Genomic DNA, 144,179 nt, shown 5'->3' on the forward strand with positions numbered 1-144,179 from the left:
ACAACAAATTAGTTTGGTCTTTTAAAAATTATTACCAAAATTATGTTTCTTTACTGAGCCAATTCTTGCTCTAAATTCAACTTGTCTTCATATAACATCAAGAATCTAACTTCAAACGGATTCCAGAAATAATCACTTCTAATAAATACCACAATTTTTTGAACTGTAAGAAGAAATCTCAGATGGAGGACTCAACCAGGAAAAAAAAGCCTTTTTTTTTTTTTTTAAGATTTTATTTATTTATGGGGCGCCTGGGTGGCTCAGTGGGTTAAGCCGCTGCCTTCGGCTCAGGTCATGATCTCAGAGTCCTGGGATCGAGCCCCGCATCAGGCTCTCTGCTCAGCGGGGAGCCTGCTTCCTCCTCTCTCTCTGTCTGCCTCTCTGCCTGCTTGTGATCTCTCTCTGTCAAATAAATAAATAAAATCTTTAAAAAAAAAAAGATTTTATTTATTTATTCGAAAGAGAGAGCACACAAGAGCAGAACTGGGGTCAGGGAGGGAAAGGGAGAAGTGGACTCCCTGTTGAGCAGGGAGCCAGACACAGGGCTCAATCCAGGAATCTGAGATCATGACCTGAGCCAAAGACAGATGCTTAACCAACTGAGCCACCCCGGCGCCCTTTTACCTTGACTTTCCAAATCTGTATTTCCATTGTCAAGAAGATAGGTGTATAAAGGCATAACAATGACCATTTTCTGGGGTCTGAGGTCAAATCCATTCTAAGTACCAAAATATTTGTGTCCTTATAGACTTGTCTATTAGTTTAGATTTATCTGTTTCGTCATTCCTAAGGATGAAATTGGCTATAGGAAATAATTATAGGAAGTTAATTTTTCATTAAGAGCTAGTGGAGAATAACTCATTTAAATATGCTGGGATTTAAAGGTGGTCTGTAAGTGATTTTCCTAGAAATCAAATTTTTTATAATGTATATTATATATGTCTTTAACTGTAAGCTGAATGGATGACTTTTAGCACCTGCTTCATCCCTTGCTATGGGCTGCTTACTGAAACTTTCTGCACATTTTCCTCACATACACAAATGGAGATACCATATTAGTTACTTCTTAGGATTGGTAAGAGAATTAAATGAGACAATATGAGTTTGAAAACCACATGCTTAGTTCATAATAAGGGTTCAATGGCTATAATAATTTTTATGGTTAATAAATTCAAATGATTGATGAAGTATGATTGAGGCTTTGGAATATGTCCTTTTGGTCTTGTTCTTCTTTCCAATTGCATTTTACTTAGTGTACAATGTAGCTATTGCATCTACTATATTTCAATCTATGCTGTAAAATACTACATATTTGGTTTGGGGATTAAGGGGATACTTCTGACTGTTAAAATTACTCAACTCCTTTATGATAGAAAAGGAAAGGAAATATATTGATCAAATATATTGCCCCTTTTGTCTCTTTCTCCTTCATTCTTTCTTTTCTTCCTCCCACGGTCCTTCCTTCGTTTTCTCCTCCTCCTCCTTTTCTCCTCGTTTTATCTATGGAATGGACAATACTCACCCTGGAATAGCTGGTGGGAATAATGCCATTTGGAAAGCGTACACACAGGCTGCATAGAACAACAGAAGAAAGTCCTGAATTGTCAGTTCCCAGGGTCCTTGCACAGCCAAACGACTCTTAATTTCCTAAAATTAGTCTAAGAATATTTTGTTAACAGCAATCTGAATAAGCTGACTCACATGCCACCATGATTTAATGTCTGCTTTGCTACTGAATCAGCCATGTTTGGCTAGCCTTGCTGTCTTCATTTTTCTTTGTGTTTATCCTTAAGCTTAGCAACCAACCAAACACTGAATGGAATATCAATATTTAAGAGTAAAACACATTAGTTTACTAACTGTTCCACTGACAGACTCAGTTTGTATGGCTTACATTTGTATTTCTTTTTGTTTTACTTATGATATTCCTAATGCATGAAATTTTAACTCCCCCGCCCTATTTTTCACAAGCTTTCAAATACTGGTAAAAGCATGAACTAGAGATATTTATGTGTCTCTGGTTGTTAAGTGGTGAATATACAAATGTAAGAACAGGAGAACAATTTTATTAAAGAATCAGAAAATAACAAATACGTAAACAGGAAGGATGGTTATCTTAAACCAGTAACAAAAATTAAAGCCCTCTCCCCACCCATGTAAATAGGTTTTTCCTTTTGACCAAACAGCTACTATTCTTACACAATAGTATTTGGTTTACTGAAAGCAAATTTTAAATATTTTTTATTTTTATGCCATTAAAAAATTTTTATCACACATTTGTAATCATAGAATTATGGTCCTTATTGTTTTACCTTGAAAAGGACTCGAAAGTATTTACTCCAAACGCGTTTTACATATACTAAAAATAGAACATTTTTTGAAAAAATGAAAGCGATCATGTGTCATTTCAGGCATCAAATTGGACTAGGCAAGGGAAAAGTAACCAGTGTTTTTCTGCATCAGCTCTGGTCTCTGAACGGCATCTCTTCCACCAATCAGAGAAACCTTCGGAGTTAGGGTCGTTCAAGATGGTTATTTTATACCCTCACGTTACAGATAAAGAAACCGGAGGCCCAGAGTAAGGGACCTGTTTAAGGGCCGGAGCTCTCCAGACACCGCGGCCAGGATCTTCCCCCAACTTCACGGTTAATGTCAGGCCATTTTTCTTTACGACCCACATAAACATAATTTCGAGTCTTTGGGAAAGATGACAGGAAAATCGCAGGGTTTCTGGGTTGTTTTTCTCCCTTTCCTAACCCGTTTAGACTCCCTTTTGTCGCCTCCGCCGCGTCCCCAGCGGCCCCGCGCTGCGGGAAGAGGCGATCCGCCCGGGCAAGCGTCCTTCTCCGCGAAAGGACACTCGTCCCGCGCCCGCTTCCCGTCGCCACAGGCCCCCGCTGGACCAGGCCCGGCTCCTAGGCCGCGTGATGCAGCCCAAAAAAGGTGCAGCCTCGCACGTGTCCCCGCCGGCGCCCCGGCCCCTGGCGACCAGGCCCCCTGCGCCGCCGCCCAATCGCCGCGGCCGCTTCGCGCTCGGGCCACGTCCGCCGGCCGCCGGGCACCGACACCCGGAGCTGCGCCGCCCGCCGCCATGCGGTTCCGGTTCGGGGTGGTGGTGCCGCCCGCGGTGGCCGGGGCCGGGCCGGAGCTGCTGGTCGTGGGGTCGCGGCCCGAGCTGGGGCGTTGGGAGCCGCGCGGGGCCGTGCGCCTGAGGCCTGCGGGCACGGCGGCGGGCGCGGGGGCGCTGGCGCTGCAGGAGCCCGGCCTGTGGCTCGGGGAGGTGGAGCTGGCGCCCGAGGAGGCGGCGCAGGACGGGGCGGAGCCGGGCCGCGTGGACACGTTCTGGTACAAGTTCCTGAAGCGGGAACCCGGAGGAGAGCTCTCGTGGGAAGGTACTGGAGCTGGCGTCCCCACCCGAGCGCGCCCCGGGGACTGCGGCCTCGGCCTCGGCCTGGGGCGCCCGCCGGTGCCCGCTGCGCGCTCCCTGCGCGCTCTGCCCGTCTCCCCGGCTTCGAAGGCTGCCCCCGAACTCCCCGGCGGGCCAAACAGTGGCCGCCTGCCGCGCCTCGGACTCGGGGCGCGTCCCTAGATCCCTGCCGGGCTCCTGCGCGCCGGCCCGCCCCTTAGCTCCCTGACCCTCCGCCCTCTTTCCCACACGCCGGGTTCCCGGGGTGTTTCCTGGCGTGTGGGCTGCGCGTCCCGGTTTCCTAAGTAACCCCCGCCCGGGGGCACCCGTCCTCCCCGCGCGAGTCCCTGGCCGCCTGGCCCGCCCTGGGGCTCACGGGTTCTCTCCAGAGCTCTGCCCTAGTGTTTCGGCGCCCGGGTTTACCCCCTGGTCCCCTAAGAAATGACCCAGCCGGTGAAGCTGTCCTGTTCCCTCATCCACGTGCTTCTGTATGGGGTTTTCTTTCCTTAGATCTTGGAGTGAACCAATGCAAAGACACTGAGTCTTTCTCCTTTTGGATTTTTTAATTTATTGAGATATACTCTGATTTCCTAAGATATAAAAACAATATATGCTAGTTGTAAAAAAAGAAAAAAAAATCAAATTTCAAGGTAAAAACTTCTTCCCTCCACTGCCTTCTGCCCAGTACGTGTCTGTCTCTACCTATCATGTATCTGTCTCACGCACAAACTATATGATTCTGTATCTTGCTTTTTCTTGATTAACGATATGTTGCCAATACTTTTTAGCGTCACTCTATATAGATGCATTTTATTTTTTAAAAGGCAACAAAATATTCTGCGTCTAGTGCTCATTCAGATGGTTTTCGTTTTCCTCTGCTTTAAACAGTAGTAGCTTCACTGAAAGTCCGTGTATGGTATGGAGTTATCTTTGAGTATTTGGGAGTGTTGCTGTATGGTAGATTCTGAGAGGTGAACTTGTTAGGTCTGCGTGTGGCCATATTTCACATTTCAATAAGGACTGCGAAATTACACCCTGAAAAGGCTATACCAGTGTAGACTCCGTCCCCACCCACCCCCACCTCCCCCAGCGAGGTGTGAATTTAGACAGCTCTTTCTTTAAAAGTGGTGTGCAAGGTAGGGGATTGGAGTATGTGTGATCAACAGTTGTCTAAAGCTGATGAAATGAATGTCTCTTTAGAAGTTTATATGACAAAAATGGGCCATTTAGTCCCTAACGGTGTGGAAACAAAGAATCAGTAAAGAACATGAGTATTCTGTAATACGTTTGTGTATTATCCTTGTTCCACTTGGTTTTATGAACGGGTGGCATTTATTCTCATTTTGTATTACCGTGACTGAATGGAGGGCTATGCTCACCAGTTTATGCCCTTCTTTACAGGATACAACTTTTATTAATAGTACTACATAATATTTTTAACAATAAAATATCTGCTAATTTTAATAAAAATTATGGACTTTCCCCTCCCTAGTTCTCCTCCTTTTCTGTTTTTAGCTTTTCTGATAATCCTCCCAAAGTTCTAAATAATTTGCTTCTATTGCTATTTCTTAATGTATTACATGTAGCTTTTGTGTTCTTAGATTTTGAGTTTCTATATAAATTTATATAACATTTTAAAATTAAAATTAGACAATATCTACTGTGTATCCATAAATTTAACCATCATACTTGCTGTGAAATGTGAGGAATTTAAATTCCTTATCTCTCTGCTCCCTGCTGGTTTTTATATTATTATTTTATATAAAAATTATCTATGTATAATTGTTGACTTGCTATTATATAGAAAATTCTGTGCTATAATAATTGTACTGTGCAGAAAGTTACCCCTGTATAAGAAGGTAAGAAAAATAGCTGACACATATTCTTTTCCCTCTCCTTACTTTGGTTATTTTCTCTTTATTGTTAAGTTTTATATAATTTATATTGTGTTTTATAATTGTTACTATTCCTTCTTGTTTTGGATTGATAAGTTGATTCTAAAAATGTTAAGTTAAAGAGCATTATGAGAAGCATCATGGTCAGCGTTTAAGAGTAAGGATTCTGGGGGCACCTGGGTGGCTCCGTGGGTTAAAGCCTCTGCCTTCGGCTCGGGTCATGATCTCAGGGTCCTGGGATCGAGCCCCGCATCGGGCTCTCTGCTCAGCAGTGAGCCTGCATCCTCCTCCCTCTCTGCCTGCCTCTCTGACTACTTGTGATTTCTGTCTGTCAAATAAATAAATAAAATATTAAAAAAAAAAAAAAAGAGTAAGGGTTCTGGAGCCAGAATGCCTGTGTTTACTAAACCATGTGGGACCTTTGGCAAGTTACTTAACTTCACTGCACTGTCTTTGTTTTTTTTTATGTTTTTATTTTGAAAAGATTTTACTTATTTATTTGACAGACAGAGATCACAGTTGGCAGAGAGGCAGGCAGAGAGAGAAAGGGAAGCAGGCTTCCGGCTGAGCAGGGAGCCAGAAGGAGGGGTTCCATCCCAGGACCTCGGATCATGACCAGAGCAGAAGGCAGAGGCTTTAACCCACTGAGCCACCCAGGCAGCCCTACTGTGCTGTCTTTGAAAGAACTAAGCTGGCTAATAAATCTAAAAGAATTAGAAGAGGACTTACATTAAGTGTTAAATAAGTGTTAGTGATCGTTATCTTTACTGTTACAATTAGGAAATAATTATTGCAGAACCAAGTAGTGCAATTAGACTCATAAAAAGTGTAATTCTGTGACATGGAACACAGGGAAGGGATTCTTTTCCCTTAACACGGTAAGTGTTAAGATACCCGGGTTTGTTTTACTTCATATTTGGGTGGTAATGTTCTTCAACATCTTGTGTAAAATTTCTAGGTTTTTTTTTTTTTTTTTTTTTTAAACACCAGAAGCAGCACATTGATCATCAGAATTTTCCTAGCTTGACTGCAGTATTTGATGAATGCAAACTTCTCATTTTTTGGAAAAAATTTTGCCTTGAAAAATTGGGATTCTTGTTCTAATTTTCATTGATGTAGTGCGTTCAGAGCACAACTAGCTGGGATTTTTTGTTTTTAATTGAACTCCAGGGTTAGTTACATTGTTTTGGATGCCATGTCTTCCTCTTTCTTAAATATCTTACTCATTTTGTTGAGCTGTATCCTAAAATAATTTTGAAGAAACAGTAAATGGGAGATAAAATATCTGAATTCTCAGTTTCTTGAAAATGTCTGTATTTTGCCTTCACACTTGACTGATCCTTTGGTATTCTAGTCTCAAATTAATTTTCCCTTTGAAACCTTTGCCTCATACCTTGTAGTACCCATTGTAATGGATAACTATGATGCCAAACTAAGCCCATTCCTCTATAGGCAATCTGTTTTTTCCTCCCTCTTTTGAAGACAACCTTTCCTTAAATTATTTTACCAGGATGCATCTGAGTCTCTTGTTTTTATCACTTGACAATGGGTTGGATCTTTCAATTTCAGTAATTGTTGCTTTTAACTCAGGAGATAATTTATTATTTTATTTCCTCCTCTGTTTTCTCTGTTCTTTCCTCTGAAATGGCTATTAACCATATAATCTACCTTCTGCATACATGTGAGTATCTCTTTTCTCTTATATTTTCCATGGTTTGTGTTTGGATGGATTTTCCTGACAATGTTTCCCAGATCACTGCTTGATTTTTAATACTAACTATTCCATCATTTAGTCCTTACACTGGATTTTTTTACTTTTGGCAATCATATTTTTAATCTTCTGCATTCTTCTGTTATTATCTGATTTCTTTTCTTTTTTCATAGCTGCTTGTTCTTCCTGTATGGATGGAATTAATGCCTGAATCTTTCTGATGACATTAGATAGAATTCATTAAAAGTTGTTTCTGTCTTGTGTTAACATTTTTTCCTCTATGGGCAATTTTTTTTTTTTTTTAAATGCTGTAAGTTTTCCCTAAATATTGGACAATCCTTGGATGACCATTCATTTTTATAAATAAAGTATATGTTGATTAGTATAGGCAGCTGTGCTGATTTCTTGTTTAAGTTGTTTATCTTTACCCCAAATCCCCTCTAAGTGGGGGGACATGCATGGGCATGTAGTTTGGCAGATTTCCTTCTTTAGGGTGTGAGGCTGGGGATCCAGTGAGCTCCAGGTCCTTACCATTAGCAAAGTAAAAACAAATAAGCAAATGAAACTTTACTATGGGGAAATATATTTTAGCATATTTTATTCCTAAATGGGGTTGCCTTTTCTTTCTTTCCTTCTTTTCTTTCTCCTTTTCCTTCTCCTTCTTCATCACCTTCAACTCTACTGGTAGATCCACAGACATCTCAAGATCTGTTCACCTAGATCTCTAGCTCATATGCCCTGGGGCCCTTTCCAGGAAAACCCTTCCCTCCTATGTTTAGAGCACACTGAATTTATGTTGAGGATACGGTGGGCCAGAAGGAGGCATGTGGGAAACTTGTCCTTGCAATCTTTTCCAGGTTGGCATCCGTGTGCTTGTTAGGGGTCTTACCTGTTGCTTTTTTAGAAGTCTTCCCTAACTCACCCCTTAATCTTTCTCATAGTGCTCTTCCTTTCTTCATATCTCATCTCACAGTTTAAAAGCACATTAGTTATATTGGCCTAGACTCTTTGATTGCAAGTAATAGAAATGGAGTGTGAACCAGTCAAAAAAGAGAAATTATTATTAACTCATAGAAACAAACTAAAAGAAACATGGAGTTTAACCTCTCTGCTCTTGCTTGCTCTCCAGCTGTCTCTCTTCCCTGTGGGTTTGCTCTGCTCTGGTACTGACCTCATACCAAGGAATGATTCCCTCATTCCTTGGTAGCTGACTCTACCAAGCTAGACTTCCCAACAGGGAGCTCCAGGCTTACATACTCAAACCAAGAGAAGGAAAAAACAAAATTCTTCCCTGACAGCTCTAGTTAGAAAAATGTGTGGGAGAAATGGGAATTTACCTTCCTGGAACCCAGTCATTCTTGCCAGGGAGGTGGGAGTACCATGAGTATTTCCAACAGCAAACACTTTTTGAAGTAGGGGAGGAACACTTTCCTCCCCAAAGTGACCCTTTCAGGGGCAGTTTAGAATATGGTAGGCTGTAAGTTCACAGAAAACACAACAAACAGTTGTTTAAACTAATAAAGGTTAATCTTTCTGCTATAAAAAGTACATAGAGAGATGGTGATGGTAATGGCCCACAGCCCATGGATGTCTGGAGAAGTGTCATTGCATTTTCTTGGCTTTTTCCTCAAGACAGACAACAGTCTAGTCATCACATCTGCATCCAGTGGAATATGGGAGGAGAAAGAAGATTGGCAGCATCACCCGTGGGTGTCCCGTGTATCTGGAAAGCTGCAACCTCAGCAGATTACTCTTCCCCACAACACACATACTTCCTTTCAGTTGGTGATTCTGAATAAAACTACTACAGTGATGGGCAAGTTTTTATTTAAACTTAGTTTTCAAATCAGTTGGGTAAATACCTAGGAATGGGTTTGCCAGAGCATATGAAACTGCATTGAACTTTTTAAGAAACTTGTCAAACCATCTTCTGAAGTGGCCGTAGCGTTTTTCATTCCCACCAGCAATGAATGAAGGTTCCTGTTGCTAAACATTCTTATCAGCAATTGATTTTGCTCAGATTTTGGGTTTTAAGTATTCTTACAGTTGGGCGGTTGGTATCTGATTTTTTACATTTGTGAAAATACATGATGTTGAGTATCTTTTTATATGCCTATTTGTCACCTGTATATCTTTTTTAATTGGCTGCTCAGATCTTTCTTCCACTTTTTAGTTAGGTTGTTTGTTTTCTTATTGCTGATTTTTAAGAGTTCTTTGAATATTTGGATACAAGTTCTAAAGAGATACGTGATCTGCAAATATTTCCTCACTGTTTGAGACTTGTCTTTTCATTCTCTTAACAGTGTTATTTACAATGTAAAACTTTTAGTTTTAATGCAGTCCATTTTATCATTTTTTTTAAAATGGGTTATGCCTCTTGTTTTGAATCAAAAAACTCATTTCTAAACCCAAGGTCATCTATTTTTTCTCCTGTGTTATCTTCTAGAAGCTTTTTATAATTTTGTGTGTTACATATAGGTCTATAATCCATTTTGTGTTAATTTTTATCTATGATACAAAGTCTGTGTCTAGATTCTTTTTTTTTATTTTTTTTTTAAGAGTATCTAATTGTTCCAGGACCACTTGTTGAAAATTCTTTCCTTCCTTTTTTGATGGGCCTTTATTAAAATTTAGATATTTGCACTGATCTATGTGCTCATTCTTTTACCCATGTCACACAGTGTGTTGATTACTGTAGCTTTATGCTAAACTTGAAATATTAGTAGTATGAGTCCTCCATCTTTGTTTTCTTCAGTATTGTGTTGGGTCTTTTTGGTGTTTACATTTACATTGTAGAATCAGTTTGTTGATATTACAAAATAATGTTGTGATTTGATTGGGATTGCAAAAATCTGTATCTATTGAGAAAATCTATATCTATATCTATATCTATATCTCAAGTTCAGAAAAATTGACATCTTAACCATATCAAGTCTTTCAATCTATGAACCTGGAGTACATCTCCATTTAATTAGATCTTCTTTGGTTTTTTTCATTAGTGTTTTGTAGTTCTCCACATACAGATCCTGTACACGTTCTGTTAAATTTATACATATTTTGGGGGGGGAGGGTGCTAGCTTAAATGGCATATTTAAAACCTTTTTGATTGTAGATTTCAGTTGTTCATCACTGATACATAGGAAAGAAATTGACTTTCATATCTATTCATTTTTGTTTGGATGTTGGATATTGTAGTTTTTCATTTTAGAGTTGGAAACTTTTTTCTGGCAGTTATTTATGGATAATTTTGTTACTTTTGAAGTTTATCTTGAAGGTTTATAAGGACATGTCTATGGTAGCTTTTACTGTAGGACTAATTTAGCTCTACCACTAAGGAATGACCCTTCTGTATTCTCTTTTAAATGCCTCATGTATTAAAGAAGATCTCCTCATTCTGATGGAAATGCAAATGTTTCCCAATTCTGTGTGAACTCTGCCAATTCTTTGGCATACAATATTCAGAAATGTATTGTTTGTTTTTTGTATGGCTTGCTATTTGTTCTTTGTATGGCTCTATCAAATTTCATTTTATGCATCCACAGATTGGTATGAAGCCAAAGAATCTAAGAGACATTTATGCAAGTTCATGGAACTTTCTCTTCAGGGCTTTTTCATTTCTGAAATTTGGTCCTACAAATTCCAGTCACCCTATTCTCCCCAAACTTGGATTTCTGTTTCCTCAGTTACTGAGACCACTGAGTTCTATTCGAATCTTGTTCCTGCATCATGGTTCAGAAACTCTCTACAGGCAGAAATCCATGGCATTCATATTGTTCACCTTGTTTCTTTTTCTTCTCTCAGAGATTATGGTCCTATGCTGCTTTTTGTTCAACATTTAAAAACAATTGTTTCATACATTGTGCCATTTTAAAAGTTATTTTATAGGCAGGAGAAAAAGTCTTGGACTAATTTTTAAAAGTTTGCAGGTAGGTATTTTTCCAGCATATTTTTATAATTTTGCAAAAGAATTCCTGATTTTTTTTTTTTTAAAGATTTTATTTATTTATTTGACAGAGAGAGATCACAAGTAGGCGGAGAGGCAGGCAGAGAGAGAAGGAAGCAGGCTCCCTGCTGAGCAGAGAGCCCGATGCGGGACTTGATCCCAGGACCCCGAGATCATGACCTGAGCTGAAGGCAGCGGCTTAACCCACTGAGCCACCCAGGCGCCCCCAGAATTCCTGATTTTATTATTTATTTATAATATATTTATATATGTGTGTGTATATATATATATGTAGATACATTCATACACAGACATACTCACACACATACACAGTCTAATCTATATCTTTCTTGTTAAAATTGGGTTGTTTTCCTTGGGTGTATCTTCTAAAAGGGATGATTAATAACCATACTGTGGTTGTTATGAGGACTAGTTTATAAAGTGCCTAGAACAAAGTAGTAGCTATGACTTTAAGGAAGCCAACAATTGATGAAATTTATTGATCTTAAGGTAGTTTATGTTCATAGAAGCAGCAACAGTTTTATATAATATTGGACTAATCCATACACTGACCCCAAACTACCAGCATTGCCAGTATATTCTAGATTTTGCTGCAACCTCCCAATAATTATTTGCCTTACCCATTTCTACTTCAGCTGTCCTGTACCTTGGTGAAGAGTGGGTTTGAGTGGAGGATAGAAGGACATGTACCGCATAAGGGATGTTATCCACATTGCAGCTGAATTTTGTGGATAGAGTGCATGTAACTTGTTTCTTCGTCTAATTGCAGAATTCTTTTATATTTTAATCCTTTAAAAATTTAAATTCAATTTAATTAACATATACTGTATTACTAGTTTCAGAAGTAGAATTTATTGATTCATCAGTTGTGTACAACTCCCAGTGCTCATCGCTTCAAGATCCCTCCTTAAGGCCTATCACACAATTACGCATTCCCCCACTCACCTCCCCTCTAACAACCCTCAGTTTGTTTCTTAGAGTTAGGAGATGTGTGCTCAATATTAATGGGATAAACTTGGACTAGAAGAAAGATCTCCTAAATACAAACTTAGTCCTTTGTTTTATCCATTATGAGGTGAGAGTCTTTCAAGAACATAGCTATGCTTACTACACTCAGAGGAATCATTAAAAAGGCAATAAGAGAGGGATCTAATTGAGAGTTACACGAGAATAACTTAATGAGATATGAATGACAAGAATAAAGAAAACTTTAAAGAGTGACATATGACATGGTCAAGAAAGAAAGATTTATTTTGGTAATAGTTTATTACTGTTGAATGAGAAATTCTGACTGAAAATTGTGATAAATGAAATTTAACTGGTTCTTGGTCAGCTGAAATTACTGTATGATGATTTCATTTTGTGATGGGGAAAGTGGGTCCGAGAGAGGTTTAGCAAATATCCTAAGCCCACACACTGTTAACCTGTGGGAAACACTGGCTGTGGGAAGCACCTTTAGGCAGGTGTCATGATTTGGCACTAGGCAGGGCATGGAAATTTGGTGAGTGAATTTTCATATTCCATACACAAACTCTAAATCAAAGACTTCATAGATGAGAAGGAGTTCACTTTGGCTGCGTAAGATCTAGGATATCTCTGTATCATCAGTGAGAAGGGAACTGACAGAGAATGAGAAAAAATGGAGAGGTGAATGGAGACTGTTTACTCCAAAGGATCCTTCTCTTAGTATTCTCTCTTCCTTCCTCTCCACTCCTTTCTCTTCAGAGCATTCATTGAATGTGTTATATCAGCCCAAATGACCTGAAGTTTTAACAACATCAAGAAGGATATTCAGACCAAAATGAAAAGCACGTTTTACCTCTCTTGGATCAAAACCAGTTGTATCAGGCAGAGGAAAATAATCCAGGAGTAGATATTAGTGCAGTTTCTTATTCCATCTCCCCTCATACCTGATCCTCCTCCATTTGCCAGAGATTAATGGGAGCAGAAATGAAATTGCTTGCTGTTTTTAGATGATCTGTTCATGTCCCCTAGAAGCAGAATGAGGTCCTAATTTTAGGAAAATTTAAAGAAAATATTGTTGCATGCTCACATAGTGGGGAAGGAACTTTTTTTTTTTTTTTTTTCAATAGGTGGTAAAGCAACTACGAACTTAGCAATGTTATTTGGTGCTCCTGTGGAGACAAAATAATCAGTTGGATAAGGTATCAAACAAGTATAATGTATTTTATGGTGTTTAATTGAAAGATAAAATGCATACAGTGGAGATTTTATACTTCATTAAATATGTTTCTTTGTGTAAGATAATGCTCATGAGGATTTGGGATGTGAGTGTGAATGAGGGAAAGATTGACAAATTGGATTTGTAGAAAGCCAGAGAAGGGATGGATAGCTTAATGAGATGAGACAAGTCTGAGGAGATTTCAACTTTCTGTGAACGAGATGGGCTCAGCTGGCAGGTCAGGTCTGACTCGCTGAGCTCCCGCTAGGTGTGAGAGATGGCTCTGTGTCTTTGGGCTGGCAGTGGTGCCAGGGCTTCCAAACAGGCAAGCTCATTAAAATGTTTTATTATTCCAAGATCATCCTCAACTTTGAATATTGTTACCTAGAAATGTTATGTTTTCTGCTCCGATGGTGGATCCTGGGCTCTGTCCATCTAGCTCAGGTCTGTATTACAGCCAATATACACTGAAAGAGAAGCTTGACATTTTCAGTTCTATGACCTTCATGTTTTAAATATTAAATCATAATGTCACATTAACATAACATAGAGCTTGATCCTGAATTTTTGCTAATTAAACTATAGAGAATTAGAGGAATGGTTACTATCAAATCATTTTCTTTTCAGTGTGGTTGTAAAAGGCTCTATATTATGTCTGTGAGCAAAGAAAAATTTTATCAACATTTCACCCAGGATGGCCAACATTTCTGGGTGTCATATTTATAGATTTTATGAACTATTAGTACCTTTGGCAAAAAATATGACATTTAAATTCATGTCTTTTGTCATAAATTATCAATTTATTACCTTCTTTACTGATTGAAATCTCTAAAAATTTATGTTTGATGAGTATGACAACAATTACCCAGAACAATTCCAGAGCTGGAGAAATTTTGAACTCCCATACACAGAAAACTATATTTGGGGGTTATACTACTATTTCCATGATCTTAGATTCAGAACTATCCTAAATATCACCTATTGATTTCTGAGGTTGTATAAATTCTGAGTGTGGGATACAAGAAGACATTGGTTTAAAGTGTTGCTTTAACTTTTACTAGTTCAGAATAATTGTGAGGAAACATTGAGCCAATACACGTGAACCTTCTTTGTAAATGGGAGTAATGATTATTTTGTACTAAAAATATTGACAAGATTTTGTCATTGGCTTATTCATGTTTATCATTTTCTGGTGGTACTTCACATTTATTTGCAATGAAGGAGTATCCCATAAAATTTTTTTTTTTTTTTAGAGAATTTTTTTTTTTAAATTTTATTTATTTATTTGACAGAGAGAGATCACAAGTAGGCAGAGAGGCAGGCAAAGAGAGAGAGAGGAGGAAGCAGGCTCCCTGCTGAGCAGAGAGCCCGATGTGGGACTCGATTCCAGGACCCTGAGATCATGACCTGAGCTGAAGGCAGCGGCTTAACCCACTGAGCCACCCAGGTGCCCTCCCATAAAAATTTTTTAAGAAAAGCACTTTACCCCTGAGCTATGTATACATTTTTGCAAAGGCTTCAGTTTTCACTTACTTAATCTGTTTAGAAATTTGAATCTGTAATTTTTACTTGATGATGTCTTTTAATTGAAGTTCAAGAGGTTTTACTATTTTTCAGAGAGATTTGCTTAGAATTCATTAGTGAATCAATCTAATCAGGTGTGAGGAATATGGAGAGATATAACCCAAATTAAACTTTAAAAGGAACTCTTAGGTACTCTGCTATTACAAAGGTGAACAAAATGCTATGAAAATAAAAATGTAGTAAGCTCATTAAACCTCACATTTTACTATTACTTAAAACCTTATTTTGGTGTTAGCCATTGAGAAAGGATGTCTATAACTTTCCGTTCCTCATTTAGGTACCCTAACACATCAGAATACATATTTGATTCATCTGATCAACTCATTTTATACACAATTATGAGATGCAGTTATCCACCTGACATTGTGATAAGTGCTGGGAAACACTGATGAAAAATTCACAGCTCTTGAGTGTAAGAGGTTTGTATTCTAGATGAGGAAAAAAAAGACTTTTTATCAAGGAAGGATTGTTTTTTTTTTTTTTTAAAGATTTTATTTATTTATTTGAGAGAGAGAGAGACAGTGAGAGAGAGGAGAAGGTCAGAGAGCGAAGCAGACTCCCCATGGAGCTGGGAGCCCGATGCGGGACTCGATCCCGGGACTCCAGGATCACGCCCTGAGCCGAAGGCAGTCGTCCAACCAACTGAGCCACCCAGGCGTCCCTCAAGGAAGAACTGTAACAGCAATCTGAAATTCTGTATACAGTGGAGTGGCAGAGGTTTATCCGGTAATCAGGAATGGGAGACGGGTTGAGGAAGTCTTTATGGAGGGGATAGTATTTTAAACTGGTATTTAAAGAAAAACAGGCTCTTCCCTTGTTATTTTTTTCTGTAATTATGAAAATAAAAGCAACACATTTATTCCTTTTTTAAAAAAATTAACATATAATGTATTATTTGTTTCAGGGGTACAGGTCTGTGATTCATCAGACTTACACAGTTCACAGCACTCACCATAGCACATACCCTCCCCAGTGTCCATCACCCAGCCACCCCATCCCTTCCCCTTCTAGCCCCTCCCCTCCAGAAACCTTCAGTTTGTTTCCTGAGATTAAGAGTCTCTTACGGTTTGTCTCCCTTGCTGGTTTCTGAAGCAACACAATTATTCCCAAGGATTTGTCTGATGTGAATCTAGAGGAAATTGGTGCTCTGACTTGATCTTATATGAGTGAGAATCCTTGTGTTATTAAAGTGACCAGGGAAAAGCCAGAGTCTGGGGATTCAAAGGCATTTAAGTGTTTAATCCTTTGGTGGTAGGACTCCTCTGCAGTCCTGTGATGGGTGGCTGAGCTGTAGGATTTTGGGGAAAGGAGTGCTGAGGGAGAGTGTTGTCAGGCAGCTGGTTGAGGAAGGTGTGGATGGGAGGAAGGTGGGGAAGGGGACTACAGGAGATGTGGGGGGTGGGGTTATGCTTATGGGGTGGTGAGTAGGACCTTCTTTCTTGAGGCCTCTCTCACTGCTTTGTTCATTTGGACCACTGCAGTTGGCATCTTCTTTTTCTTCAAATGTAACTCAGGTAACTCTCAGCGAATTTTCTAGATATGCCAGTGATTCCCTAACCTGATTGAACATTAGGATCACCTAATTGGGAATCACTGGCATATCTTTAAAAACATACAGATTCTTGGGTCAGTCACAGACTTACAGAATCTCCAAAAATGGAGCCTGGAAATCTGTACTTTCAAAAAGAATTTTATTGAGATATAATTTTCATATCATAAAATTCACCCCTTTAAAGCATAAAACTGAGCGGTTTTTAGTATATTCACAAAGTCAACATGCATTACCCAACGTTTTCACCACTCCAAAAGAAAATTTTGTACTTGTTACTAATCAGTCCCCATTTCTCCCTTCCCTGTCCTCTGGCTAATGTAATAATGTACTTTCAGTCTCTATGAATTTGTCCGTTCTGAATGTTTCATATAAAGGGAACCATATAACATGTGACTCCTTGTAACGGACTATACGTGCTTCATTCATACTTTTATTGCTGAGCAATAATTCATTGTATGGCTATACCACATTCCATTTATTTGTTCATCAGTTGATGGACATATGGGTTGTTTTTACTTTTTGAATAATGCGGCTATGAACTTTTGCATAGACATGTTTTTACCTCTTTTTATTTCTTTGTTTATTTTCACTTCTTTTGGGTATTTATACAGAAGTGGAATTGCTGAGTCACGATAACTCTTTGGTTTTTATCATTTGACAAATTGTCAAACTGTTTTCCAAAGTGACTATCCTTTTATATTCCCACCAACATTGCATGAGAGTTTCAGTTTCTCCATATCCTTTACAACATATGTTATTGCCTGTATTTTTAATTTTAGCCATTGCAGGGGTGTGAAGTATCTCATTATGGTCTTGATTCATATTTCTCTAATAACTGATAATGTTGAACATCTTTTCCAGTGCTTATTGGTCATATGTCAAGCAGAGGTTACCCATTTGTGAGTGTATCTTCTTGGAGAAATATCTATTTATATCTCTGTCCATCTTTAATTGGGTTATTTGCCTTTCAGTTGCTGCATTTTAAGAGTCCATGTGTTTTAAAACTCTCCTCTGGTGGCTATATAGATAATACTTGGATGGGCCGCAGGAAACTAGGGTAGGCAGCTGACATACCTAACTTGGATTGAACATTGAAGCCTTTACCTTGAAATGCATGAATTGGTTTTTGTATAGTACTTTACTTTGTTGTAAACAAGTAAGGCAATATGATTTAATGGTGATTTAATGGAGTTATCTGTTAAATACATTTATCTTCCTTGGCCAACCCTGCTACCAAGTTCATCTTTTTGTGCACTACCATGAAGTGTAGGTGCTCTTTGAGCCTCTTCCCTAAATCACCTCTTATCTCAAGCTACAGTCTTCCTTTGAAGGATTGTCTCCAATCCTGTGATGATGGAGCCCTAAGTCTAATTTCTCTTCTGGACTGATGTATTCTATTGTCTATACAACTTTTTCATCTGGGTGTCCTCTTAGTACTGTAAGCTGAATATATCAAAACCTCAACTACTGATAAACCTTCACAAAGCTTTTTTTCCCTGTGTTCCTGATGTAAAGACACTAGCTCAGTCACTCAAGTGTGTGGAAGCATAACTTCTTCGGCTGGGCTGATTGCATGATGAATCTCTGAGGTATGCCAAGCATTTCCTAGTCCACATCTTAAGAGATTATGATTTAATAGTTCTGGGATTGGCCATGGAATAAGAATGTTACAGTTCCCCAGGTGCCTTTGATAACCAGCTGGTTTGGGAGGTCTCTGTAAGATTGTGTAAGCTGAAATATTTCAGTTCTCCCCCAACCCTACCCCCAACTACCTCTTTTTATTTTCATCCTGCTGCCTCGGTTATGGTTTGTTTCCTTGGCATTTCAGTGGCCTTTTACATGATCTAACTCCTTTGTGTCCTTTCTCTACTCAATCCTTCTTCCACATTGGTACCAGAATTTTCTTTTTAAAATACAGATTGGATAATGTCACATGTGCAATTAAGAATTCTTTGTCGAGTTCTTATTTCCTATAAAATAAATCTAAACTTCTTACTATGGCCTTTCAGGCTTCTCACAATTATCTACTTTTGTCTGCACTTCTGCTACTTCCTGAAAATAGTCTAAGTTTCAGCCACCCAGATTCCATTTTTTCCCCACTGTTTCATGCAGCTCTTTCATAGTGCTCTGCCTTTTCTTCAATATCTGTCACAACTGTGGCAAACTTACATCTGCAATGAACCATCTACATTATTCCATTGGCTTTGGTGAAACAACATGAAAACTAATCAGAGGTAGCTTCTTCAAATAATTTGTATTTATTATACAATTTTTAAATGCGACAATTGATTCTATACTGTAAAGTTATTGGATCTATGTAAACCAAACCAAACCAAATTAATGCACAACACTCACACATGCACATACCTATTTCTTTGGATTAGGGATATACAGGGGATTAGTATCTTAATCTCCATGGTCCATTAGTGGCATTGTAGGAAAGATCCTTTTCTTTTTCTTGAGCAGCTGCCGAGGCCATCAGTGTTGATTGGGTTCAGTATGAAGGCTTTCATTAGAACCTGTGCTCAGAGATTTAACCTTCCAGCATTAGCAGAGGGAAGGAATAGTATTCACCCTTCCAGATGGAGTATGTCCTACTAAGCTATGAAAACAACACAGAGTTTAATGAACTAATATAGTTTGGTCATATATATGACTAGTGCATATGCTGCCTCTATTGCGTCTCCCCCGCAACTGGTTGTGAGTTTTATGTAGATTTAAGTTAGGCACTAATGTGTTGATCCTAGATATAATTTGTGTACATTTGGCTGTGAGGCCCTACCCCATCGTTTTATTTATATGTACATCATTTATATATGTACATCAAGCAACCCTGACATGTTGCTTCTGATCAGATGTGGTATCCTTCATTGGATACAGGCAACTTTCCCGAGTTTTTATTGATATAAATGTTATGTCAATACTGGGATTTAGAGCCATAAGTCAAAGTTACAAACATTCTGAAATACCTTTCTGTTTGCTTGTTTAATTCATACTCAGTAGTTCTCACATGTCTGATGCCTACACATTTCAAGTCCTCTAGCCCTCTATGATAACCCTTCCTTTTATCATTTAAGTAAAATTGCTTGAGTTTCCATCTGGCATATGGAGAGATCTTACCTCTTTTCTCCACATTACCCAGAATCACCTTTCCTCAGCATATTTGGAAAAGTTGGGGTGTGACATGCTCTTAGTTACCAGTGTCCCCATCCTCTCCCTATGGGTGAATTATTATTCTTTGCTTTGTTGAAGAAGAATATCTTTGTCATACGGCTTATTTTGGTCAATAATATGTAAGAGGAAATGATGTATGTCACTTCCTGTTGATTTGTTGCACTCTTTTCTCTCTGCGAGGAGATTACTATTGATATTCCAAGTAGCGACTGCTCTGACTGATGGTCGCAGCTTGAAGATGATGAAAATGTGAGGAATGTCCCTTACTTAGCCAGTCTGCAGTGAACTCTAGTGTGGGCAAGAAGAAAACTTTTGCTCTTCTGTGCCACTTGATAACTCAGTTGTTTATTATCATAATATGTCCTATGATCTAAAACAATGCCTAACATTTGGCAGGTGTTTATTAAATACTTGATGAATGAATGAACTTGAGAAAGGTCTCAAATTGGTATATTCATACCCTCTGTGTTCCCATCTTCAATGTGGTTCTGGACATGTGAGTTTGTAGACCAGGATAGAAATGCATCATTGTCTTAAAGAAATATTTTTTTCTAAAAGACATTTGAGGAAAAAAAAAAAAACCAACCCATTATTTCAGATTGAAGGAGACATGTGTATGATACAGAATAGAACACAAACCTCATAGGAATTTTTATTTTTTTAGATTTTATTTATTTATTTGACAGAGAGAGAGTGAGCGAGCACAGGCTGGGGAAGTGGCAGACAGAGGAAGAGGGAGAAGCAGGCTCCCCACTGAGCAGGGAGCCCAAAGCAGGGCTTGATCCCAGAACCCTGGAATCATGACCTGAGCTGAAGGCAGATGCTTAGTGACTGAGCCACCCAGGCATCCCCTCACAGGAATTTTTAAAGGAAAAATACAAGTCTTCAAAGAATTTTTGTGACAGTAAGGTACTGCATCAAGCTATGTTCCCGGGAACCCTTGGAAATGTTGGAGAAGCCTTTATAATCTTCGAGTCTCAGTGTCCTCTTCCCTGAAATACAGTGTTTAGATGAGAGTAGTCAAAGGCTCTTTAGGAGGGGCTCCCTGGTGTAAGCAGCAGTGAACTGGGAGCCAGCAGTCTTGGGCTCCAGTGCTTGCTTTGCTGCTAAATACACGAAAGATTCTTTCAAGTCATTTAATTGACTAGAACCTCAGACTCTGGAAAAGGTGTAGCTCACACCTCTACCCCTGCATTTTATTTTTGATGAATAGTATATTTGAAAGTACATTATTAAGCTCTTTCATTCCAATTGAAAATTGATAGGAAATTCTTGTATCTTTCCAAATAATTGAAGATTTTATTTATGTTTTAATTCCACTGGGTGGCAGTATTTCACTTGTATTCTACTCTAATTCTGTAGTTTGTATACAATCTCAAACAAAAGGGTTTAAATCACAATCTCATTCTTTCCCAACCTTATCTCTCCACTTTCTCATCCTGTGCGCTCCCTATCTCCCAAACAATTCTGAAAAAGTTACCATCCATTTAAAAAAGATTTAATGACATAAATGTGAAGATAATCACTCTAAGACAGCAAGCAGTTTATCCAGAACTTCTGCTTCATTTGGAAGAAGTGTTAGATAGCTTAATTTTGTTCAGATGTAAGCAAATTACTTTAAGGTAGGTAATTAAAACCAGTTAAAAATCACCTACAAAAATCTTGCCATTGGTTTTTTTGGTGAATGCTTTCACAATTTTTTTTTTTAAGTTTTTATTTATTTATTTGACAGACAGAGATCACAAATAGGCAGAGAGGCAGGCAGAGAGAGAGAGAGAGAGAGAGAGAGAGGAGGAAGCAGGCTCCCCGCTGAGCAGAGAACCTGATGTGGGGCTCGATCCTAGGACCCTGGGATCATGACCGGAGCCAAAGGCAGAGGCTTTAACCCACTGAGCCACCCAGGTGCCCCCACAATTATTTTTTTCAATAAACTCATGTAGACATTTTTGACCGATAATACCATGGATGCTTATTTTATCCTATGTATCATAAGATCATAAAATAGTTGTGCTGATTCTTTTTTTAAAGTTATTTTAATTTTTTTAATAAACATATAATGTATTTTTAGCCCCAGAGGTACAGGTCTGTGAATCGCCAGGTTTATACATTTCACAGCACTCACCACAGCACCCCCCGCCCCTGCAATGTCCATAACCTCACCACTCTTTCCCTCCCCCCTCCCCCCAGCAACCCTCAGTTTGTTCTGCAAGATTAAGAGTCTCTTATGGTTTGTCTTCCTCTCGATCCCATCTTGTTTCATTTATTCTTTTCCTACCCCCAAAACCCCCAAGTTGCATCTCCATTTCCTCATATCAGGGAGAGCATATGATAGTTGTCTTTCTCTGATTGACTTATTTCGCTAAGCATAATACCCTCTAGTTCCATCCACATCATCGCAAATGGCAAGATTTCATTTCTTTTGATGGCTGCATAGTATTCCATTGTATTTATATACCACATCTTCTTTATCCATTCATCTGTTGATGGACATCTAGGTTCTTTCCATAGTTTGGCTATTGTGGACATTGCTGCTATAAACATTCGGGTGCACGTGCCCCTTCGGATCACTGCGTTTGTATCTTTAGGGTAAATACCCAGTAGTGCAATTGCTGGGTCATAAGGTAGCTCTATTTTTAACTTTTTGAGGAACCTCCATGCTGTTTTCCAGAGTGGTTGCACCCCACCAACAGTGTAGAAGGGTTCCCCTTTCTCCACATCCTGGCCAGCATCTGTCATTTCCCGACTTCTTAATTTTAGCCATTCTGACTGGTGTGAGGTGGTATCTCATTGTGGTTTTGAATTGTATTTCCCTGATGCCAGGTGATGTGGAACAATTTTTCATGTGTCTGTTGGCCATCTGGATGTCTTCTTTGCAGAAATGTCTGTTCATGTCCTCTGCCCATTTCGTGATTGGCTTATTTGTTCTTTGGGTGTTGAGTTTGCTAAGCTCTTTATAGATTTTGGATACTAGCCCTTTATCTGATATGTTGTTTGCAAATATCTTCTCCCATTCAGTCAGTTGTCTTTTGGTTTTGTTGACTGTTTCCTTGGTTGTGCAAAAGCTTTTGATCTTGATGAAGTCCCAAGAGTTCATTTCTGCCCTTGCTTCCCTTGCCTTTGGCGATGTTCCTAGGAAGAAGTTGCTGCTGCTGCGGTCGAAGAGGTTGCTGCCTGTGTTCTCCTTAAGGATTTTGATGGATTCCTTTCTCAAATTGAGCTCCTTCATCCATTTTGAGTCTATTTTTATGTGTGGTGTAAGGAAATGGTCCAATTTCATTTTTTTGCATGTGGCTGTCCAATTTTCCCAACACCAGTTGTTGAAGAGGCTGTCTTTTTCCCATTGGACATTCTTTCTTGCTTTGCTGAAGATTAGTTGACCATGGAGTAGAGGGTCTATTTCTGGGCTCTCTATTCTGTTCCATTGATCTATGTATCTGTTTTTGTGCCAGTACCATACTGTCTTGATGATGACAGCTTTGTAATAGAGCTTGAAGTCCAGAATTGTGATGCCACCAAGTTCGGCTTTCTTTTTCAAAATTCCTTTGGCTATTTGAGGTCTTTTCTGGTTCCATATAAATTTTAGAATTATTTGTTCCATTTCTTTGAAAAAAATGGATGGGATTTTGATAGGGGATGCATTAAATGTGTAGATTGCTTTAGGAAACATAGACATTTTCACAATATTTGTTCTTCTAATCCAGGAGCAGGTAACATTTTTCCATTTCTTTGTGTCTTCCTTAATTTCTTTCATGAGTACTTTATAGTTTTCTGAGTGTAGATTCTTTGCCTCTTTGGTTAGGTTTATTCCCAGGTATCTTATGGTTTGTGGTGCAATTGTAAATGGGATTGACTCCTTAATTTCTCTTTCTTCTGTCTTGCTGTTGGTGTAAAGAAATGCAAATGATTTCTGTGCATTGATTTTATATCCTGACACTTTACTGAATTCCTGCACAAGTTCTAGCAGTTTTGGAGTGGAGTCTTTTGGGTTTTCCACATATAGTATCATATCATCTGCGAAGAGTGATAGTTTGACTTCTTCTTTGCCGATTTGGATGCCTTTAATTTTCTTTTGTTGTCTGATTGCTGAGGCTAGGACTTCTAGTACTATGTTGAATAGCAGTGGTGATAATGGACATCCCTGCTGTGTTCCTGACCTTAGCGGAAAAGCTTTCAGTTTTTCTCCATTGAGAATGATATTTGCGGTGGGTTTTTCATAGATGGCTTTGATGATATTGAGGTATGTGCCCTCTATCCCTACACTTTGAAGAGTTTTGATCAGGAGGGGATGCTCTACTTTAAGTGCTTTTTCAGCATCTATTGAGAGTATCATATGGTTCTTGTTCTTTCTTTTATTGATGTGTTGTATCACATTGATTGATTTGCGGATGTTGAAGCAACATTGCAGCCTGGAATAAATCCCACTTGGTTGTGGTGAATAATCTTTTTAATGTACTATTGGATCCTATTGGCTAGTATTTTGGTGAGAATTTTCGCATCTGTGTTCATCAAGGATATTGGTCTGTAATTCTCTTTTTTGATGGGATCCTTGTCTGGTTTTGGGATCAAGGTGATGCTGGCCTCATAAAATGAGTTTGGAAGTTTTCCTTCCATTTCTATTTTTTGGAACAGTTTCGGGAGAATAGGAATTAATTCTTCTTTAAATGTTTGGTAGAATTCCCCTGGGAAGCTGTCTGGCCCTGGGCTCTTGTTTGTTGGGAGATTTTTGATGACTGTTTCAGTCTCCTTACTGGTTATGGGTCTGGTTTCAGGTTTTCTATTTCTTCCTGGTTCAGTTGTGGTAGTTTATATGTCTCTAGGAATGCATCTATTTCTTCGAGATTGTCAAATTTGTTGGCGTAGAGTAGCTCATAGTATGTTCTTATAATTGTTTGTATTTCTTTGGAGTTGGTTGTGATCTCTCCTCTTTCATTCATGATTTTATTAATGTGGGTTCTTTCTCTTTTCTTTTTGATAAGTTTGGCCAGGGGCTTATCAATCTTATTAATTCTTTCAAAGAACCAGCTCCTAGTGTTGTTGATTTGTTCTGTTGTTTTTTTAGTTTCTATTTCATTGATTTCTGCTCTGATCTTTACGATTTCTCTTCTGCTGGGTTTAGGTTTTCTTTGTTGTTCTTTTTCCAGTTCCTTTAGGTGTAGGGTTAGGTTGTGTATTTGAGACCTTTCTTGTTTCTTGAGAAAGGCTTGTATTGCTATATATTTTCCTCTCAGGACTGCCTTTGCTGTGTCCTACAGATTTTGAACCGTTGTGTTTTCATTATCATTTGTTTCTATGAATTTTTTCAATTCTTCTTTAATTTTTGGTTGACCCATTCATTTTTAGAAGGATCCTGTTTAGTCTCCAGGTATTTGGGTTCTTTCAAATTTCCTCTTGTGATTGAGTTCTAGCTTCAGAGCATTGTGGTCTGAAAATATGCAGGGAATGATCCCTACTTTTGATACCAGTTGAGACCTGATTTGTGACCCAGGATGTGATCTATTCTGGAGAATGTTCCATGTGCACTAGAGAAGAATGTGTATTCTGTTGCTTTGGGATGGAATGTTCTGAATATATCTGTGATGTGCATCTGGTCCAGTGTGTCATTTAAGGCCTTTATTTCCTTGTTGATCTTTTGCTTGGATGATCTGTCCATTTCAGTGAGGGGAGTGTTAAAGTCCCCTAGTATTATTGTATTATTGTTGATGTGGTTCTTTGATTTTGTTATTAATTGGTTTATATAGTTGGCTGCTCCCATGTTAGGGGCGTAGGTATTTAAAATTGTTAGAGCTTCTTGTTGGATAGACCCTTTGAGTATGATATAGTGTTCTTCCTCATCTTTTATTATAGTCTTTGGCTTAAAATCTAATTGATCTGATATAAGGATTGCTACCCCAGCTTTCTTCTGATGTCCATTAGCATGGTATATTGTTTTCTACCCCCTCACTTTAAATCTGGAGGTGTCTTTGGGTCCCAAATGAGTTTCTTGTATTGGTGGGTTTTGTTTTTTATTCATTCTGATACCCTGTGTCTTTTGATTGGGGCATTTAGCCCATTAACATTTAGGGTAACTATTGAGAGATATAAATTTAGTGCCACTGTATTGCCTGTAAGGTGACTGTTACTGTATATTGTCTCTGTTCCTTTCTGATCTACTACTTTTAGGCTCCTCTTTGCCTAGAGGACCCCTTTCAATATTTCCTGTAGGGCTGGTTTGGTGTTTGCAAATTCTTTCAGTTTTTGTTTGTCCTGGAAGCTTTTGATCTCTCCTTCTATTTTCAATGATAGCCTAGCTGGATATAGTATTCTTTGCTGCATGTTTTTCTTGTTTAGTGCTCTGAATATATCATGCCAGTTCTTTCTGGCCTGCAAGGTCTCTGTGGATAAGTCTGCTGCCAATCTAATATTTTTACCATTGTATGTTACAAACTTCTTTTCCCGGGCTGCTTTCAGGGTTTTCTCTTTGTCGCTAAGACTTGTAAATTTTACTATTAGGTGATGGGGTGTGAACCTATTCTTATTGATTTTGAGGGGAGTTCTCTGCACCTCCTGGATATTGGTGCTTGCTCCCTTTGCCATATTAGGGAAATTCTCTATAATAATTCTCTCTAATATACCTTCTGCTCCCCTCTGTCTTTCTTCTTCTTCTGGAATCCCAATTATTCTAATGTTGTTTCGTCTTATGGTGTCACTTATCTCTCAAATTCTCCCCTCATGGTCCAGTATTTGTCTCTCTTTTGCTCAGCTTCTTTATTCTCTGTCATTTGGTTTTCTATATCACTGATTCTTTCTTCTGCCTCATTTATCCTAGCAGTAAGAGCCTTCATTTTTTATTGCATCTCATTAATAGCTTTTTGGATTTCAACTTGGTTAGATTTTAGTTCTTTTATATCTCCAGAAAGGGCCTTTATCTCTCCGGAGAGAGTTTCTCTAATATCTTCCATGCCTTTTTCGAGTCTGGCTAGAACCTTGAGAATCCTCATTCTGAGCTCTAGATCTGACATATTACCAATATCTATATTGATTAGGTCCCTAGTCTTCAGTACTGCCTCTTGTTCTTTTTTATGTGGTGAGTTTTTCTGCCTTGTCATTTTGTCCAGATAAGAATATATGAAGTAGCAAATAAAATACTAAAAGGGTGGCAAAGACCCCAGGAAAATGTGCTTTAACCAAATCAGAAGAGACCCCAAATCGTCGGGGGAAAAGGGGTAAAAAGTTCAGGAAAAAAAAAATTAAAAAAAGAAAACAAATACAGAAAAAATACAAAAAAGAAAAATATATATATATTAGACTGTGACTAGAATAGGGTCACCCACTTAATTTTGGGAGTATTTTGGTCTCTTAGAAGAAACTACCTCCCAAAATTTTAAAAAATGAAAAACATATATAAAGGTAAACACAATGAAGGGATGGAATATGCCTATCAAGATGAAAACAAATTTTTAAAAAAAAATTCCTAACAAAGGTGTTGATAAAGTAAGTTGGTTGGGAGAATAAAGGAAAAGAAAGTGGAGAGAATTTGCCTGGGCTGGAGACTAGAACAAGCCCAGAGCTAGATTTAGGGTACATTTTGATCTATTAGAAGAAGTTGTACCCCCCATTTTTTAGAAGAAAAAACCCTATGTGTATACAAAAAATAAAGTTAGATACAATGAAGGATAAAATATGAGTATAATAATGAAGGTTCAAAAAAGAAAGGTATTGTTAAGATAAACTAGTTAAAAACGTTAAAAGAGGAAAGGGTAAAAGTTAAAAAAAAATTTAGCAGAAGGAAAAAAAAAATAATTAACTGCAAGACTAAAGAATCATGGGGAGAAAGCCATGAATTCCATGCTTTGCTTTCTCCTCCTCTGGAATTCCAGTGTTCTCCTTGGTAAGTGAACTTCGTCTTGGCTGGGTTTCTCGTTGATCTTCTGGGGGAGGGGCCTGGTGTAGTGATTCTCAAGTGTCTTTGCCTGAGGCAGAATTGCACGGCCCTTACCAGGGGCCAGGCTAAGTAATCCGCTCCGGTTCGCTTTCCGGATCTTTTGTTCCCTGAGCGCTTTCCGTAGAGTTCCAGAGGACGAGAATGAAAGTGGTGGCCTCCCAGTCTCCAGCCCAGAGGAGCCAAGAGCTCGGGGCCCCACTCCTCAGTGCGCCCTCAGAGAAAAGAGCTCAATCACTCCTGTCTCCCTGGCCTCCAGCTGCGTTCTGAGCTCACCCAGCCTGTGACCAAGCATCTCTGTCTCTGGCACACAGCTCCTCCTGGAGTCTCCAAACCCCACAGATCCCTGAGCTCTTCCAGGGGGTGTCTCCCCGGATCTTGTGGGGACCCCACTCACAGAGCAGTGGAATGTGCCACAGATTATGGTTCAAGGTAACCCTGAGTTGAGAGCTCACTCCTCTGCTCTGTCTCTGTAGCCGGCCTCCCTGCTATAATACCTGTGAGCTCTGCAACACTCAGACACCTGTGATCCTTCTGTGACCCCGTGGGACCTGGGGCCACGATGACCCCGCAGGGGCTTCACCGCAGTTTAGCCTCTGGAGCGATGTCCCTCAGTGGAGCAGACTTTTAAAAGTTCTGATTTTGTGCTCCGTTGTTCTGTGGCTTGCTGAGAGTCGCCCCCCGCCCCCCGTGGTCTGTGCTGATTCTTTGATGTCTGTGATATATTTGAGGACCACTTTGTCATGGTTTCACTTTGTCATGGTTCCGTATCAGTTAACTGTGCCAGAGTTTTTTAGAGAATTAATTCCACAAGATGAGTTAAATAAGACAAGTTACCCTTATAAAGCTTGGGAAGTGATTTCTTGCTGATTTCTGTTGATATTGAGGCTTCAATGTAAGTGGTAGCTTAGGTCTATCAGAGTCGTCTTGTCCTGTAGCCTTAAAAAAAAAAAAATTTTTTTTAGCAACATAATGGAATCCTAGTTTTCAGTTGTAAGGAGACCATTGATGTGATTTTTAGGTGACCGAAATTACTACATTCTATATAAGGGAAAGTAGCTGCTTTGAAAAAATTAGGCTGTTTATAAGACTTGATGTAGATAGAGAAGTCTTCATTTTTAAATGGTGACATTTGATAGCAAATTCTAATTTTGTGCCAAGTCTTTGCTGTTTTCAAGGAGGAAAAAAGAATAAGTTTAAAAAAAAAAAAGATGGTTTTCTAAACTTGAATTGATATGTTAATGAAAATTTCATCTCTTTCTCTGGTGGCCATAATTATAAAGCACAATTCCCTTTTACCTGGTATACATAATAATGATAAGCTGTATGCACTGTGTGTGTGAGCATTTTTTTTTTTTAAAGATTTTATTTATTTGAGAGAGAGAGCATGAGTGGAATGAGGGACAGAGGGAGAAGCAGACTTCCCACTGAGTACAGAGCCTGATGTTGGGCTCAATCCCAGGACTCTGAGACCATGACCCAAGCTGAAGGCAGACACCCAATCCAGTGAGCCACCCAGGTGCATGAGCATTTAAACTATTTTTTTGAATAAGAGTATCTGTAGCCTTGCACTGATTCTCAAAGGCACTTATGATCCACAAAAAGTAAAAAAGAACCCTAATATTTCACCATCATTACATATTTTTAAGTAGCTGTAAATTTGCTTTAAAATTCTTAACCTCATCAAATAACAATACTGATTTGGGTAAGAGGAAAAATGGAAGAATAGTACATCTTGGTTTCAGTAAAGAATTTTAGAAAAATCACCCAATGTTTTTGTTTACAAATTAGAAAGTGACGTCTGGCTGATAGATTAGTTAGGTGGATGCATGCAAGTTGAATAACTGAGCCTAATGTGCCCAGATTGATGAACCCGTAGAACATGAGGGTGAGGGCCTGTGGCTTTTTACAAGTCACTTTATTCTAGATCCTTTCCTGCTAAGTCTTTTTATCAGTAATTTATGAAGCATGCTTATCAAATTTCCTGATAAGAGATAACTGGGAGAGGGTGCCTGGGTGGCTCAGCAGGTTAAGACCCTGCCTTCAGCCCACATCATGATCTCAGGGTTGTGGGATCGAGCCCCGCATCAGGCTCTCTGCTCAGCGGGGAGCCTGCTTCCTCCTCTCTCTCCGCCTGCCTTTCTGCCTACTTGTAATCTCTGTCTGTCAAATAAATGAATAAAATCTTAAAAAAAAAAGGATAACTGGGAGAGATAGTGGCGGTTGTGTCTGAGAGAAGCAGTATTCGAAATATGAGGGCCCCGAAATAGAAATAAACCAAAAATAAAATAAAAATCAGCTCTTACATTTGTATCGATAAGGCATTATATAAAAATGGAGAACTAGAAAAATTTGCCTTGAGAACAATTCAAAGTGAAAAGATTTGGGAGCTTCAATTAGTTTTGGTTTTAGAGAGAAGCTGGTATGGTTTGAGCGGAAATTGGTCGGAATTTTTTAAGTAGGGAAGTTGCCAGAAAAATCAGGGACCTTGTTTTGGAACATGAGCCCATGTGGAGTTACTGTTATTGCAGTCTTGTCTTGAAGCATACAGGTCTGAACAAAGCTGTTATTGAAACAATTTGAGCTCATTTTGGGATATACCTGTCCTGTAAGTCAGTGTACAGTTTGCAAACAGACAGGAAGGACAGGGAGAGAGATAAGAGAGGAATAATAGTAGTTAAGAGCTCTTATTGAACACCAGGTGTGGTAGGTCCTCGGTTAAATCCTTTAAATGGGATTCTCTAATAGACTTCCCTCTCTACAACCCTGTGAAGTAGATAGTACCAGGATTCCTTTTTCGGAAATGGAGGCACACATTGCTTAAATGAATTAACCATTACTTTTTATAGTAAGTAGTAGAGCTTGGAATGGACTCCCAGTCTAGATCATGAGCCCCTACGTTTAATGGCTCTACTAGACTGCCTTCTGGAAGGGAGGGGGAGTATTATGAAGCCAACAGGGGAAAGATTTAACCGAGAGTGGCCACAATCTTTAAATGCCACAGGCAGGTAAAGAAAGATGAAAAATGAATCTGACAGGAGATAACTTCATTTCAAGTTTTTTTGTGGGAATGTTGAGGGCAGATGTCAAATTGTAGTGCCCTGAAGAATAAATATTGAAGGAGGGTATATTTGGTGAGGACAGGTCTGGTCAGGGGAAAGATAAGATTCTAAGAGATGATGGCAGGGCAGTCCACAGGAGAACTGGAAGTAGAGGCATGGGGGAGGTTTATGGCTAGAAATGGAAGGAGGAGATTTTCTGAACAGTGAAGAGGTTCTACAAACCAAACATACCAGAGACTAGATGAATAATCTGTTCTCTCTCTGCATTTTCAGCAATTTTCAAGAGTGTAAAGTACATTAAAATGCTTTTGGTTTTGGGGCACCTGGGTGGCTCAGTTGATTAAGCATCTGACTCTTCCGTTTTGGCTGTGCTCATGATCTCAGGGTGAAGAGATCAAGCCTGAGCTGGGCTCTGTGCTCAGAGGGGAGTCCCTTGGGTTTCTCAACCTTTCCCACTGCCCCTCCCCACACCTGCACGCATGCTCTCTCTCTCTAAAATAAATAAATATGTGTCTTAAAAAATGCTTTTAGGGGCACCTGGGTGGTTCAGTTGGTTAAGCATCTGCCTTCATCTCAGGTCATGATCCCAGAGTCCTGTGATCAAGTCCTGCATCTGACTCTTTTCTCAGCAGGGAGCCTGCTTCTCCATCTGCTGTCACACCTCCCCCCCCCTTTGTGGTTTTTTTTTTTTTCTCTCTCTATAAATAAAAAAGTAAATAAAAATGTTTAAAAATGCTTTTTGTTTTATTGTTGATTTACTTAAAAGTACTTTACAATTCACATTTAGTGCATTGAGAACTTTTGAATGAAATCAAGTAGAGCCTTGAAACCTAAAGCATATGGTTTTTCCTCTGAAATGGTTTACTGGAGAAAGATGACATGCTCAGACCCATCATAATCACCTTCAGTGGCCTAATTAGCATTTATTTCCCCCTCACTTTCCTTGTCTAACAGAATCCTGATTTGTTGTGGTAGCACTGGAGATGGGTCATTATTGCTTTAATCTGTGTGATGCTCTATTCCCCCAGGCTAGCGCTTGGTCTAAGGATAGCTGTGTCACCTAATTCTGGCTAATGAGCTGTTAGAAGTCCTCTAGGTTAGGTTCCCAGGAAAGTTGTCACTTTTCTCATGAAGAGGAACAGAGATTCGTTGTCCTTTTTTGTGTCTAGGAAGTGGAGTGTCCAAATATGATGCCTAGAGTCACCCTTTGAACAGGAGATGACAAGTGTGACAACAAGGTCAATGTGTGAAGGATGGCAAAGTGGACATTGGGAAAGCACTTGGTATTACATCAGTTCTGGGCTGCCTGGCTTGATACTTCTGGTTATGTGACAGATAGACCTGTATTCGTTGAACTCACTGTTGGTCAGGTTTTGTGTTGCTTGCATCAGAAAAAGTCCTGAGACAAACAAAATCCTGCTTCAGCTTTTTCTTGTACAGATGTAGTTTGTGGCTTTGGTAACCTATAGATAATCTTTCTGATTGAGCCTCTTTTATTTTTTTCAGCCTATAGTGTCTCATTAAAAGGGTTGAAAACAATATGGCTTTTCAGTTTCAGAAACAATTTAGTTTTTAAAAATGATATCTGACCACTCTGTTCTCTATTTCAATTAGCTATGCATTTCTGGTTTTTTCCCCAGTTACTAGAGTAGCGCCTGCATGATGTTTGCATCAACTCTATCATATCATAAAATATTTGTGCTGTGGAAGAAACCAAGTCAAAAAGCCATTAGAGATGGTTTTCACTTCAGAACTAGGTCAGTTCAAGGGAATGTTTTATTAAACCATTTGTTTCACATTCTAGAAAATCTTAATCGAAGAGAGATTTTATGCCAAAATATTTGCTTACTATGAAACTGCCAAAATGTGTGTCTTTCTGGTTAGGAAGGGATTAAAAGGCAAATAATCCTCAACCTTCTTCAGAGTTCCTGGGATGAATAGGATTATTTTGTGTTCTCCGCATCTAAATGTCCACACTCTTGTGATACGGCGGCTAGGGAAAGTTATCACCTTCTGCCTCTGCATTGTTTGGCTTAACGTACACAAAGATGGGTGACATGGGAGCTTTTGTAGTGGGCGTGAAGGTATGAAAAATGAAGTAGTGAAATCTGACTGGAAGCATTTTCTTCATATAGTGAGTCTACTATTAATATAGATGCTTTATCTATTTTTAGAGTGTGACTTGGATTTGTGTTCAGATGATGAAACACAGTGTAATTTCTAGTCAATTTGGAGAGTGCTATGGAGAGAAAAATTGACCTGCCCATATAAAACAGCAAAAGTCTAGACACTACCATAAAAATTGTTTAAATGACAGTGGGAAAATCAACATTAAAAATTATTAGAGCAATTAAACAAAAATTTATTAAGCACATGAATAAATATCTCTGCATGTGACATAGAAAGGAAATGCAGTATCCAGCAAATACATCCAATTATGCAGAGATGAAGCATCTTAATATGCCGATCTTCTTGTTTAATCCCTTGAGTCATGGCATAGTTAGCTACAAAAAAAGATTTGATCCCTTCAAATCAGGTGGTCAGACCTTTTGGCTTTGCTGTTGACTATCATCATATTGAATGAATTATTAATAATTCAGTCTGGTGCTTTGAGTCAAGCCCAGTAAGAACAATCTGAGTTTCAGATTTTCTCTAAAAATTGTATAAGGAGAGCTCTGTTATTGTATTTAATTGTATTTACTTATTTTTGAAGATTTTGTTTATTTTTTTGACAGAGAGAGAGTGAGCGAACACGCACAGGGCTGGGGGTGGGGGGGGAGTGGCAGGCAGACAGAGAGGGAGAAACAGGCTCCTTGCAGAGCCTGCGAAGCCTGATGTGGGACTTGATTACAGGACTCCAGGATCATGACCTGAGCCAAAAGCAGTCCCTTAACCAACTGAGCCACCCTGGTTCCCTCTATTTAATTTTAAATGTAAGTATAATTTTCTGGTTATGCCATTGTTTTGGATCCTTTTCAAGTAAAGCTTCAATCTCTGAGATGTCTACCATTTTGAGATGTGGGTATCATCATGAATCACTAGTTAATATGAATCTTCCACATTAAAAAAAAAAATCTGACTTCTTAAATAATGGCTAAAGAATTAGTAACTTGAGGGGCACCTGGGTGGCTCAGTGGGTTAAAGCCTCTGCCTTCGGCTCAGGTCATGATCCCAGGGTCCTGGGATCGAGCCCCGCATCTGGCTCTCTGCTCCGCAGGGAGCCTGCTTCCTCCCCTCTCTCTCTCTCTGCCTGCCTCTCTGCCTGCTTGTGATTTTCTCTCTCTCTGTCAAATAAATAAAATCTTAAAAAAAAAAAAAGAATTAGTAACTCGATTCTCTGGTTTTGCAAGTCAGTTGTTTTACAGTGCTTGCTTTAGAATTTGGTAAGTAATATGAACCCACAATGACTCTATATTTGGTTGTCACTCTACCTACTGGAACAGACAGATTTGTTGCTGTTACCTATTTCCTGCTTTAAATCCTACTTATTCATACGTTGCTGTGCCCTCTGTTATGTATTAGCATACCCTGTTGTCAGTCGCACCTTGAGAGCTGTCAGCTTCGTCACAGGCTGTCTTGGAAACTGTGGCTCACACTGATCCTGCCATCCTTGGTTTTCAGTCTTCTACATCCATGGACACATTATAAATCTATCCTCGTTTTCTTTCCTAGTGAGCCAGTTGCTCCTCACAGTACATTTCAACACAATATCAGTCACCATATGTTGAAAATGGCATCGGAAAGGAAGCCTATTTCCCATTCTTGAATATTCTGTTTATGTGTTAGTATTTTATCGTATGGTTTTACAGTTATTTTCATCATTTAAAGCAGCTTTCTTTCATTCACTGATTGCTATATGTAACCTTTGTCTAATGAAAACGGGTTCATTCATGGTGGGAATAGTGTTTTAAATTTCATTTGTCAACCTCCCTCTACCACGGCACAGGTACATATGTTCTCAGTAATACTTGAATGTGAGCTGAATTAAACTCTAGAATATTTCATGTATATATGATCACATTAGTCTGCTTGGGCTGCTACAGCAAAATATTATAGACTGGTGACCTATGACAAACATTTATTTTCGCACAGTTCTAGAAGTAGGGCGTCCCAGATCAGAGAGCCATCAGCTTTGTTTTCTGGTGAGAAGTCTTTCAGGCTTGCCGATGGCTGCCTTCTCACTATGTCTTCATGCAGTTTTTCATCCTGGCCTGCTTGGAGAGAGCTCTGGTGTCCCTTCCCCTTTTTGTCGACACCAGTCTTACTGGATTAGGGCCTCACCCTTCTGATTTTACCTCCCTAAAGGCCTTATTTCTAGGTATAATCCACATTGGGATTTAGAGCTTCGATGTATAAATTTGGGGGAAACATAAGTTAGTTCATAACAATGAAGATATTACATATTAGTAAATCTTTTAAGAAAAAAGAACTATTGAATTTTTCTTCTTCTGTTCTTTTTTTCCTTCTCTTATATGTTTTTAGCCTAACTTAATATAAGCTTCCATTTTCCCCATATCTTTTCTGTAATCTTGGGAATTTCCCCTGATTTCCACTTCTAATATTTTCTGTATGGTTGGCAGCCATTGATTTTTTTTTTTTCCTCTTAAAATTCTTAGCTGGAACCGATCAAGATTATTCTAGGAGTTTTACTTAAAAGATCTCCTCTGGAGGCTTGGCCAAGAGTGGGTCCAGGGTTAAGCTTTATTAATCATTCCTGCTGCACACAACAAGCTCACCTTTGAGAAGACCAACACATCATACCTACCTACCAAACAACTCAAGGACTTTTGTTGATCATTTCATAGAATTTGAAGCATTCTCATAGAATTTGAATGGTCTTAAGTTATTAATGAGAACAAAAAAGGCCAGACCTATTATGTACAAAGGTATTAGCCTACTGACTTGGAATTCCATCAAGTAATTGTCTTAGGCTGAGTGGCTCATTTTTGACTAAAAGAGATAAGTTTCTATGTCTAGATGTTCTGAAGAGATGATGTTTATGTATCCCACATTTCAACTTATTTGCCATAAAAATAACAATCACCATTTATCAATAAGTCTACTTGGAAAGACAGTCACACAATGTGCACGCATATATATACAAGTGCATACACATGCACTTGCACATACATACACATACACACACCTGAGCCAGGTGTTTGGTTCATTATTAATCACCTTGTCACATTTGATGTTTTCTCTCTGGTTGCTCCAAACTCTATCCTCCTTCTCAAGTAATATTTTCATATCTACCATAGAAAATCCTTGTTATCTCGAAGTCTAATTCCTGTTTTTGTCATTGCTAAGTGGGCCACCTATTTGTGTTTGTAGTTACTATTATTTTTAACCAAATCCCTCAAAGCTCTTCTCAAATTTGTTGGGTTACTTTGTACTGGATTTTTCTTAGGAGTTATTTCAGCTCCAACTGTGGCCATGACACTCTTAACTATATAAACCTATCTTAGTGCAGTACTGTTACACAGGAATGGGGCTTTGTCCACCTGTCTGAGTTAGTATAGAATTTCCTTCATATCCTCGTGTGGTCAAGGATTTCCTAGTTTTCATTAGCCAAATAACATTGTTTTTACCATTAGCAGAAAGTGTTGTCTACTTACATTTTTCAATTAAGATTTGTGCATTTCTTTAATGAAATAAGATAAAAATCTTTTAAATGAAAATGTTCTATGTAAGTCTTGCATTGGTTATTTTCTTATTAGAGCTCATTGCTTTATTTCTTAACACTTCATTCTGTTGTGTGTGTGTAGAATACACACATATGTATGTATTCATATATATGTGAATACTACTATATATATGTAATTAGTCTCTATTCCTGTAGATTTGGGAGATTGGAACATCTCTAAGATGCCTGTGTAAGCAACCAAGGTTTACATCCTCATGGTCGTCCTTGACTTTGCTTTCTTGCTTCTGCTCTGCTTGTTCTACATCAAGTTAACATAGGCAAGGAATCTGGTTTTTAAATAAATTTTTATTAGTGGAATGTCTTCTCTCTCTCCATACAAGAAATATGTGTGAGTGTAGTGGGTTATATTGGCAGTTGGTGAAGAGGAAAGAGGAAATAACAGAAGGACAGACAACGCAAATTAAATATTGAAATGCTTGCCTTTACCTGCTCTTTGTTGTTCTCCTGACCAGCTTGTTTTGATTATCTGCTTTACCTTTTGTAGTTTATTACTACCTGAATCCTCTCTTCTCTTTCCTCTTTCTCCTTCTTACCTTTCCTTCTTCTGAATCTCAGTATCCTTTTCCCCCATCCTCTCCTTCCTTGATTGCATCTTAGTCCCCTAGTCTACAAAGCAGTTCAGCTGTCTCCCATCCCCAGCCCCAAACCCAGCTTTTTTTCTACCATTACATATTGCAATTTATCGAAGTGCTCAACTCAAACAGGATCCACTCTTTAAGAAAGGCAGTTGGTTCAGCAAAAAGAATTTTTCTATGTTTTATTTTATTTTTTAAGAAGATTTTATTTATTTATTTGACAGACATAGATCACAAGTAGGCAGAGAGGCAGGCAGAGAGAGAGGAAGGGAAGCAGGCTCCCTGCTGAGCAGATAGCCTGATGTAGGGCTCCATCACAGGACCCTGGGATCATGACCCAAGCCAAAGGCAGAGGCTTTAACCCACTGAGCCACCCAGGTACCCCTTAGTTTGCTTTTTCCCACTGGAACAGAATATCAAAATGCCAAAGAGTTGATAATGATTATACCATGTTTGTACAAGTTAATGCACCAGTAGCTTCTGAGGTAGTAATAGATGGGGCATGAGAAATTTGATTTGGGTGAATTACTAGCTAAAATTAGAGATTAATGTGTTAGGTTCAGATTTAATGTTCATGTGCTAGAAAAAAAAGTTCAAACTAATTAAACTCCAAAGAGGATTGATTCAAATAAAATATCATGAATAATAATAAGAATTTTAATTTTAAGTGGACTACACTATCCAATAGATTTTGCTTATGCAATATAACTTGAAAACTTCTGAGAAACAAACTGAGGATTTTGGAGGGGAGAGAGGTTGGAGCGGTAGGGTAAGCCTGGTGGTGGGTATTAAGGAGGGCATAAATTGCATAGAGCACTGGGTGTGGTGCATAAACAATGAATTTTGGAACATTGAAATAAAATAAAATTTTAAAAAATATTCCTGATTTTGTAAAAAATATACTTGTTTTAACCTGAACTTTCAAACTTGTAGAACTATTTGAAATAATGTATTGGTTAAGATTTTAAATTCTGAGGCTTCTTACTTCTTTGTTTTTTTTTTGTTTATGTTTTTTTTTTTTTTTTGAGTGTCAGGAAGCAGGCCTCTTATTCCTTGACATTTATACACTTTATTTTAACTTACCTATATTGCCTTGATGAACAAATAACATGATGGCCAAATTTGGTCTATGGAAAGAGGTGTTTATTGTTAGTTAAATCAATCCATTTCCACTTTTCTGCCAATAACAGATTAGTTTGTTCTACCTTAGTGAGATGTTTATTTATTTTAAATTAATGCTAATGAATAATTGACAATGGCCAGCTCCAATCTGGACAGATAATTCACTTCCACCTCCTCTCCTCCCCCACCTATTCCCCTGCCACAAAGTTACTCCTTTAACCTTCTTTTTTTAATTATTTAATTAAACTTTATTTTTTTTTCGGTGTTCCAAAATTCATTGTTTATGCACCACACCCAGTGCTCCATGCAATGTGTGCCCTCCATAATACCCACCACTAGGCTCACCCAACCCTCCACCCTCTCCCCTCCAAAACCTCAGTTTGTTTCTCAGAGTCCACAGTCTCTCATGGTTCATCTCCCCCTCCAATTTGCCACAATTCACTTTTCCTTTTCTTCTCCTAATGTCCTCCAGGTTATTCCTTATGCTTCACAAGTAAGTGAAACCATAAGATAATTGACTTTCTCTGCTTAACTTATTTCACTCAGCGTAATCTCCTCCAATCCCATCCATGTTGATACAAAAGTTGGGTATTTATCCTTTCGGATGGAGGCATAATACTCCATTGTATATACGGACCATATCTTCTCTATCCATTTGTCATTGAAGGACATCTTGGTTCTTTCCACTGTTTGGCAACTATGGCCATTGCTTCTATGAACATTGGGTATAAATGGCTCTTCTTTTCACTACACCTGTATCTTTGGGGTAAATATCCAGTAGTGCAATTGTAGGGTCATAGGGTAGCTCTATTTTTAATTTCTTAAAGAATCTCTACACTGTTTTCCAAAGTGGCTGCACCAACTTGCATTCCTACCAACAGTGTAAGAGGATTTCCCATTCTCCACATCTTTTCCAACACTTGTTGTTTCCTGTCTTGTTAATTTTGGCCATTCTAACTGGTGTAAGGTAGTATCTCAATGTGGTTTTGATTTGAGTCTCCCTGATGGCTACTGATGATGAACATTTTTTCATGTGTCTGATAGCCATTTGTATGTCTTCATTGGAGAAGTGTCTGTTCATGTCTTCTGCCCATTTTTTGACATGATTATCTATTTTGTGTGTGTTGAGTTTGAGGAGTTCTTTTTTTTTTTTTTTAAGATTTTATTTATTTCTTTGACAGAGATCACAAGTAGGCAGAGAGTCAGTCAGAGCGGGTGGAGAGGGGGGGAAGCAGGCTGCCTGCAGAGCAGAGAGCCTGATGCGGGGCTTGATTACAGGACTCTGAGATCATGACCTGAGCCGAAGGCAGAGGCTTAACCCACTCAGCCACCCAGGTGCCCCAAGTTTGTGGAGTTCTTCATAGATCTTGGATATTAGCCCTTTGTCTCTAGTGTCGTTTGCAAATATCTTCTCTCATTCCGTGTGTTGCCTCTTTGTTCTGTTGACTTTTTCCTTTGCTATGCAGAAACTTTTGATCTTAGTGAAGTCCCAAAAGTTCATTTTCACTTTTGTTTCCTTTGCCTTTGGAGACATATCTTGAAAGAAGTTGCTGTGGCTGCTATCAAAGAGGTTACTGCCTATGTTCTCCTCCATGATTCTGATGGATTCCTGTCTCACGTTGAGGTCTTTTATCCATTTCGAGCTTATCTTTGTGTATGGTGTAAGAGAATGGTTGGGTTTCATTCTTCTACACATAGCTGTCCAATTTTCCCAGCACCATTTATTAAAGAGGCTGTCTTTTTTTTCACTGTATATTTTTTCCTGCTTTTTTGAAGATTATTTGACCATAGAGTTGAAGGTTCATATCTGGGCTTCTCACAGCCTAGCCAGCTGGCCCTTTTATAAAGTAGATGAGACCAGGAAATGTTAACTGAGCTCCTAGGCATAAATGATCACTGTGTTATATATATTGTACTCTTAGGCCAGTCTTATGGAATAGATAGTGAATTAGAAGCTTAAAAAATTTCCAGTCTATTTGGAAAAAGCAAAACATAACAAGCACCCAAGTTTTGTTTATTAAACTTATTATTTTGAGGTAATTGTATATTCACGTGGAGTTGTTAGAAGTAATATAGAAAGCTACACAGGATCTTTCCATATTACTTCTAACAACTGCCTTTTCTCACTTTTCTTTGCCAGTCTTGTTAGAGGTTTGCCAGTTTTAATGATCTTTTAAAAAACCCAGCTCTTTGTTTCTTGATTTTCTCTAATGTTTTTGTTTTTAATTTCATTCATTTTCATTCTTTATTCCTTCTTTTTGCTTTGGATTTATTTTGCTTTCCTTTTTCTAATTTCTTGAAGTGGAGATTAGATTGATATAAAACTTTCCTATTTTTATTGTATGTATTAAATGCTATAAATTTCCCTCACAGCACTGCTTTAGCTGTGTCCCACATATTTTGATACATATTATTTTGATTTTCATTCATTGCAATGTATTTTTAATAACTTTGAGACTTCGTTTTTGACCCATAGATTATTTAGTAATATGTATATTAGTTTCAAGTGTTTGAAAATTTTCCCATTATCTGTTATTGATTTCTAATTTGATTCCTTTGAAGTTAGAGAAAACACTTTCTGTGATTTAATTTTAATGTTTTGATATTGTCTTATGGTCCAGGATATGATTTAGCTTGGTATATGTTCTGTGCACACTTGAAAATGTGCATTCGGCTATTGTTGGGTAATGTGTTCTGTAATTGTCAACTAGATTCCATTGGTTGATGTTGATGTTGAGTTATTTTATTCTTTGCTGATTTTTTGTCTAGTTGTTCTATCAGTTTTTGAGAAAGAGGTGTTTAAATTTCCAACTATGATTCTAGACTTGTCTTTTCTCCATTTAGCTGTCTTAGTTTTTAGTTTCATATATTTGCAGCTCAGTTTTTTGTTATGTACACATTTAGAATTCTTACAGCTTCTTGATAGATTAATATTTTAAGCATCATATAATTTCCCTTTCTATTTCTAGTAATCTTTGCTCTGAAGATTCTACTTTATATGATATTAACATAACCACCTGTTCTTTCTTTTGATTAATATTTGCATGGTGTATCTTTTTCTACACTTTTACTTTGTACCTGCCTATAATTTGAATTAAGTTTCTTCCAGACATCATACACTTGGTTCATTTTTTTAAATTTTTTTTTTTTTTTTTTATTTGAGAGAGAGAGACAATGAGAGAGAGAATGAGCGAGGAGAAGGTCAGAGAGCGAAGCAGACTCCCCATGGAGCTGGGAGCCTGATGTGGGACTCGATCCCGGGACTCCAGGATCACGCCCTGAGCCGAAGGCAGTCGTCCAACCAACTGCGCCACCCAGGCGTCCCATTTTTTAAAATATCTTTTCCAGATGATTATAACATCTCTGTCATCTTGATGTTGGCATCTTGGGAGCATTTTTAATTTTTATTCAGTTTGAGATCTTTGTGATTTTTGATATAAGGATTTGAAACCTGAACATGTTGAGTATTATATAATGTGTCCCTGGATCTTATTCAAATCTTCTGATTTAACTGGATTCCCCTAACACTGCCCCAGTAGGAGGGTGGGGATACCTCATTACCCAGGTTCCCCACCCATTGACAACTGAAGGGATTGACTTTATTACTACTGAGTGGGGTGGGAGTTCCAGTTCTCCATTTGGCCTCCACTGACACTTCCCTTGCTGAAAGAAATGGAAGTGTTTTGTTACTTCTCCTAAAACATGTATGTGTAAAAATGAGTAATTCAAAAAACTAATTCTAGGAATGACGAATTCTTAGGAAGTTGATGTTATGTAAATAGTTTTTCTTGAACATTGTCATTTATGTCTATTTGAACTCCTCAGTAATGTATTTATTTAAGTTGTAACATTTAAATTGTTGTAAGTCTTGGGGCACCTGGGTGGCTCAGTCCGTTAAGTGTCTAATTTTTGGTTTTGTCTCAGGTCATGATCTCAGGTTGTGAGATCAACCCCCCCCCCCCGCCCCACCCCATCAGGCTCGGTGCTCAGCATGGAGTCTGCTTAGGTTTCTCTCTCTCTCCCCCTCATTTTCTGCTCCTCTTCTTGCTTGCACTCCCTATCTCTTGCATGCTATGTGTTCTTTGTAAGCTCATCCTTCTTTGTCCAGGTATCAAATATTGGGATGCTTTCAGACTTGGTTCTAGAAACCTTTTTTTCTATATCACTATTATTTTTCATTGTGACTCATCTATATAGCCTTGCCTCAATTGCCATTTATACTTAGATGACTCATAAATTCGTTTTTCTACTTCAGATCTCTGGTCTGAAGTCAAACTGATAATGCCGACTCTGTACTTAATATCTCTTTTTTTTGTATCTAAATGGCACTTCAAGTCCAAAAACTAGACTAATAATCTTCCCGTCCAATGTATTATAGATTTCACATCTTAGTGACTGATACCACCATATATTGAGTTACATTTGCCAGAAGCCTAGAGTCATTGTTTCTTCCCTTTATCCTTCACCTTCCATATCCAGTTAATTACCATGTCCTGTGGTTTTTCCTTCCTGAATCTGCCCACTCTTTTCCACTTCTACCTCCAGGCTTTCATCATCTCCTGTCTGGGCTAGAGCAGTAGTTTCTTAAATGGACTTTTTGCTTTAATCTCATTGCATTTGAATTATATTTTTACTCTGTAACCAGAGAGATACTTTTAAAATAAAACTTGGTGATGTTACCTGCCTACTTAAAATATTTCATTTTTTTGTTGTTCCTATGGAAAATACCAAAATCCTTAACATGACAGCACAGTGTAGTGTAGATCATGTTTTTGACATTTAATAAGTATTTGTGGAAAAATGAATAGATGAACTTATATAGTTTAGAGTATGTGCTATTAAAAGAGTATTATTCACACATGCATCTCTATGTATCTCTTTTATTCTTGTTATATTTCTATTTGATATGTTTCTAGAAGTGGGGTTGCTAGTACAGTTTGGTTTTCATCATCATTGATATTTAATATATCAAGGGTAAAGGACCACTTGGTGTAGTGCCTTGTAGCCATCAAGAGAAAAAGAGAAGTCTGATCTAGGAGGGTCAGTGATGATTTATTAAGGGAACCATCTTGTACCTCCTGCTTGATGCAAGGGAGTTACATCCTAAAGAATGGCCCAATGACTTAAAGATTTTTTTGTTTTTGAGATTTTATGCCAAATAACTTTAGGTAAAATATTCTATAAGATAGATCAAGGAACAAATGAGTCTGATTTTTATGTTTGTAACAAATGTGACTTATTCCTATTTTTATTTTGCTTATACTTTTTTTGTTTTAAAGACAGTATATGAAAATTAGGTAGTTTAAGGAAAGGAATGATTTGAAATGAGGTGGTCACATAAGAAGGGCAAATAGAAATAATGTATGAATTATAATTTCATAGAAGTAAAGGATCTGTTTACTAGTGTAGTGGATACTCGGCAGAATGTGATGTAGGCAAATAGTGTTTTCAGAGACATGTTCTTCCTTCTCTGTCTCTTTTGGTTCACTCCATGGAGGGAGGATGGTGTGTGCTGGTGGTTGTGAAGCAGGCAGAAAACAACATGAAGGTATCAGGTGCCCGAAAGATGGGGATCTAGGGGTATCAGTTTGCTACTAGCTTGGCATTTACTAGTTTTGTGACCTTGGGCAACATAGCTAATCTTTGTGACAATTTCCCATCTGAAAATAGTACTAACCACTGATTTACATGCAGACCAGTTTGGATGTGATCATTTGTTTTATTATTTATTAATGTATTTATTTTAAAAATTCATTTGTTATTTGAGCTGGTACTAAAACATTTTATTACTGATTCTTTTTTATTACTGATTTTAGTTATGAATTTTCATACCAAAAAGAAAAAAAAGGCTGCAAAATGACTCAAAACAGGTAGTTAGGGCACTGAGAGGTACCATTAAATTCTGAGAGTTAGTATGCTCTTGGTAATAAGCATGTATTCAAAGGGAGCACAGAACTCTATGAAATTCATATGTAATTACAAATTTCTTCTGTTTTTCCCCTCTAGTCTATTTTTGTTCATACTGAAATGTGTGGATTAAGAAGCTTTGTATTTATTTTCTTCTTATTATTAATTTTGCATCAGCTACTCTGTGGGTGTTTAAGCAAAACATTGATTTAATTGCTCTGTTTGTCATTTCTTCTTGTTCCAGGCAATGGACCTCACCATGACCGTTGCTGTACCTATAATGAAAACAACTTGGTGGATGGTGTTTATTGTCTCCCAATAGGACACTGGATTGAGGCCACTGGGCACACCAATGAGATGAAGCACACCACAGACTTCTATTTTAATATTGCAGGCCACCAAGCCATGCATTATTCAAGGTAAAAATAGTGCCATGTTTATAAGCATAGAAATAGGACACGAGGTAGTATTAGGACAATGGAAGTGTTAACTGTGTTGAAAACAGCAGTATCTCCCTTTGGAGGGGCATATAGGCCTGCAGTACTTTAAGGAGATGAATTATAGTGAATCACTGTGTGAGCTTTTCTGGTTCTAAATGTGAAGGATCCTTTGTATAAAATTCTTTTATTAATTATACTCTCTGGCATCTACATATTTTGACCAGATTGTATTTAGCCAGTCTTTGTACTTTCATAGTGGTTCCTAGGTCAACGTTTATCTCTTAGGCTACTGAACAACACTGAAGCAAAAACTGGTGTCTCTTTATAAATTTTTATGGAGGTAAATGTGTGAAAATGTAGACATAAAACTAGCTTAGATGTGATCATTTGCTCTGTTATTTAGTAATATATTTATTTTTATTTGTTTATATAATTGCTATGCCAGCAATATGTGCCATAATAAAAATTCAAACACTGACGAGGATGTTAACTGAAAAGCAAGGTTCAGTACACTCACCTTCATTACCACGCATCGGAAGTAATTATTTCCAATGATTTTATGGTTAGTTTTTCTGGAGTTTAATTTCAAGTCTTAAATAATATCCATACCCTTTATTTGGTAATGTATCAATTTAAAAATCGCTATTGTTTCCCGTCTGTGGCATGAGATATTAATTTCACTTAGACTTGCCTTCTTTCCCAACTCCCACTTCCTGCCAGTTCATTAAAAAAATTTTTTTTATTTAATTTCATAAAAATTCTATTTCTTGACCTATTCATTTTTGACAGTGTTTCTTGATTTCCTACTAAGTCAGATATTTATTGTCTTCATATTTTCCTCCACATCTACTTCAACCTGTTACCTCCTGTTTTGCATTACTTTCACATTTTCAAGGTTTATAGAATTTATAATTAATTTAGTAAATTAAGTTTTTTATAGTTTGATAATTTGAGAATGGAAACCAATACTCTCAACATTTGAAATAGCATGTGAGTATCATTTACTGTAGAATGTGCAGTGTTTATGCCATGGACAAAGAGAGGCATTCTCATGTAATTAAAAACTGCATTGCTTTGAATGAGAGATGTTATTAGTACAAACAGGGCAGTGAATGGTAGGAGAGAGGATGCAACTCCTTTGTAGTGTTAGGGAATTCATGTTCTTCTTGGACATACCATTCTTGTAAATCCATGCTAGACGTTGACCTTGCTGATGGATTCAAGGTAGAATATGAGGAAGAGGAGTTCAGCATGAGCCGTGATTTTGTAGCCTGAGCAATTGGATTAATGGTGTTCTCTTTTTTGAGACAGGAAGACAAGGAGATGAGCAGTTTGGAGTATGGATTGAGATGATATTCTATTGTAGATGTAATATATTTGAAATGTAGGTTAGATTGCAGAAAGGAAATCAATTTGATGTCTGGAGTTTTGTGGAGAGATTGTGAATGGACAGATAAAATTGGAGCTATCAATATACGGATGACATTCAAAGTAATGAGTCTATTATTTATTTATTTTTAAAGTGTATGTGTGGTTTTGTTTTGTTTTGTTTTGTTTTTTAAGAGAGAGTGCCCAATTGGAGTGAGGGGCAGAGGGAAAGAGAAAGAATCCTCCAATAGACTCTCTGCTGAGTGTGGAACCTGACAGCAGGCTCGATATCATGATCCTGAGCAGAAATTGAGTCAGATGCTTTCTGACTGAGCCAACCAAGCACTCTCCAAAATGATGAATTTAGATGACATCATTTAGCGAATTAGTGAAATATAGAAGAGACAAAGGAAAGAAGTGAAAATAATAAGGCCTCATGTCCATACAATTTAGAGATCAAAGAGAAGAGGATCCAGAGAAAAGAATTGAAAAGGAGCACCCATTGAGATGTCCTGACCTTTAGTGAGGTCGTATTTCTGAGTTATTTTTCATTTTTGGTGCACCACATTTGTTGAAGGGTCCTGTTTTAGGCTCTAAGGATTTTCTTCTACTATTTGATTATTTCTGCTCCTTTGTTCTTTTTTTAAAAGATAGATTTTTTTCATTTATTTATTTGACAGTGATCACAAGTAGGCAGAGAGGCAGGCAGAGAGGGGAGCAGAGAGGAGGGTGTAGGGAGAAGCAGGCTCCCCGCTGAGCAGAGAGCCTGATGTGGGGCTTGATCCCAGGACCCTGAGATCATAAAGGCAGACGCTTTAATCCACTGAGCCACCCAGGTATTCTTTGTTCTGTTGTTAAAGATCCTCCTTAGATGGATGCTGGACCTTCTGGATTTATATCTTATTCTTGACTTAAAAAAAATATATTTTCATCTTTAGGTTTTATTGCTTTACATTTTGGGAGACTTCTTTTTTTTTTCTTCCAACTCAACTAATTTTTTCCCTTAATTTTCCCTTTAATTTTTCCCTTCATTTTGATAATTGTATCCTTATTTTTTCTGGATTCTTATTTTGTTATTCCCTTTTTGCATATTAGCTTATTCTGCTTTGTAAATGGATATATTCTTAGGTCTTTCTTACAATATTAATGAGAATGGTTTTGAAGTCCTCTTCTCTTACTGAAATTATTTGTTCCCTCCAGAATCAGTTGTCCTCTACTCATTTTGGCCTTTTTCTTTTTTGTTGTTGGTTTTAAATGTAACTGGAAATTCTCAGTTGTTCACATTTATTATTGGAAGGAGGAGGTTGATTATTAAATTCGGTGAGCATGAGTTTCCTCTGCCATTACTAGCTTCTGTACCTCTAATAGCATTGGCATGATGGTGTGCATGTGGGCAGATCATGTCTCCCTGGGGAGAAAAGAAACAGTCAGCCTGGGTACTACTGCTACCCCACCCCGAACTGGAAGATGAGGAGGACCTGTGTAGGGCACATTTCTCACTCTGAGAGCCTTTGTTCCCTATGTAGTTTCCAATATTTATTCATTTATTTGTTTTTAAAGAGATTTTATTTATTTAGTTGACAGAGGGAGAGTGAGCACAAGCAGGGTGAGCAGCAGGCAGAGGGAGAGGGAGAAGCAGAGAGCTCCTGAGCAGGGAGCTCAGAAGTGGGGCTCAATCCCAGGACCCTGAGATCCTGACGTGAGCCAAAGGCAAATGCTTAGCAACTGAGCCATCCAGGCACCCCTAGGTTTCAATTTTTAAAGAAGGAATTTCTTCAGCTTCATATATAGTATCATAGCTGTATGTGGGGTGAATATGAAACATGTACTCATAGTTCTTTCACAGTCATGCAAAGATAGCTAAATTTAAAAATTTTCCTTAAAGCAACTCAGTTTTACATCTAAGTCTTTATTCTACTGGATTTGCAGATAATTCAACCCGTTACTATCCTTCTAAGGTGTATATGTATATATTGTGTGTGTGTGTATCTGTATATGTGTACATGTATATATTATTTATATGTCTTTGTGTTTGTATATATATGTGTGTATATATATATCATACCCGTTTGTTGAGAGTTATTATTATAAATGGATGTTGAATTTAGTCATGTCTTTTCATTTTTCTTATATACATATAATATGAATATATACATATATACACACACAAATATACATATTTATACCTGAGAAGGATATTAATAGGTTGAAATGATATGTATATAAAAGATATAATATCTAAGTAATACTTATAATATATAATAAACATATGGTTATACCTGAGGTACAATATATATATATAACATAAAAATGCATACCTGTATACTTGGGATATATTTATAATGGGATAAAATCTCAGGTTTATCAGTTTTGGACTTAATAGTAGTATCCTTTGTTCCTCTGTTTATCTCTATAACATAAATTACTGGGAGCTTGGTAATAAGTAATAATTGTTTATAGTGAACCTGGAGCCTATGTTTACTTTTAAGGTGTCCTATTAACTTCCAAGATTTCTCACAGTTAGGTCCCAAAGTCATCTACTTGAAAATCAGTTGGGTGGTGTGATTTTTTAAAAAAATTTTGTATTGAGGCATAATTGATATATAACATTATATTACTTTCAGGTATATGACAATAATTCAGTATTGGTATACCCTGTGAAATGATCACTATAATAAGTCTAGTTTCCCTTGTCACTATATAAAGTTACATAATATACATATGGTATTATTGACTATAATCATCAAGCTGTACATTACATCTCTATGATTTGTGTATTTATGACTGTAAGTTTGCACCCTTTAACCCTTTTCTCCCCCACATACCCCACCCTTTTATCCCTTTCCTGTCCGGCAACCATCAATCTGTTCTCTTCATCTTTCAGTTTTGTTTTGTTTTTTAGATTCCACATATAAGTGAAATCATATGGTGTTTGTCTTTTTCTCTTAGTCATTTCACTCAGTATACTCTCAAGTTCTATCCATGTTGTTGCAAATGAAGATTTGGTTTTTAATGGCTGAATAGTATTCCTGTGTGTGTGTGTGTGTGTGTGTGTGTGAGAGAGAGAGAGAGAGAGAGAGAGAGATTATGTCTTCATCCATTCATCCATCAACAGACACCGGTTGTTTCCATCTCTTTGGTATTGTGAATAATACTGCAATGAACGTAGGGATGCGTGTATGTTTTTGAATTAGTGTTTTTATTTTTCTTTAGATAAATAACCAGAAGTAGAATTGCTGGATCATGTGGTGGTTCTATTTTTAGTTTTTTGAATAATTTCCATACTGTTTTCCACAGTGACCACACAAATTTGCATTCCCACCAATAGTGAATGAGGGTTCCCTTTTCTCTATATCCTTACCAACACTTCTTATTTCTTGTCTTTTTGATAGCAACCATTCTGGTAGATGTTAGCATGATAACTCATTGTGATTTTGACTTGCATTTCCCTGATGTTAGTGATGTCAAGCTTCTTTTCATGTACCTCTTTGCCATTTGTATGGAGAAATGTTTATTCAGAGCCTCTGCTCATTTTTTAATTGGATTGTATGAGTTCTTTATATATTTTGGATATTAACTCCTTGTAAGATAATATGATTTGCAAATATTTTCTTCCATTCAGTAGGTTGCCCTTTTATTTTGTTGATGGTTTCCTCTGTTGTGCAGAGGTTTTTAGTTTGATGTAAGCACATTTTGTTTATTATTGCTTTTGTTGACATTACCTTAGAGTCAGATCCAAAAAAAATTTTTTGCGAAGAGCAATGACAAGGAGATAATTGCCTATTTTTTCTTGTAGGAATTTTATGGTTTCAGGTCTTACATACAAGTCTTCTATTACATTTTGAGTTAGCCCTTGTATAGTATAAGATAGTGGTCCAGTTTTATTCTTTTGCACAAGGCAGTCCAGTTCTCCCAATACTGTTTATTGAAGACTCTCCTATCTCCATTATATATTCTTTACTCCTTTGTCATATATAAATTGGCCATACATGCAAAAGTTTATTTTTGGACTTTCTATTTTGTCCAATTGATCTATGTGTTTGTCTTTATGCCAATACCATACTATTTTGGTTACTGTAGCTTTGTATTATAGTTTGAAATTAAGGAGTATGATTTTGCTTTGTTCTTCTTTCTCAAGATTGCTTTGGGTCCTTTTGTGGTTCCATAGAAATTTTAGGATTGTTCTATATTTTTGAAAAATGCCATTGAGATTTTGAATAGATTTCGTTGACTCTGTAGATTGCTTTGGATAATATGGACCTTTTAGTAATATTAATTTTTAAATCCATGAGCACAGAATATTTTTCCACTTATTTGTATATTCTTCAATTTCTTTCTTTAGTGTCTTATAGGTTTTTAGTGTACAGATCTTTCACCTTCTTGATTAAACTTATTCCTAGGTATTTTATTCTTTTTGAGGCAACTATAAATGGGATTGTTTTCTTAACTTCTGTGATAGTTTGTTATTAGTATATAAAATCTACAGATATTTGTATGTTGATTTTGTATCCTGTAACTTTACTGAATTTGTGTTCTTATAGGGTTTTGTGTGCGTGTGTATGTGTGTGTCTATGTGTGTGGAGTCTTTATAGAGTCTTCTCTGTATAAAATCATGTTGTTTATGAATAGTTTCAGTTTTTCTTTTTCCTTTCCAATTTGGATACTTTTAATTTCTTTTTCTTGTGTAATTGTCCTGGCTAGGCTTTTCTATACTGTGTTGAATAAAAGTGACAAGAGTTGGAAATCCTTGTCCTGTTCTTGATCTTAGAGAAAAAACTTGTAGCTTTTCACTGTTCAGTATGATGTTAGATGTAAGCTTGTCATGTATGATCTTGATTATGTTGAGTACATTCCCTTTATATCCACTTTTTTGAGAGTTTTTATCATAAATAGGTGTTAAATTTAGTCACGTTCTTTTCACATGTCTACTGTGAAGTTATATGATTTTTATCTTTTGTTAACGTGGTATAAATCATGTTGACTGATTCGCAGATACTGAGCCATCCTTTCATGCCCGAAACAAATCCTACTTGACCATGTATGATCTTCTTACTGTGGTGTTGAATTTGGGCTGCTAATATATATGTATATTTCATTTTTATTTGAGAGAGAGAGCAAGAGTGAGAGAGAGAACAAGTGAGCTGTGGGGTAGAGGGAGAAGCAGGCTCTTCACAGAGCCAGATGTGGGGCTTGATCCTGTCACTCTGGGGTCATGACCTGACCTGAAGGCAGTCGCTTAACCATCTGAGCCACCCAGATGCTCCTGGGCTGCTGGTATTTTATTGAGGATTTTTGCATTTGTGTTCATTAGAGATATTGGCCTGTAATTCTCTTTTTTGTGGTGTTCTTGTTTGGTTTTGGTACCAGGTTCATGCTGGCCTTGTAAAATGCCTTTGGAAGCATTCTTATATATTCCACTTTTTTTAGAAGAGTTTGAGGAGGATGGATATTGAAACTTCTTTGTGGGTCACCTGGATGGCTCAGTCAGTTAAGCATCTGCCTTCAGCTCAAGTCATGATCCCAGAGTCCTGGGATTGAGCCCCATGTTGGGCTCCCTGCTTAGCGGGGAGTCTGCTGCTGGTTCTCCCTCTGCCCTCCCACCCTGCCTGTGCTCTCTCTCTCTCTCTCTTTGTCTCTCTCAAATAAATGAATAAATAAAATCTTAAGGGAAAAAAACCTTCTTTGAATATTTGGTAGAATTCAAAGTGAAGCCGATGAAGCCTCTGGTCCTGGAATTTGCTGGGAGGTTTTTGATTACTGATTCATCTCCTTGCTAGTAATCTGTGTATTCATATTTTCTATTTCTTCATGATTCAGTCTTAAAATATTTTGTTTCTAGGAATTAACCCATTTTTTTCTAGGTTGTTCAATTTGTTGGCATATAATTTTTCATAATAGTCCTTTGTGATTTTTTTTGGTATTTCTTTAGTATCAGTTATAACTTACCCTCTTTAATTTCTGATGTTACTTATTTGAGCCTTCTCTCTCTTTTTTAAGGTGAGTCTAGCTAAATATTTATCAATTAAATTTTTTTCCCAAAGAACCAATTATTAGTTTCTTTATTTTTTCTATTGTCTTTTTAGTTTTTATTTCATTGATTTTTGTTCTGAGCTTTATTTCCTTCCATGTACTAACTGAGGCATCATTTTTTTCCCTCTATTTCTAGCTATTTAGATGTAATGTTTGATTATTTGAGGTTTTTCTTGTCTCTTGAGGGTTGCCTACCTTACTTTGAATTTTCCTCCCAGAACTACTTTTGTTATACCCCATAGGTTTTGGTATATTGTATTATAATCTTCATTTGTCTCAAGGTATTTTTTTTATATCTCTTTTGATTTCTTTGTTGAGTCATTTGTTCAGTAGCATGTTGGTTCTTCATATATTTGTGACTTTTTTCAGGTTTCTTTTTGTGTTTAATTTCTAGTTTTATATCATTGTGGTCTAAAAAAACATTTTATATGACTTCATCTTCTTACATTTATTGAATCTAGTTTTGCAGCCAAATTATGATCTATCCTGGAGAATACTCATATGTACTCACATATGAAGAATGTATCTTTTGTTGCTTTTAAATGGAATATTCTGTGTATAATGGAGTATTAAATTCTCCTCTTATTATTGTCTTCAATTCCTCCCATAGGTCTGTTAATATTTGCTTTACATATTTAGGTGCTCCTATGTTGAGCATATACATATTTATAAATGTTATATATTCTTGCCAGATTTATCCCATTATCTTGTGTGATGCCTTTCTTTTCTTTTATTTCATTTTTTGTCTTAAAGTTTATTTCTCTGCTATAAGCAGAGCTAGCCCAGGTTTCTTTTGGTTTCCATCTGCATAAAATACCCTTTTCTTTTCTTTTAGTTTCAGTATGTGTATGTCCTTATATCTGAGGCTAGTCACTTGTAGGCAGCAAATAGAAGGGTCCTTTTTTTGTTTGTTTGTTTGTTTGTTTGAATCCATTCAGCCACTCTGTCTTTTTGTTAGAGAATTTATGTTAATTATAGGTAGATATGTACTTGTTGTTTTTGTTAATTGTTTTCTGGCTGTTATATAGTTTCTTTCTGTTCCTTTCTTCTTTTCTTGCTCTCCTCCCTTGTGGTTTGATGACTTTCCATAGTGTTATATTTAGATTCCCTTCTTATTATATATTTTTTTAACATCTTAATTTTCTTTTATTTTTTTCAGTGTTCCCAGATTCATTGTTTATGTACCACACTCAGTGCTCCATGCAATCCATGCCCTCCTTATTTCCCACCACCAGGCTCACCCATTCCCCCACCACTTTACCTCAAAAACCTCAGTTTGTTTATTATCTTTTGTGTATTAGCTATTGTTTTTTGTTTTGTGGCTACAATGAGGCTTATACATATCAATCTATCTGTATCTATACCAGTCTGTTTTAAGTTGATAGCCAAATAAGTTTGAATGCATTCTAAAACTCTATAGTTTTACTACTACATTTTTACGTACTTATTACTACTACATTACAGGCTACATATGTTTTATGTTTTTGGTGTCACACTTGACATTTTTACTTATTTATTTATTGTAAAGATTTACTTCTTTATTTAATTTTTAAATTAAATTAAATTTATTTTTTGTGTGTGTTCCATTATTCATTGTTTATGTACCACACCCAGTACTCCATGCAATACGTGCCCTCCTTAATACCTACCACCAGGCCCACCTAACCCCCATCCCCTACCCTCCAAAACCCTCAGTTTGTTTCTCAGAGTCCACAGTCTCTTATGGTTCATCTCCCCCTCCGATTTGCCACAATTCACTTTTCATTTCCTTCTCCTAATGTCCTCCGGGTTATTCCTTATGCTTCACAAGTAAGTGAAACCCTATGATAATTGACTCTCTGCTTGACTTATTTCACTCAGCATAATCTCTTCCAGTCCCATTAATGTTCATACAAAAGTTGGGTATTCATCCTTTCTGATGGAGGCAAAATACTCCATTGTATATATGGACCATATCTTCTTTATGTATTCATCCGTTGAAGGGCATCTTGGTTCTTTCCACTGTTTGGAAACTATGGCCATTGCTGCTATGAACATTGGGGTACAGATGGCTCTTCTTTTCACTACACCTGTATCTTTGGGGTAAATACCCAGTAGTGTAATTACAGGGTCACAGCGTAGCTCTATTTTTAATTTCTTAAGGAATCTCCATGCTGTTTTCCAAAGTGGCTGCACCAACTTGCATTCCCACCAACAGTGTAAGAGGGTTTCCCTTTCTCCACATCTTCTCCAACACTTGTTGTTTCCTGTCTTGTCAATTTTGGTCATTCTAACTGGTGTAAGGTAGTATCTCAATGTGGTTTTGATCTGAGTCTCCCTGATGGCTAATGATGATGAACATTTTTTCATGTGTCTGTTAGCCATTTGTATGTCTTCATTGGAGAAGTGTCTGTTCATGTCTTCTGCCCATTTTTTGACATGATTATCTGTTTTTTGAGTATTGAGTTTGAGGAGTTCTTTATAGATCTTGGATATCAGCCGTTTGCAGTGTCATTTGCGAATATCATCTTTGCACGTGTGTGGTTTCCCTTATATGTGACAAGTTATTTTTCTCTTGCTGCTTCTAGGATTCTCTTTTTGTCTTTTACTTTTATTTCATTAAAATTAATTAACATTTTAATTATAATGGTCTTGGTATGGATCTCTTCAGGTTCCTCGTAGTTGGGTATTTCTGAATTTCCTGGATCTGGATGTTTGTTTCCTTCGCTAGGATAAGGAAGTTTTCAGCTTCTATTTCTTCAGATAGGCTTTCTTTCCCTTTCTTTTCCTTCTGGGACCACTATGAGAAGAATGTTGTTCCATTTGATGTCATGTAGGTTCCATAAGCTGTTTTCACCTTTTCAAATTCTTTTTTCTTTTTGCTGCTCTCCTTGGGTGAGTACCACAGCCCTGTTTTCCATGTCAGTGGTCCTTCCTTCTGCTTCATCTGGTTTTCTCTTGACCCACTCTTGTGTATTTTTGACTCTAGTTATTGTATTCCGCAGCTCTACAACTTTTGTTTGGCACTTTCTTCTGTTTTCTATCACTTACTTGAAATTCTCTGTGTTCATCCATTCTTCTTCCAAGATTGGTAAGCATCTTTATGATCTCTTAATCAGGTACTCTACTTATCTTTGTTTCTGGAAGGTTTTTTCCTGGAGTTTTATCTTGTTCTTTTGTTTGGAATACACTCCTATGTTTCTTCAGTTTGCTTAACTTGTTTCCTTTTTTAAAAAGATTTTATTTATTTTATTTATTTATTTTTTTTAAAAAAGATTTTATTTATTTATTTGTCAGAGAGAGAGAGAGGGAGAGAGAGTGAGCACAGGCAGACAGAGAGGCAGGCAGAGGCAGAGGGAGAAGCAGGCTCCCTGCCGAGCAAGGAGCCCGATGCGGGACTCGATCCCAGGATGCTGGGATCATGACCTGAGCCGAAGGCAGCTGCTTAACCAACTGAGCCACCCAGGCGTCCCAAGATTTTATTTGTTTTAGAGAGAGAGAGAAAGTGTGTGAGCAGGGGGAGGGTCAGAGAGGGAGAGAAAGAGAATGTCAAGCTGAGCACAGAGCCCAATGCAGGGCTTGATCCCAGACACTGAGATCATGACCTGAGGTGAAATCAAGAGTTGGCCACTAAATGGACAGCCATCTAGGAGCCTTGACTCTTTTTCAAGGTCAAGTCTTTTTCAAGAGTCAAGCCTTGACTCTTATGTATTAGGTGAAACATATCTTTTTCAGTCTTGAAGGAGCGGTCACAGGAGGACTGGTGGTATGTTTCAGTACGCTGTCTGTACAGTTACCTCTAGGAGATAGCCTGCCAAGAACTCTCTCTGATGTTTCATCTCTGTAGGGCCCAGAAGCACAAGACCCACTGGCCACAAGTTCCAGGCATTCAAAGGGAGTCCTCTGTGTGATCTGGATGCTGACGCTGACTTTGGTAGGACTGTGGGGGTAGTACACTGGTAACCCAACTGGGTTGGGGTTATCCACCTGCCAGGTTTAGCAGGGCATAATTATGGGGGAACATTGGCCCAGGACAAGCCTGCCAAGGTTTAGCAGGGCAGGGTCACATGAAAGTGTAGGGGGCTGGCAAGTAGTGCTAATGAGGTAGAGAGAGATTAGAGGGTACAAAAAATGGTGTCTGCCAGGTCCAGCACTATTGAGGTTGAAGGAGAATGCACAAATCATACTTCTAGCACCTGTGTCCCCAGAGATAGTCCAATAGACCACTGCCCCTTTGGCAGATGCTTTAAGATCAGCCAATGAATCTCCTTCACTTATGGTCTAGATGTGTTTCAACCTGATGCTTTTGCACTAGGATCCCAGGGTGAGTGAGTCTGTGTATGCCCCTTCAAGAGTTTCATCCGCCCTTTTTTTTTTCTTTTAAAGGTTTTATTTATTTATTTGTTAGAGAGAGAGAGAGAGAGAACACAAGCAGAGGGAGTGGCACGCATAGGGAGAAGCAGGTTCCCTGCTGAGCATGGCGCCCAATGCAAGGCTCAATCCCAGGACCCTGAGATTATGACCTGAGCGAAAGGCAGACGCTTAACTTACTGAGACACCCAGGCATCCCAAGAATTTCATTGGGTATCCTGGACGTAGTACTTGGATTCAAAGCGGATGTTTGGCAGGCCCCTCTCTCAAGTGAAGATCCCAAGGACTGGGATAACTGAGGTGGGGCTTGAACCCATCACTTCAGGGATGTGTGAGGTGTTTGTGAGATCCCATCTGCTTGTGGCCTGCTGTTCAGGGGTGTGTTTCCTGCAAGACTATGTCTCTGCCTCTCTTACCCATATCAGTTTGGCTTTTTTAACCTTTGTTGTGGAAGATCTGCTCAGCTAGTTTTCAGGTCTTTTTCAGAGTTGTTGTATATGTAGCTGTAGATTTGGTGTGTCTATAGGAAAAGTGAGTTCAGGGTCTCCCTACACTGCCATCCTGAACCTGCCTCATGACTTTTTAAAATACAGTTTTGTTGGGTCCCAATTGAGTCCTGGGAACTTTTTTTCCCAATGTCTCCATATGATTCCTATGGGCATAAAACTTTGAGAATATGTGTGATTAGTCCAATAAAGATAGTAACTTAGAATTTAAAAGAGGACTGTTTTATGTATCCTCAGTCATTTTAGCTCAACTCTCCTTATGAATTAATTCATTCTCATGTGAAACTGGGCAAGGTAAAAATGTGAGTTCAGTTTATAGGGAAAGATTTGTAAAGACATTCATACATTTCATTATTAACTTGAAAACATCTAATTATTTGCTTGTTATATTCATCTGACTATAATGCTAAAATAATTTGTGAATTTATTGTAGCTGTTGAAATAGACATGCAATATGTTATGTTTGAACTTAAGTAATAGTAGAGATCTTCAAACTCATCTAACAATTTTGTAATCTCAAATTATCATTCTGTAGTTTGAATATGGGAGTGGAATTATGCCTGCACTTTTTTTTTTAATGGTTGGGTTAAATCTTATCAGAGCTGAATTGTCACTATCCTTCATAATGACAGGACTTTCAACAATACAATATCTAACAATTAGGTTTTATATAATGTGGCAAATTCATTCACTCCATTCACTCAGTGAGAATTGTGTGGGTTCCTGTTTGTAACCCCTGTCTTCAGTGCTGGACAGTTTAAGACGGAGAGCCAATGATCTCTGCTAGCAGGAACTCATGTTCTCATAAAAATGTAAACAGCTGCAATATAGTGAGAATCTTGTTACGCTGAAGTTGTATATGTGGTGCAATGAGGGATGGGGGGAGAAGTCTGTAGTTCAAGGAAATATTGATGAATAACACTTGAATGGGAACGTGATGGAGCACATTTAGGGAGGGAAGTCAAGTAAGGACAATAGCAGGTGCAAATGTATGGAGGTATGAGAGTAATATTCAGCTGACCAAATAGTTTTGTCCATTTTGGATAATTTTGAGAGTAAAAAGAGGTAATTTTAATAATCACCCTGCACAACACATTAAAATAGGACTGTTCTGGACACACCAGAACATAGGACAACCTAAAGAACATGTCAACCAGAAGAGAACCTTCTAGTACCTCATTCAGATCCAGAGAGTTACACTGATAAACACTCTGGGACTCTGGAAATTCTTTTGTAGAAATCCACACCCATTTTGTCATATAATTATGTTTAGGGGGTTTATGTGGTACATTTTGGTTTGAAAATTTAACCAAGTTATACAAGTATTTAACAAATGCGGTAGGTTTACAAGGTTTATTATGAAAATAAAAGTCTGCCTATATACATGTGTCTCCCCCAATTTGGTCTTTACACAGGCAACCATTTTCACATTGTTAAGCTGATTATTTGCTAATTACCTTCAGGTAAATGATAAATAATGTCATTATATTGCCACTTCTTCGTTTTCGTTTTAGGTATTACCTGTTGATCTCACACCACAAAATATGAAGATTTAGCTCTTTTGTTTTTGTCCCTTTCCCCTATGAACCTCAGTGACTTCCTTTCTATTGTTCAATTTTCCCAATATGTTATACAGTAATTTTGATGAAATCATTATTTTACATATTTATGTGTAAGCCTGTGTAAATGCTATTTAACACCCCCAACTCTTCACAGATGTCTACATTTACTTTGAAGAATGTTTAGCTTTCAGGGTTGCTATTGAGAAATAAAGGCATTATGGCTCTTGATCCTTTATGTTTTAATTGCTTCCCCTGCCCCCAGAAGTGTATAGAATCTTTTCATCTCCAATATTATGAAATTTCTTGATGGTATATCTTGATGTAGGGCTATTTTTATCTATTTTGCTGAGCTCTCAGTGAGTAGACTTTTTTAATTCTACAAACTCAGGTACCTTTTTTTTTTTATTAAAGATTTTATTTATTTATTTATTTGACAGACAGAGATCACAAGTAGGCAGAGAGGCAGAGGCAGAGAGAGAGGAAGGGAAGCAGGCTCCCCGCTGAGCAGAGAGCCTGATGTGGGGCTCTATCCCAGGACCCTGAGATCATGATCTGAGCCAAAGGCAGAGGCGTTAACCCACTGAGCCACCAAGGCACCCCCAGAAAGTAAATTTCTTGAATTATATCTTTGATGATTTCTTTTCCTTTCTTTTTGGAACTCTTATCATTCAGATATTGGAACCTTGGCCTGAGTCATTTTTGTTTTGGATATCTTTGTCTTTTTTTTTTCTTCTAACGTATTTTTTTCAATATTCTATCCTATCCTATTCTTCTGACCCAGGTAAGATGCTACCTGCTAGAATAAGATTTTAAAAATCAGCCACATTCAGGCTATACTTGGTACCAAGCTATATCTCCCTCTTTAGTAGACTTATTTTTTAATGCAAAAGAATGAATAGTTGCATTAAAGATACAGGTAACTAATTTCGTGAAGCTTTTGTGGAAAGAGATTGTAATTTCTGTATCTTGAAAAGACTTATTGCCAAATAAACACATTTCACAAGACATAAATTAGACTTTATGAAAATCATTTTACATGCTTTTAAAAAGAGTTATAGTTCAGAAAATGTATTATGAAAACATGCTTTTACTTTGTAGCTTCTCTGGCTTATAAAGAAAAGATACACCATAATTTTCAAAACTCAAAATTATTTTAAACACTGTAGAATAATAGTTTTGCACATTATGCTTTTGTATCTAGCACTTTTTCTAAAATGAATGAAATTAATTACTTTGGTGAGAGAGTGAGGAACTTGGGTGCCATCCAGTTCTTTCATTTTTCCCTGGGTAACCTTAGGACAATCCTATAACAATCGTGGATTTCAGTTTCCTAATTTGCAAAGTGAACTGGTTGAACTCGATGACTGTTAAAGGCAATTCTGCAAATAAACAAGGATAAAAAATAATTTAAAAAAGCTGAGGTTTATGCAACATTTTGCCAATATGTTACACTGGCCTATGACTACATTCCATACAAGCTTTTCTGGTTTCGGATCCAGGGACCAAACGCCAGCAACAGTGTTTGCCTCTAGATGGTACTTTTTTTCATTTTTGTAGCCCAGGGTGTACATTCAGTTCAACTCACGAAGCTAAATTTAGAAATACATGCGTTTTATAGTCTGTATACAAATAATCATTAAGTATGTATATACTTAGAACATTTTTACATTGCTTATATTTGTAATCAAATTTTGACACAAAATCTCTTTTAGAGTCCATAAAGAATAACCACAAAATTTGGTGTGCAATAGGAACCAATCTCATTGTCCTTCTGCGGTTCATTATCAAGACATTATTGGTTAAAGGAAGAATCTAATTTCAATTGGCATTTACATCTGATTGAATGATTTGAGATTTTTCTAAACATTGAAGCCAGAATTGTAATTGTTCATCCTAGTAAGAGAAGAAAACAGCATAATTCTCTTTCCTGTGTAATTCTTCTGATCAGGCAATTATTTTTATTGTGTGTATTTTATGGTGTATTTTATTTAGCTGAATGTGTAAGATTGCATGAAGAAATCTTTTTCCTATAAAAATAAAGTTCATATTTTATAAGGACAAATTAATTAAGGGATATCTTCTTTTTCTTATGCTTAAATATATCTACTATGAAACATATTTAATATGTTAAATAAAGTAGATATTTTATATATATGCTTATATTGGGATGATTTATTTTCAATATTATATTAAAAAATATTGGTGAGAGATAATAGTATTCTAATGGTAGTATGGACAAATGCAAACATACCCCTCAAATTTTGTTTCTTAGTAGTTACTTAAAACATATCTGCTAAAATTTGTGGAGAAAAAAATTTTTCTGGTGTGCTATTGTGGAATCATATAAGTACAAAAATAGTAGCTGGATTCTGTGCTGCCTTGAATATTATTGTGTTGTTATTTAACTTATGATTGAAATGTCCTGGGCACTGCCAAATGAGAGAGAAGCTTGGTTGAAGGAAGAAACTTGATTATCAGATCTCAGCTTGTGTCTGAATGGTAGGAATCATAATAAAAAAGAGGGAATATTCTATCATATAAATTAAGCAAATTAGATTCCTAAGTCATTATGTAGGCAAAATGTGAAATCTTTCCTCTAAAAATATAGATTTTTTATTACCAAAGAGAAGAGAGAAATGAGCATATATAGGATACTGGAGAGTAGTTTATTTTACTTTTTTTTTTTTTTTAAAGATTTTATTTATTTATTTGAGAGAGAGAAAGAGAGTGAACACGGGGAGGAACAGAGGGAGATGGACAGACTGACTCCATGCTGAGCACAGAGCCTGATGCCAGGCTTGATCTCACAACCCTGAGATCATCACCTAAGCTGAAATCAAGAGTTGGACGCTTAACCGATTGAGCCATCCAGGTGCCCCAGGGGAAGATAATTTCTTAGATGGGTGGTACTGCAGAATGTTATAATGTTAAAGAGTATCCCATAGATGTTTGAGAAAAATTAATGATTAAAAAAAAGGAGAGATGGGCCACCTGTGTGGCTTAGTTGTTAAGCATCAGCCTTTGTCTCCAGTCATGATCCCAGGATGATCCCAGGGTCCTGGGTTTGAGCCCCTATGGGGCTCCCTGCTCTGCAGGAAGCTTGCTTCTCTCTTTCCCACTCTTCATGCTTGTGTTCCCTCTCTCACTATCTTTCTTTCTCTGTCAAATAAATAAATAAAATCTTTAAAAAAAGAAAAAGGAAAAAAAAAAGAAATAGAGTTGTAGGCACAAAAGTCTTTGGGTAAGCAGGAGTGACCTTTATCTAGAGCAGACAGTTCATCCATGGTCATGGGAGGAAGGCTGAGTATTTGGGCATTGATGCAGGTAGGTCAGTTTGATAGTGAGAACGTGTGGAAGTTCAGTTTTTCATTGCTTCTGTTTTCTTAGTAAAATAGGAAGTGAGGTCATTAGATGACAATGACAAGAGAGAGGAATTTGGGCTTTGAATGAGATATATACACCAGGTAACTAATGGAATGTAAATGTACTGACTCTTGAATTTTAATTTTTATAAGACTCTCCCAATTCCAATATTGTAGAGGCCATGACAACCCCAAAAGAGTTATTCTTTCATAATAAATGAATACAGAAGACAGAATATTTTTTTTAAAGATTTTATTTTATTTGACAGAGATTACAAGTAGGCAGAGAGACAGGCAGAGAGAGAGAGAGAGAGAGAGAGGAGGAGGAGGAAGCAGGCTCCCTGCTGAGCAGAGAGCCCAATGCAGGGCTCAATCTCAGGACCCTGGGATCATGACCTGAGCCAGAGGCAGAGGCTTTAACCCACTGAGCCACCCAGACGCCCCAAGACAGAATATTTTTGACAAGCTGAGATAAGAAGGCTTTTTCTATGGTTTTCTGTGTGACTCTAACCTGATCAGAAGGGAATCTAAGTAACACATTAAAATGGAGTCTTGGTAGGATGGGATTATATTCCATGTTTTTCAAAGCTAGAATTAAATTGGTTATGCTTAGCCATTATGGAAGGTCTACTTCAGGAAGACCAGTGAATTTATTTATATTAGAATCAGTGAATACATGAGGAAATTGTCTGGTATTCAGAGGGTTGGATACTTAGATCCCATTGTCAATCATTGATTATGACCATATCTGACTAGTTTCTCAGATCACAGCCTCATCTTTGCTGAACAGAAGTGTTACAAAACCCATGGAGGAGGGATCAATTAAGAAATAATAGTCAAATGCATATGTTACTATATTTGAGAATCAGTTTTGCTGTTAGTTATTTTCATATCATAGAGAATCTATCATGACTTTCTCTGCACATTTTTTTTGAAAAATGAGATCTTTATTTTCATGCTGTGATCAATTATAAAATGCCACCCTCATCCTTCTTTTCCTAAGTCTTTTAAATTTTTTCTTTGAATGTCATGTAGATTTATTGTTCTTGATACATGAATCAATAGCAATAAACATATTAACTTAATTCATTTGAATGTGTAAATATTACTCTGAAAAAATAGTGTATCACACATACACACACATATACACACAATGTGTATTTTTAAAAGCTCTTCACAAGGATTGTATTGGGCAAGTAAAACCATTATAATGTTTTATAATCCTTGGCTACTTCTCAGTATGAGAAAACAAGAACAAGCAAGAACCTTGCATGGCATCCTTTCATGTTACAGAGGAGCTTAATGGGAACCAAAGCTGCGTAACAGCTGACTCATTCCCAGATTCTCCTTCAGGCACCTATTTTCTCCTCATAAGATGGGGCCTCCATTTTCTTGTCCCAGAGCATTTTGCTGTGAATCAAAACGCATTTCTGAATACAAACACATGACCAAAAACCCACTTATTTTTGCTAATCAAATTTTATTTTATTTTTCTGAAATCTTTTATTTATTTGAGAGAGAGAGAGAGAGACAGAGACAGAGAGAGCGTGCGTGCGAATGGTAATGTGGGGGGGGCAGGGAGAGGGAGAGTGAGAGAATCTCAAGCATATTCCTTGCTCACTATGGAGCTCAACTCAGTTCCACACTTCTGAGATCACGACCTGAGCCAAATCCAAGAGTCAGATGCTTAACCAACTGAGTTGTCCATGGCTAATCAGATTTTAAAATTTATAAAGTCCACATATTTCTAGGTAAGTTAAATTAATTATAAGAAGAACCTGAAACCTCTTCCTTTCTCTCATCACCTTAATGCCATTTTTTGAAAAGCAATATTTATTCAGCTCTTTGCCTTGTAGTTAAACTCATTTGCTTGTCCCTGCCCACCTTATGATCTTGAAGAATTGTGCCAGTTGCTTGTCTGGCTTCCTCTTTTCCTAGATTGCAGATCCTGTCCCAGTACCTCTTTCTTCTTCAAGATTCCTTTGCTTGGCTTCTTTTGTTTTTCTCTGACAATTATTATTAATCTTCTCAAATTAGTCTCTGGCTTTCCCATAGTTACACCCATTATCCAGAATGTTTATTGCACTTGCTGTTATGATTAGGGTGTATCAGTTTTAGAGGGAGGTGTTTTATGAAAAGATAGTCCAGTATAAACTACATCACATTGTTTTTCTACTGCTACTCCAGCTTCATTGTGGAGGTTTGATTCCTCACGTGCTTTTTTATGGGGGCTGATTATATAAAGTCCCAACACTCAAAGGGATGTATTTGCATTCAGTAGGCAGTCACCAGAAAATTTATTTAAATGGTGACCTCCCCAAGGATTTAAGAGGAAGAGAATCCTAAATCCAAAATTAATGATCAATCAGGAGTGAAACTGAACTCACGAATGGCAAATCAATAAGAAGGGGATCAAGTTGTTATAAAAATAATAGGTTCACACACATGAGGAGCCATTTTGTTGTACAAAGTAAAGTGTATCTGTATCTGTAAAGCTACTTGTATGTTTAGTTATATCACAGAATAAGTAGAAAAGAAGAAAAAAGAAAGAAAGATAGAAAAGATAGCGGGAAGGAAGAAGCCATATAGACTTTTTTGGCAGGGGAGGGTGTCTTGGCTACTTTCCATTCCATTTTTCTGGGATAGCAGGTGGTAACGTGGATTATTTATTTTTTTTTTTTTTAATTTTTTTTTAAGATTTTATTTATTTACTTGAGAGAGAGACAGTGAGAGAGAGCATGAGCGAGGAGAAGGCCAGAGAGCGAAGCAGACTCCCCATGGAGCTGGGAGCCCGATGCGGGACTCGATCCCGGGACTCCAGGATCACACCCTGAGCCGAAGGCAGTCGTCCAACCAACTGAGCCACCCAGGATTTTTTCAATCCCATTTCCTTCTGAAGCATGCTCTATCCCTTGAAAGTTCTTTCTGAATAGTCTGTTGTTTCTGGTGTTATCAGAGGTTTGGGCTTCAGTTTCTAATATGTCTCACTGATTACAGCCATGATGATGAGTTTTTTTTATTACTTCAGGTCTTTTCAAAGAAAACAAAGCCCAGGGATGCAGTGAAAGGAAAAAGCATTTTCAGAGAGATCTGCATTGATCAATGGTCCTCAGCCAGAATAATCACTATTTACAGTTGCTGGGGTTTGAGAGCTGTTCTTTAATTTGGGATATTCAAGACAGATATTGTTAATTGAGTCAAGGCAGAGTCAATAAAAATGGTATCACAAAAGCTGGAAATACATGTGGTTAATTGAACATCAGAATACCACATTTCAAAATACCTTTTTTAATGAACTTGTTTAGCATTATCCCATACTTGAAAAGAAGTGTCATTTTGATTCTTTACCATGTACCCTGTATTGTGTTCTGTACTTTTAAACATTTTCTGCTTAAATAATAATGACGTTATATGGCATTTATTTATATCACAGAAGCATTCTTCACTTTGTGAAAAGATTTCCTTACATTTAGATGAGTAAACATTCCCAGGATAGAGCAGAGGGGAATAATAATACTCCCTGGCCTGATTTTTTTTTTTTTAAAGATTGTATTTATTTACCTGACAGACAGAGATCCCAAGTAGGCAGAGAGGCAGGCAGAGAGAGAGGGAGAAGCAGGCTCCCTGCTGAGCAGAGAGCCTGATGCAGGGGTGGGGTGGGGGGGCTCAACCTCAGGACCTGGGGATCATGACCTGAGCCGAAGGCAAAGGCTTTAACCCACTGAGCCACCCAGGCACCCCCCTGGCCTGAATTTTAAGCACCTGAGGAATGTTTGAGTCCTAGTCACTGTCACTATGACTAGGAGGAATAAAGAAAGAAAAAAAAAATTTTTTTTTTCAAAACTGTAAAAAGTAATTAGCGAGCTCATTCACATTTCAAAGATGAGTAAGGAGTTTAAGCTGAAATGCAGGCCCAGGTGAACTGCAGATGGCGGGAAGGCATTTATAAAACTTTACATCCGAACCTACCTTTGTCTATCAGGTTTTGCCCTTATTCTCTGCCACCTTTTCTATTTCTCTTCCATCTTGTGTATTTCCAGTCTTTATTCTCCTGTTTCCAACCTACTTTGCCTTCTACTGTCTTGCCTCTTCTGCTGTGCCTCTGTTTCCCTATTTGTCTCTTACCCTTCCTCAGTTTTCCCCTATCTAATATCCTTCCTTTTTTATTTTTTTTAAAGATTTTATTTATTTGACAGAGAGAGAAATCACAAGTAGGCAGAGAGAGAAGGGGAAGCAGGCTCCCTGCTGAGCAGAGAGCCTTATGCAGGGCTTGATCCCAGGACCCTGAGATCATGACCTGAGTTGAAGGCAGAGGCTTAACCCACTGAGCCACCCAGGCACCTCTTCCTGTTTTCTTTATTTTCTTCTTGATACTTTATTAACTGGCCACACACAACATGGGATCGAAGTCCATCTTTGTTTGTTTATTATTTTTAGTGGGGGAAGGGACAGAGGGCGAAGAAGAGAGAGAATCTTAAACAGACTCCATACCCAGTGTGGAGCCCAACATGGGGCTCAGTCTCACTACCCTAGATCATGGCCTGAGCTGAAATCAAGAGTCAGATGCTTAACCAGCTGAGCCACCAGGTGCCCCTAAACACATATTTGAAACATTTTCTATGTCCTGTTTTTCATATGGTAATCAGGTAACTGGTTTGTTTTTGTTCCATTCATGCATTCAGCTGTTTTTTAGTGCCTTGTTTTGCCAGAAGCTAAATACTAGGGGAGCAAAGTTAAACATGACCTTGTGTCTCTCCTTCAGAAGCTAATAGTTCCATGAGACAAAATAAGTATTACCAGGAAGGTATTAATCCAATTAACTTATTTTTACTTCTCTGTGATTTTTAACTTATTTTATTTAAGTAGCTTTGAGTAACATAATATCTCAAATTCCTGTTAAAATCTCTCTATTTAAAATGAGGTTTTGTGGGGCGCCTGGGTGGCTCAGCTGTTAACCATCTGCCTTCGGCTCAGGTCATGATCCCAGTGTCCTGGGATTGAGCCCCAGGTTGGTCTCCCTGCTCAGTGGGAAGCCTGCTTCTCCCTCTCCCACTCCCCCTGCTTGTGTTCCCTCTCTTCCTGTGTCTCCCTATGTCAAATAAATAAATAAAATCTATTAAATGTTCCTTTGCTTACAAAATCTTAATTTTTTTAAATAAAGGAAGGAGTCTGTGGTATTTAACATTTTATAAATTAAGGAAATTAGTAGCAGTTTCATTTACCTCACGTTCTTATTTTCTTATCATAATACGATCTTTTCAATAATTATACTGATGTGTTACAGAAAAGACCTTCTGGATAAAGCATAACAGTGTCTTAAAATTGTGCTTTTGATTTTTATTATTATTAAAAAGTAAAACTTCATAGAGGGTTGGGTAGAAGACCATTGCCTTGCACAACTATGGAGCATGTTATTCGTATTGTAGTGTCTGTGACAGCCCTTTCCCACCCTACTTACTCTGTGCAGTGTGAAGGCTACATTGCTGTATGTGAAGGTCTTGGTTGGGTGATAATTTTAAACACCATATAAAAATCTAGTTGGTGGGCCTTATCAATCTTTTGGGTTGATATGTACTTTAAATTTCTATAGTAGATTTGGGGCCCAAGATATAATAAGTTCTAAGAAGTTACCTGTATTAATCTTTTTTAGTTTGTCAGTCAAGTGACTGATACTCCATTGTATCTCATTTGGGACTCTGCTTGGGGTAATGCCTCTTATGTTATTTAATCTTTAGCACATCCAACTTCACATTGCTGAGGTTTAGAACATGCTACCCCCAAATATGGCACCTTGGGATATTGAATATTTTAAGCTGACAGAATTTGAGAGACAGCATGTACAGAAAGGACTTTCTGATCTTCCTCCCAAGTCCATCAGAAGACCCTTGTGTGAGAGGTGCCTTACTTTCACCTGGAGGAAGGGAACATCTGTATCTCTGAAGACTAGGAGGACTCCAGATGCACAGGCCTTGCTAAGTTTACTTAGCAGTAAACTTAGTTTACTAAGTTTAGAGGTACTTACTTAGAGGTACCAGTTTACTACCTCTAACTCATATCCCTTTGCCTTGTCACATTTTCCTACGACTTTTCACTCTTCATCAAACCAAGTATAAAAATGATCAGGTTTAATTTCTTCTTTAGGTCCTCCTTTCCTTTTAAAGGCTTCCATGTCATGAAAACCATATTAAATATTATATTAAATATATAAAGTTATATGTTTATAAATATATTTGTATGCTTTTCTCTTGTGAATCTGCCTTTTGTCAGCCTAATTTACAGAGCCTCAACCAGAGAACTTAGAAGGGTAGTAGGAAAAATAATTTTTTCCTCTGTGATAACAGTCTGAAAAATCTTTCTGGACCTTATGTCGGGAGAAGTATCAAAACCTAGAAAAGTCTAGAAAATATTTCTAAATAAAGTAGTAAAATTGAGATTAAAAATTATATTAAGGGCTCAAGCTATTGATAAGATTAATAGTTAGCATTAATTTCATAAAAAATCACAACTACTTCTGGATTTTGAATTTAGAAAGCTGTATGACTTTTCCCTGCTTTAAAAAGCAAAGTAGATTTTTCTACATATTTAGGTTTTTGAAATAGCCTTATAATGCATGTGTCATTCTGGAGTAAAATTTTTATTGCTTAATTATGAATTGACTTTTAACGGAAATATCTTAAGTTTCGTTTGGAATTCAGTGAACTGTGCCATTCCAGAATAAGACTGAAATAAGATCTTTTAGTTGTATTTTAAGTGAAAAGAATAGGGAAGGCATCTGCTGAGATTTCTGCTTTTAGAAATAAAAGTAAGAAACAACTAGCTCTGACTGAAACGATTTCAGAGTTCCATAATTGTAATAAGGACAAATAATGAGTTTAGGAGCAAAAGTCATCTATTTTGTGGTAGTGAATCCAAACTACAGATCTTCATGAAAAATAATAAGGCTGTAAAATTTTAAAATGCTATAGAGTGAAGAACAGGTCAGTCACTTAATGGAACTTATCTATAAATAAAATACAAAATAACGAGAGGGGTAAATTATGACCGCATGCTTGGATAGATACAGACAGCATTTACTATTGAACTTCAGCTTGAAGTATTTCATCTTGTTGACTAATTTCTTCAACTTATTTAAAGATGTTTGTTTGGGGCTGCTTTCTTGCTAATGAAAATAGACTTGTTTTTGGAAAATCAAAATAGTAAAGACAGAGTGTACATAAAGGTAGCTAGGGTACTAAGAAAAATTAAGGTAATGAAGCAAAGAGTTGAGGAAACAAACACAGTTTTAGGACATACTAAGCCAGTGGGAATTTGGCATTACAGTTTTGGAGAAAGTTGAAGGGCAGTCCAATGAAGTGTGTCACCTGTGTGCCTATATGTCTGAGTTCAGCAGACACTGGGCACAGAGATTGTAAATCTTCAGATGTTTTTAGAGTGAAATGACAGTCTTTTAATTTGAGCATGACATTGGTCCTTAAAATGAACTTGAAAATCTTAACAAAAGGCTGCTTCTTGGGGTGCCTGGGTGGCTCAGTCTGTTATGTGTCTGCCTTCAGCTCAGGTCATGAGCCCAAAGTCCTGGAATCTAGCCCCACATTGGGCTCCCTGCTTAGTGGGAGCCTCTTCTCCCTGTCCTCTCTCGCTATCTCTGTCACTATCTGTCTCTCACTGAAATAAATAAAATCTCTCTCTCTCTCTCTTTTAAAGTCTGCCTCATATTCTTCAACTTCTAATAAATACCTGCTCCATAATAATATCAGGACCCAACTGACCAAACAAGTTCTTACAAAAACACCACTTATGTTGGAACTCCGATCCCTGGTTATGGATAAAGTGTTTAAGAGAAGCTAGCATAGAGAGGGAAAGAGCACATGGGAGAAAAGGAAGAGAGAAGAATGTAAATGAGAAAAAGCAAAGGTCAGAAAGAAAAACTAAATATATTCTAATGATGAGAATAAATCCTGTTAACATGGGAAGTATAACTTCCATAAAACAAAGAAACAAACAAACAGCAAAAAAACCCTACAACACATGCCTGGAAAAATAGACTCAGAAGAATTCAATTTCTTGAATAAAAAAAAATGGAGCATATTCTTTTGTTTATTGTACTTTATCACTCATCAGATTTTATTGTTGATTCTAAACCCATTACATTGTCTAAAACAAATCTTACCTTATTTGATTAGTAGACACAGAATATATTTCTAGCATTTCCTAATAATAAACCCAAGACCTATGCAAATTTTTATCCCATCAGTGAAATATTGAATAGTGTCCATTTTTATCTACAAAACAGGGCAAAATTCATGCTGCCAGGCTATGAAGGGAATGTTGAAGAGCCTGTAGAGCAGGAAATTTTTTTTTCTTTGAGATATCAAATACTGTGCATAGTATTTTGTGAATAAGAACTAAGTAGTCACACTGGATCAGGAAACTCCCATCCAGTTTCATGTGGCTGGCTCCTTTGGTAACTTTTGACAACCATGTCAACTCTTTTCCATCATGTCGACATTATGTCATCATACTGACATATGCTGGTATTGGCCAGGTCCTTTCTCTGATGCCAACTCCTAAAATCCTTCTCTGGTAATTCTTCTAGTCAAGAAACCTTGACTATTTCATCCACTATTATATTTCCGGCCTTGCTTGTATTCTCTGCCCTTTGGTTATGTGTGCTTATTGATCACTTCTTATCTTAAGGGAGAGTTACTTAAAAATGCCTCCTAAGAAGACCTATACTCCGTCAGTGTAGGATATGTCTGAATTCAGCTTCACATTTATTCACTGCTTTTAACACAATGCCTTGCACATAACTGATGGTTACATGTGTACATTGAATGAGCAACTTCATGAACTTTAATGGATCATTATTATTTGCCCTTTAGGAACTTAACCAAACTTTGGAAACTCATCATTAGGTCTTGTGTGGTGCCATAGGGTGGGGTAGAGGGGAAAATAACTGAATTGCTACAAAGTTATAGCTTGGCTACCATCAGGCACAATGCCTTCTTCTCTCTTTGATTCTCCAGAGGGCCAGAGAGTCTGCCCTTGTGCAGTTAGTAATTCAGAGGGGATCCTTTTCAGAAGTAACTGAATTTTGATAAGTACAAATTTCAGTGGATAGAGTAGGCCGATGGGCATAGAGAAAGGTGAAGAAATTGAAATTATAAGAAAATTATAAATAAAGAGTTGTAGAATGTTGTGGGGCAATGTTACAGGGTCATAGAGGGGAAACTCAGATCACGGTGTTAAGTGTTTCATGTTCACTGCAGAGTAGGTCTGAGATTGCCTGTTCTTAGAAAAGCCTGTTTGCAAGGTTGGCCCTTCTAGTGTTCTCTGGAAATATGGCAGTAATGGTACCCTGGACTGATGGAAAACTTTCCCTAAATGAAAGTGGTGGCTCACTGTGCCTAAAATATGCCAAGAATGTACTTATGCTTAATTCCTGCCTGCCTTTTGGGAGTCCAGAATTGTGGTACATGCTTTGCAGGGAGTGCCTACAGAGCGGTAAATACCATTGGCAGTGTCTCTAATGAGCTCCCCGTCAGATAATACTTTTTATTTATTGTCACAACTTGTTGCTAGAGGAATTAAACACACCCTGGGAGGGGACTCTTGGAATGTGGCACCTGGTTTGATCCAAACTTCTTCCATGCACTTTTCCCCTTTGCTGATTTTGCTTTGTATCCTTTCATTGCAATAAATCTCAGTTGTGAACACAACTATATGCTGAGTCCTATGAGATCTAGCAAATCATAAAAACTGGGGTGGTCCTGAGTGGCATACCCACTTTGTAGGACCCAGTCCAGCTAATGTCTTGAGCTGATGATGCTGGCCAGGACTGCAGGCCATCAGAAGTCTCATCACCACTAATCAGCAGGGCTGCCGGTAGCCTTTTTGCCTTAGACAAATATCTGGTCAGCTGGTAGGAATCCAGGGGACAGGTGTGCCTATAATATGTGGCTTTTTCCACTGTTTTTTTTTTTTTTTTTAAAGATTTATTTATTTATTTGACAGGCAGAGATCACAAGTAGGCAGAGAGGCAGCGAGAGGTGGGGGGTGGGAAGCAGGCTCCCCGCTGAGCAGAGAGCCGGATGTGGGGCTCGATCCCAGGACCCTGGGATCATGACCTGAGCCCAAGGCAGAGGCTTAACCCACTGAGCCACCCAGGCGCCCCTTTCCACTGTTTATTAAAGTTACTTCCTGCTTATATAATGTGGTCCTTAAAAGTGTGTGCTCTCAGTTGGGCTGCCACAGTTTGAGTTCCAGCTCTGCCACTTCCTGGCAGTAGGCTGTTAGGTACCTTACTTAACTGTTGTGCATCATCTGTAAGATAATGATAACAACAAAACTTTCTTTGATAGACTCTTGACAGGCTTACATGAGATAAAGAAATGTGCTGATTCTTTTGACTTGGTTCAGTGGTTTTACATTTTGGCCATTTCCTAAGGTTAGTAGTACAAGGCTGGGCTCTTCTCTTCATTGCAGACCTGGTGATATATTCTTCACCCTGTTCACTTTGGGTTGGTTGTGTCTTAGGAGGAAGGTTTTGCAAGGCAGTAACCATGCTGCCATTTTTCGTGGGAATAAATTTACTTTTAAATGTTCAAAATTGATACCATAAATGGAACGACAAGATGCTGAGATTTAGCCTTTTTTTTTTTCCGAGAAGATTTTTTATTTTACTTATTTATTAATTATGTTCAATTAGCCAGCATATAGTAGTACATCATTAGTTTTTGATGTAGTGTTCAAAGACTCATTCGTTGCATATAACACCCAGTGCTCATCACATTGCTTCTGTATTTTTCTTAGTTCATGAGTAGCAGGAAAACACTTGAAAACATAGAAACATTGCAGGTAAGTAAGTAAATAAAATTTTACGGAGCACCTACTACCTACTATTATATTGGTAACTAATTGCACTAATTCATCTTACTCTTCCAACACTTAATAAAATGGGTGTTAATACCCACATTTTAATGATGAGGACCCTAAACCATGGAGAAGTTAAATCCATTAACCCATAAATGTAGCCACTAAGTTGTAGGACTGGGATTCAAACACAAGACTTTTGGTTTTAAGGACTGCTATCCAAATATTATGCTGTCTTATTAAAAATGTAGTGAAAGTAAATACTAATGATCAGAAATGAAAATAGGGAATGAGGAAGAAGACTCCTATGTTTGCTATATATGCTTCTTTAAAAGCATATTTGGCCACATGAACCTGGCCAAATTAGTCATACTTTTTGAGATTTCTGTAGCAGAATTTATTGTGGTTTCTGTGGCTTCATTTTTTATCATCATAGACTTTTGAAATCTAAGACCTTAACTGATAACTTCCCTACCCTTTCACATGTTAGATTTCTGGGTTTGCTCTGAATATTTCCTTTTCAATTACTGCAGGAAAAATAGATCTTAGCTGTATAATCAGACAGCATTTTTGGGTCAAAACCTAAACATATCCAGCAGTAGCAACTCTTTTAAAAAATATTTTATTTTATTTTTTCACTGTACCAAGATTCATTGTTTATGCACCATACCCAGTGCTCCATGCAATATGTGCCCTCCTTAATACACACCACCAGGCTCACCCATCCCCCCTTCCTCTCCTCCAAAACCCTCAGTTTGTTTCTCAGAGCCCACAGTCTCTCATGGTTTGTCTCTCCCTCCGATTTCACCCAATTCACTTCTCCTCTCCTTCTCCTAATGTCCTCTGTGTTATTCCTTATGCTACACAAGTAAGTGAAACCATATGATAACTGACTCTCTCTGCATTATCTCCTGCAGTCCCTTCCATGCTGTTGCAAAAGTTGGGTATTCATCCTTTCTGATGGAGGCATAATACTTCATTGTATATATGGTCCATATTTTCTTTATCCATTCATCTGTTGAAGGGCATTTTGGTTCTTTCCACTGTTTGGCAACTATGGCCATTGCTGCTAGGAACGTTGGGGTACAGATGGCTCTTCTTTTCACTACATCTGTATCTTTGGGCTAAATACCCAGTAGTGAAATTGCAGGGTCACAGTGTAGCTCTATTTTTAATTTCTTAGGGAATCTCCACACTGTTTTCCAAAGTGGCTGCCCCAACTTGCATTCCCGCCAAGAGTGTAAGAGGGTTTCCCATTCTCCACATCCTCTCCAACACTTGTTGTTTCCTGTCTTGTTAATTTTGGCCATTCTAACTGGTGTAAGGTAGTATCTCAATGTGGTTTTGATCTGACTCTCCCTGATGGTTAATGATGATGAACATTTTTTCATGTGTCTGTTAGCCATTTGTATGTCTTCATTGGAGAAGTGTCTGCTCATGTCTTCTGCCCATTTTTTGATGTGATTATCTGTTTTTTGAGTGTTGATTTTGAGGAGTTCTTTATAGATCTTGGATATCAGCCGTTTGTCTGTATTGTCATTTGCAAACATCTTCTCCCATTCCGTGGGTTACCTCTTTGTTTTGTTGACTGTTTCCTTTGCTGTGCAGAAACTTTTGATCTTGATGAAGTCCCAAAAGTTCATTTTTGCTTTTGTTTCCTTTGCCTTTGGAGACATATCTTGAAAGAAGTTGCTGTGGCTGATAGCGAAGAGGTTACTGCCTATGTTCTCCTCTAGGATTCTGATGGATTCCTGGCTTATATTGAGTTTATTTTTGTGTGTGATATAAGAAGGTGGTCCAGTTTCATTCTTTTGCATGTAGCTTTTCTTCATCAAACAGTGTTTTCCCAACACTTTGTTGAAGAGACTGTCTTTTTCCTATTGCCTCTCCTTGTCTCCTTTGTAGAAGATTAATTGACCATATAATTATAGGTTATTTCTGGGCTTTCTAGTCTGCTCTATTGATCTTTGTGTCTATTATTGTGCCAATACCATACTGTCTTGATTACTACAGCTTTGTAATATATTTGAAGTCCAGAATTGTGATACCTCCAGCTTTGTTTTTCTTTTTTGAGATTACATTGGCTATTCAGGGTCTTTTGTGGTTCCATACAAATTTTAGGATTGTTTGTTTAAGTGCTGTGAAAAATGCTGTTGGTGTATTGATAGGGATTGCATTAAATGTGTAGATTGCTTTGGGTAGTATAGGCATTTTAACAATATCTGTACTTTCAACTCATAAGCATGGAATGCCTCTCTGTTTCTTTGTGTCATCTTCAATTTCTTTCATCAGAGTTTTATAGTTTTCATAGTACAGGTCTTTTGCCTCTTTGGTTAAGTTTATTCCTAGGGTGCTTGCTTCAGCAGCACATATGCTAAAATTGGAAAGTTTATTCCTAGGAATCTTATTATTTTTGGTGTAATTGTAAATGGGACTGTTTTCTTAATTTCTCTTCTGCTACTTCATTATTGGTGTATAGAAATGCAGTGGATTCCTGTTCATTGAATTTTGTATCCTGCAACCTTACTGAAATCATTTATCAGTTCTAGTAGTTTTTTTGTGGAGTCTAGTGTTTTCTCTCTATATGGTATCATGTCACCTACAAATAGTGAAAGTTTTACTTCTTTCTTACTAATCTGGATACATTTTATTCCTTTCTGTTGTCTGAGTGCTGTGTCTAAGACTTCCAATACTATGTTGAATAAAAGTGATAAGAGTGGACATCCTTGTCTTCTTGTTCCTGACCTTAGGGGAAAAGCTCTCAGTTTTTCACCATTGAGTATGGTATTAGTTGTGGGTTTTCCATGTAAGGACTTTATTATGTTGAGGTATATTCCCTTTAAGCCTACTTTGTTGAGGGTTTTTATTATGGATGGATGTTGTGCCTTGTCAAATGCTTTCTCTGTATCTATTGAAATGATTTTGTGTGTGTGTGTGTGTGTGTGTGTGTGTATGTGTGTGTTTAAAGATAGCATATTGGTTTTACTTTTTTTTTTTAAGATTTTATTTATTTATTTGACAGAGAGAAAGAGAGAGATCACAAGCAGGCAGAGGCAGGCAGAGAGAGAGGGAAAAGTAGGCTTCCCGCCAAGCAGAGAGCCTGATGCGGGGTGCGATCCCAGGACCCTGACATCATGACCTGAGCCTAAGGCAGATGCTTAACCATCTGAGCCACCTAGGCACCCCAATCATGTGGTTCTTAAAAAAATTATTTAAATTCAATTCAGTTAACATTTTCTGTATTATTAATTTCAGAGGTAGAATCCATTGATTCATCAGTTGCATACAACACCCAGTGCTCATTACTTCAAGCGCCCTTCATAATGCCCTTCACCCTGTTACCCCATCCTCCCACCCACCACCCCTCCAGCAACCCTCAGTTTGTTCCATATAGTCAAGGGTCTCTTATTGTTTATCTGCCTCCCTGTTTTCTTCTTGTTTTATTTTTCCTTCCCTTCTCCTATGTTCATCTGTTTTTTGTTTCTTAAATTCCTTATGAGTGAAATAATATGGTATTTATCTTTCTCTACTGACTTATTTAATCTAGAATAATACCCTCTAGTTCCACCCATGTCATTGTAAATAACAAGATTTCATTCTTTTTGATTGCTTATTAATATTCATATATATATATATATATATATATATACCACATCTTTTTATTTATTTATTTGACAGAGAGAGAGATCACAAGTAGGCAGAGAGGCAGGCGGGGGTGGGGGGAAGCAGGCTCCCTGCTGAGCAGAGAACTGGATGCAGGGCTCAATCCCAGGACCCTGAGATCATGACCGGAGCTGAAGACAGAGGCTTGAACCACTGAGCCACCCAGGTGCCCCATATACTACATCTTCTTTATCCATTCATCTGTCGATGTCAATGGACATTTGGGCTCTTTCCATATTTTTGCAATTGTGGACATTGTTGCTATAAACATTGGGGTGCAGGTGCCCTTCTGTATCACTTCATCATATCTTTTTTATCCTTTCTTTTATTGATGTAATGTATCATGTTGATTGATTTGTGAATATGGAATTACCCTTGTATTCTAAGAACAAATCCTACTTGATCATGGTGAATTACTTTTTAAATTTATTGTTAGATTTGGTTTTCTAATGTTTTGTGGAGGATTTTTGCATCTGTGTTCATCAGAGATATTAGCCTGTACTGTTCTTTTTTTGTTGTTGTTGTGTTTCTGTCTGGCTTTGGGATCAGGGTAATGCTGGCCTCATAGAATGAATTTGGAAGTTTGCCTTCCTCTTCTACTTTTTGGAAAAGTTTGGTAGAATTTGCCTATGAGGCCATCTGGTCCTGGACTTTGGTTTGTTGAGAGTTTTTTGATCACCAGTTCAATTCATTGCTGGTGATCAGTCTGTTCACATTTTTTATTTCTTAGATTTTTTATTTCAGTTTAGTAAGTTATATGTTTTTAGGAATTTATCCATTTCTATTAGGTTGTCCAATTTATTGGCATATAATTTTTCATAATCTCTTGACAATCCTTTGTGTATCTGTGGTTTTGGTTGTTATTTCTCCTCTTTTATTTGTGATTTTGTTTTATTCCTCTCTCTTTCTTTTATTTTTTATTTGATGCATGTGGCTAGAGGTTTATTAATTTTGTTGATCTTTTAAAAGAACCAGCTTTTGGTTTCATTGATATGTTCTATTGTTTTTTTGGGGGGGGTTCCATATAATTTATTTCTTCTCTAATCTTTCTTATTTCCTTTCTTCTGCTAGTTTTGGGTTCTGTGCATTTTTTTTTTCTAACTCTTTAGCTTTAAAATTAGATTGTGTGAGATTTTCTTTTGCTTCTGTGGTAGACCTATATTGTTATAAACTTTCTTCTTAGAACTGCTTTGGCTGCATCTCAAATATTTTGGACTGTTGTATTTTCATTTTCATTTGTTTACATGGATTTTTAATTTCCTCTTTGATTTCTTATTTGACCCATTCATTGTCTAGTAGCATGTTATCTACTCTCCAAGTATTTATGCCCTTTCCAGATTTCTTATTGTGGCTGATTTTTAAAGTATTGTGGTCAGAATAGATGCATGGCAGATTTTGATCTTTTTGAATGTGTTGAGGCTTGTTTTGTGGCCTAATATATGATCTGTTTTTTAGGATGTTCTATGTGTACTTGTAAAGACTGTGTAGTCTGCTGTTTTAAGGTGGAATGGTCTGAATTTGTCTGTTAATTTATCTGACCCAGTGTGTCATTCAAAGCTACTATTTTCTTGTTGACTTTCTGTTTGGAAAGTCTGTCCACTGATGTAAGTGGGGCATGTAAAGTCCCCTACTCTTATATATTGTATTTTATTGTATTACTATCCATTAGTTCCTTTATGTTTGTCATTAACTTTTATGTATTTGGGTGCTCCAAAGTTGGGTGCATAAATATTTACAATTGTTAAATCTTTTTGTTGGATTGTCCCCTTTATTATTACATAGCATTCTTCTTTGTCTCTTGTTACACTGTTTGCTTTTAGGTCTATTTTATTTAATGTAAGTATTGCTTCTCCAGCTTTCTTTGATATCCATTTGCATGATTATTGCTTCTCCATTCCCTCACTTTCAATCTGCATATATCTTTAGGTCTGAAATTAATCTCTTGTAGGCAGCATATAGGTGGGTCTTTTTTTTTTTTTTTCTTATCCCTTGCATCACCATGTGTCTTTTGATTAGGACGTCTAGTCCATTTATATTACTTTGAATGGACTAAATGCCATTTACATTCAGAGTAATTATTGATAGATATTTATTGCCATTTCCTTACTTGTTTTGTGGTTGTTTTTGTAGTTCTTCTCTGATCCTTTCTTCTTTTGCTCTATTCTCTGATAGTTTGTGGTTTTTCTTTAGTGATATTCTTGCATATCTTTCTCTTTATTTGTCGAGAGTCTATTACTGGTTTTTTGATTTGTGGTTACTATTAGATTTGTATATGACATCTTCTGTCTATATTAAGTTGGTGGTCACTTAAGTTTGAACCTATTCTTTACTCCTCTCCTCTCTGCATTTTAGGTATATGGTATCTTTACATCCTTTTATTTTGTGAGTTCTTTGATTGATTTTTATAGATATTTTTTCTGCTGTTGTGCTTCCTACTTTTCTTACTTTTACTTATGGTCTTTCCTTTCCACTCAAACAGTCCCCTTTAATATTTCTTGTAGGGCTGGTTTAGTGGTCATGAACTCCTTTAGCTTTTGTTTGTCTGGTAAGCTCTATCTCTCTTATTCTGAAAGATAGGATAGTGGCTATGTTTGTAATGATTAGAATGGAGTAAAAGGAGAGTCTTCTAGGGTTTGTAGAAGTTCTGTTTCTGGATTTGGGTGCTGGCTATATGTTTATATTCAGTTTGTAAAAAGATTTATATTTATATGTATATTTAATGTATATCATTTTCAATTGAAAGTTCTTAAAAGTTCATGTACTCAGTCTTGCAAATACTTAAAAAAATTGATAGAGTGAAACAAGTCCTAATGTGTTACAAAGATAAACAACCAAAATGACTTATTGCGACTTTTCTCTTCAGTAGTTTTCATCAGAAAGTTAGGTTCTCATTCAAAGCAAGTAATTAGGGATGGTAAAATAAAAGGCAGAGAAAAACAATTTATTTTGAAGCCCATTAACTGATTTTCAGTAGATCCACTTAAATTGTGTTTTAGATTTCTGGTACTGTACTTATTTTACTTGTTGATGTTTATCTCAAGAATGGGATAGGCCAAATGGTTGTATTTGTGAAAGTGCTTTCTGATGTTTGCTAAAGCACACTGGAAAAGCCAACCTAATAGCACGATAGCTTTTTATAGATCATAAAAGAAACAAAGAAAGCCTCTTAAAAGTATATTTGAAGCTTCATGGGTCCTAGTCAGGAGATGGAATTATTTAGTGTTTCAGTAAAGCCAGGGGCCCATCCTCCTTTTATTTATTTATTTTTTTAAAATTATTATTATTTTTTAAGATAAGTGTACTCTTTTTTTTTTTTTTAAAGATTTTATCTGTTTATTTGAGAGAGAGACAGTGAGAGAGAGCATGAGCGAGGAGAAGGTCAGAGAGCGAAGCAGACTCCCCATGGAGCTGGGAGCCCGATGCGGGACTCGATCCCGGGACTCCGGGATCATGACCTGAGCCGAAGGCAGTCGTCCAACCAACTGAGCCACCCAGGCGTCCCCCATCCTCCTTTTATGTACCAAAGTATCATGCCAGCTGCCTACTTTCAATATCAGCAGGAAGAGGATGGATAGAATTTTCACACCTGAAATTTGCGTTGGAAACAATAAAGCATACATGAACATTTTCTACATATCCCTTTGATCTATATAATAAAATAACAGAATCTCAAATTATGAAAAATTTTAAGAAAAGCTCTTGAGTAGCTGAAGGGCATACTCTGGCAGGTGTGTTGTTCAATAAGGTGGACATCGGTATTAGGGCTATCAATCTCTGCCAAGCTCCCTCTTCTGTTGTGGTTATTTTATATTCATGACCATTCTTCTTCCTTTCCTTATGTAAATATAAAAAAATCCACCACTTAATTCCTGATTCTGTTTGCTGGATAGAGAAGGCAATTCATTAATATATCACTCACTATTTCTTGCTGCAGACATGCTATGCATTGCTAGGCAGAGGTAAGGGCTCTCAGAAAAGCTTCCTTTACATTGATAGAAACAGGTGTTCTCTTTTAGTTGTCAAGTCAGCTCCCTTCTGAGAATCTTGGATAAGTGGTCCAAATTACATCTAAGAGGAAAATCCGCCCAAGCATAATTACTTTTCATCAGGGTGCCACAAATAACGAACAGAACAGAACACTGAAAGTATATTGTAGTCTACTTAATCACCATCATTTTAAAAAGCTGATGTTGAATTCCTTACTTCAAGGCAAATTGTATAGCTTTGGTGGAAAATTAGGCGTATTTTCTAAACACTAAATTATGTTTCTTCTGATTCACATTTGGCGAGAAAAGCTGGCTAGTCTTTGTAGCAACAGAATATAAGAGATAAGGTTTGCAGCTGCCATTTCAAACAGTGCATTTTTTTGTCTGTTCTTTAATAGCTTCCTGTGTTGTTATTCGTATTGAATGAATCTCCTTCTTTATCTTTCCTGGTGGGATAAATTTCATCAGGGCTACTATCTATGCAGGATGTAGGCAGATGCCTTGTATCACCTTCCTTCTCCATCTCCTATTGTCCCTCACCCCCACCCAAGAGGGGAACTTGTGGAGAGCAAGAGATTATTAATATGGGTAGAAATAATAGAGCGTTTCCCAACGATAAACAATTATTGAGCACTGTGCCTAAGAAATCCCAGTCATCAGAATTTTAGATAGCATCTCTCTGCACTTAAAGGAAGTTCTAGAATTGAAAATCTTTGGTTGAGCATGATAGAAAATCTGAGACTAAAAAAAGCTGGTGTGTGACTACAAGCGCAAGCATTTATTAGACATGGGGAAGTTGCTTAAAGTTTTCATGACTTGGTTTATTCATCTATAAAATTAGGATAATATCCTATAAGAATCAAAGAGCCTAAAAAATGCCCCCACCCCAGGATTGTACGTGATTAATAGTAGTCACTATAAACAAAAGCTAACATTTTAGGGAGGGTGTGCAGACTTTTGGAGAGATAGTGGGAGAGAGTGCCCGTCGTATGTTAGTACCTTCAACCAGGGTGAGAGTGATTTAGGTGCTGAGAGAGAGGTGAAAGATGGAGATAAAGATCTGCCTATCCCATCTTTAAATTTTTTTTAAAAGATTTATTTATTTATTTATTTGACAGGCAGAGATCGCAAGTAGGCAGAGAGGCAGGCAGAGAGGCTCCCTGCTGGGCAGAGAGCCCGATGCGGGACTCCATCCCAGGACCCTGGGATCATGACCTGAGCCGAAGGCAGAGGCTTTAACCCACTGAGCCACCCACGTGCCTCTACCCCATTTTTTAAAAGTGAAAATAATTCCACCTTTTAAAAATCAAATATTTACCCCACTGAAATGGAACTGGCTAGAAAAACCTGAATTGGAAAAAGGAAATTAGAAGTGATTACTCCCAAATGGGTTGATGGACTAAAAATGCTCATTCAGAAAGTCAGATTTGTCTTGGCGATTAAGTTACTCTGGGCAGAGCTATAGGCTCCCCAATACATTACATATGTAAGGCAAGATTCTCAGGCTTTTCTGTAGAGGGTTGGGCAGTGTGTATTTTAGGCTTGCTGGGTCATATGGTTTCTGTTGCATGTAGTCAGCTCTTTTGTTGTAATATGAAAGTAGATATAGACAATATGTCATCAAATGAGCATGGCAATGTTCCACTGAAACTGTATTTACAAAAACAGATGGTGAGCTGGGTTTGGTCCATGGGCCATAGTTTTCTGCATCTCCAAGACACAGAGATGAATCACACGGTACCAGAGTATAAGGGACACAACAATCATGTAGTACAGCTTTCCCAAAAATGTGCTCTATAGAGCATCAAATGTCAACTGGTCAAATACGTTTTTGAAATGCTGCATGGTTTTTCCTTTTCTTAGAGGGTCACCGATGCATCGATACACTAAAGCCCTGATTTTTTTCAGGGGTGTAACATTAGTAATAAGAATGATAACTAATGTTTAAACAGTGCTTACTCTGTGCCTGGAATGGTTCTAAGTGCTCTGACGTATTATTTCATCTACTTTCCCTGTGAGTATTGTTAATGCCATTTTATAGTTGATGAAACTTGTGGCATTGGCAGGTTATCTGTCCAAGGTATAACAGAATGAGTGGAGCTGGGGTTCAGAGATAGGCAGCCTGTCTCCAGAGTCTATGCCCTTGGCTGCCTTCACCTCCATGTAACATCTGGTCATTGATGCGCAGTCAGTACTGTGTGAGCTGGGAAGGTGCTTCTTTACTCCAGTTCTCTCAGTTTACACATTAGGAAGATGAGGTCTGGAGAGACATCAGTGACTTTGCAAGGGTCACAAGCATAATTAATAACTGAGATAAGTCTACAAATCAATTAGATCACTGCTTGTCACTTAAAGAAATGCTTAAATTAATCCTTTATAAAGACAGTAGATCCTTTTAAAAATAAGTAACCACCTCTAATTTCCTTTTTCCGATTCAGGTTTTTCTAGCCAGTTCCATTTCAGTGGGGGTAAATATTTGATTTTTAAAAGTTGGAATTATTTTCACTTTAAAAAAAATGGGATAGGCAGATCTTTATTTCTATCTCTTACTTGTCTCTCAGGCTCCAAATCAGCATTTCCAAGACTCAGAGCACATCAGAATCAGTTGGGGTCCTTTGAAAAAATGACGCTGAGCCCTATCCCACCACCTTAGAAATTTATTTATTTTTTAAAGATTTATTTATTTGAGAGAGAGAAAGAGCATTTGGGAGAGTGGAGGGGAGGGACAGAGGGAGAGAATCTTCCAGCAGACTACCTGCTGAGTGCAGAACCCAACATGGGACTTGATCTCATGACCCTGAGATCATGACCTGAGGCGAAGGCAACCGCTTAACTGATTGAGCCACCTGGGTGCCCCCAAAATTCTGTTTAATAGAGGATCTGGCTTAAGTATTTCTTCTCTTTTTCTTTTTCTTTTTATTTATTTATTTTTTATTGTATTTAAGATGTCTCCACCAGATTCTAGTATGTGTCTAGTGTTGTGAACCACTGCTCTAGAATCACATTTGTTATGGTCTCCTAAATTTGTCTGCAGACCTCAACAGCTAACATTTAAAATACTACACGGAATGAAACAAAACTTATGTGGGCCATGGGTTATAATTAGTAAAAATGTTACCACATTCCAGACATGAATGGAACTTTATTATTGCAGATAAATTGTGCTGGTGGCTGTAATATTCAACCAGTTTTATGTGAGTGGGACCTTTAGATTGACAAGTGTAACTGCAGAACCAGACTAACTCAAAACTCAAGGATTCGGGTAGGTTGCTACAAGTCTGTATGACTCAAATAGAGGCTCTTCTCTACGTTTTACCTGTCTGTTTAATGCCTGGGACTTATGGTGGAAGAAACAAGTATTTTGGAGGATTAGGTTCTGCCACCGTTCTTCAACTACTTAAAATGTAATCATTTATGATAGAAAGCTTTAGAAAAGAAATGATGTATAGTAGAGGAGTTTAGCATAGAAACAGACCACCTATGAGACCAAATGGGATTGAAATTATCAGGACTTGAGATGGTCTAATTACTCCTATGAAACACTAAATTTGTCTTTAAGTTTTCTGGCAGTGAAGGCAAAAAAGGTAACATGTTAAGGGACATAGTTTTATATTTTGGCTAAAAACAGCTTCCACATTTGCAGAGAGAATGTTACTTTTGAACAAATTTCAACCAATAATTGAATACATATATCTTTGGGATAACACAGTTAAAATATCTTTACCTCAGTTTTGCAAAAAATCATAGAAATGCTGATCAGTTGGCAATAGTTGAATGAATCCTCATATAGATGAATGAACCAAATATCATAAGTAGAGACATTTCTATAGTTGGTCATTCATTCATTCATTCATTTATTCATTCAGTGCTGACAATATACTGGATATACTGTTAACTTCTGGGAATATGGTGCTCAATAAGATCATTCTTGTTCTCAAGGAGCTCACAGTATAGAGGAGGAAATGCTCAGTACAATCAGCATTTCAGAGTGAGAGAGTCCAGAGCTGGAAATAAAGGTGTATGGTCATTTATTTATGTTATGGGGACACAAAGAAGGAAGACCTAAGTGTGACTATGGGCAATCAGAGAACACTGAATGGCCTTAATCAGATAGATGAGCACTAAAAATGCATTTCAAAAGGAAGAACATCAGGTTAAGCAGCAGGGAAAGAATACGGGGCATTCAGGAGAATTACAAATATCTCTCATAAATTGGAGGGTGGGGTTCACAAGGGGATGTGGAATCAGGGATGTATGTAGGGGTCAGATTCCAAAGATCAGACCAAAGACTTACAGACTTTACTGAGGGTTGCTGGAGGCAGGGGGATGGTGTGGCTGGGTGATGGACATTGGGGAGTATGTGCTGTGGTGAGTGCTGTGAATTGTGTCAGACTGATGATTCAGAGACCTGTACCCCTGAAACAAATAATACATTATATGTTAATTTAAAAAAAGACTTACAGACTTTATATGAAGGTGATGGGTAGGCACCTGACTGTTTTAGGTAGAGGAGTCAGATTTCTGTTTTAGAAAGATTACTCTAGTTACAGTGTGGCTGACAGACAGATTGGTCACTTAGAAGGCTGTTGGTGTAATTCACTTCTTAAGTGTTGAAGATCTGAAGGGAAGCAATGATAATGTAGACCAGGAGATAATGTAGACTAGATAATGTAGACAGCTGTTTAGGAGATTGACTTATATGGGTTAATGACTGTAAGAAGGGGAAGAGAGAAAAATTAAGTTTCCTGCCTTAGATGGGCAACTGTGGGATAATTTACAGAAATCAAAAACACCAGAGGAAAATTAAGTTTTTGGGTAGGGAGCAAAGAGTGGAAGATGGTGAAGATGAGTTCAGTTGCTACTTACAGCACATTCAGTGGAGAATTCCAGTAGAGCATTGAGGTCTGAACTGGAGGCAATAGCTTTGGAATTTACCAGGTTGTAGATGACAGTTATAGATGGTGATGTGTGTTTAGGAGATGACTTACAGTCTGGAACTCTGAGAAACACTCACAAGGTTTATAGAGGACGCAGGGTTTATGAAGGAGACAGAAGCATAGTAAAAATAAACTGGGTGTATGTGTGGTAATGAAAGTGATCAAGAGGATACATACTACCACCTAGGGATGTAATCTGGAACAGAGATAGAACTGAGGAATACCTTCAACTGTGTGAGTATCAGTTGTGCTAGATGGGACTTGATGGGTGTTGGATCTCTGACACTAACTGAATTCTCTTAGTGGGAGCCTGTGGGTGGTTCATACTGTTTAAGGGACATGTGCTTTAGATATCAAACATGTTTCAAAAGTTTGAGATCCTAACATTTCTCCATACACTGAAACCCAGCTGTGAATGCAGAGTAAATATCTTCAAAAAAAATCAAAAAATCAAGTAAAAATCAAGTAAATATCTTGAAAAAAATCGAAGCACTTGCAAGGTGGAGATGACAATGTCCTGGGCTGTGAAACATGGAAGAGGCAATTTTAGCTTAAAAAATTAAGGCCAATTTCTACCAATTAAGCACTTCAGTGAGTGCTCAGTGGAGTGGATGATCTTAAATAAAGCTGTATTGTGAAGGTCTTGCCAGAACAAATTAGCTGCCAATAAAAGCACCATGTAACGGAGTGCACTCTCTCCATGACTAGGGTTGCTTAAGATTACCAGTTTAAATATAACAGTTTTGGTTGGGGTATGATTGGGACTTAGCCTGTTCGTGAATTGTATTAGACTGCATGTCTGACTGTTTAGCACCTTTTCTACTTAGGGGATAACATAAGGAGATGAAACATCCCTATTTCCTGGCCTCTTTTCCCATAGCGGTGGACCTTCAGGATCTCTGGGTAACTTGAAACAGAGGTCTTTCCAATTTGCATACCCTTGGGAGGGTTTACCGGCTCTCATAGCTTCTCTCTATACATTGTGAAATATACTACATATGCCTTGACTTCAGGCTGAAAGAAAGAAGCAAAACGTATCAGGGATTTTGCACGTCTCAATATTAGAATATTTGTGGTTTAACATCTCTCCCGTTCTCACCATCCTAACTACTAACATCTCACAGGGGAGGAGGCGGTGTTTTTTGTTTGTCCTTCTGGAACCTTACCTAATTTCTAAATACCCCAACACTGCTAATGGCATCTGAGTTTTCACCCATTTAATTCCTTTTGGGCCCCATAGATTTCAAGTCTTATGTGAATTTTCCCTGATTTTCAGCATCTACATGTAAAAAATCTCCAACTACATTTTAAAAAGATAACACAAAAGGAAATTTTAGGGCTCTAACATGAAGCTGATGAGCCCTCCAACAAAGGAGAAAAGAGGAATGTTTTAGAGCCAAGGAAGGTTGTTATGTAAGATCGTCATTTGGCTTGTTGTAGGACCTTCACTGGAAAATCAAGAAAGAGGGCTAAAGAGATTTAGAAACATTCTGTAATTAGAATTAAAAAAAATAACATTCTCTCTGCATGGTTAATATTAGGCCTCTAATATTAGCATCAATAGCAGAGATACAGTGCTTGTCTCTCTGTTTGCTCTTGCTGGAGGACCTTCTTTTACTTGTCAGTGTACCTGAGTACTGAAGTACTGAGTACTGAGTTGTAGTGAATTGTTGTGATGCATAATAAAATAATGATAGTATTTAGATTGAATACCATTAGTAGAGTACTCTTTTTTTTTTTTAAAGATTTTATTTATTTGACAGACAGAGATCACAAGTAGGCAGAGAGGCAGGCAAAGAGAGAGAGAGAGGTGGAAGCAGGCTCCCTGCTGAGCAGAGAGCCGATGTGGGGCTTGATCCCAGGACCCTGAGATCATGACCTGAGCCAAAGGCACAGCTTAACCCATTGAGCCACCCAGGCACCCCTAGTAGAGTACTCTTTGCTACTGGGGCCAGCAGCCTTGGTTGTACAAGGAAGCTTGTGAAAATGCAGGATCTTAGGCTCCATCCCAGACTTACCGATTCACCATCTGCATCTTAAGATGATTCTCAGATGCTGCATCTCCACGTTAATATTTGAGGAGCTCTGGTCTAGATGAACAGTAACCATTCAAGAAACTATATGGTCAAGAAAATTATAGCGTGAACACCTATTGTGTTCAAAGTACTGAATAGAATTTTTTTTTTCATGCTAGAAATTCCTTGTATTTTAATTAAGCAGATGATTGGTTGGCATTGAAGAATTAGTATAAAAAAGAAAAATGAGTTTTTTTCATTTGCTGTCATGTGTTTTAAATTCCTTTTTTTTTTAAAAATTCTAAAGCTGAAATGAAGACTCACAGGTATAAAAAAATAAATTTTAATAATATCTTTTTAGTGAATTGATTAAATAAGTCAGTTTCCTGTGTACCACTTTGTCTACAGTGGATATTTCCTTGATATGAGATAAATCTAGTTGATGATCAACTTATTCTGCATGCAAAGTTCTTATATCAATAAAAACCCTATGTTATTAATATTTTAATAATGGATATAATGATTTGAGTGGAAAACTGAAAGGAAGTTTGAATAGTTTGATATCATCAAGCCTTTAAGCATGTGGAAGCCATGAGCATGATGGCTGGAATATAAAATGTTGGTTAATCTGAAACTTGTAAAAACACATAGTAAACAAATTCAGGGAACCATAGGTTTCACTGAAGGCAGACCTGGTTAAGAAACTGTAGATTATAATATCACATTACTAAACTTGGGAGTCATTTTTTGAATTTTCACTTTCTCTCCACTCTTTTATCTAATTAATGTGCATATCCTGCTGGTTGTACCACTAAAGTGCATTTTGAGCTAATTCATTTTTCTTTATCTGCACCAGTACCTGTATTCCAAGCTGTCACTATCCCAAAGGTCTTCCCTTTTCCTCCATAGTTTCCTGTTCTAGAGTCTACCCAATTTATTTTCTATTAACAGCTAGAGTCACCCTTTAAAAATGCTAAAACAAGTCCGTGTAACTCCTCTACTTAAAAATCTGTCACTGTTTTTTCATTGCATTTGTAGTGTTAAACAAATTCCCTTGCATGTCAGTAAGGCCTGGTATGGTCTTCTCAACCTAACTCACGCCCTCCTCCTTTCTCGCCCACCTCACTCCATGTCTTTAGGCTTCTCTCCGTTCCTAAAGTCTACCTTGCTCTTTCTCACCATAGGAATGTTGAATGTCTCACTCCTTTTCCTACATCAGGTCTTGGTTTTAATATCACCTTTTCAGGGAGGCCCTTCCTCACTGTCTTAACTGAAGTCTAGCTTTCCTGTGATTCTCTATTTTAACTCCCTGTTCATGTCCACAGTAGCACATTACAAATAAATTTCATACATTTTGCATATTTACTTGCTCACTGCCTGCCTTCCTCAAAGAATGTAGGCTTACAGGAGGGAATACCTTGACTCTCTCGCTCACCATTGATTGTCGAGTGCCTGCAAAAAGCAGGCATCATTACCTATTTGTTAAATAGATGGAATGACTTTCAAACAAATACAGAAAAAAAACCCCTACATTTAATTTTTAATTACTTCCTTGATCTTCAGTGGTTCCCAGTTCATTATGCAAGTGATTAATTTTAAAGGAATCTTTTCAAGTTCATTATGTGAGAAAGTATTAAACGTGACATTTTACTCTTTCAAGGAGTGCTCAGCTTTGGAAACAAAATTAACATGCCAAGAGGCTATTTTAATAGAACATTTTGTTGAAATTTGTATCACAGTAACCAACTGAGGCTGCTTAGCCTGGTTATTTGCCTCAATCTTTGTGTTACCTTGACTGACTTTAAGAAAGTGAAGTGTGCCAGTTGCCTTATTTATTGCTATAATCTGTCAGTGTGGCATATAAGCCAAATTTCAGGACAACAAAGGCTCAAAACCAAGAAAGCCAAACTCTCCTAGACACAGAATTTTTTTTTTTCCAGATTTTATTTATTAGAGAGCATGAGCACAAGCAGGGAGAGAGGTAGAGAGAGAGAGAGAGAGAGAAAGAGAAAGGGAGAAGTAGATTCTCTACTGAGCAGAGAACCTAATGTGGGGCTTGATCCCAAGATCCTGGGATCATGACCTGAGCTGAAGGCAGACGCTTAACGGAGTGAGTCACCCAGGCATCCCTTGGACTCAAAATCTTAAGAAGTTGTGAGTCCAAAGAGTGTGCTCTTATACATTTCAGTTGATTATCCTTTGAGATCCATTCTCTGAAAGCCAAGCAAAGAGATTCAAGACTGTATTGTATTTATCAAAACTAGGTATCTAGTTCTAAAATTAAGAACTTTGGAACTGAGTTATTAGATTAAGAAGGAAGCCCAAATAGCACAACCAGGGGCCTGCTGATCTTGTCTGCCATGTTGGAGACACTCAAGTGCTAGACTGAAGGACAGGAGTCAAGGAATGAGAGTGGCTAGTCCTATTGTGTAAGAGGACAACTGGGATGGCACAATCAAAAGTTAACTGTAGAACTTCAGAGATCAGGATGAAAGGTGAAAAATATCTATGAAAATGTTTTACTTTAAGTATACCTGATGTATGGATATTTGAAGAATCTGGATGATTGCATGTATATATTTTAAGTCTGGATGTTTAGACTTTGTATTAGTTTTCTGGGGCCGCTCTCACAAAGTGCCATGAATTGGGGCAGTTTTTATTTTTTAAAAATTAAAAAAAAAAGATTTTACTTATTTGACACAGAGAGAGGAGATCACAAGTAGGCAGAAGGGCAGGCAGAGAGAAAGGGGGAAGCAGGCTCCCTGCTGAGCAGAGAGCCCAATGCAGGCTCGATCCTAGGACCTTGAGATCATCACCTGAGCAGAAGACAGTCTTAACCCATCCAGCCACCCAGGCGCTCCTGGGGAGGTTTTTAACCAACAGAAAAGTATTTGTTTCAGTTCCAAAGGCTAAAAGTTCGGGATCAATGTGTCTACAGGGTGGATTCATTCTGAAGGCTTTGAGAAAAGGATCTATTCCAAGGCTTTCTCCTTGCCTTGTAGACGGCTGTCTTCTTTTATCTTCACATCGTCTTCTCTGTATGTGTCCATGTCCATATTTCCCCTTATAAGAATAACAGGCATACTGGGTCAGAGCGTACCCTAATGGTTTCATTTTTACTTGATCACCTCTGTAGAGACCCTGCCTCCAAGTGAGGAGTTATCAAGGTGCTGGGGGTTAGGACTTCAATTTGGAAGTTTTGGGGAAACTCAATTCAATCCATTTCAGACCTTAATAATTATTATATGGCATTTTTAATATAGAAAATAAAAATATATGTGGCTATAAACTACATAGCACATCCAAAAAAAGTCTAAGAAACTAAGTGTACCTGTGGAAATTAGCATGTGCTCTCTGTATACTATAGTGTATAGCTTATAACCAAACTGTTTTTTAAATAAGGAAATTAGGATGATTCTCTAAATTGAGATTTATCTTTGTGTAGTCATTCAGCATTACTTGGAGTCTTTGGGGGTAGAAGTTTGGTAATAATAACAACATCTAACACTAGAGGACAGATTTTTAGCAGGAGTTATATGTGCTAATGAAGCTTAGAGCTTACTGGAGGTTGATTTTAACGTTTCTCTTGCTTTCCCACTAATGAGATCTAAATGATAGGACTAATAGACTTTTTTTCTTTTCCCATTATTTAAAAGCCAGATCACATTTAATTTCACATTGAATTGCCTATAAAATATTAAATAAGGTAAATGCAACAAAATTATCCAACTTAGCAAATGTGCTAATCATTTTTTTTTTTTTTTTTTGCTCCTGAATCATTAGCTGGGTTTTATAAGGAACCTCAGCAAAATCCATTTTCTCCCTCTTTGAAATGGTGCTTTGTTTTTATGGCTGGGAAGAAGGCACTGTGTTCAACAGCTGTCGTCTCCTGGGGTGATAAGAAATAAACAAATCCTATGTTCATACATTGATCCCATCATCCCTTGTTTCCCGACATTTTTTTTTTCCCTTATGGACAGAATATAATGCTAATTTTCACCTTCAGGAAAAGGTTATTCTGCCATTTTTCAAGGCCATTAGTGATGGAACTGAGATGTGGAGTCCATACTACTGGCTTATTTGCTGATATCTTCTGTTTCCCCCATGCTCCTCCCTTCTGTCAATACCCGACGGTATTTTTTGCAAAGTGCTTGGATGCTCATGATGTACGCATTATTGCCAGGAAGGCCTCCTTTGACTGACAGCAGAGATGGAACAAGTGGGCTCTGATTCCTATGCTTCACTTGCTGTTGTAACAGGGGCCCTGGCCTGACAGGTGAAGTGAACAGTGTAGTATAGTGATGTAATTACCTGGGACCACAAATCCAGATTCACCCAAATGAGAGAAATTGATTTTGATTTGCCATCCAACAAAGTAAGGTTCCAGAATGTCAGCCATCCATCCACCCTCTGTCACCCCGACCCCTGGACTTAAGCTACGCTGTAATCTTATTAGGATGGATTTTATTTAAACACCTTTTTGTTGAATCATGATAGCAATAGTCAATACTCAAATGAATAAAACTTTTATCTGCAAAAGTACGTTCTTTTTTTTTTTTTGCCAAAGTACATTCTTAATGAATATTGCTATAATTAAATATTTGTCATGACTCAGAAGTAGATGTAGTTTTGACTTTTTAGAAGATGCTACTCATTAAACACATAGACACACATCCTCAAAGCTGCTCTCTTCTAACAGTTTCCCATTCCCCACTCTCTGTTTGGGAATCATTTTTAGTTTTGAAAGTATTTTTGGAGAATGGGAAGGACTTAACTCTTCTGTGGATGGGTAGGGCTGAGCAATCCATGCCCTTTCATTGCCATATTTTTTTGCTGCTATTAAAAGGTATTGAGGTCTCTATACTAACTTTCTATATGTTTATTGGGATTGGCCAGGCTAGTGGTTTTGGAATCTGGCTGCATAGGGAATATATATATATATAGATATATAGATTATATATATAGATATATAGATATGTATATTCTATCTATATATAGAAAATACATATCTATATATCTATATATATAAACCTGGTTAATTTCCTGGAAAAAAAAATCCACAGAATCATAGATCTTACTGCACAGCCACTTAATAACTACCTCTGGACTAGATGTTGGCAATATATGTTTTTATAAAAACTGATGTGGCTTGAATGCAAAGTCAGGTTTGGGAACATTTGTGTGTCCATACCCATTAGGTGCAGTGGTTTCCTCTGACCTTTCCAGATAATCTATAGTTGAGCTGCCAGAAATCTGATGTAACTCATGATCAAGACTGAGCTATTCGTAAAATAATTCTCTGCAATTTTATAGTGTAATTTATAATATAACTTTGAACTATCTATTTTTTATTTCATTATTTTATCTTTGAAGTTTTGTATGTCTTGCCTCGAAACTACCTTTACAGAGGATTTTTATTCCCCAAATCCCATATTTCAACAAGCTTCTTTTCACCTTAAAAAAACGAAATCTGGATTTTTAAAAGGGCTTAAAGTGTCATTGATGCTGAAAGAAGATTAAAAGTAAGATGAGATGAGTAAAAATTGATTTTTAATGGTGTCAAATCATTCTCTTTTGAATGGATAAGTAACAGTGTAATTACTGTTTAGAAAGTACACCATACATCTTATTACCTCCAGCATATCAGGTAACTAGAAATATATCACCTGTTATTAGAGACAGCAAGCTGAGATAGGATACATAGGAAGGGCACTTAGGCTGTCTGAGGAAGCAGGATCCATTGATTTGTGTGTTTCCAACAAACTCCATCCTCTGGCTCCATCTCTAATATAACAGTTCAGTACCATTTACTTTATAACTTTAATTCTCTATTCTTTTCAACACAGCACTTGTTTTCAGACTTTATCTTTAGTGATCTATCTCCTAGGTTCAGCACTTACTGCTTAAAAAAATCAGGAATTTAAGAATTTATACTCATTTTTTCAATATGGACTCTGACTTGTGGCACTTCCAGAGGAAGAATTGTTACCAAAAAGTTAGAAATCCCTGATTGAAAAGCTAGGGTTGACGTGTGTGGGAATGTATGTAAGTGCGTCTTTCAAGGGCTTATTTCCATTAGAAACTTGATGTGGGAAAGGTACCAACTTTGGGCCCGTTTACCTTTGAGCTGGTCTGAATTTCCTGAGGTCCCCAGTTAGTTGAAGACCAGGTCTGAATGAGATGGCAGAATAACACCTTCCCTTTTGTTGTTTTCGTTCCCAGTAACAGAGTATGATTCTATATACTGACGCTCGTTTGGCATTCTGATTTCTTATTTTGTCTGATTTGCTTTGTAGATCTCTGTGAGCTATTATTTTGTCTTTATTCAAATCTTGGGGCCAGACACTTTTGGCATTTATTCTCTAGGTAGGTACTAAGGGCTATGGACTCAGAAAGCACCGTATAGAACTCTGGGTAACATTTGGAATTTAGCATACCTGTCATGAATTTCATTCATTTTAATATTTTACCAGTCCACTTCAAAATTTTACCAGTAAAAATACATGGTTGTTCAAATGGTTATATTTCTTGGTTAAACCTCTGGGGTTTCTATTGCCCTCTTTTCCAGCTTTGGATGCTTTAGTGTGCTCCGTTAGACCCCACAGTGTAGTCTGACAACCCACCACTGCTGTCCACTGGACATCCAGCAGGGAACTGGAGGAGAAATCTTTAAGCGACAATGGAAGGGGGTGTGGAGTGTTTAGATAGGGCTGGTCCCTGCTCTCACTCAGCAGCCAGAGGGAGGGGCCGATGACCCAGGGTGTGCGTCCTTTCTATTCCTGTGAAGACTGAACACTCAGCTAACAATGTCCTGGTCAAGCGCATCCCTTGAGCACTCTCAACGTGTTCCTGCTAATGACTTTTCTGTCAGCCCACTGGCCTAATGGAGTGTTGGAGAATGCTTTAGGGTCAAGAATAAACTGAAAGGCCTTTGAATCCCATCCTCATCTTCACAATACCATTACGTCTTTTCTGTGTTTCTGAATATTCTCTTTATTTTAAAATTTGTTGCCTTTATTTTTTCCATAATCATCTTCAGTAGCCCATAAGAAATGCCTAATAAGCTATTAGACTTAAAGCCCAAGCAGCAATAAAAAATTGGTTTATCTTCTGGAGGGTAAGTAGGATTTAAGTTGTAGGTGAAGCTGGATTTTTTTTTTTCTTTTTCAATTTTATTAAGTTTTTTAAAAAAATTTTTTTATTTCTTTTCAGTGTAACAGTATTCATTGTTTTTGCGCCATACCCAGTGCTCCATGCAATCTGTGCCCTTTCTAATACCCACCACCTGGTTCCCCCAACCTCCCACCCCCCGCCCCTTCAAAACCCTCAGATTGTTTTTTAGAGTCCATAGTCTCTCATGGTTCACCTCCCCTTCCAATTTCCTTCAACTCCCTTCTCCCATATACACTATGGAGTATTATGCCTCCATATAAAGGACAAATACCCAACTTTTGTAGCAACATGGGCGGGACTGGAGGAGATTATGCTGAATGAAATAAGTCAAGCAGAGAGAGTCAATTATCATATGGTTTCACTTATTTATGGAGCATAACAAATAACATGGAGGGCATGGGGAGATGGAGAGGAGAAGCTGGATCTTGAGTGGTATTTTCATTGTGGATGGGGAATACCCACGTTTGAGGATTAGTCCCTTGGCTTCTTACATTAGCATGAACAATGGCAGCAACAGCCAAAAGGGGGAAAAAAAAAAGAACCAAAACACAAAGCAAGCTAGATTTCATTTAAGAAAATAGGATGAGGGGCGCCTGGGTGGCTCAGTGGGTTAAAGCCTCTGCCTTCAGCTCAGGTCATGATCCCAGGGTCCTGGGATCAAGCCCCGCATTGGGCTCTCTGCTCAGTAGGGAGCCTGCTTCCTCCTCTCTCTCCGCCTGCCTCTCTGCCTGCTTGTAATCTTTGTCTGTCAAATAAATAAATAAAATCTTAAAAAAAAAATAGGATGAGTATTCTAAACTCTGTAGTGTTCTAATGAAGGATACACAGAACAATGGAAAACTATCTGGGTAGTCAGTATAATACAAAAGAAATTACTAAAGTAAGTAAATTATAACAAATAGACATAAACTCCTCTTACATTCATTGTACATCCACTAGAATCAGTCCTATTCAAAATACCTTATTTAATTGTATTCTCTTTCTGTGAATTAATTAGTTTTAGACCCATTTTAGCGAGAAGCTCACCACAGGCTTAGAGATGATAACTAACTTGGCCTAAGTGCTTTATTACCAAGTGCTTTAAAATTATCGTGCTATGATTGGCATTTTTTTCTTGCTTGTGTTTAGTGCCCTTTCCATTACACACCACTTAAAATGTTGTAGTGGTGTTCAACGATGTTATATTAGCCTTTTGCTTCACCCTCTAGGTCTGTCTCTTTCTTTTTTTTTTTTTTTTTTTTTTTTAAAGATTTTTTATTTATTTATTTGAGAGAGAGAGAGACAGTGAGAGAGAGCATGAGCGAGGAGAAGGTCAGAGAGCGAAGCAGACTCCCCATGGAGCTGGGAGCCTGATGTGGGACTCGATCCCGGGACTCCAGGATCACGCCCTGAGCCGAAGGCAGTCGTCCAACCAACTGAGCCACCCAGGCGTCCCTAGGTCTGTCTCTTTCTATACATACATAAATATCTTAAAATATGACATGGGATACCATATTTCCATAAGAATGACATCGCCTGTGAGCCACAAACTGTGTCAGACATGTTGGTCTCATTCCTGCCTCGTATTCCCTTTCTTCCTACATGCAATAAGGAGTTTTATCCCACTTTTATTGTCCTAAACAAGGCTTCTTAATCACAGCAGTACTGACACTTTGGCCTCGATAATTTTTTGTTGTGGGAGCTGTCCTGTGCATTGCAGGATGGTTAGCAACATCCCTGGTCTCCGTCTACCAGGGGCCATCAGCACCACCCGGCGTCACCATCTAAAATGCCTCCGTAATCATTGCCAGATATCCCCTGGGAAACAAAATTGTCCCCAGCTCAGAAGGACTCCTTTAAGCTCAATATGAAAATAACTGAATAAAAGTGTAGGCCCTCTGCTCAACTTCTTTTCTGGCATTAGGGACTTGAAGGAATTAATTATGTAGGCATTGTATTAAAACTGGTCAGATTACCCTGTGGGAACAAACAGTGGCTTAATACAATGAGTCATCAGCTCTCCAGGGCAGCTGGCCTCCAGAGGTAGCTCACCATTCTGAGCTACTTCAGTCTTCTAGCAGCTCAGCTTTCACATGTGTTTCCGTGATCGTGATCGTCGTCGTGGCAGGGAGAGACAGAGCATAGAGCATTGGGCGCGAGGTCTTAAATCTGTCCCTCTGGAAGGGACACACGTCTATTGATGTAAGTCAGTCAGAGAGCTTTTTCAGGCAGAGAAGTAGTTTAGTCCTTCATGCTGGGAATACTGGTGAGGATCAAGTGTTGTTTACCATCATCATCATTTCTGAATGCTTTATATTGAGCCTAGTATAGTTCTAGATGACATGACTGAAATAAAGTTGAAACAGAGTATTACTTCTGGAGGAACCCATTAGTTCTGGAGAGGATGTACACATGTGAAATAGTGAGCAAGACAATATATACCACACCTAACAAGTTGTAATAATGTGCATTACATTTATATGTTATTTGGAAAATATTTACATTTTTGTGATGTTTGTGTGGTATGTCTCTTGGGTTCCAGAACCCAATTTCAACATGTGTGGGGTGAGGGTATTTCCCCATTCATCCAACTAATTTTCTGGACACCAACAGTTCGGATTAATTCTGACACTATCCACCTGGAGATAACATTAGCTTCTGCAAGGTAAGAATTCAGTCCTATAGGTCTATAGTCCTATAGGATGCTCCTCCACTCTTCACTCCAGATGCCATGTGCAAACCAAGTTGTTACCATGCTTCTGATGGACTGGCTATAAATCAGAGGTACTATGACCCTTTTCTATTTTGGGTTTGATTAATTTGCTAGAGCAGTTCGTAGAGCTCAGGAAACATTTTACTTGATTACTGGCTTATTTTAAGAAGGTATAATTTAAGAACAGCCAGATGGCATAGAGGCACTGGGCAAGGACTGGTAGGGAATTGCATAGAGCTTTTATACCCCCTCAGGGAGCCCCACTCTTCTGTATCGCCAACCTGGAAGCTCTTGGAATCCTGACCTTTTGGGTTTTATGGAAGCTTCATTACCTGGGGATGATTGATTAAGTCATTGGCCATTGATGATTGGCTCAACCTCCAGCTCTCTTTCCTCCTAGAAGCCAAGGGGTTGGGACTGAAAGTTCTGTCCTCTAGTCACAAAGTTGGTTCCCCTGGCAACCAGCCCATCAGATAGGTACCATCCAAATTACTCATGAATGTATAACAAAAGACACCCTTAAGCCTCTTATCACTCAGGAAACTGTGCTGGAAAGTGAGATGAAGACCAAATACATATTTCTTATTATAAATCATAATATCACAGTATATCTGTCTATTGTTTTTTTTCTTAATGTCCAGCAAAATTTTATAAATCTTTCTGGTTACATGTATTCCTAGATGTTCTATAATTTTGTTTTTATATTTGAGAGTCGCCTCCATTTCTCCATTTGTACCTGGCTATTGTGAACACAGAGAAAAGCTGTTTGATTTTTGTATATTTTCCCTCATCCATGTATCTTAATACTTTTAATACTTTGCGTAGCTTTTGTAATTGAATCTTTTAGGGAGTGGTTCTCAGGTTCTCAGGATGCACTGAACTAGCAGCATCAGTATTGCCTAAGAACTTGTTAGAATTCTAAATTCCTGGACTCTCCACCCAGATCTACTGACTCAGAAATTTTGATGGTGGGGTCCAGCCTTTGGGATATTAGATATAGAAACATACTTGAAAAAATATCGACAACATTTTCTTTCTTTTTTTATTTTTCAGACAGTTCTATTTCTTCTTAACTTGGAGCATTAGATGAAATATATAGGACAGTGTTGGGCACTAAGGTATATAAGCTTAACTTTGATTTTGTTTAAAAGGAGATGGTTAGCTTCTGGTGTTGAAAAGTTCTCCTACTTTTGAAATTTGAAATGTAGAGTTTGAAATTTTTATGTAGAGTTTCAAACAGGAATAATGGCCTATTTTTGCAAATGTTTTCCAGAATTTACTGATCTAATCACTGGGGTTTTGCCTTTAACTTGTTAGTGTTTGAAATATGTTGATGAGTTTCCTAATGTTGAACCACATATACATTCAAGGAATAAATACATCTTAGTGGGCTTATTTTAATATGTTATAAGATTTAGCTTGCTAATGCTTATTTCCTAGCATTTTGGTTAATAGGATTATTTATTTCCCTAAAAATGACAGCCCCAGTATTTTTTCTTTCAATAATATTGTTATTACATCAATAATATTGTTTCACCATCTAATATTATTACTGCAGCTTTTCCTGTGCCAGATTTAAAGGTTAATTGCATTTTATTACTAAACTTTATTACATTTTCTGCAGCTTCTCATATCTCAAGCCATGACAGTAACAATAATAATAGTTGCTTCTATATATTCTCATTAGAATTCTACCAAATATCTGGCTGGGTAGCTGCCCTCGTCAAGTGGAACATATAACCATCAAACTGAAGCATGAATTGGGGATTACAGCTGTGATGAATTTCCAGACTGAATGGGATATTATACAGAATTCCTCAGGCTGTAACCGCTACCCAGAACCCATGACACCAGACACCATGATTAAGCTCTATAGGGAAGAAGGCTTGGTCTACATCTGGATGCCGACGCCAGATATGAGCACTGAAGGTAAGCATCGGAAGAATCTTTCTGACTTCTTGCTGAATGTGTTTCAGAGACACCCTTGCTGTCTGTCCATCTGTCTACCTATCTACTTACCTACATACCTTTCTGTGTATAATTGAATGACTTAATCATGAATGGTGGAAATGGAATCAATATAAGGTTTTAATTTAACATATTTAATGTATTTTGGCACCTTGGCTAAGATTCTGTTTAACATGGCTCCTTTGACTTATTTATTGAACATGTATTTATGTTCTTATGTTCTTATGACTTATTTATTGAACATGTATTTATGTATTTATGTGTATCTAAGGTATGTGTGGCATTATGCTGGTAGCTAGAAATACAGTGCTGAGGCAAAGCAGGTATAGCTCTTGTCCCCATGGAGCTTCTAGTCATAAAGAGAAGACATGCATCGTCAAATGACCATAAATAGAGATTTACAACTATGATGACATTTTTGACAGGAAGATACTGCTATGAGCATGCACAGGCAAGTCAGATGTAGGAAGAGAGTCGGGGAAGGTTTGCTTGGGTATGTTTGAGCTAAGTCTGAAGGCTAGTGGGGGTGAGGTAGGAGAGAGGAAGATCCCAGAGGATCCCCAGAGAGGAAGATCCCAGAGGATTCCTCTCTTCCCAGAGAGGAAGATCCCAGAGGATCCCCATAGGGCCACCAGCTTGGGACATCTCTGCGGCAGGAGAATGTAGTGTAGTTGGCACTGTGGACAAGGGATGGGAAATGGGCCCAGAGTGGATCTGGGGACCCCCGTTAGGGGATCACTATAGTGATTGAAGTGGGAGATCATGAGAGATGACCCAGCTGGGGGCTGGGTGGTGATAGCAAGGCTGTAGTTCCAGCACAAGCACTTGGTGGAGTGAGCATGTCTTTGTGAAGATGGGTTATGACATCAGTGCTGCTGGGGAAACAGGAGATGAGTAAGGCGGAGTTTTGATCTCATAGCAAAAGGTGGTAGGAGAAGTTCAAAAGTAATTACAATACAGAGAAGAATGTGATGTGAGGAAGGAGTCAGGTGCTCCTGGTGGCTTATGGGGTGTGGGGGGGCAGCACAGGGAGGCTGTATCTGTATCATGGCATTTGAAGTAGCCTGTTTTTGACAGGTCAATGGGGAGGGAGGAAGAGTATGCCAGATGGAGGAAACAGCATCGGCGTAGCCCCAAGGCATGGGGTTTTACAGGAATGCTCTGTGTTTCAGCTTGGTGGTGGAGTAGGGTGCTTGAGGAGGTTGGCGGGGGGATGGAGGAGGTATCTGACGCTGAGAACCGTTACACTGCCAGTATCAACAAGATGTCAGCAGGGGGCAGCAGAGAGCTGTGGGAACGGCACAGGACGCGGGAGTTTGGTGAATTGCAGTTCTGCGGGAAAGGAGGAAGGCAGTTGTGCCTAGTCAGAAACGACTCTACCATCTCCTGCCCCCAAAGTACATAATGTATCAGATACTCTCTTAAGCGATTTCATGCCTTGCCTCATTTAATTCTGACAAGACTCCAGGCAGATGCAGTTATCTCCATTTTGCAGAGGAAAAGACAGGTACAAAAATGTGGAATAATGTGGCCATAGGAAAAGAGACAGACACAGCCTGGATTTCAAGACAGGCAGCTAGACTCACACCACAGCTGCAGACACCGTGCGGTGACTCCTGTCCCCGCATGCCCCCTGAGGCTCTGCATGCACATTCCACAGACCAGCGCCCTTGCAGTCCCTGGTAGTTGTGATCACCTGGACTTAGACAAGTTGTGAGTGGGCAGGGAGGTGGCTTGTCTCCCCGGAGTCAACAGTCCAGGATGTGGGTGGGGAGAGAAAAAAGATCTCAAGGATGCTTGGGAGCTGGACGTAGGCCACCTTGACTATGAATCTCAAGCGGTTCCCAGGCTGGACTGAACCATCACTAGGGAAGAGGTATAATTTTTACTTTTATTTTAATTTTTTTTTTCTTGAGGGAAGAAATACTCCTCTTGGTAACAGTGGTCCAAAGGAACTTGATGTAGCTGTAAGAGCTTTGCTCGTTTTCAAGGAAAAAAAAAATAACTTCATTTGCATGGAAGATCAGTGGTTGAATCTAGGCCCACTGTAGTTGTGTTACGGTCTTTTTGGGGTCCCAGAGCAGCATGACCGTGGAGCACCTTCCACACTGAGGCAGTTTGGCAGCACTTGTGGCAGTGGAAGGAGAGTTCCCGAGTAGCTGTGTGATATCCAGCCAACTAGTTCCTGCATTTGGAAAATGGGGTAATCATTTCTGCCTTATGGGATCAAAACAATAGAGTAAGATGATTGATATGAAAGCGCTTTGTTTCTCTGGTTTCAAAACAGAAGATTGTTAGGTTCACCTGCCTATAGCTTCCAGAGAGCGTTCTGATTCTTGCTTCCTTAGTTCAGGTTTCATAGCATTGTTGCCCATTGGAGTATAAGGTCAGACAAAGCTTAGTGTAGCTCACCTGCATCCCGTCCCATGCCTGCACTGATTATCTGGGGGCCCTGGTGACCAATAGGTATTTGCCTGCTAGTTTGGGGTATGCAAAAACCTGAGGGAAAACCCCATCCCCAAAGGTACACCGTAGTTTGTTAAAACCCAGGGTCACCAGGTCCCATTCCAGTCACATCAGCAGAGCACCTCCCACACGGAGGCCCTCTGGCAACAACCAGGACAGCAGAAGGAGCGTTCCCAGCTGCAAAAGGCCAAACGATAAGACTAAATGAAGCTTTTCTTTGGTTCAGCATGACCTGGGGAGTAATCAAAGGGTTAACGACCATTTCCGAGGCTCCAGGGAAGTTCTGACCACCGGATTAATCTGGGTGGCTGACAGTATTAGCACAATGAACATATAGATTAATCAGCTATTTTTGGAACGCTAGAGAAAAATCCATCTGGAAGTGTTTTGAGCTGTAACATAATGCTGTCAGATAAAGTCTGAGAAAGAAGACAGTGTGTTAGGTCTGACTGTCACCACCAGTTGTCACAGACCCGTTACAATCAATTGTACTATCGATCCTTACTCTGGTACATTTTGTCACATGCCAAGGAGTTAGGTTTTTTCCTTTCCTTTTTTTTTTTTTTTTTAAATTTTGGTTTGTAACTTTCATCTGAGACAAATCAGGCACTCACCTGGGAAAAAACCAAATGTGTTCATTAAATTTCCGTTTTCCTTTATAGGACGCACTCAGACTGTGTTTCAGCCTCTGTCAGGGCAGTGCTGGTGGTAACACAGGGTCGGCCTTTGCCTCCCAAGTCAGGGCACGTGCTTCCCAGAGTCCTCGGCTACCCCTCTGCTGTCACCCTCTGTTCTCTGACTCAACACCGCGTGCAGCTCTGCCGTGATGCCGACACTGACCTTGGAGCCACGGCATGTGGGCTTGAGACTCGGCGTGTGGGCTTAAGCCTAGATGCCACTGCCTAGCTGTGTGATAGCGAGGGGGCTATTTCCTGCACTTGGAAAATGGGGTAATCATTTCTGCCTTGCGGGATTATAACAATAGAATAAGATGATTGATATGTAAGGGCTTTGAAAATCACCAAGTTGGGACTATATTTTTAGTCCCAATTTCTTAAGTTTCTACTGAAGGTTGTACTAGATAATATGGATTTTATCTATATTACATTGCAAAGGTGGAAAAGAAGATATGCTCAAATAAAATAATAATACATTCAGCCATAAATCTGCCTGGAGTGAAAAAAGAAGGGTGTGCATGCGTGCGTGCGTATGTGTGTGTGTATCACACACACACACACACACACACACACGCACACGTGTTAATCTTGGAAAGGCTGAAATTCACTCCATAAATAATGCCTTTCAAGGTCAACCTTAGGTAAAGGGCATCTTCAGGGCCTTTTCCACTCCTCTCCGTGATTTCAGGCCCTAATGCCGCAGGCTGTCTCCAGCATGTCCGTGTCCCTCTTCTCCCAACCTTTGTTTGCTCAGTACATGCTTTCAGGAAGCTTTTAATCATTCCAGAGTTGGATTAGCCTGGAGAAGGTGTGGGCCACAAGTTAGATTAGAGGAGTCCAGTAGTGTCTCAGATCTAATGAGTACTATTGGACTTTATTTCATTTTATTTTTTATTCATGCATTTAATGAATGCTTATTGAGCATCTACTGAGAGCCAAGGCCTGTTTTATATTCCAAAATAAGAATCACAAACAGTGAAATGTTTTGTTATACCTGGGCAGGGTTTAAAATTTTCAACTTAGCTGTCAACAGTTAGAATTTGGAATATTTTACATAAAAATTCTGGATTTCTCTCTTGCCTTTAGGTATTATCATTTTTACGAATGGAAACTTTTTATCTAATTAAGGTCTGGATGGAGCCTAAATACATGAAATATAAAAAATTAGGGGCTCGGGGTACTGGGAGGCTCAGTGGGTTGGGGCCTCTGCCTTCGGCTCAGGTCATGATCTCAGGGTCCTGGGATTAAGCCCCACATCGGACTCTCTGCTCGGCAGGGAGCCTGCTTCCCCCTCTCTCTTTCTGCCTGCCTCTCTACCTACTTGTGATCTGTCAAATAAATAAAAAAAAATCTTTAAAAAAAATTGGGGGCTCTTGTTGATGTTGTGCAAGCTCTGATTCTGGGCACCCTCTGTTTATTCCTTGGTGGGTTTTGTGTTAGCTCAGACTCCCTAGAATGGGTTTTCTAGCAGAGGCACATGGCCTTTTGGGCACAGGGAGCCCCTCTAGGGTAGGGGAGAGGAACTAACACCCAGGAAGTTGTTGCTCTCATCTGGGCTAACAGCAACCATGTGACAGGGTAGGTAGGGGATAGAGACTGACTAAGAACTCAGACTAAGAGCATGGCGGCCCGCAAGTGCCCCTGGCCAGGCAGGTCAGGGAAGGGTACTGGTGCAGTGGTTAAGACCAGGGGCTTTGGAGTTGCACCTGCTGGGTTTCAGTGGCCACTGGGGAATAAGCTTGGGGAGGTCTCCTTGCCTCAGTTCCCTCAGATATAAACTGAGGATAAAAATAGTACCAACCTCATAGTTGTTAAAAGGTGATTGCCAATGAACTATTGCCTGCTCGGTGCTCAGAACAGCACTTGGCGGGTAGAAAGGGCTTAGTAAATGTGAGCTGTCATCAATCAACACAGAGTGATTTGTAGTCCCTAGAAATCAAAATAAGCAAGAGCTCCAGTAGAGGCCAGGCTAAGACAGGTGGGCATCTTGGCCCACATCCTCGTCTGGCATCCTTTATATGTTATTTAAATATTTGTTTGACAGTTCTTAAGTGTAGCAGCTAAGTGATTCTAGGAGAAGACCACTGCAGGGTGAAACCTGTGTTTAAACCAGGAGCCTTCTAGAGCTTCCCAGTGGCAGCTGTCACTTACCTTCTAGGATTGCATGGCCGAGGTCGTAGAATTCCAAGCTCACACATATCCCTTTTCAACTTCTAAACTGTGTGCATGCCTCTTGAAGAATTTTTTACAGATAAAAAGGAAAGGGAGAGATAGTGCATCATTTGGGCCATTTGATGCAGATCCTTCCTCAGTGACTCTCTGGCCAGAGAGCAGATGGGGGAAGGGATCCTGACAGGTTCATGTGAACCCCACTTTGGGCAGGTCCCATGATACTGAGGCTGCAGAAACTGAGCCTGGGGGCTGGGACTCTGCTTCTAGAAGCTCCTACCTCAGACCACTGAGGTCTGTTTGTATACTGGGCATTTAATGAAAACCCATGTTAAAAATACTTATTGGAGATAAAAAGTACAGCACAGGGAATAGAGTCAATAACCTTGTAATAATGTCGTATGGTGATAGTTGGTGACTATACTTACTGTGCTGAGCACAGTGTATGGGATAGAATTGTTGGATCACTGTGTTATACACCTGACACTGACGTTGTATGTCCACTGTATTTCAATGAAAAAAATTTTTTTTCTGCTCATCTCCTGGCAATGTACATAGTAGCTGGAGAGGTATCTGTAACAGGAAACTTGGTCAGTGATGCCAGCCATGGCAGGAAGAACCCAACTTCCCAGTTAGATCAGCTGTCATTCCTTTCCCAGCTGGTATGAGTGGGGCTACACCTCTCACATCCCTTCAGCAGAACAAAAAGCCTTGCCTGTAGGCAGACCTCACCCATATTGGCAGGGTTGCTCAAACGTACTTTGGAAGTTTTGCCTTCTCTGATCTCCCAGCTCAAATGGTGCATCAACTACATGGTAGTCTCCCTGAGACAGACAGTGAGACGTCACTCTGGTACATAGGACCTTCTACACTTTGTTCCATTTCTGGTGACATTTTACTGCCTCTGGGGCAGTGCCCTGAGCGACTGGCTATGTGGCATGCCCATCTAGCTCTAACCTCAGCATACCCCGAAACCTAGTGAGGAAGTGCCCATCAATGACAGTTTATGGCTGAGTTTGGACACGGGGTGATAGACAGCAGGGAGACATGGAGCCTGAGGGATTGCTAAGTGTGCGCTGACCGAAGGCATTCCAGTTACAAATGTCTCTACACTACTGTGTGGGACCTGTGGCTTGAGGTGCTTTGGTGAGACAGAGGGATAGAAAACCAGCAGCAAAATTAGAATATTATCTTGGCTTCAGTGTAGATTTTCTGCTCCTAACTCAGAACAGGGTGAGCCTGAAGCTAAGGTAGACCCACCTGGGATGGAGTGTAACTGAGAGGGCCTTCAAACCATGATGGGGTCTTATAACCTCTGTCCTTCTAAGGCACTGATGCCTGATTGCCATTTGTTGTATGGGTCCTTAAGAGGCACTGACATTTTGGAAGAGGACATCTGAAGAGGGGAGTCCGAACTTACTTGAGTGGTTCTCATGACCTCCTGGCTCCATTCCACCACGGAATTCTAGGCCTCAGGATCTGCAATGAAACTATTGGAGGGGGGAGTTTTTCTCACCTCCCCCCTCATCCAGTGGGATGGCAGTGCGAAGCGCCATCGTGCGCCTGTGTGGTTGAGAGCACAGAGGAACTAGTGAATGTCAAGGCACGGGCTCATAATCCAGGACTCTCTACAGTTCCCCCTTTTATCCCCTTTTGAAGTTGTCCACTTCGTCGTGTGACCGTCGTTCACACCCCCACCAAACCCACTATCTTTGCTCTGAGAACCTGTGTGCAGAAGAAATTCCAGGCCTCTAGGATCTTGATGGCTTTAGGGTGATCTCTGCCTCATGAGACAAGAGAATGTAGCAGGTATGAGCAGAGCATTGTGTATCCTCTCAGTGTGTAAAAGGAGAAGACATATGATCACCTAATAATCAAAATAGTAGTCATGAAGTAATGGGAACTATAATCACAGTTGCCCAGTAAAGGAGAAATGGAATCATTTGAACACTCTCTGTATCATGAGGGAATAAAAGAATGATCGGTTATTGCATGCGTGTCAGTTAATGTTGGCCATCCCATTGGCCAAATGAAAATTGGCATATGTTGAGTGAATAAGATTGGCTCCTTTAACCAATATGGATTAATTCTCTGTTTTGCATTGATCTGGAAGATCCATTTGGATTAAAGAAAGTCTGGGTGAAATTTCTCTAAATCTCTGCCCCATCTGTACAAGCCCTTCTGATGGATGCAAAAATCCATTCTTCTGACCATAGCCAATGGTTAACTTTTCTTTGAAAGGAAATTTGCACTGATGCAGGAGTCACTCAGAGCAAAAACCAGGGAAATTTCAGAGCTGACCCACTGCCTCTGGAGTGTTTTTTTCTACTTTATTATTAGTAGGTTTTGACATTGTCTCACCCTTTCCCTCACAACAAAGGAATGGCGCAAGCTCGCATACCCCTGCCCCTCCCTGCATGGCGCTCATCTCACCAGGCACTGGAGGAGCTCTCATTAATGGCGATATTGGGGTTTCATTATTCATGTGTCTGTGCTGTGCTTTCTCAATCCCAGGCCGAGTACAGATGCTGCCCCAGGCGGTCTGTCTCCTGCACGCGCTGCTCGAGAATGGACACACCGTGTACGTTCACTGCAACGCCGGGGTCGGCCGGTCCACGGCAGCCGTGTGCGGCTGGCTCCAGTACGTGATGGGCTGGAATCTGAGGAAGGTGCAGTACTTCCTCATGGCCCGAAGGCCGGCTGTGTACATTGACGAAGATGCACTGGCCCGGGCAGAAGAAGACTTTTTTCAAAAATTTGGGAAGGTTCGTTCTTCCATCTGTGGTGTGTAGGTGGCCTGTCTGATTCCCCCCCCTCCCATTTTCTTTAGGAACCCAGTTTCCTTAGGTGATGTTAGTAGAATGACTAGAAACAAAGATTCTACCAGAACTGAAAAGATGGGTCACTTGGTTTGGCCCGCAGTCTGTCCCCTTTTGTCTGGGGTTGACATTCTATCATGCTTTGATTGGGCTGTATTTTCTTTGAAATTCTTCACCGTGGAAGCTGTGACTAACTGACACAGGAGAAAAAGCCACAAACAATTGGACTGCACAGTGTTCTATCATTGGACAGAAAAGTAATGCATGCATCTGTTGTATTACGGCTTAATCACTACACTTTCTCATGGCACTGTAATATGACCTGCAGAACAAAAGATGGGGGATCCATTGATGGGACTCCTTGCACCTTGATGCGTGCACACGTGCACAGCTTTTCTGCTCAACTGAACTGAAAGGATACAATGAGAGCTGATCAGTTGCCAAAGAAGGGAATGTGGATAGAAGCATGGACTAAGACAGAGGAGGAGCTCTCCTGACTGAAAGTTGATGGCTTTCTAGGCTTGGTGTTGACATCCTGCTTCCCAGTTGTTCCAGTCAGTTCCAGGCACTACCTTCTCTACCCACAACCCTGTGTGACAACCACAGGACAGTTATTGTCTCTCTCTTTGGTGTAATTGAGGCTCAACAAGCGTAGACAGCTTGCCTCAGGTCTCTTGGCTGGTCTGGGACCAGCTGGTGTTTAAAGCCCATGTTTATGTGTCTCAGTGCTTTCAACACAACTTGTTGGTTTTCTAGCACAATGTAGTGGATTCTGTGTCTTTCTCTTAGAATAAGGCCAGTTTTTCTACAGCACTTTCTACAATGAGAAATGGAACAGCGTTCTGATTAGTTGCCAAGGAATTTAGGAAAGTAGTTCTATTTTGTGCCACCCGACTTAAAACATGGTGGGCTGTTCCAGCACCCGAGAGGCCTGAGCCATAGTTCACGAGAGGAGCCGTCCTACCAGAAAAGCCCGAGTATGTAAATGATTGTTGCACAGCTCAGGAGCCGTCCTGTTTCATCCCTCAGTTTAAACCAGTACAGAGCTACTGTGCCCCCAGAATGTGAGGTTTACTACCCAGGGTCCTGTTGGAAATACAAAGATGAACAAGACCCTGCCTTCATAAAGCTCACAGCCCAGAAACAGCCCAGTGTTCAACCAGCCGTCCCGCAGGATTGATCTATGATGATATGCCGGAGTGGGGGAAGAAGAAGTAGCTTTTGTCGGGTGCCTTGTGTGTGCCAGGTGCTTTTCAATTTTAATTGAACCTTCATGGTACCCTATGAGGGCAGTTCATTACCTCCAATATAGAGCCGAGAAGACGAAGGATCAGATAGTTCAGTCAGCTGCCCGGCATCCATGGTGAAGAAATGGGTGAAATAGAAAGCTACGTTTGTTTAATTCAACACCCTTGTTCTATGACACTGCAATGCCTGCTTATTTTCCTGCTCCTTTTTTTTTTTCTTCTGTAATTATTTATTGATAGATACGAGAGACTCTGAATTAGGAAGTATGGGGGATAAGAAGGACACAAGGTAAGTTCCACTGGAGTTCAGAGGACGCAGGGACATCGTTACTGTGGGGCTCAGGGGCGAAGGCTTTTGATCTGTGAGAGAATGCTAGACAGCTCACATTTCTCCTGTAGGTTTACCAAGTTAAATTTATAAGGCAGGATTGAATATTATGAAATCTCGCTCCCTTGCTAAAAATAAGTAGAGATAACTATTATATCTAAGTAACCCATTTATGATCATAATATGTTGTGTAAAACAACCCTAAAAATGGAATATTTCTAACCAATTGTGTGTGTGTGTGTGTGTGTGTGTGTGTGTGAATTTTTTTAATGCCTAAGAAGCTCGGCTATGTAAGCTCCACTATAGAAAGACCTTTCCAGGTGGATTTTCCTTTTTCCTCTGATAGGAAAAATCAGTTTAGGGCTATTAAAGAATGTTTTGGAATAACCTCTCTTGTCCTCAATAAATGGATGTCCAATGTATTTCAAAATTACCTGGAATTTTGCTGAATAAAAGCATTAAAATGACCTCTGATTATAGGATTAAAACTTCTTTTTATTAACTTAGTCTGAAATTTAAAAAACAGTTTCCTTGAAGAAGCAGTCAGCTGAGCTAAATTGTTTTTCCTTGCACTCTTATTTTCTCAATTGCTGATGAAAATTGGCAGTTACAGGGCAGAAGGAAGACAAAGGTGAGGGCCCCGCAAAGAAGTGAGGATGAAAACCTCAAAAATGTGTCACAGAAAATCAAAGCAGGAATGATGTCATTAGCTACTTGTCACTGGCATTAACAAAACTTTCTGGTTACAGATTTCTTAAAGAAAATCATGAAATTTCACTCATGGTTAAGAAATGCCCAAATGGGTTTATTTCTTCAAACATGAATCATGGTCCCTGAAATATTTTGTATGCAACATTAGGAAATATCTAGAAAAATAAACACATTCTTCTGACCAACTAACGGTATGGGTGAAAGCCACTTGGCTTTGCCTAAGAGATAATGATGAAAAAATGAGCTGGGGGCCTTGGTAATAAGAGAGTAATGAAAGGCAGGCTCTGAAGACAAGTTACATAGATGGGAGAACTCGCCATACAGGAAAAACACGGAGTCAGCTTGTCCAAAAGTTACAACTGAGGATCTTTGCGTTTAACCTGGGTATTTCCTGTATTGTTCAGAGGAGCAAACTGAGCCCCAGGGACACCAAGCCACAATTAGTGTAGCAGGAGTTTTAATTGAGGTCCAGAGGGAAAGGAGCAGTGAGGAAGGGGATTTATTCAGATTTACTGAGGGGTCACAGCAGAATTCACGAGTGAGAACAGCCAATACTGAGAGTGGGGAAGAATTGGTACGAGGATTAATGAAAATTGGAGTAAGCAGAAGAAAAATGACTATAATGAGAAAAAGCAAAGGGCAGTGAAATGTCCAAAGGGAGAAAAGGCAGGGGTTTCCCTTCACAAAGATAGTCTTGGGAGAATGAGAAGGCAGGTGTGACCATAGGAACAGAGGTGACTCAAGGTTATGTTCCCAAGAGAGAAGGGCACGCTCTGTAGCCACGGACTTCCCTTTGAGACTAGATTATAGCAGGAAAAAGCAGCAGCTGTAAATAAGGAAAAGCTTAAAAAAAGGCAGCTGGTGCCTGGGGGGTTTGGTTGGGTAAGCATCAAACTTTGGTTCAGGTCATGATCTCGGGGTCCTGGGATCGAGCTCTGTGTTGGGCTCTACACTCAGCAGGGAGTCTGCTTCTCCCCCTGCTCATCATGCTCTCTCTCTAATAAATGAAATCTTAAGAAGAAGAAGAAGAAGAGGAGGAGGAGGAGGAGGAGGAGGAAGAAGAAGAAGGAGGGGGAGAAGAGGAAGAAGAGGAAGAAGGAGGGGGAGAAGGGAGAGGAAGGGAGGGGGGGAGAGGAAGGGGGGGAAGAGGAGGGGGAGGAGAAGGGGGAGGAGGAGGAGGGGAAGGGAGAGGGAAAGAAGAAAAAGGAGCAGCTGAGCAGAATGTGCTGACTCCAAAGCGACTTGTTACCTGTAAGGAAAAGAAGTTCCCACAGAAGATGGAATTGAGAATAAACAGGAGAGGGTAGATTAAGCTACCTCTCACTTTAATAATAATAATAATAATAATGGCAGTAATAGTAACAGAGGAGGGAAAACTGTAACAAAAATTCTAGCAAAAAATTCATTCATTCTAATAACAACAGCAATCACAGTAACAGGAAGAGGAAGGACAAAATTAGCAACGACTTCATTCATTCTAACAATAATAAAGGCAAAATACTACAGATAAGGCAGGACACTGGTAATAACTTCATTCTCTCCTTCCCTAACCCATTGCTCCAAAAGACTTTCCTAATTTGATTAATGGAAGCATACATCCTCTGGCTTGGATTTGAACCTCAGAGTCATTCTTAACTCCTCTTTCATTCAGACATTACATTCAGTCCACTGGGGAAACATGTTACTTCTTTTGTCCAAGCACGTAAAGCCTAATTATGTTTTAGTCCTTCCACTGACTGGACTCCAGAAACCGTGTTGTAACTTGGTTTCTCTGTTCTTTTCTTCTTCATATCTACTCTCACTTCGTGGCCAGTGTGAGCCTATAAAAATGCCTGGTCACATCATGTCATTCTTTGCTCAAAACCTCCACTGACTTGCTGTGTCATTCAGGGTGCAAGCCTAGCCCTCCCAGGACATATCTACCTGCCCCCATTACATCTCTGACCTCCTCTCCCATCACTTCCCCCCTCATTCTGCTATAGCCACACTGGTCTTCCTGCCCTGTGAATATACAAGTTGGCTCCTACCACAGACCACTTGCACTTGCTCTTCTGTCTGCCTGGTGTGCATCAGCTTGGTGTCTGCCCTCCTCCACAATGCCTCTTTGGACCAGCCTATCAGCAACTGCCACCCCAACCCCAGCCCTCCCCCTCCTCCTTCTCTATTCATTTCTCTTCATGGAGCTTAGTCCTGGCCAATATGTTACATAATTTCCTCATTTGTCTTATTGTCTGCATCCTTTCACTACAGTGTAAACCTCGGAAAGGCCAAAATTTATATCTGTTTGCTTTGGTGAGGCACCTAGAGTGCCTGGCATATAGTCCAGCGAGTGCAGGACTAGACCAGCTAATAACTATGAGAGCAGATGTGTTCCATGTAGTGTTCTCTTATGCTTTCCATCAGTCAGCTTACGTCATCTTCCTAACAACGCTATGATAAATATCATTATTGCCCCTATCTTTCAGATAATGGAAGGGGCATAGGGAAGACACTAACTTGTTCTCAGGCAAGTAAGATAGTTTCACCCCTGGTTTGAGGAGTAAGCTCCTAATGACCTTCCTGTATAAACTCTGGTCATCGTGCAATGCATGTGCTGGTTTGCTAGGACAGCCTTAACATACTGGGTGACTCAAATAGCAGAAATTTACTGCTTCAGTCTAGGAGGCTACAGGTGTGAGGTTAAGGAATCAGCAGGGCTGGTTTCCTCTGAGGAATGTGAGGGAGGATCTGTTCCAGGCCCTCTCTGCAAGTTTCCTGGCAACCTTTGGCTTTCCTTGGTTGGTAGAAGCTTCACCCCTACCTCTGCCTTCAGATTCACAGGGTGTTGCTCCTGTGTGTATGTCTGTGTGCAAATTCCCCCTCTTTGTAAGGATACAAGTCACTTTGGATTAAGGGTCCACTCAACTCCAGTATGACATCTTAATTAGGTACATCCACAAAGACCTTCTTTCTGAATAAGGTCTCATTCTGAGGTACTGGAAGTTAGGCCTTCAGCATATGAGTTTGGAGGCAGGGGCATAATTCAAACTGCAAAACTACAGACAATATCCATCTGATGTCTGTGGAGGGTGAAAAACCCAAGAAGTTTGGAGGAGAGTGGAAATTTGGAAGAAGGGACCAGAATGGCTTGAGTTTCCTTTTCTCCCCCCACAGGGTTAGCCTGACGTCAGGCCACATTTACAGTGCTGCTAAGGTAGCAAAACAGCACTGACAGAAAACCTTCTCGTTTTTGGTTCAGGAACCCAGACTTGAGCAAAAAATAAGCCTTTCCTTGGTGACAGAGATTGGTTGTGGTAAAATCATGTGTTCTTTTCCAAGCCCCTGAGATACTGGATGAATTTCTGAGAGCTTCTGGATAAAGTTTTCTCACTCTGGAGGAAGAACTACAGGAAGAGATGCTCTTCCTTCCTTGGGTGGTGATTGTGTGTGGATGTGTGGTCCCCACTAGCAGAATCATCTTCCTGCCAGCCTGGGAATACGCCCACACAGCTGGACGAGGAAAGGGACTGACAGAGCTGGAGCTGCTCCAGAAGAGCCCTGAAGTCTGCCCACCTTCTTTACCTCTGTTGTGTAAAACAATTATTTCTTTGTGTTTGAGCCAGTTAGAGTGGCGTTTTCTGTTGTTTACAGTGGAAGGCATTGTTAATGGGTACTGCTTACCAGCACATATATTGTAGTTTAAAAAACAGTATCTGTTTTTGTCATAACTCGTGGCATTAAAACACATCTTGATTTCTGATATCATTTGAACTGCTTATGTTTTACATTTTGCTTCTGTTGTGAGCAGTGCCTAAAAGTGGGTTTCCAAGGATAGTTGTTGAAAGGGAGATAGAGGCTCTTGAATGATTTCTCTGTCGCAAATTCGAATTTTGTGACAGAGAAAAGTAATTTGTCGTGGATCTATTAGACTTTGGAACCTGTATATATTTGTGATTTCTTGTTATTGTCCTTTAAGCAATGGTTCTTATCTAGCTAGCTGAAAGCTAACTCTAAATGGAAGTTACCGAGAAAACTCTCTCCATTTTTTCTTGGCAATAAACAAAAACACTCCACAGAATTACACCTTCAGGTAATCTCCAAGCCTTATATGACACAGGTAATGTTAACATCTAGCTAAGCAGCTAACGAAGAATAAAATGGATGGGGAGGGCTTGGCGTTTATGACTTCTTTTCCCTACCTTTAGACAGAAATTATACTGAGTATAAATAATTTTTTTTAAGAAGTAGAAGAAGAAAAAGAAAAAGGTAAACTGCAGAGGAAGAAACAGTAAAAATAATAGGCTTTTCAGAAATGGAGTACTTATCCCCTGAGCATATGAATTGGTTTTTCACATTTAAAAAGGAGAATTCTCAAGTAGAAATTTAAATGAGAGAAACTTAAGATGATTGCAATGACAATGTTCAGTGTTTCCTGTTGTACACTTACATTATAAACTCAGAACAAGTTCTTACCTGATGAAACCTATTCAAAAATCCACTACAATTCACATTCAAAATACTCTGTTGATGAATAATTAGCTGTTTTTTTTCTCATGTAAGGTCATTTAGAATGTGGTAAAAATGTATTTATATGTTTTATATCATTGATCGTGTACTGAGCTCTTTTATCACCTTTAAATGATGTCCTCTAAATCATTTTTGTTTGTTTATCTTTGATTCTTTAGCATTAATTTGGTGTTTACATGAAATATGTGGTTCATATACATTATAGTAGGAATGGAGTAGTTACACAGACATTGGGTTACTGTAGCTAGAGGATATGATAGGATTTCCAGGAATCTGTCTGTGGGAGAAAGACTTTAAACTGAATACAATCTGGGCATTATCATTAGACCAAAGGACAGAAATCCAAGAATAAGTTATAGGTAGCTGAAAGAGTACTTCAAGGCAGACAGAAAATATGGGGCCATTCAAATAAAAGACAGGATGAATTCCTGTACTGTGATTGTATCAAGCATTATGCCAATATTACTACAGGAAATAATGCTTGGTATTCAGTGAATAGGATTGCTGTCATTTAAAACCTGAACTGTAAACAGTATTAAATGATCTGGCATAGCATCGGAACGTGGTACGGATTACAAAGGAGAAATGCAGAAGAAAATAGATGGCGAAAGAATAGATAACTGGACCTTGAACAGAATAGAGTAGATAATTGTCATTGTCACACCTATCAAGGCTTTTCTCAGTTCTTAGTGAGAGAAAACTCAGAATTCACTGAATGCAATTTAGTTTGCTTTATATGGTTGTTGAATAAAATGAAATATATTTTCGTTCAATAGAGATCCTATTGTTGCCTTCTTAACGTTAAATGACAAACCTAAAAGTGGATTTATGGTCCAGACAATTTCAGTGACTATTTTGGACCCATTGTGGGACAAACAAGGTAAGCATCCCCTATTTCTAACAGAATGGTATTCAAACAAAGCTTATGTCTGCCCAGCACCTCCCAGGTTCCAGGGACTTAAGCTATTTCTGTTTTTTTGTGTGTGTGGTTGAGCTCATTTCTGTTTATTTAGTTTTTATTTAAAAATTGTTTTTGCTTTTTCTCTTTTCTCCTGTCTTGTTTTTATTTCTGATTTTAATTATTTCTTCTACCTTACAAGGAAAGAACTTTGACATCGACTTGTATCCACTTGTCTTTACCCTCCTTTATGTTGACATTATTACAATGATAATTACGGCATGTTTTTGATATACTTTCTCTTTTCTATTGTTAGCTTTAAAAAAGAATCTGTTAGGGATGACAAAGAAAATGTTTGTGAAGACCTACTCCTCCTTGCCAGACTTACAATTACCACACCATCCCATTTTTTATTTCTTCCATCTCCCAACTTCCATTATAATTGAGAATTTTAAGCCCAGTCACTCTGAGCATATTATTATCCACCTCCCCTGGGGTTCTGTGTCTCCTCATTAGCCACAGTTTCTTTCCGTTAGTTACTTTGTCCATCCGTCAGCACACTTCCAAAAGCATTCTTTCATGCTGAAATATCTTATCTGCTTGGTAATCCTTCTTACCTTTCTCTTCATTGTTGCAGGTAGATTTCCGTCCTCAAATTTTACATTGTAATTTCCATTTAGAAGTCAGGAGGAGTAGTGTGTTTGCTGTTTTAAATCAGAATTTTCTCAATCATCATCTATCACCGTGACACCCAAATCTCAGTCTCAATTCTAAAGCTTTCTTCCTTTCTTTTTTTCCTAAAGCTTTTTCTTGAGGTCTAGGACTATATATCAAAATTTTTTTGTGAACATTTTTATTTGGACATCTCCCAGTCAGTACGCCACAAACTGAAGTTTTCCCTCTTTTGCCAAATCTCTCATATTTTTGTTGTTGTTGGGCAGACTATGGCAGCACTTTCTCCCCAGTTGCTCAAGTCAAGAAACCAAATGTCATGTCTGCCATCTCCTTCCCTTACCCCCCTTCTAATCACTCAACACATTCTCTCAATTATACCTCCTACGCATCTCTGAAGTGTGTTCATTCCTAACTATCAACTCTGACAGTCTACTAAAGGATCCTGACTTATCTTTCTGTTGCTATTCTTACCCCTTTCTGGGCACCAGAGAAACCGTTCTAAAGGTCAGCTGTGATACTCTTCTTGCTCATCACTTCTCAATGGCTCCTCATTGTTCTTCAGAAAAAGTGTAAGAGTTCTTATTGTGACATATAAGGCACCTTATGATCTAGACCACACTTTCTCTCCAGTCTCTCTTGTCATTCCTAAATCCCCCATGAGTACTCTTCAGTGATAGCTACTTACTGAAATGCTCTATGAACTTTGTATCCTCTGGTTTTTACGTATTTTCTTTTCTCTGCCTGGAGTCCTCTTTCCTCCCATCTGTGGCTGGCTGGCATTTCAACTCCTCCTACAGGTCTCCAAGGTGACCCTCTCTGAGATATCTTCAGGAGTCTTCAAGTATGCTCCTTCCAGGCTTTTTCATAGGACCCCATGTTCGCTGCTCTTAAAGCACTTAACACACTGCACTGTAGCCTCTTTAGGGAGGACTTGTAAATAGTGCTTAGCAACATAGGCTTTTGCACACTCTTATATTATTGAAGCCAAATAATTCTTTGGATCCTGTGCCAAGGTCTAATTTATGTTTTATCTAAGAAAAATGTGGGGAATACATTTCATGAAAACTTTTTAAAAATATAAGTTAATGATTGGGGTAATTCATTAATGAAAATACTATCAAAGGCTTGCTTTTGTTATTATCTTGTGTTAAGCATTTTAATAACTATTTCTCTATATACTACTAGTATTTAATGGTATTGAATCACAACAAATATCATATATCAGAAAGCCATGATCCTATAAAATATCCTTTTGCATTTTCAACCCAATCTCTTGCTGACAATTGCATGTATTCAATTCCTCTTTGGTTTGCTATCATAGGCTAATACCAATGGCCTTGCAAAAAGAACATTCTTAGGAAATGCATTACTATATGCACTAAGAGTATTGTTGATTGTATTACATTGCACAGTATTTTCCCAGTGAGTGATCTCATGGAAGAAATTCCTTCTGGCCAAGGATTAAGCACAGTTGCTATTTTCCTGAGCAATAAAAAACCAATGTTTTATGCAGCTGTGAAGCTTACTAATAATTAGGTTTTCCTCTTCTCAGTAACAATTAGGATAATGTAGTATAAGATTTTGAACTAACTTTACCTGGGTCTGCCTTTTATTTCTACCCATTTTTACCCCATTGTCTCATTTTCTTGTTTCAAATTTTATTTTCATTTTGCTATATTATTTTATTATTATATTATTTGCTATACCTTATTATTTGCTATGCTTTATTATTATTATTTGCTATTACTTTATTATTATATTATTTGCTATATGATACATTATAAAATGTTGTATTTAATTCCTTTTGGAAAAAGAGAAGTACAAATCAGTACACAAAATAGTTGCCATGCAATTTATAGATCCAATGCAATCTCTCTCAAAATACCAATAGTATTATTCACAGAACTAGAACGAATAATCCTAAATTTATATGGAACCACAAAAGACCCCAAATAGCCAAAGCAGTCTTGAGAAAGAACACAGCTGGAGGCATCACAATCTTAATATATCTTATGTTAATATATCAGTACATCTTAATAGATATATACAAAGCTGTTGTAATCAAAATAGTATGATAATAGCACAAAAATAGACACATAGATCAATGAATATTATAGAGACCCCAGAAACAAACCCATATTTATATGGCCAGTTAATCTATGACAAAAGAGGTAAGAATATACAAGGGAGGAAAACAGTCTTTACAAATAAATTGTATTGGGGAAACTAGACAGCTATGTGCAAAGAATGAAATCGGAACACTTTCTAACACCATACAATATATAAACTCAAAATGGATTAAGGACCTAAACATGAGACCTGAAACCATAAACCTAAAAGAAAGCATAGGCAGTCATTTCTTTGACATCCACCATAAAAACATTTTTCTGGATGTTTCCTCAGGCAAGAGAAAAGCAAGAATAAAGTTGGAACTACAACAAAATAAAAGGCTTTTTCACAGCAAAGGAAACCACCAACAAAATGACAAGGGATCCTACTGATTAAGAGAGGATATTTGCAAATGATAGAACTGATAAGGGGTTAATATCCTAAATATATAAAGAGTGTATATAACTCAACATCAAAAAACTGAAAATCCAATTTAAAAAGTGGACAGATGACCTGAGTAGACATTCTTTCAAAGAGGACATACAGGGGTGCCTGGGTGGCTCAGTGGGTTAAGCCTCTGCCTTCGGCTCAGGTCATGATCTCAGGGTCCTGGGATCGAGTCCTGCATCGGGCTCTCTGCTCAGCGGGGAGACTGCTATCCTCTCTCTCTCTGTCTCTCTCTGCCTGCCTCTCTGTCTACTTGTGATCTCTCTCTGTCAAATAAATAAAATATATATAAAAAAAAGACATACAGATGGCCAAAAGACACATGAAAAGATGCTTAACATCACTAATCATCAGGGATCTGCAAAGCAAAACTACAATGAGCTATTATTTCACACCAGTCAGAATGGCTAAAATCAAAATGACAAGAAATAACAAGTGCTGGCAAGGATGTGGAGAAAAGGGAACATTTGTGTGCTCTGGTGGAACATAAATTGGTGCAGTCATTGTGGGAAATAATATGGAGGTTCCTCAAGAAACTAAAAATAGAAAAACCATATGATCCTGTAATGCCATGACTGGGTATTTATCCAAAGAAACCAACAACACGAATTCAAAAAGATATATGCACCCCTTTGTTTACTGCAGCATTATTTGCAATAGCCAAGATATGAAAGTGACCTAAGTGTCCACCAATAGATGTATGGATGAAGAAGATGTGGTATATATCCAGAGTGGAATATTATTCAACAATGAAAAAGAATGAGCTCTTGCCATTTATGACAATATGGATGGGTGCAGAGTGTGTTATGTTAAGTGAACTAAGTCAGAAAAAGACACCATTTCATTTCACTTATATGTGGAATCTGAAAAACCAAAACAAATGAACAAAGATGAGAAACAGACTCATAAGTAGAACAAACTAATGGCTGCCAGAAGGGAGGGGGAATCTTGAAATTAATATTACACCATGTGTTAACTAACTGGAATTTAAATAAAAACTTAAAGTAAGGGGGGATGGGCAATGGGTAAAATAGGTCAAGGAGGTTCCAGTCATAAGATAAATAAGTCATGAGGATGGAAAGTACAGCCTAGACAATATAGTCAATAATACTGTGACCTTGTCATATGGTGACAGATGGTAACAATGCTTGTTGTGGTGAGCATTGTATAATGTATAGAATTGTCAAGTCACTATGTTGTGCCCCTGAAACTACTATAACATTGTATCTCAACTGTAATTCAATAATAAAAATTAAAAAAAAAAATCAAAGAACCTGAAAGGAAAATAACCAAGAGCAAACACTATTAACATTTTGTCATATTCTGTCCAACCCTTTGTTCCTATCTGTGGGTGTGGATATATTTATATTTTGCAATATCAAAGTCATATTTTAGATAAGAGATGATGCCATGTTGAAGCACTTGCACCACAGAGAGGCTCACATTATGAATATTATTGGTATAAATGTCAAAAAAAAGGTGAAATTCATAAATGTTTCAGGGCAAAATTCTAACTTTTGGAAATGAAGATAGCCTGAAAACAGTATTATCCTTTAACCTTCACCTCATGGTCACAAATATCAGAACATTTTCTCAAACCTATAGAATGTCTCCATACTTATGTGTTAATTTGATTGATAGATGCATTCTCATGACTAAGCAAGAATGAACTAGAATTTAGGTCATCGTCCTAAGTTTCCTGCACATCGAGAATTTTACAGATGAAGGAGGGTATTTTCCTTTTCTTTTTCTAACTAATCCAGCAATTTACTGAGTCTTTATAATTTCTCTTGTAATCAGTAAATAATCTGTTGTGACCACCTGTTCTTCCTACATATTTATACTGTTTTTCCTACATATAAACAGCTGTAGTCCTCAGAAAGTCATAAATAAAGCCCACAACTAAAAGATTAGGCAAACTTAGTGACCTGTTACATTTTTAGGTTTCCGAGTAGTGGAATTCTGTCTTCCAGAGAAAACTGCAGATTCTATAGTCAGTGTCATTACATTGTCAGTATTCCCTTTTAAAGTTGGCACTAAGTCTTAATTTTTTGCCTATTTATAGTATATTATTGTCTTCAATGAAAGTGAAAATTTGTTAACTCATTCCTAAAAAGACTTATATTTAGGTACACAATAAAGTTTTGAGTATGTTTATTTTTATTTATTTAGTTTCAAGTTTTTATTTAAATTCATTAGTTAACATAGAGTATGTATTAGTTTCAGGAGTAGAATTTAGTGATTCATCACTTACGTATAACACCCAGTGAAGTTTTCTTTTTCAAATAGTCTCTATTCCCAATGAGGAGCCCAACATGGGGCTTTGACCTCATGACCCTTAGATCAAGGCCTAAGCTGAGGATGAGTCAGACATAACTGACTAAGCCACCCAGATGCCCTAAATATTTTCAGGATATTAAGCTGATGATTAGGAAATGGAGGTGACACTTTTTGGAGGATACTGGATCATTACATATATGAACCAAATTGATAAAGGAACCCTGCACGCTGGCACACAGGGATTGGAGTCGTGTGCAAAGACAAGTTATTTTATTTTTTAGATAGCTGCATGGTCCTGGATGTGCCTAAGGAATAACAAATCATATAGAACATGTTTCTTTTGCAAGATAATTTTGTGATGTCCTAAGCAAATGTCCTAGTTTAGTCTGAAGCATTTGCCAACTTTCTCTCTCCAAATATTACTTCCACAAAATGACTTGTGGTGAGTACAGACTATAACTTCTCTCTCAGTGGTCTCTTTTCTTTCAGATCACAAAGAAGGACTTTTTGACCTATGATATATAATTTTTGATCATCATTTTTAATGACAGACATAAAGGACACATAAACCAAATCCACATTTTAGTCAGGAGTCAACCTTCCCACAGCTATGGTAGAAATGCTATTAATAAGATATTCTGCAAAAACATAAAAGAGAGAAACCTGGATTAGTAGTAGTTGAAGTGAAAACAATCTAGGGTGTTTAAATGAGCCAGCCATTTGTTTTTGCTGCTAAGAAGGCTAACAACGATAGGCTGACTCATACACAAAAAAATACAAACAAGGAGTGCTCAGGTCCTGACCACAAAAAATGCAAAACTCTGACTACTAATCAATTGAAGGATTATATTCAGTTCTGTCAAGCTTGAAGTAGGAGATTGACATTTCCAGATTAGACAATTTTCTGAAAAGGACTTCTGATTTCCTCAGAAGTAGAGATGGAGAAAACAAGGTTCCGAGATCTTTTTGTATGAGCATTTCCGACTTTTGAACATCCATGCAAACACCTGTCTTCCAGGTGTTGTGTGGGTTTTCACTCATTTAGCAATCACGGTGGGTTTGTTCAGTTAGATGTAATTATTAAAATATGTGGAAAGGAGCTTAGGAAGATTCACTTGGAGAAAAGGAAACTGTGGAAAGAAATGACACTTCTTAAATGTTTGAGAGATCAGTATATAAATACAGCAATTAATTACCTTGTACTTGCTTCTCCAGAGAGCGGAGGTAAGATCCATGGTCAAGAATTATAGGTGGTAGATTTCTGCTTCCTTTAAGAAAGGACTCTCTAGGGGCGACTGGGTGGCTCAGTGAGTTAAACCTCTGCCTTCAGCTCAGGTCATGATCTCGAGGTCTTGGGATCGAGCCCTGTATCGGGCTCTCTGCTCAGCGGGGAGCCTGCTTCCCCTTCTCTCTCTGCCTGCCTTTCTGCCTTCTTGTGATCTCTTTGTCTGTCAAATAAATAAATAAAATAAAAAGGACTCTCTAAATAGACTTGGAAGATGGTAAAACAGATTTCTTTGTGAGATAATGAGCTTCCATTACTAAATTAGTTTAAGCCAGAATTTGAAAAATTTGCCTCCAAAAATGTTTTAGAGAGGATTGATTACTGGATGGAAGATTTGATCATATGACTTCTGAGCTCCTTTTCATAATTAATAATCTATGCTTCAAATGATTGATTTAGGTCAGCTTTTGATTTCCTCTTTTCCTTGAACATTAAAAGCTACAGACTAACTTTAACAAAGGAACCAAAGGACATGGGAGGAAGGTACCAAAGTCCTACGATGCTCAAAGAGAAAACTTGATACTCACTCAGCCCTTGCCACTCCCCAGTGATGTTGGAGAAGATGGGGTAAAGAAAATATAACAACCTAAATAATTGTGAACATTCTGTAGCTTGGCAGAGGGTTTCACATTATGTGTTTAGGGACTACGTCAGTAACACGTCTCGGCCAAATGGAGTGAGCTGAGGGTGTCTTCTCCATAAAGGGCAAGGAGGGTATAGCCTGCAGGAGAAAGAAATGGCCATCTTTGCCATAGGAGTCAGCCCCTGAAATCAGGTAGAGTTTGCATAACTGGCTTGTTTGGGTGTAAGTCATCTTCTCCATGTACTTTTTTTTTTTTTTTTAAGATTTTTATTTATTTATTTTGACAGAGAGAGAACACAAGTAGGCAGAGAGAGAGAGAGAGAGAGAGAGAGAAGCAGGCTCCCTGCTGAGCAGAGAGCCCGATGCGGGGCTCGATCCCAGGACCCTGGGATCATGACCCGAGCCGAAGGCAGAGGCTTAGCCCACTGAGCCACCCAGGCGCCCCATCTCCATGTACTTTCCATGTAAGATTTTTATTCAGAATTCTTTATGAAGATTTCACTTTAAAACATGCCTGACGAAAATCCAGTATGGTGTCGGTGAAACAAATTTGAATTTGATCCTTTTTGAAGCCAGTTCTAGCTTACTGACCGACAATTCGTGGGTTGTTGTTAGGTTAGGGAGACGGACTGGTCAAGTCCTGCCTGTCTACCCATTTATTATTTTAACTTTAAGTCAGCTATGGAGTCAGATCAAATTAAATCGACTCAGGGCACTACTCAAGTGTATTAGACGTGTGTGTATTTTACTGGTTTCTTAGTCGTCTGGCTGACTACCAGCCCTGCCCTCCTGTTGGAAGAGCTTGTTTGCTTTTACTGTTTCATAAAACAAGAGATGTTGGCTGTGTTGATGTCTCAGCCAAGTACATTAAAGACAAGGATACTTGTGAATATGATCCTATTTCTCAAATAAATAATCTCCTGAGTTGTTTTCTCTGTTTCCCCTGCTGTTTAATTTCTTCCCTTTGACATAATTTGCTGCCTGTTCAGTTAAAGCAATTAGATATTTGCGTTAATTAGATGCTTGTTGTCTATTCCGAAGTGGAGGTACTTAGCTCGTGAGGGGAGCTGGCCCTTAGATGCTCATTCTGAGAGTAAGTTGTTTTGCTTTGCTCTTTTCTCTGTGGCACACGCCTGTCAATTTCTTCAGCGGTGTATGACTCTTTCAAAATACATTAAACTTGAATGGGCCTGCAAAGAAGCGTTTCCTCTGTGCCAGTCTGTTTAAAGAAGTGTCGACTATGTTCTCTTCTTGTGAACCTCTGGAAGAGAGAAGACCAACTGAGGAGGCCAAATGAACATTTCCTCTCAGTAAGATCTTGAACTGCTTAGGAGGGGATACCTGTAAAAGCAGCTCAGGGGGTTAACAAAGATTTTTTTTTCCCCTGTGAGTTAAGTGTGGAAAGCAAAGTCATTTTACAAAAGAAAAGAACACGGAAAGGGCATTAATGAAATGGTTTAGTTCGGATACTTCTGGCTTTGCTAAGACGTGCGCGTGTGGGCACGCACACCTCACTGTGTGTACACACAACTCTTTCTGAGTCCTGAGTACTGTCTGCTCCCCACGCTCGGGAGCAACATGTCAGGTGTCCAGCCACTAGTCGTGACACAGGTCAGGGAGAGGAGAGAAGCGAAGAAAGGTTATGACAGCTGATGCTGACCTCACAAGAAAGCAAGAGCTTCGAAGTACACTTGTGATTCTCCTTTTACTTGCTATTCCTTTTGGTTTATGTTACCCTGAGCATCGGGCAGCTTGGGATGGAGACGACATGCCAGTTGAAGACTGAAGAGCCGTGCCCTGTCTCCTCACCCACCCTCTGCCCTGCCCGGTGCCATCCCCTTTCAAGCCACGAACTTGTGGCATTTTCACTTCCTCTGTCATCTTCATTCTGTTCATGCCCTTTACTGCTAGACCAAATTTCCTTTCATCTCATGCATCCCCTTTAGGTCTGTCTCACCTTTTTCTCATGCCTGTTGGCTAACAAACCTGTCCCGGATGCTTCTTAGTTTTGTATCTTGATCAATGTCACTCTCCTCCTGGACTTCCTCCCTATATCTTTTATGTTTAAATCATTGTCCCCCATGCGGTCTGTGTTGTTTTTTCCTCCCATCTCTTAGCCTCTCGACATTCTTCTTAAAACACCCTTCCCTCTCTTCCCTCAAAGCCTTGTCACTGGTTATGTTGTCCAGGATTCTAAGATGTACATACCATACATCACAGCCGGTCAGGGACAAGCCTGGAACTCCATTTTCTTAGTTTCTATTCATTGGTTCATGGGCCTTTTCTCATGTTAGACAAACCTGTCCCAAACACTCATGATACAGTCATTCCAGTCCAAATGCCAAGCATTTAAGGCAACAGGCTCATAAGCCTAGAGCAGTTTCTTCTTTTAAATCCCCCCAGTTGTGTCTCTCCTGCTATTAAACTGCCAAGATCATTGCTCTTTCAGGAAACCTTTCTAGATTAACCAGTGGGGACCTGCACTTTTTCTCCTGGAATACAGGATTCCCATGACTTCAATGAATATCTCAGCCATCACCTTCTTTTTTTTTTTTCTTTTCTTTTTCACCTTTTTCTTGTTTCTGATGTCAGCACAGCATATCCATAGACGCTGTTCTTAATTGGATTATCACAGAGCTATATGTAAGCCGCTGTGTTACAGATTGTTGCGTGCCTGTGTGTGTTGGCAAATTTTGAGAGGGCTCAAGCAGTGGATTGCTGTACATAGTGTCTGGCCAAACATGTGCTATGAGTGTACAGTTGATTCTTTACGCTGATGATGAAAGCAATATCAAGATTTCACTCTGGTACTAGACACAATAGTAGCAGTAATAGGTTAAAATGAATTTGGTTTCATAACAATTCTTTGATGGACTTACTAAGATTCTTCTTCTTTGCTGATGAAGAGACTGAGGTACAGAGAAGTTAATACCTTCTGAAAGGTCACACAGCTTGTAAGTGTTATACGCAGAATCAACATCAGGCTGTCTGATACCATAAACCCTACTCTCCACCATTATGCCGTGTTGCCTTATAGCTGATTTACTTTTAAATCTATATTGAAGGCAACCCAAATTCTATTTTCAAATAGAATTTTAACATTTAAGATATTTAATAAAAAAACTATGAAGCAAATATTTATGTCTTGACATAGCTCCAATAGATTTTGATTAGTAATTTAGAAATGTTTTCCACATGAAATTTTAATACAATATTTAAATATGAAAAATTAATATAAAATGTAAATACATGCTTTTAAGAGCATACATTTTTTTATTTATACCAGGGTGCTGAGGTTATTTTTTTATAGGTACAAAATACAAGTGGGGAAAAAGAGTGAAGATATCTAAGAAATTAATTACACAGCTATGCCAGATTAAATTTATGCATGTGTGCTGCCTACAGACGTTCATGCAGCACACTGAAATAGCTGGACAGGGGACGCAAGAACCATGAGCAATTGATTCTTTTCATGTGGAGTCAGAATTTCCTGGATTTATTTCTGGATTTGGTTTTCATTTTCTTCCTTTTTTGTTGGAAGTGAAATTGAAAAAGAATCTGGACTGTTGGTAAAGAAGCTGTCAATTGGCAGAAGTAAATTTCCATAGCTAGTCACATGGTTTGAGATGTATCCTGTAATAGGATAGAGAGCTGCAGAATGAACAGGTAGGATTATATATGGCTTCTTTATCGATAAATCCAAAGTATTGAGGGCGAGGGAGAGAGAGAATCCTTCCAGAGGAGCTCAATCTCATGATCCTGAGATCATGACCTGAGCTGAAATACTGAGTTGGATGCTCAAAAAACTAAGCCTCCCAGGCGCCCCTGAATGTAAGTGTTCTTGAAAGATAGCGATGTTGGTCTTCCTCTGAGCCACATATATTCCTTTTGGGATTGGCAGTCAGCATAATCATACCTCCACCTTTCTCTGTGGTTGAACTTCAAAATGAAGAATTCCTGTATACCATCTGTTTCAGAGAAGAGAAAAGCTAATGGAACAGTTGAGGTACACACATCATGGTATCGGACCAAGTACCAGGCGTTAGTGATATCACAGTTAGGGCTAGTGTTCAAGCTATTCAGAATATGTTTTTTTTTTTAATGTTTCTATAAAGGATAAGGAGCAGAAAAATCCTTTACACAATGAGAACATGCTAAACCAAGGGAGTATTTTACTTATCAAGTATAGCATGTTGTTTTAATTATAATTGTTGAATAATTATTGCTGCTGGAAATTCTGAGCAGTCTTTCTCTCTCTCTCTCTCTCAAAAAAAAAAAAAAAGTACAGGTTGACAGTTAAGGCCACTTTCTGATTTTCAGAAATTGATTTTTCTGTGAAAAATAAACCATAACACATATAATCTGTCCTGGCCAAGTTGTTATTTAACTTTCATTGTCATGTTGCTGTCTCTTTAGGTGTGTTACTCTTCTCCATCCTTCCTTCCCTCTCCCAAACCCCCATGTGACAAGAGGCCACCATCATGAATGCTAGGAATGCCTTACTGTGGTTCTGCGGCCTGCCCTCCCCAGGTATAGGCCATATCCCCTCTCTCTCCAAACTATCAAATGTTCTTCCTGCTTGTGACTTACTATCAAGGTTGGGCTGTACTCTAAATTCTAGATGCAACATGATTAAGTAATAATAATTGGATATATTTAATGCTGTCCCCCAAATCAGACACCAAAAAGAGACCTGCTTGCTCTGCAGAAATCCCTGAACAAGGAACCCTAAGTAGTGAAATCCCTGGCATTGGGATGGTCTAGGTGATCTTTGGAGGCCAGACGTCCTTATTAGTGTTTTCCAAACTTTGACCTTTTAGCAAACCATCTCCATACTTATGTTTAAGATTCTCATGATTATTTGAAAGGAGAAGTTGGAAGGAGTTGGAGGTAATGTGCTTTATTCTATTTTTCCAAAAGGAAGTAATATTGTTAACTAAGGGATGTATTTTGCAGGAGAACATGAGAAATAAAACACCAGTCTGACTTACTTATTTTTCTCAAATTGTCTTCTTCTACTTTTCTCTTTCTTTGAAAGATCATAATGAACTATTTGATTTATGAAAATTATTCTGGAGCAAATGACACTAAATACTGTGCACTTTTCAGCAAATAAGTGTTCTTTAATTATATATTTTGAAGATCATAGTAAAACTAAATGGGGAAGATTTTCTTCATGGGGAAAATATTATTTCATGTTGAATAGAGTATTTCCAGATATTCTTCTGTGCCTGGGTTAGATTTTCTAAAATAGTAGCTTTTTGTAGAGTCAATATAAAATATACATTTGTAAGAGCAGGGTGAAGCTAAAACTGAATTATTTAAATATACATATGTTTTAGTCTCTACTAGAAATCAAATTTGTTTAAAAGAGAATTATCCTAAGTGGTCCAGTGTACCCAAATGTCTAATATATTTTTCTTGAGTATGATAGTAAATTCCTAAAGGAAAGTTTCAAGTCTTTGTATACGGTAATATTATTCAGCTGGCATAATAACATTTCTCAAATTCCCCAGAAGTACAAACTACTTTATTTCCTAAAATGATAAGTTTTAAAAATGTATACACATTTTAGAGATTTTTCTGCATGGCCCCCAAAGAACATAAACTCTTTATGGTTATCCAATTTGGGTTTTTTGAATAAACATTTTATTGTTTATAATTCTGGTGGGTAAAAATCAATCAACACATTTCCATCCTATATATTTTAATGAAAATTCTCCCCACATCTTCAAAGTTACCCTGAAGGCTTTTTCCCCCCATTTTAGTTACTTATGATCCTGTTAGTGGTTTGGGATATGAAAATGTATTTTGTATTTAGAATCACATAACTTTTCAGATTTTTTAACTGGAAGGGATTCTAGGACATCATTTCCAGAATAACTTTTCAGTCTACAGATTAAAAAAATGAATCTCAAAGAAGCTACATAATCCACTGAGATACCAGGCAGATATACTAATTCCCAGTTCAGGGCACAGATCAGGTCAGCAAACATTTATTACTTACCAGGGACTTCTAAATAATTAAGAAATAATGTCAAACTTCTAGGAGCTTATAATCATGTAGGGTATACAGACATGCTAATAGATAGTATCAATAGAATGTGTTAAACATGGGAATAAAGGCAAATACAGGTTAAACATATAAAACAGGAAAATTGATTCATTTGATAAGTCTTTTTATTTTTCTTAAACATTTATTGGGCACTTACTAAACATCAAGTGATAAATACTAATGAACTTAAATGGACACAATCCCTGATCTCAGTATTCTTAGTCTTTGTGGGGAGAAAGGCCAATGAATTAATCACATAAAAATGTAAATAGAAACTAAAATAGTGTTTTGACTGCAGTTCTAGGAGGGCACATGGCAAAAGGAACCTGGATGGGGAAATGTTTCCTTCCCATCCAGTCACTGGGACAACCCACAAGTTAAAGGTGTCAGGCTCACTGGCTTTAGCAGTCAGGTTTTAAAGAAAAAAACTCTTTTGAAAAAAATTTAGGAAATAACAGCTTCTTTTCTAGGTAGTTTGCGCAGAAAAGGCATACACTAAAGGTATTTGCAGCTTCTCGGGCTTGAGAGGGTCACAGCTAGACACGGCGCCTGCCATTGCACCAGTGGGCATGACTTCAGTGGCTGTTTTCTCCATGGCCAACCACAGAGACCACAGGCAGTCTACAGGGCATGGACGCCAGCAAGAACACTTCTGTTGCTCTGTCTCTGGACCCAAGATGTCTCAATCATTTGGTTAACAATTCTTTTTTGTGGTAAAATTTGGACAAGTAAGCAATTTCAATCTTAAGACTGTTTTTTTCTACTCCAATGTCCCTTTCTCTTGCCTCAGATGATCGTGAAGTGGCTCCAGGAATTTATTTCCTTTCATCTAAAAGGAAATGGAATTGAGGTATTGAACTTGCATTTAATGGGAAATGTTTGTGCAGTTTTTCAGCCACTTTAAGGTGAAGTTAAAATATTGATAACCATCCTGATATAAGAATGTATTCCTGAAATACTCCTCTTGCTCACTGTGCTGACTCCAGCTGGCATTATAACATGAAAGTACAGGGCCAGAGGTCATATCATATTACGAATGTGACTTTCAGGGGCCAACACCACACATTTGAGAAATGGAGGAATACAAGATGTGAAAGGTACAGAGTGAGAAGCTAGTCTGTGGAAAATCCTTCCAAAGATCAGATCTGTAATACTCTTAGCAGATGATCTGGTTGTCATTGATGTCAAACCAAAAGGAAAGTCATTCCTTGCTAGTTGTAACTTGATAATGGTGCAAATGTACTTGTCAGTGCACTAAATTAAGTTAAATTAAATTACATTAAATTAAACAAAAACAGGTAAGGTGAATTCTGAGAGATGTAGTCAGCATAGGTAAAGTGATACCAAGAAGGCATCTTATCTGGTATTACAGTCCATTTGGGAGACACACATATCACACAGTAATGTAAACAGGGAAAGTTTAATATAAAAAAATATTAACTGTTGTGGGATTATCTACTAAGGAGTAAAGAAAATATGGAGAATGGGAGAATAGCAGACATGGGAAATAGCTCCCCCTATAGGGCTGAGGTGGAGCATTCAAGGAAGAAAGGAATTTGGAAGGTAACTGCCTTCCTCTCTGCTGCACACAGTGAGATTCAGACTTACCCTGGAGAATCTGCAACCACGACCCGCTATATGGTGGAGACCTTGCCAAAGTCCTCTCAGAACTCGATCCTCTGGTGTAGGGGAAGCCGTCCATGAAAAGGTGCCCTGCTGAAGAACTCACTGAGAGGCCACCTGCTGAGATATTGCCCTCTAGGGTGCTAATGGAGCTGCCTGTAGGTGGTCCTCTGGCTGCAGATGCTGTGGGAGCCAAGTGAGAAGAGCATAACCAGGCACCAGAAGAAAACCCCTACAGTGTCCTTCTAGCACCTTCTCCTGCCCAACCTTAACATCAGGCCACCTGGCAAAGGAAAACCATTCTAATTTCACAAACAGGCAATGACAGGTGGATTTGGAACTGAGAAGCAATAAGTTGATGACTGAAACACTCCCTTTAGGAAACTATCATTGCCAATACCTACAAATCAGGTAGATGTTGCAAAACCCAGGGGTGAAAATTGAAAAATAAGGAAAACCATTCCTCTTGTATGTCTCTTCTACTCTCCACACTCGACTACAACACTGCTTTGTTTCTTACACTTCTGGTCACCAAATGTGTGATTTTTTTCCCCTTAGACCAAGCAATTTTGTGACACCTGCTGAATGTCCTACAATTTAACTCAATTCTGATGCTATCTAATTGGTGATTCCATGAGATCTTGCAGGTTAATGGCTCAGTCCCACAAGACTGCCCCACGCCCCTGCTTCAGATGCCAATCCCAAGTCCGGGGTGCCACCTGTGCTTCCAACCACTGGGCTATAAATTGGAAGTTCCCACAACCCCTCCTTGGAGTTATTTAGTTTGATTAATTTGCTAGAGCAGCTCACAGAACTCAGAGCAACATTTTAGTTATTAGAGTACTAATTTGTTATAAAAAGATTTAAACAAGGAACAACTAGATGGAAGAAATGTATAGGGAAAAATATGTGGGAGAGACACAGCTGCCATGCACTCTGTAGGCGTGCCCCTCTCCCAGCACCCCTATGTGTACACCAATATGAAAGCTCTCCAAGCTTTGTCCTTTTGGGTTTTTATGAAGGCTTTATTACATAGGCATAATTGATTAATCAGTGGCCTTCAGTGACTGATTCAACCTCCAGACCCTCTTACCTCCTTGGAGGAGGGGTGCTGAAAGTTCCAACATTTAAATCACAAGTCGCTTCTCTTCACAGCCAGTCTTCATCCTGTGGGCTTTCTGAAAGTTGTTTTGTTAACAAGAACTCAGATGTGATTGGAAGGGGCTTGTTAGGAATAACGAAAGAAACTCATTTCACCTTTATCAGTTGGGAAGTATTTCAGGAATGAGGAAGAAAACTAAATATTATACCAAAAATGTCCCTTTTACCCCTATATAGGAAATGGCAAGGCTTCTAGGAGCTATGAGCCAGGAACCACAGACAAAAGTGGAATATACATTTTTCTTACTGGAAGTCACAATGTAACAAGTGTATGTTGAAATGAAAACCCTCTAAGGGCAAGGGTGTGATTGGGAGGTTGGGGAATGGTATAGGAGGTGGTCAGTGAAGAAACTTGTTGTTGCATGGAAGGAATACAGTTTTTTGTTAGAAATGACAGAACTAGGGGTGCCTGGGTGGCTCGGTGGGTTAAAGCCTCTGCCTTCGGCTCAGGTCGTGATCCCAGGGTCCTGGGATCGAGCCCCGCATCTGGCTGTCTGCTCAGCAGGGAGCCTGCTTCCTCCTCTCTCTCTGCCTGCCTCTCTGCCTACTTGTGATCTCTGTCTGTCCAATAAATAAATGAATCTTTAAAAAAAAAAAAAAAAAAAAAACCTACCAAAAAAAAAAAAAAAAAAAAAAGAAATGACAGAACTAGGCAGACATGATAGAAAAATTCTGTTAGAAACTTCAGTAGGATTGAGATCTGGCCACAGATTGCCATTTGCCTTCTTGCTATGAATTTGTTCACTGTAGGTAAGAGTTTGCAGAGAACAGAGCTATTGACCTTAGGAGGAAAACAGCAGTTATTTTTCCAGCAAAATGTCTTTATTTGGGAATAGAACAGGAATTGCAATTTGGGACAGGAGAGCTACAGCAAAAACCATAGGCAGATCCAGAGAACAAAGGAGAGGAATGGTCTTTTGTGGAAAAGGGGGGAGTTGGGAAGGGCTATTATAACAAAAAGTTCATTGAAGTAAACTGGGAGTTTGAAGTGTAGTGGCTTTTCATTGACTGAGCTCTGATAGTCTCTTCGCAACTGGGCTTGTTGCTAGGCAAGGAGAAAATCTTCCTCCTGCAGGAAGTGTAAAGTAAGCTTCTTTCTGAAAGGTATGCCTTTTCCTGTTGAGGCTAAAAGAGGCTGTGAGTGGTACAGTGTGAGAACTCCTGCTTCTGCCTTCCGGCTTCCCAATTCCATCATTTATTTTCTTTCTTTCTTACTTCCTCTCTCTCTCTTTCTTTCTTAATGTCCAGTTAGTCAACATAAAGTACATCATTGGTTTTTGATGTGTTCAGTGATTCATTAGTTGCATATAACACTCACCTCCACTTTAAATGAGGTTTCCTTTATCCAGTTTCACAGTAGTGAGTGAATTCATTGATTACTATTAGGTGAAAATCTCCAAGTGGAACACAGCTTGCCTTATTCATGGATAAGTAAAGAGAATAAAACAACAGGCATCTTATAAAATGTATAACAACAGAAAAGTGTGTGTAAAGGGATAAAAATTGGGGTGACCTCAAACAATAAATATAAAGAGACAAATGGTAATATAGCCAATATGATAAGATAAAAATGGAAATAACAAATGTAAGAAAGAAAAAAAGGAAATAACATTGGTTTTTCTCAGATGATGTGATGGCTAAAAATAGAATAGAATATACAGAAACTTAGAAAAATTAAGAGTTCAGCAAGGTTGCCAGTTGTAAGATCAACAGATAAAATTTGATAGCATTTCTATATTTGGAAATAATAAATCAGAAAATATAATTTTTAAAGAAAAATGTAACTTTTGTAACATAAAGAAAAACTATAACTTAGATACTCTACCAAAAGGTTATATATGTAATTTGTGAAGAAAATTATAATACTTTATTGAAGAAAGTGAAAGGAAATTTATATACATAGAGGGCTATACTATGTTTACAGATGACACAGTTTGCTGTAAATATTTAAGTGGTTCATTAAAAAGAATGGGTAGAATGGCCTAGTATTGAGTTTAAACCACAAAGAACTATGATCACACATATAAGGCAGAGTTTAATGAGTTTTTTAATGTTTCACTCTTAAATATATAAGAAAAGCTAAGGATTACCATGTAGTCTTCCAATGTATGTAAGAAAGATATCAAAGTATACAGAAATGGGTACAGATAATATAGAAAAAAAAGAAAATTTCAAAGAAATTATAACTTACATTAAAAAAAAGAAATTGTGGCACCCATTTAAAAAAATAAGAGGATGCTACAGAAAAGAATTAATAGAGTTATTGAAAATTAAAGATATAATAAGTGAAATAAAAAATTTAATAGTGAGTTTGAAAGATAAAGAAATTTTCCACTAAGTAGAACATGACAAAAATTGATAGGAAAGATAAGAAAATTAGAGGGGTTGCCTGGGTGGCTCAGTCAGTTAAGCATCTTCCTTCAGCTCAGGTCATGGATCTCAAGGTCCTGGGATGGAACTCTCTGTAGGGCTACCTGCTCAGTGAGAGTCTGCTTCTCCCTTGTTCCCCCCTTCCCCACCCTGCTGGCTCCTGGTCTATCCCAAATAAATAAATAAAATCTTAAAAAAATATATTGGAGAACGAACTCTGGAAATACAGTATTTAAACAGTAGAAATTTCAGACAGGGAGCATAGATAATACATTGGGGAGGAAATTATCAAAGATGTAGTAAAAGAAAATCATCCAAAAGTGAGGAATGTAAATTTCCATATTGAAAAAGTTTACTATTTAGCACAATAACTTTCAGTAAACTTTATTCCTGAATATTTAAAAATAATTAGAAAAGTCATATCAAGACCTTTAATCATGCTATTTTAGAATACCAGAAGACCCTAAAAGCTACCCAAAATTAAAAAAACAGGTCAGGTACAAGGGATCTGAGTGACTCAAAATAAATACTGAATGCTAGAAAACAATGAAACAGCCTTCTATTAGGAAAACAGTTCTATGCCCAGCCAAACTATCAATCAATATAAGTTCAGAATAAGATATTTTCAGATATAAAGTCTTTAAAAATTTATTTCCTGTGCAGCACTTCTTAAGAACCTAATGAAGAATGTGTTCCTATCAAAATAAGTAAATAAACCAAGAATGAGGAAGACCTAAGATCCAAGAAACAGTATACAGCATAGAAGAAAGTAAAGAGGAATCTCAGGATGACAAGTCTGTTGAAGGCTTAGAGAGAATCCAGTCCATATGATAGCCAGAAGGTAAGAGAGTTCAGGAGGAGTAGAGGTATCTTTAGTTCAAAAACGGAACTAATAACTTTTCAGTATGACAGTGTAGAAAAATATATTGAGTGGTGTTTTTATAAGATTGTGTAGGGTATAGGAAGCCATCAAATAAATTTAAAGAAATGAAAACAAATGAAATAAAAGAGAAGTATTTTGTAATTCCAAGAAGAACCAGAAGAAACACGAGAAGAGGAATTAAGTCACAATGCACTAAAGAGTAAAAAATATCTACATAGTTTTAATAAAAAATATTCAATATATATACTATAAAAGTTGTGATATAGCAATTTGAGAAAATGGGAAGAGGGGAAGAGGAAACCAGATTTTCATGTAAGAGAATAATTAGGAGGAAGTCCGACATAGTTGACAGTATGCATTAGATGTAGATTATGTAGAGATGTAGGCAAATCCCCAAATAGCAAAAGCAGTAGAAAGTGATTGTTTTGGGTAGTGGGATGGGGCTGGGAATGTGGGAGAATATTTTTGTTTATGCTATATACTGCACATGTTGTAGTGTCTCCAAATAGGGTCATTATTGGCATTTTGGGTGCCAATGCTTTTCTTCTGGGGGGCATCCTATGTGTTATAGGATGTTTGGCTCACCTAATTTTGGGGTAAAGGATGCCAGTAGCCCCTTCTGGACATGTGACTAATCTAAATCCTCCTACACTTTTCCTAAAGCCCTCTGAAGGAAAATGGCATTCCTTGTAGTTAAGAGCTATTATCTTCCTTTGATAAAGATAAAACTAATTATAGAAAGAAACAGAACCTGTGGGATGTAAAGAAGTGAATACTCAGAAGAAAATCCATAGTACTAAAATAATTTCACTATAAGAAACATATAACGAATGGAAACAAATTAAACATTCCCTTCAAGAAACTTAAAAAAAATTAAAAAAGGAAAAATAAAGAATAGATAGTTAAGATTTAAACAGAAATGAATGAATTAGAAGAAAATAGTAGGTTTGATACATATAACACCTAGCCCTTTGAAAAGATCAAAAGACAGAAAACTTCTGGCAATGTTAATCTAGGAAAAAACATCAGGAAAGTACAAATATATGGAAAATAAGCAGTGAAACTACAGATTAAAAGGATTTTTTTAAAAGAAATGAGAATATAATGCCATATATAAACATATTTGAACATTTTAATGAAACATGATTTTTTAGCACAATTAAAATTATGAAAAATAATGAGGAAAAAGCAATCTGGAAAAGAAAAGAAGAAATAAGTTTATATTCGAAACTTACCTTCAGGGGTGCCAGGGTGGCTCAGTTGTTTGAGTGTCTGTGTTTGGCTCAAGTCATGATCCCAGGATCCTGGGATGGAGCCCAACATCGGGCTCTCTGCTCAGCAGAGCCTGCTTCTCCCTCTCCCTCTGCCTGCCACCCTGCCTACTTGTGTTCTCTCTAAATCTGTCAATAAATAAATAAAAAATGTTAAGGAAAAAAGTGCTTTCAAAAAACCAAACACACATTTAGAAAAATACATTCAAAGTTTATATTACATGGAAGTTCTAGGAACCTCCAAGAAATAAATATTTCTACATCACTGGAACTATTCTATAAAAAGAATTGAAAGTTTTCCATATAAGAATAATATGAAAATGGAAGGTGTGAGCATACACATGCAAATCCTGAAGACCAATATAATTTATTTGCAAATAGTAAAATTTTAAATAAAATGTCGGCAAATTTTATCCAGCAGTATAAAAAAGCACTAATAAGTTACACGTTTTGTAATGACCTACCATAAAGGAATGTTTCATCAGGAAATCTCAGTGGATTTTATCAAAAGATAAAAATTATTTGTTAATCTCAATAAACAGTAATAAATTCATTTGATTAATCACAACATACATTATTGATATGTTGTTTTAAAACACTAGCAGTACTAGTGTTTTAAAATGTTAGCAGGGGGCACCTGGGTGGCTCAGTGAGTTAAAGTCTCTGCCTTCGGCTCAGGTCCTGATCTCAGGCTCCGGGATGGAGCCCCGCATCGCATCGGGCTCTCTGCTCAGCAGGAAGCCTGCTTCCTCCTCTCTCTCTGCCTGCCTCTCTGCCTACTTGTGATCTCTGTCAAATAAACGAATAGAATCTTTAAAAAAAACAAAAACAAAAACAAAAAAACCACTAGCAGGGACACTTTCTTGACTTTAAGGAATAGTATTAGCATTTTGAAACAGTTAGTTTACCTGTATTATTGTTTTGAGCTAACATTTTGTTATTAATGCTCAGTTTTATCACACTGTGTTCTGAGAGGCCATATGCCACTTGCTGGCATCATCAAATCGCTATACGGACGGGAGTGCTGATGATTGTTCTTATTGCACACTGTTCTGCATATGCTACTCAAGGAACTAAAGATAAACAAAAAGAAAGGTATAAAAACTTTCATAAGCAAAACCAAAAACCATTGTTACTTGTAATACTTTAATGGCCTAACTAAAAAAACAAATCTGGAAATGAATTAGTTGAAACGTGGCTGTTTTCAAAATCCATATGCAAAAAAACAATAGTTGTGTGCTCTATCTAGAATAAGTGGCTAAACACCAAAAGTTTAGAAGTTTATTTTAAAAAGCAATAAAAATGTGAAATAAGAAACCTATGACACACGTTACATCTTTGTATATTTGAATAAATGAAAAAGCATAATCTGTGGAAAGAGTGTGTACTTAAAGAATATGTGACTCTTGGTCTTGGGGTTGTGAGTCTGAGCCCCATGTTGGGTGTACAAATTACTAAAACAAATAAATGCGAAAAAAGAAAAATGGCTCATTTCTGATGATATTTAAAAAATCCATATGAAACATTTTTCTGAGAACTTATTAAATAAGTTTACATTTAATCTTAAAAAAAGAAGAAATATTAAAGTTATAAGGTAATACACAATTTCAATAACTAAATCAAGATGGTTCTGATATTAGAAAAGATAGGCATATCAGAAGAATCAAATAAAATATAAAAAAGACCCCCAAGTTTATAATTGAATAACTGTAATTTTAAAAACTAAAATTAGTGGTGGAAAGGATTATTATTCCAGAACATACTGTGCATTAAATATGTAGATATTTAATTGCATATGTATTAAAAATACAAAAAACACCAAAAATGGAGGTAAAAGGCAATGACAAAGCAGGAATAATCAGCTACAAAATATGAAAAACTTGTATAAGTCCTTAATATATAAATTACTATGAAAAAAAGTTGGGAAAAAACTAAATGGAAACAAAACGAGATCACCAGCGATGATATATTAATGGCTCAAATAGCTCTTAGGTTCTTGTATTAGATTAACTCTAATGTAGGTTTATTACAATTCTACAGGTAGTATAAACCCTGCAATTTAGCAATTCTAGGAATTTATCCTAAGGAAATAATTGAAAAAGTATACAAAAATGTATGTACAAAGATATTGACCCAACTTGGTCATGGTGTATAATTTTTGAATATTTTAGGATTTAATTTGCTAATATTTCATTAAGGATTTTTCATGTATGTTTATGTGCAGTGGTAGCCTCTAGTTTTCCTTTCTTGTGATATCCTTCTTGTTTTGGAATTGCGGTGATGTGGGCAACATACATTGAGTCAACAAGTGTTTCCTCTGTTTCTATTTCCTGGAAGAAATTGTGGAGAATCAGTATCAGTTCTTACCCAAGTATTTGATAGAATCCACCAGTGAAACTATCTGGGTATTGTGCTGTCCTTTTTTGAAGGTTACTAATTATTGATTTAATTCCTTTAATAGAATATTAATATCTACATATTAAAATATATTTAGAATATATATTTCTCCTTGTGTGAGCTTTGGTAGTTTATATCTTTTAAGAAATTGGTCCATTTCATCTAAGTTATTGAACTTGTAGGTACAGAATTGTTTTTTAAGTTTTCTTTCTTATCTTTTTAATATCCATAAGATCAGCAATAAGAATCCATCTTTTCTTTCCTATATTGGTAGTTTGTGTCCTCCTTTCTTCTTCCCCTACCCCTAATTTTACTGATTTTTTTCTAAGAAAGAGATTTTGGTTTTATTATCACTGTTGTATTCTTTTCATTTAGCTGATTCCCTCTGCAACTTTTATTATTTTCTTTTGAATGCTTTAGTCTTAAATTGTTCTTCTGTCTCTAATTTTCTAAGGAGGAAATTTAGATGATTGATTTTAGATATTTTTTCTTTTTAACATATACATTTAATGAAGCTACAAATTTCCCTCTAAGCACTGCTTGTGCTGCTTCCACAAATTTTGTTATGTTTTATATTAAAATAATCATTAATTTGTCTTGAGACTGTCACTTTGACCCATGTGTTATTTAGAAGTGAGTTGTTTCATCTCCAGATGTTTGGAAGTTTCCATTTTCTTTCTGTTGCTAATTTCTAGCTTAATTCCATTGTAGTCTGAGAACATACTTTGTATAATTTCTATTTTTTTTTAATTTGGTAATGTGTGTTTTATGGCCCAGAATGTGGTTGTCTTGCTGAATGTTCATGGGATCCTGAGAAGAATGTGTACTCTGCTGTTATTGGTTGGAGGAATTTGTAAATAGCAAATAGAACAAGTTTGGATTGATGATGCTTTTCAGGTCAACAAAATCCTTACTAATTTTCTGCCTGCTTGATTTATCAGTTACTGAAAAAGTACACTGAAGTGGGTTTGTCTATTTCTGGTTACAGTTCCATCAGTTTTAGGCTCCCATATGTTGATGTTCTGTTGTTAGGTACATACAAATTAATGATTACTATGCCTTCTTGGAGAATGAGACACGTTTATCACTATGTCCTGTCCTTTTGCATTCCTGATGACTTGCCTTGTTCTAAAGTCCACTGTGTCTTAAATTAATATAGCTACTCTAGGTAAGATTATTGTTAGCATGGTATATCTTTCTCTAGCCCCTTGCTTTAATCTGTCTGAGTTTTGATATTTAAAGTGAGTTACTTGTAGACAAATATAGCTCAATCTTATTTTTATCCACTTTGATAATTCCTTTCTTTTAACTGGTGTATTCAGACCATTCACATTGAAAGTGATTATTGATGTGGCTGGATTGTGTTTGTTACTATTTGCTATTTGTTGTGCTTGTTCATTGTTTCTTCTTTCACTATCTTCTTGTACTATCTCTGTTTTAATTGGGCCTTTTTTCACGGTCAGTTTTATCTTCTCTCTTAGCATATCATTTAGGCTTCTTTTTAAAAACTTTTTATGGTTGCCATAGAGTTCAAAATATGCATTTTTATCTAATCTAAATCCATCTGCAGATCACACTGCAGTGTTTTAGGTGCAGTGCCTGTACCTTCTAACAGAGTATTCCTAGTTTCTCCCTCCAGCCTCTTATGTTCATTTCACTTTTCCATGTGGTATAATCATCTGATACATTGTTACTATTATTACTTTAAACAATAGGGACTGGGTGGCTCAGTGTGTTAAGCCTCTATCTTCAGTTCAAGTCATGATCCCAGGGTCCTGGGAGTCCCAGGACTTGATCTTGCTCAGTGGGGAACCTGCTTCTCCCTCTGCCTGCAACTCCCCGTGCTTGTGTTCTCTCTCTTAAATAAACAAGTAAAATCTTAAAAAAAAAAAAAAAAAAGAAAGAAAGAAACCACAAAAACAAACAAACAAAAAAACCAACAAATTATCTTTAAAATCAATTAAAAATAAAATATTTTATTTTACCTTAATGTATTCCTGTTTTCCTTTTTTTAATAGATCTGAATTTCTGACCTATATTATTTTCTTTCTCCCTGAAGAACTTCTTTTAATACTTCTTGCAGGATAGGTCTGCTGCTGATGAATTCTCTGTTTCTGTTTGTCTGAGAAATTGTTTCTCTTTCACCTTTTTTTTCTCTTTCATTTTCTTTTCTTTTTTTAAAGATAATATTGCTGTTTGCAGAATTCTAGAATGGTATATTTTTCTTTCAGACCTTAAATATTTCACTGTATTCTTTTTTTTGACTTGTGTGGTTTATGATGAGAATTCTGCTGTGATTCTTCTTTTTCTTCCCCTATAGGTAAGGCAGTCCCATTCCCTGAGTTTCTTTTAGTAGTTTGTCCTTGATTTTCTGCAGATTGAAAATGATATGCCTCAGGGTTTCGATGTTTATCCTGTTAAATATCCTGTTAAATATTTGTGATCTGGTATCAGTCACTAATTTGGGAAAATTCTCAGACATTATTACTTCCAATATTTATTCCAGAATATTTCCATTCTACTTTTTTTCTTAATGTTGTATTCCAGATATGTGCGATGTATGCCTTTTGGAATTTACTATAGTTCTTGAATATCCTATCTTTCTTTTTTTTCATTTTTTTCTTCTTTGCATTTCGGTTTGACTGTGTCTATTCACATATCTTCTAGCTCACTGATTCTTTCCTTGTCTGTGTCCAGTCTACTAATGAGCCCATCAAAAACATTCTTTGCTTCTATTAAATATTTTTGATTTCCAGCATTTCATTTTGATTTTTAGAGTTTCCATCTCTGTGCAACATTGCTTATTTGTTTTTGTATGTTTTCTGTTTTCTATTAGATTCCTTAACATATTAACCATAGTTATTTTTAAATACTCTAATATTAGAAGAACTATGTCATATCTGAGTCTGGTTTTGATGCTGGTTTTGAATCTCTAGACTGTGTTTTTTACTTTCAGTATGCCTTGTATTATTATTATTTATTATTTTATATATATCTTAAGCTTGACATGATGTATTGGGTAATAAGAACTGTGGTAGGTGGCCACTGGTGTGAGCTTTCATGTTGTTTATCTGGCTAAGAGACAGGATGTGTTTAATGTTTATTGTAGGTGTCAGTGGCTTCCAGTTCCTCCAATGTCCTTGTTCTGGTCTCCCCTTTGTTTTCAGCGTTCTCTAAGAACTCTTCCTAAAGTAGAGTCTGTGCCTTACAGCACTTTGGGCTGTCATACACTATTCTTATATTGAAGTCCTGTTTTAACATGGTGTATTGGTGTGAGTGAGAGGAAGTATTTTATAATCTTAAGATTAAATTTCAGTGTTTTAACGGGTGGTTGTCCTTTGGCTCCATAACAAAGTCTTTCCTTTTGTTATGGAGACTATTCCGGCATATTTCAATATGACTATTTTCCCTACCTTCCACCAGGGACATGTGGAGACTCTCTCTTGGCTCTTCAAAATACCAACCTTGTGAGATTCCTGGAAGTAAAATCCACAGAAGTCTTTACTTTCTCAAAGATTGTGGCCCCCAGGAGTTTCTCATTCTCATTCAAATCCACACCCAGACTCCAACAATTTGTCAAATTTGCCAATTTTGTGTACCTACAGTGTATAGCTCCAGCAACTTCTCTGCTGGATAAATAGGTGTTGGCTGTGGTTTTCTGTATTTTCCTGTCTCTCCAAATTTCAGCATTTGAATTTGCCTTATGACCTCAATTTTCTGATGGAGATCATTGATTTTCAGTTTGTTTAGTGTTTTTTCTTAAGTTAAGAATGGCATTGACAGTTTCTAAGCATGTCATGTCAGAACTGAAACTGGATGTTGGGATTATTTTTTCCAAGTTTTATTTTGCTTCTGTCTCATTTCTTTCTTTTAAAATTTGAATGGCACAGTGACCGTGCATTTCATGAGCAGCCCAAATCTTAGTGATCTTCTCATCCATTCAAGCTGATCCTCTTTTGGCCTAACACCTATCGGTACATGTAACTCAGACCCTTTGTTGGTTTTCACATAAAATCCAATTCCACTTACCATTCATCATCATTCTCTTCTTCTTAGTTTTGTAGTCTCTACTTAAGATTTATGGAGGCACTGGAAAAGATGACAGTCACATGCTGCCCATCATGCCCCAGACAAAGCCCCATTAAACATAGCTCTTACAAAGTCCTCTGTCCCGTTGCTGCTTTACATATTCTGCTTTGCTGTTCTCTGGACACCTGCATATCAACCCCAGCAATGGTACTCAGCTTCTATTGGATTCCATAAATGAAGTACCTGTTATTTTATGGAAGCAAGCACATATGTAAATGAGAAGTTAGAGAGTAAAATGCTCTGTCCAGTAGCACCTTAAATTATACTTTCCTTACCAACAGCCACTTCGAGGTAGCTCTAATTCATCCCTACTCTCACGGTTGTAGCTGCTTTTGTAAACCACCTCCAGACTGTCCCACACATTCCAGAAACTTGGAAACTTGGGTTATTTCTGCGGAACAACAATGTATCCTGTATCCTGATGGACCTGATCCATCTGTTTGTCACAATATATTGTTCCTGAGTCTTTATCTGTTTGTTTCCCTCTGATACTAGAAGTATAAGTTTGCAGAGTACAAAACACAAGTCCTAGAGTATATTTTAGTCATCTTGCATTACTCCTGGCATATGCTAAGTGCTCAAAAATAGTTGGGTAAGTGAATGAATGACTTAATTGGTGATGATTTTTTTTTATCAGAAAAATGGAAATGTTTGTATTCATTTATAATATCAAAGAAAAACAATTTAGAACAGTGAGTGCTAATTAATATGATTTTCACTAAATTTTCAGACATTAAAATTTTCCTTAATAATTTGCCCAAATTAGAATTACCTTTGAATTAACTTTGGGATTACTAATGAAACTAGAATAAAGTTTCCTGAAGGGCATTTCTTAAAAATAACTTAATTATCCAAGTTAAGCATGTTCCACATGAGGAATTTTAATTCTGTTCTCTAAGGAATTATTCATAAATTGTATGATTTGTCTATTCTTATTAAAAGAAGAATCAATAGGCCTTTAAGTAAAATTAATTTATTTCCCTATAGCACTCATAGTTTTTATTAGGTTCTTTCCAATATTAAGGAATGTTAAAACTGAGATTATATATTTTTTTACCAGAAGATAAACATGCCAATACTATATTCAATGAGGTCTACAAATCCTGTATTTGGCACTGAACACACATTATTAAGACACTGTAGTTGTCTGTGTAATTCATTGTGATTCATCAGGGAAACGTATCCTGAGGTCTTTGGTGTTCATTGTCAGCAACTGAGAAGCATGCCCTTAATATATTTTGCAGTTGAGTGAATGGCAGCTAAATATGTAAGTGATTTTCCAAACAAATTACTCTCTGATTTGTGCGTACATAACTTATATTTAATTCAGAGGTTTTGTTTATGAGATGTCACCAACATTGAGTTTTCATTTTCAAATCTTTTGATAAATTGACTCATAGAGAATAGGATGGATTCTCTTCAAATGGCATACTCTTCAAAGTTTTAGATATTTTGTTATGTTTTATATCTCATCAAATATTCCTTTAACCCAAATTCTTGTGTTTTTTTATTTTTTTCTCCTCTTGGGAATGATGTAAGACTTGGGTAAAGTGAGAATTATGCTCAGTAATGACAATTAGAATATATGAATTAGGTACTCAATTTGTGTGATACATCCAAGGAATTGCAAATCATGTTTTGTCCCTGGCTTCACCTGTTCAAAAAAAAATGAGTCTCTTCTTTCCCCAACTTGCTGTACTGAGAGAATTCTTATCTACAGAAGTCAAGGAACAGCTGTTTACTAATGGATCACAGCAGGAGAATAAACACAGCAGTCTGGGCAGAGGATATTTTTCACTCTTGTGCAACTTGTTTCTCAATATTTTGTCCTCTGTTATGGATTATAAAGTGTGTATGTGAGAGTAAACATCAGGCAATCACTCTTCCTCTCTCTGCATGAGGAATAACACTTCGAGGCATATTAGTAATTCATATATTCTGAGCCATGTGCAATGCAGTTCTTTATTGAATAAAATGAGTACAAAATAGAAACATGTATCGGGTTTACTTTTCTCATTAATCATAAGAACAGCATAGTAAGATGAGAATGTTTCTTTCAAATGGGGCATCCCTGATTTGGCTGTTTTTATATTTTGTTATATTGTGCTCCTACAAATTTCTGCATGTTTTCCATAATTCCACAGCTATTGCATGAATCTAGGGGAGATGTTATGAGGGTGAACTAGCGAAGTGATTGGAATAAGAACATTTCAAGAAGATAAGAGTTTTCAAATACTTGAAAGAGGTCATGTGTAAAAGGAAATGTAAAAAAATCCAACCCCAATAGCATTCACTGGATTTGGCAATTAGGAAGTTTTTGGTAATGTAGTCAGCTTGGAAGCCATACTACAAAAAGATAAAGATTATATTAATTATTGAGTACTCTTTTAAGCAGATTAGCATTAAGGATCATCAAAATTCATTTGAAGTTTTGTTTTAGATAAGGTGGG

The 144,179-nt window shown here is 38.0% G+C and overlaps 1 protein-coding gene across 4 annotated transcripts; it reads left to right on the forward strand.

The window, feature by feature from the left end:
- The first annotated feature begins 3,091 nt into the window (after positions 1 to 3,091).
- EPM2A (EPM2A glucan phosphatase, laforin) lies at positions 3,092 to 108,853 on the forward strand. Of its 4 annotated transcripts, XM_044247133.1 has the most exons (5): positions 44,108 to 44,175; positions 55,421 to 55,507; positions 97,766 to 97,830; positions 98,400 to 98,641; positions 106,507 to 108,853. In XM_044247133.1, exons 3-5 carry the CDS (start codon positions 97,799 to 97,801, stop codon positions 106,782 to 106,784), a joined length of 552 nt encoding a protein of 183 aa, XP_044103068.1. In that variant the 5' UTR covers positions 44,108 to 44,175; positions 55,421 to 55,507; positions 97,766 to 97,798; the 3' UTR covers positions 106,785 to 108,853. The 4 variants fall into 4 exon arrangements, with proteins under 4 accessions (XP_044103066.1, XP_044103067.1, XP_044103068.1 ...); XM_044247131.1 differs by lacking the exons at positions 55,421 to 55,507; positions 97,766 to 97,830 and adding an exon at positions 3,092 to 3,392 and having other exon boundaries at positions 44,001 to 44,175; XM_044247134.1 differs by lacking the exon at positions 55,421 to 55,507 and having other exon boundaries at positions 44,140 to 44,175.
- Positions 108,854 to 144,179: the final 35,326 nt, after the last annotated feature.

The sequence above is a fragment of the Neovison vison genome, chromosome 1 (genome assembly GCF_020171115.1).
Source record: "Neovison vison isolate M4711 chromosome 1, ASM_NN_V1, whole genome shotgun sequence".
Taxonomy (NCBI): domain Eukaryota; kingdom Metazoa; phylum Chordata; class Mammalia; order Carnivora; family Mustelidae; genus Neogale; species Neogale vison.

What these genes read in the sequence shown, in the direction of transcription:
- EPM2A (XM_044247131.1), top strand. Translation starts at nt 3,092, where the DNA reads ATGCGGTTCCGGTTCGGGGTGGTGGTGCCGCCCGCGGTGGCCGGGGCC. An exon ending in CAAGCCATGCATTATTCAAG is followed by an intron (nt 44,176 to 98,399) that starts GTAAAAATAGTG and finishes TATTCTCATTAG; the next exon opens with AATTCTACCAAATATCTGGC. An exon ending in GCCAGATATGAGCACTGAAG is followed by an intron (nt 98,642 to 106,506) that starts GTAAGCATCGGA and finishes TCTCAATCCCAG; the next exon opens with GCCGAGTACAGATGCTGCCC.